The 112955-nt window shown below is 46.4% G+C and overlaps 4 protein-coding genes across 5 annotated transcripts; 2 read left to right on the top strand and 2 right to left on the bottom strand.

Annotated features, from left to right (window-relative positions):
* Positions 1-17552: 17552 nt before the first annotated feature.
* LOC8031384 (inactive pancreatic lipase-related protein 1-like) lies at positions 17553-19124 on the top strand. Its single transcript, XM_029995550.4, has one exon. It carries the CDS (start codon positions 17597-17599, stop codon positions 18764-18766), a length of 1170 nt encoding a protein of 389 aa, XP_029851410.2. The 5' UTR covers positions 17553-17596; the 3' UTR covers positions 18767-19124.
* A 505-nt stretch (positions 19125-19629) lies between these two features.
* LOC8025173 (fatty acid hydroxylase domain-containing protein 2) lies at positions 19630-56572 on the bottom strand. Its single transcript, XM_040206282.3, has 7 exons — positions 56483-56572; positions 55707-55862; positions 51651-51754; positions 42036-42163; positions 40758-40963; positions 28695-28967; positions 19630-20564 (listed from the first exon to the last, which is right to left on the bottom strand). Exons 2-7 carry the CDS (start codon positions 55859-55861, stop codon positions 20342-20344), a joined length of 1089 nt encoding a protein of 362 aa, XP_040062216.1. The 5' UTR covers position 55862; positions 56483-56572; the 3' UTR covers positions 19630-20341.
* Positions 56573-66002: 9430 nt separating this feature from the next.
* LOC115333029 (protein tumorous imaginal discs, mitochondrial) lies at positions 66003-94268 on the bottom strand. Of its 2 annotated transcripts, XR_003920687.3 has the most exons (12): positions 94057-94260; positions 93788-93930; positions 92301-92384; positions 88117-88365; positions 86036-86188; positions 83341-83488; positions 82786-82850; positions 80220-80348; positions 77979-78094; positions 74194-74291; positions 70404-70545; positions 66211-66347 (listed from the first exon to the last, which is right to left on the bottom strand). XR_003920687.3 is itself a non-coding variant. In XM_029995563.4 (11 exons), exons 1-11 carry the CDS (start codon positions 94160-94162, stop codon positions 66226-66228), a joined length of 1413 nt encoding a protein of 470 aa, XP_029851423.2. In that variant the 5' UTR covers positions 94163-94268; the 3' UTR covers positions 66003-66225. The 2 variants fall into 2 exon arrangements, 1 of the variants encoding a protein (XP_029851423.2); XM_029995563.4 differs by lacking the exon at positions 70404-70545 and having other exon boundaries at positions 66003-66347; positions 94057-94268.
* Positions 94269-94454: 186 nt separating this feature from the next.
* On the top strand, positions 94455-102105 carry LOC8037021 (tetratricopeptide repeat protein 38). The gene is made up of 2 exons (XM_029995562.3): positions 94455-95880; positions 100864-102105. Exons 1-2 carry the CDS (start codon positions 94780-94782, stop codon positions 101188-101190), a joined length of 1428 nt encoding a protein of 475 aa, XP_029851422.2. The 5' UTR covers positions 94455-94779; the 3' UTR covers positions 101191-102105.
* Positions 102106-112955: the final 10850 nt, after the last annotated feature.

The raw sequence follows: 112955 nt of genomic DNA, 5'->3' as shown, positions 1-112955 counted from the left end.
AAATGTGGCTGCAGAGAATGAAGTCAGGTGATGAAAGGGAGGCGGCTGATTGGTCCGGCAAGCGCGTAGCTTCCACCACAATGTCAGCTTAGGGGTGAAGGGAATAAGTGAGGTCCGGTTGGGTGTGACGTCAGTTTGGACCCGACGACGCGCTTTCGGAACCGCGGATGTACCGCAGTGAAAAGGCAGAGAGGTTGCGAAGGGGAGGAGGTACGAAATAGTCCGCTCTGTTTTCAAATTTTCGCACTGAATGTCAGGCTTTTGACTTTCTACTTTTTTTCTTTTGGTTCACTGAACGATGTGCTATTAGTAAAATCCCAATCTAGAATGATTTATCCCAACCCAAAAATCGTTTCATGGGCCCTTTAAAGGGGTCATGAAACGCTTTTCCAACTTTTTCCTGTTTCGCTTTCCTCCTCAACTCATAAATCGCGCATTCCACCAAACAGTTCAAGAAGACGAAAAGAAGGGAGGCCTCTCTCGCTCGGAACCTGGTTTGTGTAATCCCCGGACACATCCATTCTCCCCCTAGAAGATTAGCCCGTCGCTCAAAACTCAGACTAAAGTTTCTTTCCCTAGCCCGTTCACCCCTAAGCTGACAGTGCTGTGGAAGCTACGTGCTCCTTGGGCTAGCCACACTTTTGCCACGTAAGCGTGGCAAATGTGGCTGCAGAGAATGAAGTCAGGTGATGAAACGGAGGTGGCTGATTGGTCCGGCAAGCGCGTAGCTTCCACCACAATGTCAGCTTAGGGGTGAAGGGACTAAATGAGGTCCGGTTTTGTGTGACGTCAGTTTGGACCCGATGACACGCTTATGGGACCGCGGATGTATCCCCGTGAAAAGGCAGAGCGGTTACGAAGGGGAGAAGGAACGAAATAGTCCGCTGTGTTTTCAAATTTTCGCACTGAATGTCAGGCTTTTAACTTTCTACCTTTTTTCTTTTGGCCCACTGAACGATGTTCTATTAGTAAAATCCCAATCTAAAATGATTTATCCCAACCCAAAAATCGTTTCATGGGCCCTTTAAAGGGGTACTCCACCGATTTTTGAGCTACCTCAACTAACTATATTTTCTGACTCCCCGTCCTTTACTCTCTCCGGTATGCTATCTAGAATCGCGAAATTCATAATAGTTATTGCGAAATCGGCAAATGAAAATGATGCAAAAACCAACATTCAAATATACGCGCGCTTTTCAGGATCGTGACGTCAGTGGCAGGCAGGCTTGCCAGTCGAGCAAGCAGCCAAAAAATAGAATATGCCAATCATTTGTTCCGTGCTGGAGCGCGGGTACTGCAGCGAGCTTCCAAAGCATTCATTTGACACCATGAAACTGCTTCGAATCGGTTTAAAACGAAATCTACAGCCCAAAGAGTGAACCCCTGCCTTCCACTGACGTCACTTTTTCATTGTTGCCAGTAGAGACTTCGAGCTTGAAAAATACGGTGAGGACCAAAACTGTAAATTCAATAACTTCGCGAAAAAACAATATTTTGACCTAATATTTGGGATACTATTTTCGCGATGTTTGTTGGTTAGTTTAGCAAAATTTCAAGCAAATCGGAGACAATGAAAAAATCGGTGGAGTAGCCCTTTAACGCGAGCGCGTGTAATGTATTTTTATATAGTTTTGTTATTCTCCGCACCTCCACGAGCGGTCCAAGCAAACAAGGTTTCTTTTATTTGCTTTTCATCGCTTAATGTTGCTGTAAAGGTAGAAGAAGAGGAGTCAGTGAATTGACGTGATCAATTTCAGTGCCTATAGTCTGTTTCACCTTGTGTTGTAGCGCAGGAAAGGATACAAGCGCGAGCTCCTTGCTCTATGACGCACCTCGGCGGCACAAGCTCTCGTGCACCAAGGGCAGCTAGCCGCCAACGCTATGAGCTCGCGCTTGTAGCCTTCGCTGCGGTACAACATAAGGTGAAACGGAGTATAGAAGGTGCTGTGTGAGGGACTGTCCCGATATTTCAGCAACTGAAGAAGAGATCACACTGCATGCATTTTCGAGAGACGGCAGGCATCTTCAGCCTGATGATTCGTCGACCACGGTGTCCAAAGCTTCAGCAATGCAATTAAACGTGTCGTTCTAATTTTTTTTTTTTTCAAAACTTGATAGCTTCTTTTGTTCCCAGTATAGCTCTGTATGAACACAATGTAAGGGCGCAAACGAGCTGGTGTATATTGCACATTGTTGAAAAAAAAACCGAGACTGCGAGTAAACGACACAACACTAAAAAGTCTCAATTGGAGACTTTTTATTAGAGCCTTTTTAGTGTTGTGTCGTTTACCCGCAGTCTCGTTTTTTTTTTTTTTTTTTCAACTATGTAGCTTTGTATTATCGGATTGACGGCACGCACTCGCACACTGGCTTGTACTCGGAACACTTTCATCATTGACCTCCATCGCGTCGATCTACTGACTCTTCGCCCCAATTTTTACAGCACGCAAACTAACCAACGGTGCAGCGATTGGAACTGAAACTTCGTTTTCTACAGTCGCTCGTACTAAGAGCAGAAAATTAAAAAAAAAAAAGTCGTAGGCACGGTCACGGAGAGCACGAGGAGTGAAACTCACGTGACTTCCTGCGAACCCACTTTTAGTGACGTATGTCGATGCCTCCCTTCTGACCGCCCCGACACCTTGCGGTACACTGTTACGTCACAGTGCACTGGCGGGAACTTTGAATTGGGCCTCCTATTTCTATTTTTATAAAAAAAAGAAAACTACGCACCTCTATAGTGAAACAATTGTTTTTGTGATGTCCTGACATGCCATTTCAACGCCTAGCATGAAAAACAAATTATTTTTTGGGGGGGGCGTGTCAGAGGTTTTGTAAGCACAGAACATAGTGTAATTTGTCAATGTACGATAAGAAAATCCGGACCTGACTCCTTCGTACTAACTCTGTCACGCCGTGTACGTCATTGTCAATGCAACGGGGGAGGGAGGGGAGGCGGAGTTAGGACACTCAACCCCCCTCCCCCCGTGGCTGCGCCATTGTGGGAAACTGTACACACCGCGACACTGTTATGGCGAATTCGGGTGGTCAATCGTCGGCAACTTATTTTGCCGGAAAACCAGCAATAGTGAAAATAGTCAGAGTGCAGGCGAGCTGGTGTAAGTTGAACATGATTGTAAACCTGAGACTGGGGCAGGAAGAGAACTAAAAGAGGAGGCAACGTCTCAAACTCAGCTGCAAAGTTTATTTCGAACACGCTTTATATGAATCCCGGACAAAAGCTCACCGGACAAAAGCTCACCGGACAGAAGCTCACCAGACAAAAGCTCACTGGACAAAAGCTCACCCATTTTTTCACAGACCCGGACAAAAGCTCACCAGGAGAAAATTTTATGTTGGTCTTAAAGGGATACTACAACGAAATTTCGGCGCTCATTTTTTTGGTCTATATGTGTTCAAAAAAGCAGTATCACATGGAACATACCAATATCTTGTTAAAAAAGTCTCGAAAAGGAATTTTAAAACGAATTAAACGATTAGCAAAGAGCACCTGGTGGATGTCGCTAACGCCTCGTTTGTAATGCTCGTCTAGGAACCTTGAGAGCTAGTGACGGAGGTTGTCTCGTCTCCGGCCACGACGAGAGAAGGGGGGAAGGAGGAACTCCCCTCTTCCCAAGAATGCCTTTGTGTGTCGCAGAAGTCGCTATTGTCCCCCTAGAAGATTATAGAAGATTAACCCGTCACTCAAAATTCGTACAAAAGCAGCCGCTTCGGTGGCTGGAACGACTAGGCCATCCTCTCGACGTCAGCCTCGCCGTAGCTTTGCTCGTCTTGAGACGACCTACGTCATGATTGCGTTGGATGTCACGTGCTCTAAGCTGGGCCTTCTCCGAGCGCTTGCCAGAGTGGGCCGTTTATAACGAAAACTACAGCCACCAGGATCAAAATACAAACGTGCGATTGTCATTTACGGATATTGTGGATCATATTCAACCTATTTTTGAACACGACGGGAATATTTCAAATTTCGTTGAAGTATCCCTTTAAAGGGATACTACAACGAAATTTCGGCGCTCATTTTTTGGTCTATATGTGTTCAAAAGAGCAGTATCACATGGAACATACCAATATCTTGTTAAAAAAAGTCTCGAAAAGGAATTTTAAAACGAATTAAACGATTAGCAAAGAGCACCTGGTGGATGTCGCTAACGCCTCATTTGTAATGCTCGTCTAGGAACCTTGACAGCTAGTGACGGAGGTTGTCTCGTCTCCGGCCACGACGAGAGAAGGGAAGGAGGAACTCCCCTCTTCCCGAGAATCCCTTTTGTGTGTCGCAGAAGTCGCTATTAGGGAGTTTTAGAATAACGTACGCAATTTTAGCGCACGCTAGCGAAAAATTTAGCGCTTGCATTAGCGCCCGCGACGCGAGAGTGTTTTAGAATAGCGTTTTTCCGTCGCGACGCAAAAGCCCAAGCATCTCGCGCTTGCGACGCCACCAAGATATAGTCACAATTTTTATTTCGCACACGAAATGCTGTAACCTTAGAGAGAAACAAGTTTTTTGGTCCAGAGTACCATTTTAGATTTGTTTAAACACGAGAATGCGACGCGAGCGGTTGATCGGTCGTGCCCGCTTGCGTCGCCTCGGCAAGAGAGGTCTCATGTACTGACCTTCGCACATATTACCTTCGCCGAGAAGTGTTCGCGCGTCGCAAGCATCAAGTTGCCGGTGATCGTTGCCAAACCGAGTACAATTTCGTCTCGTATCGAAAATCGCAGTCGCGAGGATGCCGCCGACGTCGCACTCACGACGCTGCCTCAGCAGCCGCCGACATAATCCTGGAAGCCGCCATTTTTGCTTAACTCGGCTCGTCTTGGCTTTAGCCAACTTCTCATCACGAATCCTCCTTGGAGAAGCGCAAAGGCTCTTTGCGTACGCACGCTATTTCCGAGAAATAGCGCACGCTATACTTCGTTTCAGATTCGGTCCGAGCGCGCCCGACGTTATCAACCGAAGGGCCAATCAAACAAAGCAAAAAGCGCAGCGTCATTGCGTGCTTTCTGCGCTTGATAGGACTAGCCGGCGGAGGAGCACGCACAGAGAGACGGCGAATACCGGCTGATCCTATCAACTGCAGAGAGCACGCCATGACGTTGTGCCTCTTTCGCTGTTTGATTGGCCCTTCGACTCATAACATCGGCCGCGCTCGGACCGAAGCTGAAACGAAGTATAAAATTGCGCACGCAAAGCGCAAAACCTGGTTTGCGTTCGGAGCATGCGCAGTGCCGACGACGCTATTCTTTGCGTGCGCAAAGCTTTAGCGTGCGCTATTCTAAAACTCCCTATTGTCCCCCTACCAGATTATAGAAGATTAACCCGTCACTCAAAATTCGTACAAAAGCAGCCGCTTCGGTGGCTGGAACGACTCGGCCATCCTCTCGACGTCAGCCTCGCCGTAGCTTTGCTCGTCTTGAGACGACCTACGTCACGATTGCGCTGGATGTCACGTGCTCTAAGCTGGGCCTTCTCCGAGCGCTTGCTAGAGTGGGCCGTTTATTACGAAAAATACAGCCACCAGGATCAAAATACAAACGTGCGATTGTCATTTACGGATATTGTGGATCATATTCAACCTATTTTTGAACACGACGGGAATATTTCAAATTTCGTTGAAGTATCCCTTTAACACGAGTGCGGACAACTTAGGCGCATGCATGCGACGTTAAAATGCAACGATAACTTAAATGTGGCAGGCGCATGGTTTGTTGATTAGAGTAGAAACAAGTTTATTCACTTCAAATATTACCCTGAACCCCGAAAAAACCCATGCATTAGTAATGCAGAGATATTGTGCTTTACCTTTATGTGCGCGTTTACGTGACATTGTCAAAGCGAGGTCACCAAAGGGCGACTTCGCTCCTTTGGTCACTCTTCGGGTTGAAAAACTTCGGTTCACGAAATTTCTTAGGCGTGGCACGAGGGTGCTCCGTCATACCTTGAGCCAAGCAAGCTTCATCTTATCAGCTCCACTAAGTTTCAGTGACCTAAATTTTGGTCCCAAATCGTTTCTTCTCTGCCTTTTATGGTTTATCTGTCGACACCTTTCCATGGGGTGGGATGGAAGTTCTCCTAATAATGGTGCAATGTCCATCGCGTCCGCACTTTATCCCAGCCCGTGTTTCGCCCGGGTAGCAAAACAAAAATGAGGTGAGCTTTTGTCCGGGTCTGTGAAAAAACGGGTGAGCTTTTGTCTGGTGAGCATTTGTCCGGTGAGCTTTTGTCCGGTGAGCTTTTGTCCGGTGAGCTTTTGTCCGGTTACCGCTTTATATACCCCATCTCCAACGCCGTCTCTACAAAAAAAAACAAAAAAAAAACAACACACATGACAAGAGGACAATGACACTTCGGTAAACCTTCTCTTATCTCTCTTGACCTTGGCTGTGGGACACTCACACAAAGGGACACATTCTAGCATAACCACCGCTACCCGGCGAACGTAGGTGAAAACACTACTGAACACAAAGAAAGGGTTTGACCTTATCTCTCTTGACTTTGGCTGTGGGACACTCACACAAAGGGACACATTCTAGCATAACCACCGCTACCCGGCGAACGTAGGTGAAAACACTACTGAACACAAAGAAAGGGTTTGACCTTCAAGGTCAAACCCTTTCTTTGTGTTCAGTAGTGTTTTCACCTACGTTCGCCGCGTGGCGGTGGTTATGCTAGAATGTGTCCCTTTGTGTGAGTGTCCCACAGCCAAGGTCAAGAGAGATAAGAGAAGGTTTACCGAAGTGTCATTGTCCTCTTGTCATGTGTGTGTGTGTGTGTTTTTTTTTTGTTTTTTTTTTTGTAGAGACGGCGTTGGAGATGGGGTATATAAAGCGTGTTCGAAATAAACTTTGCAGCTGAGTTTGAGACGTTGCCTCCTCTTTTACTACCTTTTGTTGTGTTCTCTTCCTGCCCCAGTCTCAGGTTTACAATCATGTTCAGCAATAGTGTTCGCGCGGTCAGTTTCCGGCCGGAGCGCACCGTTCGGGTGGTGGTTCTCCGGCAAGCACCGGCAACTTTCCGGCGCTTTTTCCACCCGAGCTCCGAACGGCCGGGTGAGTAGGCGCCAGACCAGACTGTATCCGGTGTCATCACTTCCGAAATGAGAGAGAAGGTCACTGAGAAAAAAAATAATGAACGAAAGAACGAAACTGATCTGAAGTCACTTTAGCGGCCGCTACGAGAGTCAATCCAAGTCGTTGGGACATGGGTGACTATACTTCGTTTCAGCTTCGGTCCGCGCGTGGCCGATGTTATGAGCCGAAGGGCCAATCAAACAGCGCAAAAAGCGCAACGTCATGGCGTGCTCTCTGCGCTTGATAGGACTAGCCGGCGGAGGAGCGCGAACAGAGAGACGGCGAATACCGGCCGGTCCTATCAACTGCAGAGAGCACGCCATGACGTTGTGCCTCTTTCGCTGTTTGATTGGCCCTTCGGCTCATAACACCGGCCGCGCTCGGACCGAAGCTGAAACGAAGCATAGGGATGTCGCGAACCAGCCGAGGTTCGAGTTCGACCAGGTTCGAACTTTTCGTGGAAATTTCGACGAACCTTGTATTGAGGTTCGACTCATGTGCGCATGCGCAACAGGCTGGCCAGTTGGCTTCGGATTTGGTGGTAATGGCTAAGGGATGAATTAAGGGCACCGCTGATTGGTTATTTCAGTTAATGCAGTACAAAAAAAATAACTTATTAACTTCTTCAGTGATTAGAGTTGGTTTCTTTTAATTGAAACGGTTCATAAAATAAAATACCTGGTCAGGCAGATTTCACAGCGAGCCTCCAATACTGAATATGATCGATGTATTTCAGAAGGAGTGGACATCCTCACGCGCCACGCAACCCCGATCAGCCCACTATTCATTAAGAGGGCTGAAACCTGCTTAAAAGAGCGTAGCTTATCTCTTCTGCCGGCAGACAAAGAAGGTGGTTTTGTGCTCATGCACAAAGCCTTGTTCGGCAATAAGGCCTTAACGGCCATTGAGTCCGTCTTCCAATGCCACAAAGATATCACCTTAAGTAAGATCAAAAGCCAAGCCAAGAAGTTATGTAGCTCTCTTGACCTCAAGCAACTTTGTTCATCCATCGACAGAAGCAAATCATCCAGCCTTGAGATTTTCCTCAATTCAAGAACACACAAGACTGATTGCCCGCTCAGGCGTCATTGTGTCTGAACGAGGCACTTGGCAAAAGTCCATCGCAGTGTTCCTCCAAGACAAACTAAACCTTCTTGACATCAATGATCCCTACCTGATTAGGAGCTCAGATGGGGTCAGGCTATTCCTCCATGATGTCACAGATAGAAGTCTCAACGCTTTTTCCATCGATGTCAAAGATCTTTATTATGCCCTTCCTCAAGACCGTCTTCTTAGGTGCATAGAAGAAAGTGTTGACTCCTTTGGTGTCATAGCTTTTCAAAACGCGTCAGGTGTCTCAGTCAAGGGTTTCCTAGATTTAATAACTGCCTACCTGAACTCTACTTTTGCAACCTGGGAAGGCTTAACATACCTGCAGAAAACGGGAGTATGTATTGGCTCCTGCATATCTCCCGTACTCAGTGACCTTTTGCTGGCACTTCATAACAGCTTATTGCAGCATAACCTTGACCAGTCCAAAGTAGTGCGTGTGTTTCAGTACGTGGATGATTAGCTGATTTTACTTGACAGTAACAATGGAACCTTCCCCGACTTAATGGCCAGTGTCCTGTCCACCTTCCAGGCCTGCCTTCACCCGTTAAAACTCACCCATAAACTTCCAGTTGAGCGATCTATAAGATTCTTGGACCTTCGACTCTTTTTTGAAAGCAGTCACACCTGCTGGTCCTAGAAACCTCGAGCAAAGAAGCCACTCCTAAACCATAGCTCCGCCCACTCTAAGCTTGTAAAAAGAGGCATTGTAAAACTCTGCCTAAAAAACTCTCTGGAAAAATCTTGCAAACACACAGTCCTTATGAGTTTCAACACGCAAATTTCCCGGTTGGTTTCAGCGGGCTACCCCCCGTCTTTATTAACCTCCGTTGCCGAAGTCCTACTCAGGGAGGTGAAGAAGGAAGGAGCTATTACACGCAGAGCTAGAGACCGCACCACAAGGCCTGTCATAGTTCCCTACATTCACAACCTATCCCACAAGCTCAAGAAAATGGCCAATAGAATCAACGTAGACGTTGTTTTCTCCGCGCCGAATAGACTTTCTAGCTTGTGCAAGAAGGTGAATGGGACATCTGGTCGACCATTTGGATGCATCAAAGACCACCAGACCAAGTTTATGTCCTGCAATGAGGGAGTAATCTATTCCTTCCCCCTCACTTGTGGCAAGTGTTACATCGGACAGACGGGTCGCTGTCTAAATGACCGACTTCGTGAGCACAACAATAACGCCAAAAATGCCAACTCGGGTCATTTAGGTATCCACTGCAGAGAGTGTGGATGTTCTCCCCTCATGGACCAATGCACCATACTGGGACAGAGCAGGAACAAACTGACGCGAGAAATAGTAGAAACAGCTAACATTGTAAGGCTAGATAGAATTTGTGTTACTACTCCTTCGCTAGCCTTAACGGAAAAAGAGTTGAACTATATAGCACAAGCACAGTAGCAACGTCCGCTGTACAGGGAATTCAATATTTTTTCTTCCCTCTATATTTTTATTCTTCCTTCTATATTTTGTTTTTATTCCTTTTTCTGTTTTTTCCTTTCACTTTTTCATATCATCATTGGTTTTTGTTTCACTGCCATTTGCATGGGAGTGAAGGAAGATGAAGTTGATGCATAATACACTTGAGTTGTCAGTCAGCGCTGCGTGAGGAAAAGGAGAAAGAGGCGATGCTTCAAGGGAGCATGGCTTGTGGACAAGGAGGATAGAAGCGTAGGAGAGGGCATGACGACAGCCGTGTAGCCTCCACAAGCCATGCTCCCTTGACGCCTCGCCTCTTTCTCATTTTCCTCCTTACTCTCCTCACTTACCACGCCAACGTGACCACATCACGTGACCGTAGCTAGCCTTCGTCTAGCTATGGGGTACTAGAATACACCACAGTCTAGACTTCGATCTGATCAAACCTAAAGGACGGAGCGCGCGCAAGCCTGCATGGAGTCATTCTACAATCAACCATCCATCTCACACGTGACATGTCACGTGCACCAATAGCCAGAGAGATCTACGGTCACGTTGGCCACAACATCGTTTAAATTTTTTATGACATAGGCTTCACCAATATTGCAACGTGCCCTCTCCTAGTACTTCTAACCTCCTTGCTTGTGGAGGCTACGCGGCTGACGTCATGCCCTCTCCTACCCTTCCATCGGCTTGGGGCCAGCACATCCATCGTGCCATTACATCCATCGAGCAAATACGTCCAATCTCGTGCCATTACATCCATCGTGCCAGTACATCCATAGTGCCAGTATATCCATAGTGCCAGTAGATCCATTTCGGGCCAGTTCATCCAGCGTGTAACCAAATCCAACGTGCCATTGGATCCATCGTGCCATTACATCCACTGCGCCATCACATCCATCGAGCAACTTCATCCAAAGCATGTCATTACATCCATCGTGTTATCATATCCATCAAGGAGCTTCATCCAAAAACGTGCGATTGCATGCACCACCAATTACGCAAATTTTCTCCGCTAGACCTTTCGTTTCTTTCTTTCTTAAAGGCTACTTCCGACATTTGCGTTTGCTTATGAACGACTCTTTGCGACCGCTTGTGCCAGTGCGAGCAGCAATTGTGAAAGGGTTAGTGTAATTCTCTTAAGGATGGTTCACACATTTGCTTTGACTGCGTTGACTCCCCATTGGCTCGTCGTGAGGATCGACATTGGTTGAAACATGTACGACAAAACCGTCCGATCCGACGTGCGGACTGCCGGAATGACCTTGGGGGGAGAAGGTTTTTGTAGCATCGGAGAGCGTTGAAAACCCTCGCTTCCGACCGTCGTATTGCGCGGTCGGACGTCGGATCGGACGGTTTCGTCGTACATGTGTTTCGAATCGAAATCGTCGTACGCATCCGGTCCTCCGCCGTCGCAAGAGGCTTAAAAATCGGTCTTGTCTCACGGTAGAACCTGGTTGCAAGTAGTCGCATCGTCACGAGAGGTGGCAAAACGCATCATCATAATAACGGGCAAAGAAACGTTCCTAACCAAGAAAGAATTTCGAGTGTCGGGGGAGAGGGGGGGGGGGGGGGTGGAACCCCACATCTATTCGCCTTGCTGATCTCCTAGTGTGTCCGAAACGTGTCCCCATTGTGGCTTATCTTTCGCCCCCGAGACTGTACAAAGAAGCTTCCATAATAACACTGAGACGAAGGAAAAATAAAAAAAAAAAAAACGGACAGTACAACGAAGTCTCTATAGAGACTTCGTTGTACTGTCCGTTTTTTTATTTTTCCTTCGTCTCAGGGTTATTATGGATACCATTCACCAGCTCGCCTGTGTTTTTTTACCTTTCTTCACAAAGAAGCTTCTTCGTTCCTTTCTACTTCCTAATGGTACCCATTGTTGTAGACCAGGACATTTCCGAACACAGTGTCCAGCATGGACTATCGCTTTCTGAAAGGTGGCGCTAGTTTTTCCAAAAATACTGACTGTCATAGCGATCAGTCCACCGGCTTCAGAAACGCCACGCGTGTTGACGATTAGAGCCTAGGACGATGGCGGTGAACGTCCCCGTGTTCGTGCCGTCATTCCGCAGGTCGGGCAAGCCCATTTTACAGTATAAAAGTAGAAGATGGGAAGGATCAGTCCTAGAGTTTTCTTACAAGGACAAGAATCGAAAGGACCCCAGTGTCGAATATTACAGGTGCGTCGCGTGCTTTGCTGTCAGCTCAAGGAAACGACTGGAAGGTGAGAGCTGCCCTGTTGCCCACGTAACTCTCAAAAACGGTGTGCTGCAAACCGACCCGGATAACCCGTCAACATCCCACTCATGCGATCCACTCGCCGCCAAGGCCAGTGCTGTGGAGGTGTTGGCGTCACGCTACATGTGTGAAACAAGGACCAACATAAGGGAGACAAGAAAGAGGCCTCGTCAAGCGTTCAACGAGGCCGTTGCTGGGGTAGCAGAAAGATTTGGTGACTACGATGACGACGTTCAAACTGGAATCAAGCAGAAGCTGACATCAGGGTATGGATTTCACTCCAAGCGCCGTGCACTTTCTTACAACCGGCACATCCGTGCGTTCAAGAATGTCACACTAGACAACATACCGAACGAGCTACGAGTGACGGTTGATAACAAGGCTTTCCTGAGGCATGAGAACACTACGCCCGGCGAAGAAATGCTCATCTTCTTTGCAGACAACGATCTCGAATGTCTTGCTGCAGCCGAAACGATCATGTGTGATGGAAACTTCGTCTTCACACCACCAGAATTCTGCAACCCGGGGCAGTTGTATACTGTCCACGCAATTGTTCGTGGAGAGTCGCACCCGATTGCCTACGCGCTAATGAAGCGACGCGACACAGCCGCCTACGAAGAGTTATTCACTGCTCTCAAGGTGGCGGTCCTGGCAGCTGTCGGTCATCTGGGGACACTACAAAATTCTGCAACGTGGCTGTTCGACTTCGAGGTTGCCGCCATCAAAGCTGCGGTGAACACATTCAGTGCGGATGCTCTTCTGCAGCCGATCACAGTCTATGGCTGTGTATTCCACTTCGCGAAGGCCATCAACGAGAAGAGAGACGCACTCGGTCTGCGCTCCGTCTGCCGGAGCAATCCTGACGTGAACTTGTGGTTCACACGCGAGAGGCACCTGCCCTTTTTACCAGAAGCCTTTAGGCTAGAGTTTGCTCGCGATTTGACTACGTCACTTCCACAGGGCCTTTCACCGTTGGTGACAGCAGAACTCTCCGCTTTCGGAACCTACTTCCAGAACTTCTGGATCGATTCTAGCTCTGTGCAGAACCTGTGGGGTCACTTTGGAAATACGGGACCCCGAACGACAAACCACGTTGAAGGCTGGCACAACGGCCTCAGGGACCAGCTCCCCAATCACCATCCCCAACTGGCAGAAGTCGCTCAGTTCCTTCGTATGCAGCAACACTGCTCCCAGGTGAGGATGAGCTCCCTGCTCCACGACCAGCTGGCTGTACCGAGGCAGCAAGATCCAGCGGTCGCAAGGAAGAATGCGAAACTAGCAGCTGAGATGGAACAGTTTCGTGCCCACGTGACCTACAACCTTGTGTCATTTGATGTCGTGTGCCAGTACCTGGACAACATTTCTGGTATCGGTGTGCTGCCTTCGGCGTAAGCTAGGCACTTTTTTGTTCTTATGTTGCAATATTCCCAAGAAACCTGTCGTTTTGCACGTAAAAATAAAGTGTTATTTGGTGAATTCGTTTTCTCGAGTACTATTTTTGTAGGTATGAACCACTAGTGCATGAAATATATACTTCAGTCAATTTGATTGGGTAGCACACTCTTTTGGCGCCGTTGAAGGAATACAATTACCGGATAACTCACAGCATAGCGTCAACACGAGCTATACTGGTGTGGGGAGCGGTGTAGCCATAACCCAGGCAAATTTGGCAGTCCTGAATATGTTCGGAGTTTTCCATACTCAAGCCTAGAAGGTTTTTCTGCTATCTGTACATTTGGAAACATGATTTGCGTGACGCAATTTCACAATAAAGTGCCTGCAAGGCAAAAGATCAAAGAGCGAATCCGCTTAGCATGCCTGTCAACTTGCCCTGAGCCCGACCTCAGTGAACGCAGCAGCAAACGAGCCATATATTTTTCAATAGTTCACATTATTTCAGGAGTTATACTCCAAATTAAATGCAGAAAAGCAAGTAAAATGACCCGTTGTGCGTCATGCACCTTGTGCGGCCCTCGGCCTCACCGAAGCCGCACGAGCCTCCCCCAGTCCTGATGAATTTACCGGATTTAACGGAGCTCGAACTTCAAATTATCAAGAGGGAGTATGGGTGTCATGCCATATGAAGACATTCCGCAAACCCGTCTCGAAAGTGTTTGGGCCCGACGGGGCCATCGTATGCCCGCTTTGCGCATGCGCCACCACTTCTGCCGTTGGGAGCCGATCCTAATGACAAGGCGTTGTTTTCCTTGTTTGTTGTTTCCACATGTATGAAACATTAGTTACTGCTCTTTAACTCTCATAATTAACTCAATAAAAGCGAGTTTAATTTCGCGGGCTCGACCTTTCGCGAAGTGCCGGTTTCGGAAATTTCGCGGGCAGAACATTTCGTGAAAGGGAGATATACGCAATGTATTCGTATTCATGGGTGACTTATTCGCGTGACCAATTTTTCGCGAATTTGATCAAATCGTGAAATTCAGGTCCTCGCAAATATTAGGTCATCGCGAAAATTAAATCTTCTACATTAAACTACCTTATTAGGGGATTAGGACGGTACACATAATCTTACTTTTTATTTCGCTTTTCGACCAGAAAAAAAGAAGTTTGAATGCCCCGTTGCCCCGTTGAGTTCAGTTGTGATTCACTAATGTTCTGTGGCTTACCCCTTGTTTGCTGAGGCTCCGAACCAATAAGAATATGAATAACGCAAACAAAGTAATCAGCTTAAATATAACTGCGGTCCCACGGCGGCCATCTTGGCTTCTATGGATGTACTAGCACGATGGATGTAATGGCACGCTAGGCATGATAACAGGAACGGCGAGCAATTACATCCACCGAGCCACTACATCCAGCGAGCAACTACATCCAACGAGCAGCTACATCCATACGCATGTCAATACATCCATCGAGCCCGTACATCCACCGAGCCATTACATCCACTGATGGATGTAATGGCTCGATGGATGTACTGGCTCGATGGATGTGCTGACACGTAATCCCTTCCATCCTCCTTGGTTCGGGTGGTGAGGGTCACGTGGTGTGCCGCCGGCGCGTTTCTGTTTGCCGATTCCGCCGGCTCGTTCTCGCCGGCGATTGACCAACCGAATTCGCCGTGAATGCGATTATCGTCGGTTTTTGCATTTTGCTCGGACAGTGTATCAGGGACGCAAGGTTGTGACACCTAGGTTGGTGCATCAGATGAGCACATTTCACCACATAGGTAATTTTGGTAATAGTGTGTTCTCTGTCAATGTAATATTGTATACTACGGAAATGACTCGCTCGTGCCGTGTACATCACCAGTGCAACAGCGGGAGAGGAGGAGAGGAGGGGGCCATTCATTTATTTACCTTCTAAGGTCCTCGTTGCGGACATTACATTAAAATAAATCGTCAAAATATGAAAAAAAAAATGTTTTCCTTGAGGAGCTTTGGGGGGGTTATGACCCCCCCCCCCCCCCCTGTGGGTGCGCCACTGTGTGTTGGCCTCGGTCTTGAAGTTGCCACTAGTCCCCCTTCTACAGGGTGATTCAAGGAGACGCCAGGCTCTTTAAATCGAGCGCAAAATTCGGTTCCTTATCGCACTACGACTTTGTGCAGCGTTGCCCACAGATGGTGCATTTTTTTTTTTTTGTGAAATTTGCAAAGAGCGAATTTACCCGAGGAAAAAGTAAAGAAAGAAAAAGGCTTACCCTAGCTCCTATGTTGTTACCGCGCCTGTTTTTGTTTCTGCGACTGTCGCCGCCTGCGGAACGCGCGCCGCTTTTGAGTCGAAAAGATCGTCTGCTAAAGACGCGGGCTCTCGGCGCTGTATGCTCGTTCGTTGGCGGCGTTCGTTGCGACATCTCTTGTCTCCCATGCGAAACGGCGCCGTGTTGTTTGAAGACCGGTGGCGTCGCTGCGTTTCCATAAGAGCTAAGCCTTTTTGTATCTTTACTTTTTCCTCGGGTAAATTCGCTCTTTGCAAATTTTACAAAAAAAAAAAAAATGCAACATCTGTGGGCAACGCTGCACAGAGTCGTAGCCCGATACGTGGCTTGCACATGACGTCATTTCCGATGACCTCCAGAGAAAAGGGGAAGAACGAGCTCCTTTCTTATCAGGAGCCTCCCGGATTTGCACAGGCGTCGCTATTCTTCTCCCAGATTATAGAAGATTAACCTGTCACTCAAAGTTCTTACAAAAGCAGCTTCCCTCTCCTCCTTTTATAAGGTGTTCAAAATTATGCGATGTGACGTCAGTGCAAACCGAATTTTGCGGTCGATTTAAAGAGCCTGGCGTCTCCTTGAACCACCCTGTAGAACACGGTAGCGGAAAGAATAGATTTTCAGTAGCGGCGACGACGAGGGACGAGATCAAAATCTCTGCAAAGTGTCGCCTATCGCTTTGAAATATTAACCCACCTGTGACCTGGCCCACCCGTACACGCACGCCACTTTGCGGCGCCCCGCCGCAAAGTGGCGTGTTTCTTCGAAACACGCCACTTTGGATATTTCTTCGAAACTCGTCTTGGCGAATAGTAATCATATCTTAAGACTACACTTACCTAGGCTATACATAGATCATTCTTAAAAAGTTTAACATCTCTACCATAAATATCTTCGGCTATAGCGCGCTTCAAATATGGCACAAACGACAATGTCAAAAACCCGTCGTCCTTCCTCGCTCCTTCGGGAATCTATTTCTTTAAAACCAAGAATGCCAGACGATTGAAATAAACGGCATTGTCTTTTGTAAGTAATGCGGCGCCACATGTAAAAATGCGAGAAAAAAATTACGAATGTACCTCACAGCTTGAATCCAAATGAAACCGCCCGCCCGTCTTTCGAAGTTCGACGGACTTCGAACTTTTACCCTAAAAGCTCGAAGTTCGTCGAACTTTTGACTTTTCAGAAATCGGAAGTTCGACAATTTTCGATTTCTTTAGATTAACAAGTTCGAAAGTCCGAACATTATCGAATTTCTTAGCGTAGGAAGTTCGAAAAGCTTCAAACTTTTTAGTGCAAAAAATTCGAAAGTTCGAAAAGTTTCGAACTTTTTAGTGCAAGAAAATTGAAAGTTCGAAAGTCATCGAATTTTTTAGTCTATCAAGGCTATCAAGTTCGAAAGTTCGACAAGCATCGAATTTTGCAGCGTAATAAGTTCGAAATTTCGAAAATCGTCGACCTTCTTACTTTAGCAAGTTCGAAAATTCGACTTCCATCGAAATTCTTGATATGGAAAGTTCGAAAATTCGAAAATCTTTCGAACCTTTCGAACCGCTTGAATCGATCATCGAACTTTCGATTCGAAAAAAGTTCGCGGCATCCCTACTCGTTTCCAATCTGTCCAGCGTTGGGCTTCGCTGGTGACGCAAAAATGTTAGTACTACGACCTTGCCTTCTAGGCGGTGTTGCCCCAAGAGTCTAGCGACACCGCTACACTGGCTACACTGCGACGGACGCATTACGAAAAACGCGGGCACGGCGGGCTGCCGCTGCCGCGCTGCCGCTGCCGCGCGGCCGCGGGCGGCGCTGGCGGCGGCGGCGTTTGAGATTTTTGTATTTTGTTTCTCACTGCGTCCGCCGAGCAGTAAGCGGCATGGCCGGATGGCGCTGTTGAATTCTCACGGTGAAGACGTCAATGGTATCGACTTCGACCAGGCCACGCATCAAAGTGCAACCGGTTCTAGGGAGGATCACGCTGCCATCACAGTCTCTTCGACAGCATCTCTCCGGTAAGCACGTTGAAGCTTCGACAACCAGGCCTCGCCGCCGCAATGGGCAGGTCGCTTCCTTTCGTCGTCTTGGCAACCGTGACACTCGGCCAACTCAGCCTTGCTCCAGCTGTGACAGATGGCGGCACAAGTTGTTACGAAAGGAACTCTTTCAGTCGGTCGAAAATGAAGAACGGCGTGCAACGGCGCCCGTTTGGAAGCTTTGACACCAACGGCAACTGGGCGTATTTGGTGCCTCGTGAGTCCGATGAAGTCAACGTAACGTTCAAAATATTCCTAGAACCGCTTCAGGCGCCTATCGACTACCGACCGGCTAGTGACGCCAAAATTCCAAGCGCACTCCTGTCCAGAAACTTTACCATCGTCTGCCACGGACTGCCTCGCAGATTAGCCGCAGATGCTGACATTTTGGTCCGAGCTCTCCTGCAGCACCAAGACAGGAACGTACTTGAGATCCTATGGAACGTTGTGGACTGTCAATTGAACGGCTCGGATTTCTATTACTGTCCCGAAAACGCGAAGTCCAGTGACAGCCGTTGGTACCAAGAGGCCGCGAGCGATGCGCGCCTCGTGGCGCGAGCCGTGGCAAGAATGCTGAACGGATTCGTCAACAATTACGACTACGACCTAACCCGCGTGCACTTTATTGGCTTCGGGTTGGGAGCGCACGTCGGTGGCTTCGTGGCTGACGAATTGGGTTACACAGGGAACGTGTTGGGCCGATTGACGGCTCTTGACGCTGCGTCACCTATCTTCGAGTCTCGAGGCCTAAGTCGGCTCTCCCCCAGCAACGCGCTCCGGGTGGAGGCGGTTCACACCGGAGGTGCCAAACCCTGCGGTTTGGGCATGGCCGGCCCTCTGGGAACGCTGGACATCTACGTCAACGGTGGCGAGCGCCAGCCGCACTGCAAGAGTGACAGAATGTGTTCGCATCTTGCAGCTCTGGGCTATTATGCCCAGTCGGTGGAGAGGTGTCTCGCTGATGCTGTAAGCACGCCGCTTCCGGGGTACTGGACAGACATCACTGGCATCGTGAATGTCCGCAGGTCTTCGCTAAGGTGCTTGCGACTGTCGAGCAGTGACTCAGTGACTGTGGGTGCTGTGGGTACTTCGAAAAGCGTCTCCATCGTGGCCCAGTGGACCTTAGTTGTGACCTTGCAGACGCTCCTGGTTACGTGCTGGGAGCTGGCGCACATTCCTGCGCTATTCTGAACGACCAAAAATTGCATAATGCCAAGACTGCTAAACATGGCAATCCAACCACCAAGTCAGAATACTTTATTGTAAAAGAAACTGCTCTTTTGTGAATTTTCATTAGGCTTATCAGTACCACTCTGCAGTCTCGCATGTGGGCAGTGCTGGCAGTGCAGTCTCCAAGCTGTTATTTCCACCTATTTTCTGTGGTTCCTAGTTTTAGTCTCTTACAACCACCAAATATATTTGTCTTGTTTTCTGTGTAGAATTTGAAGGTCGTGCATTTATGTGGATTAGCATGTTTTGAAACATTATGAAAGGTCAGTCACCTTTCTTGAATGTTGAAAGAAACAGGTAAAGTGTGCCTTACGAGGATTTCTGAAAAAAAAAATAATAATGCACGTTAGTCGGCATTTATATTTATTTTTGCGTTTTGCACACTGCTCAGGATTTTATGGGTTATGGTTGTTTAGCATACCCGAGAAAGACTATATTTATGTATGTCTACTCTTGCAAAACGTTTTTTTTTTATGTTCTTGCTGTGAACACACAGAACCTGACTGGCTTTGTTCCAATAAGAAAAGATGTTATAATATCCCTCTTGGTTTGTTGTGCTTTACTTTTATCTTTGTAAAAGAGAAGAAAGAAAAAAAAAAACTTTAGCCTGTCATTAAGTTTGTTTATGGGAGATAGAGGGAAGGTGGGGCTGATGTTGAACAAAATATATTTGATATGTTTTCGGTATAGAATTTGGAGCTCATACATTTATGTGGATTAGCATGTTCTGAAGTATTATGAAAGGTTAGTCACCTTTCTTGAATGTTGAAAAGAAACACGTAAAGTGTGCCTTATGGGGATTTCGCAAAGAATAATGCACGTTAGTTGGCATTTATATTTATTTTTGAGTTTTGCACACTGCTCAGGATTTTTTGGGTTGTGGTTGTTGAGCGTGCCTGAAAGACACTATATGTATGTATGTCTACTCTTGCAAAAAGTTTTTAATCTTCTTGCTGTGAATACACAAACCTTGACTGGCTTTGTTCCTATAAAAAGATGTTATATCCCCCTCAGTTTGTTGTCTTTTAATTTTATCTTCGCAAAAAAAGAAAAAAAATTATTTTAGCCTGTCATTAAGTTTGTCTAATGGGAGATAGAAGGAAGGTGAGGCTGATATTGAGCAAACACACTGCCAAAGTATTGCAGCGTTCCACCAAGCAAGGCAGAGCATGGTGATCAAATTTGCTTTGTGCAGCTTTAGCCCCAATGCTGCTCTTCGTTAAGATTTCCGAGAAACAAAAACCACCTCGCCCGCCTACACGCACACACACACTACACAGCAAACACCAATCCTGTATTCAAACTTATTGTGTCGCAGACTATCAGTCAGCTGCTTGAAGGAGGAGGGATCGCCATCGCTCGGTTGTTTGCTTAGCTTCCAAATCTTTGAAAACAAACTGGTATGGTGATGTAACCTCACGTTTCACACATCAGCACCAACTTGCCAACGTCGTCACACATGGCAGTGCGTCCTCGATGATACAAACAGCGTGTGCGGTACCGCTGAGGAGGTGATACATCCTTCTCACACTTGAACTAGGGATGCATTTTTCGTTCAGGTTCGGTCTTTGGCGGCCTGTCGGCGTGTCTCCGTGACATTACATCGTAGCTGGAGACTACCCGGTCTGGGTAGAGGGCCGAGATGGGCTTGAGGGACAGAAGGACCCGGTGTCTCTGGAAGGCCTCGCTTCTGCGGAAGGACACGTCGGTGCCGTGCAGCCAGTCCAGGATCCCCAAGATGCCGTAGTTCTCGTGAAACCTGCCGAGAGGAAAACGAAACAAAAAGTCGACCGTGAACGCTTGCAATGCTGCTCGCACAGCCTCAGGAATCGGGATGTCATATAGACGTGTACGTTTGTTGTTGTTTGCGCCGCACGAGCATGGCCACCTTTCTGGGACATTTCGTGGAATAAAAAGTTTTCAAGGAAATATAAAAATTCGAATTAATTCGTGTTATATGATATCCAGGCCATTGCAGTTCTCGGGAGCATTACGATATTTCAAGAAAATCATAAATTGATCGTTTTGCTAATGCGGCGCCTATAGAATACGATAAAAAAAGTTGTAGAGCCGTGGAATAAGAACTATACGCGTCCACAAGTTTTATTACTGTTTGTTGATATTTTATGACTCATCTAAAATATTCCTGGGAAACCGCGATGCGTGTTGTTCAGTTGAAATTCCCATTTTATTGTGCATTTAGCAGAGAATCGAGTGTCTAAGAAAGTTGGGGATGGCGTGGTTTGAGTCAGGTTGGAATCTGGTTGTTCGGCCTAATGTTTCCCGTGAGCATGGGCGCAGTTACACTGACCACCATGCGCTGTACTCCGTCTCACTAAAACCGTGCAGTACAGCCAAAGCTAAAGGGGACAGAGCATATGCCAACCTTTTTAAGAGGAGGGAAAGGAGCAACAAGAGAAAAGGGCTGGGATTTTTTCCGTTCCTCCTTTCCCTCCTCTTGAACAAGTCGGTATACCCTCTCTCCCCTGTAGCTTTGGCTGTACTGCACGGTTTTAATCCCGAGAGCGAGCACAAACGTTGCTGCGGTCGCCGCGCCCTTACTGGGCGAGTTGTCCTGTGACGTCAGGGGAAGAACTCCGCTTCGCGATCTCGCATCCTGCTCGCTTCCCTGCCCCCATTCCCTGGTTTGCAATCATGCTGACCTTCTGTTTAGTGCTGCAATGCAAATCCCGAAAAGAAGCTGGTATGAGCTTTTACTGCCCGAAGACGTTGAGGTTAAAGACCGGCGACCAGTTCGCGCTTTCCACTTTTCTCTCCCTTCCTCCTCTCCCTCTTCTACGGTACCCTGTCCATAGTTTCTTGTTTCCTCCTCCCACCTGGCGAGGAGGATCTTCTGACTTGCAGAAACTCGAGTCTGGTCGTCGGCCTTCAAAGAGAAACGTGGACAATCAAACTAAGGATGACAGGCACTGTCAACGTCGGTCGTTGTGCGCCGCAAGCTCTCCAAGGATCGGGACTACGTTTATTTGGTGTACAAGACGCTGGGTAAGACCGATGCCGACGTGCCTCCGTACCTTGTATAGCGTGTTTGTCACTTTTACCTTTATAATTAGGTTAAAAGTACCAAAAGCTATCGGCGGAGGCAATTCCGCCGGTGAATCTCCTTGTCCGCCCACACGACACAAGGCGATCGTGCAAGGGGTCGGTGAAGCGGCGGCGTAAGTGCTTCAGACGCTAAAATTCTATTTCTTGCATGTTCAGCTAGGAGCATATCACACCCCGCTTTCCGGGCATTTCAAACGGCATATCTAATGCCTTTGGGCGATCGGCAAATCAGCTCGACTATACGTGTGCCCCTCCGACAACAGGGAAAAACTTGAGGAACAGTAAGCGTTCGAACGGCTGTACAGTGGAACAGAAAATGTGGAACCTGTGGAGTGTGACAATTTGCATGAGAAAAGCTTCTGGTGTTTTAGCTTCAGGACAATTTTATTGAGCTAAAATATCAATTTCAGAGCCTGTAAAACATAAATTGTCGGGAAGGGAATAATAGCGGGCTAGACACATTCACTTATGTTTGTTGTGCATTGCTCAAGGAACATTATAAGCAAGTCTACAGGTACCACCAGTGGAGTCCATTGAAATACTATCCGAATCCACCGAGCAACGTAAACAGATGTAAATAAATAACTGGTATATGCCTGTTCTCCTCTCTCTACTTTGCCCTGTGCTTGGGATTCTCTCTCATTGGCCCAGGCTTATTTAAAGAGGCGATGCAACGATTTTTGTATTTTGCGGAAATACCGCTTAGAACGGATCCCTGACGTTAATGACCTGTGAAATGCCCGTTCGTTTTTCACCACACGCAATCGAAGTCGCAGAGAAAAAAAAAATAAAGAAAAACGAGCACAGTTCGCCCCCTCAACTCGCAGCCAGAACAAGCGGCCACGTGATCTGGAGCTGATTATATGCCGCCAATGTTGATCATAGCCGTGCGCTGGGGTTGTCAAGGCACAGGACACGCGCTGAGTTCCAGACATTGTTTTGGTTCGGCTGTTGTCGTCATTGCAGCGATTGGACACAAGACACTACCCGAATGCTTCTCGAGCTATCGATTACCACAAGCCCAAATCGAGTGTCCACGCCATGCTCGGGTCCAATCTATGAGCAGTATTCAAATTTCGTCACTGGGCGGTACTGCTACCGCCCAGCTACGTCATAAGTTTTGCAACGGAGAGATTGAATGAAAACACTCGGTTTTGTCCTCGAAATTACAGCGCAACAAAGGAGTTTCTTGGTCAGTGGCGTTGCGTGCGAGTATCCTTGAGTCCCACTAGTGCCAGTAAGCTCGTGTAAAGTGAAAAACATTCCAATTGAATATTGTGACACCGCCCCTTTAATATGTTGCTTGAGCAGCATGCAGCTTTTCTGCTTTGGCGTTTTTTTTTTTTCGTCCTTTTTTTTGTTTAAAAGCAGAGATACAAATAAAAAACACGAAATAGTATACATAAATCGCCAATTCATTCAGACCATCAGCAGCATTGATTGTGTGAGATGTAAATCTATCGTTATGCTCCTGCAAGTGTGGCCATATTTCTTCCTTTTCATAAACCATGCAGCTGTGTTTCATGCGCTGCCTGCGCTGTCAACCATGCCTAAAATGTTGGTTGAAGTTTCGCCTGCGGCTACAGGCTGTACATCAATAAAACCACATATGAAATGAAAATTCACACTTCCTACGAAAAACGCGCAAAAAAAAAAAAAAACTGAAAAACGAGCGTGCTAACAGCTAACGCTTTCGCAGCCTACACAAAGCGAGCGGCCGAATCGGGCAAAACTTCTGTGCTCGCCGTGACGTCGCCTCGTTTCGCCGTAAGGGGGCGCCACGCAAACTTCTCAACCGTAGCACGTGATACCCTACCCACGTGCGCTTGTCCAAGATCACCTAACTTCACCTCACGGCCTTGGAGTGACTCCGATGGCTCGTAGCATCCGCTGCTATGGGACGTAAGGTGGTGCACTGAAGAAGAGTGCCAGAGCCGCGAAAATTGATGGCGAATTCCATTGAGATGTATGCGCCATGAGTCAAGTTCCCCGCATTGCAGTTAGGTTCGTCTGCAAACGGCGTGAATAAATTTATGTGGAGTCCCTGTACAATGGCGGGCTAAAACAGTAACGTCGTGGCGCACTATATGCGTGCTTACGGGCCACACCAGCAGAAAAAAAAAAGAAAAACAAAGTGATGGAACGCAGGTACGTTGCACTTTTGCCGCTGTTTGATGTCGAACGGCGGAGCGTTAGCTAAGCTCCGGCGTTCGACATTTTATGTAATGACTTCCACGTTCCTCTGTCAGTTGTTCCGCGATTGTTGTTGTGGTTCGATCTTCTAACAATCGGCACGGGACTTTCGAAATGGGTCTGCAGGGCGGTCTCAGTGATAACGTAAGCGTCCATCCGCCATCTATGCATGCCGTGACGGATAAGTAGGTGTGAACGCGCAAAACGGCGCCAGAACTCCGGACGTCCTTATCACCCGGGAAAGCGCCAGGATGCGTACAGTTTTTAATTTTCCTTCGAGATACTATTTGGTCACTGTGTCCTGGAAACATTTCAAGCTTCGTTCGAAAGGAAATTTAAAATATGTCATCCTCTCTGAAGGGCAGACGACAATCGGGGATTTCAAGAACTCGCCGATATTAGCATATACAATCGGAGAAAGTGTATATAGACTGCACGTTTAGAAAGACACTGGCGCCATCCTTCGGGTGGCCCTACAACACTTCAGATCTGCGTTTATTTCCCGAACTATTAGAGACTGACGACTTTGCGGTGTGTCACAAAAACCGACCCGGTCTCCAAAAAGCGAGTCGGGCAACGGTTAGTGTGACACGGCGTCCCCCCGACTGTTTTTTTTTAGGAGGTAGTCGGCGGGGTCGTTACTGAGGTTACACTGGTTTGACACTGTCATGGTGCACGGGTAGCGATGCGCGGCTTCACCTGTAGCTGTGATATTTGTTTTGTCGGAATGGAGGGAAGACGCGCAGTTTATTTTGGTCATGTTGTGTTTCCACGACCTTTCAAGGCCGCTTTGTGTTCAACAGCACGCCAGTAAAGTGGAGAACTAGTAGCCAGAAGTCGCCAGACCCTTCGACTCCGGACGTCATCCCTTGGGCACCGAGGCATCGAGTGGCTAATCTCCGTGCGCCAGACCTAGGAGTACTTCCTCTGCCGTACTGCCCCAGAGCGACGTGCCGTCGCCAGGAGGCGACTCGGAGAACTGGTCGCCACCAGCCGCTAGACCTTTCGGCTCCAGACGTCGCCCCGACGGGCACCGCGACAGCGAGGAGGACTCTGGTCACAGAGTGGCTAATTTCCGTGCGCCAGCCCTGCGAGTTCTACCCTGCCCGACTGCCCCAGTGTGACGTCATCCCATCCCCTCCCTCCGCACTGTTCTGATCGCCCCCCCAGAGGGCGGGTTCGGCTCGCAGCGCCAACGACCACCCATCGACTGACCAGAGTCTGGGGGTCGGCATTTTGGCGCCGACGAACATGCCGACTGACGCGTAGGTAGGGTGCGGCTTCCGGGCGACACCGAGCGTGGGACGTCCGCGTCCGGCGAGACTGCAGAGATTTTATGGTGACGAGAGTGCCCTTCCGCCTCGTGGGATCTTGGACAGGAACCTCCTTGCCACCTCAAGGGGTTACATTAGCCGGTGTTCGGATTCCTACAGAGACTTCTCTTCTCAGAGACCTGAACTGAAAGATCACGATGTAAATATTCCCGCGTAGAAAAATCTTCTTCCCGTCGCGAACGCTCTTCAGCCTCCTAAAATCTAAAAAGCGTTCATAATAAAACAAAAAAAAAATAATATATATATCTGAAAGAATAAAACACGGACGACAAGCACAAAACAACCACGTTCTTTCATGAAAGAACGTGGTTGTCGTGCGATAGTAAAAGCGATAGTAAGTACGACATGCGATTAGTAAAATCCTAATTTAAAATCATTTATCCCAGCTTTACCAAAACTTAATTTCGATTTTCTACGTACACAGGGAGTTACCGATGTACTGTTACTGCGTAGTTCTTGCCGTCTCTCTTGGTGCACTTTCGAGCGCTCACCGCGCTCGACAGTGCACACAAATGCGTGTATGAAGCAGTTTTATCACTGTGTTTAATGATACGAATTTGACCAAAAAACACCGTAACTGACCAATATTTTCATTTACGTGATTAAGAAGTGTTCCAAACTATTTTACTACAATATAATTATTCGTGCAGGACAAAAAGAAAAAAAAAACGGATTTGTTTCCCCTGTAGAAATGCATCACCGAAAGTCAATCTTCGACTAGTTGCTCTCTGCACCAATTTGTAAGAGAACACTAGCGCCAGCAACTGGACCTCTAGCGTACACTATAATAGGTAGGGCAGTGGGCAGGTATACATATAGGGACACGTGGTCTATGGGCCGAGCAGGAGTCGAAAGCGTCGGCCGTCTGTAAGCGTCCCCAGCCTTTGCTCAGTCTGCCCACCATCCTTCTCGCCATGCAACAACGCGTAGATGCGTTGTGTAACCAGTCCTCGCAGCGTAGTCATTAAAGGGGCAATGAAGTCAATTCTGAGACTATAACTAACGTTGCACGTCTGCGTCCCTGCACTCGTGAGAACGCGTGTAGCAGTGGTGTACCCGGGGGTTTATGGTGTTTTAGCTCTTCCCCCTCCCCTCTCTCTCTCCCCTCCCCCTCCCCATCCCCCCGCCATCCCCGCGAAAAATATTCCTGGCTACACCACTGGCGTGTAGACTTCAACCGAGAGCCCCTCTTGGGTAGATATACATCCTGGGATGAGGATCTAACGCTGTAACCTTCTGGGTCAACTTCGAGAGCCAGCATCTGCGATGCGATGATGCCCTGGGTGGTGCGTCCCCCTAGAAGAAGGGATCGCCCTGCGTAGCATTTCGTGACTGACTTTTTTTTCAAAGCAAGCCTCTTGCCTAATCTACAAAAAAAAAAAAGACGTTAAAACAGCTTTTGAGGTATTTTGATATACCGTGACGGGATGGTACGCAGGAGGAAGAGGGGAGGGTACAGGGGGGGGGGGGGGAGGGTACGAAGGAGGAGGAGAAGGTATGGACGAAGAGGGGAGGATACGGACCTCCCCTCCCCTCCCCCCCTCCTTCTCCTCTACCTCCATAACCGCCTCTCCTCCCACAGTTTTTGCCGCTAAATCTTGCTGGAAAATTGACGCAACGTGACCTCAACTCCAATTCAGTTTCCCCGCTCAATGTAGCGGGGACAATGACATCACATGACTTCGCGTGACGTCAGCTATGAACCAGTTCTGTTTCTCCGCTAGATTTAGCGGGAAGATTGACGTCACGTGACCTCAACACCCATTCAATTCCCCGATAAATTTAGCGGGGAAACTGAATTGGTGTTGAGGACATGTAACGTCAGTTTTACCGCTGAATTTAGCGGGGAAAGTGAATGCGGAGCATAGAATTATGGGACGTCAAGGATTTACACCACAAATTCAGTTTCTTCGCTAAATTTAGCGGGGAATTGAATTGGTATAGGTCTGTGACATTCAATAATGAAACGCGCGTGATTAAGCCGACGGCGACGCCCCGAAACACGAAAACAAACGCCTAAACACTGCGCTTAAAAAAAAAAAAAAAAAAGTAAACTATAGGTTACATTTACTCATTCAATCGTTTTCTCTCAAAAGCCAACGTTTGGTTTGGATCGCCAGGTACTCGAGCGATTTCTATATGTGCCGAAAAATAGCCGGATTGTCCCTCGTAAACAATCCGGTTTTGGGGCGAGGAGTACTTTACCGACGACAACACGCCGAAACAGTGATTCACATCCACGTCGGTTTCACACAACACGCCGGTTTGAGAAGCCACTCATATGGCTTCTAGCCATGTGGATCGCGCGAATATTTGATAGAGGCAGACTTGTACGGTTATTACTCAATACACGTAATTAAATTACTCGTCATCGATGAAGTTTTAGAGTAATTTTGTAATGTATTGATTTATTAGTAAGTAGTTACGACAGTCGTCTGATTACTTTTGGAAGTACTAAAATTACTTGTAACCGTCACTTTTTTCCCCCTCCCGTTTCTAATGAAGCACTTTGTTTGTACCAGTTTTCTACCTAGGAATCCTCGAACCAAGAGGTCTCGTACGGGAGGATGGTCTACCAAAATTGGTGGATTGAAGAGATCAGTAACTTTTAATTCGGTGATTCGAATCCAATAATGGACAGTACAAAAGACCCGTTTTGCAATCGGCAGAAAACTTTAGTTTTGAAGATCTGAATTGGGAGAAGTTACGGTTAAGTTTTCATGTAACGGCGTATTACTTTTCGTCTCTCGAGTAATCATGTAATCGAATTGAATATGATTTAAGCGAGAGTAATTGTAATTGTAGTCGATTACTTCTTTCGAGTATCGTGTACATGTTTGGATACAGGTTACAAGGCGGTAGTACGTTGCATCGGAGGCACGCTGTTTAGAGAAACTCGTTTTAGCGAACGCTAGAAACTCTGTTTAAAGAAAATGACGATGAGCCTTCTTTTAGCGAAATCGGCCGCCGCGAAGCGGCGAGTACGAATGGGCCAGGTGAGTTAGCATTTTGTTAATGAACCACTACAGACTGCCGCCGCGAAGCTTCCTACACGCGGGGGGAAGGGGGGGGGGGGGGGGGGGGGTTAACACGCGCCCCAGTGATACACGCGCGAAGTGGAAAGGTCTTTTTGAAACAACGTGCCTTTTTCGATAAACGGCCTTTCTCTAAACTGAGGCTCCGCTTTCTCTAAACCTAGCTTCGATAAACCATGCCCGTTCTCTAAAACCCGTTTCGATGAAAGGGCATTCGATGAACCGAAGTCGGGCGGCGTGCGCCCGCGGGTTTTCATTCACCTGAGGTGGTGGAAGTCGTGCATCTGAGGAGACGGCAGCAGGGGCAGGTGGTAGCCCGAGTGGACGACGACGCCGTAGGGCGCCGTGACGGCGCTCCAGAACCAGTGAACGACGGGGTGCGAGCCCAGCAGGGCAGGCCCCAGCGCCGTAGGCAGCACGTTGGACAGCAGGTGTTCCACCGGGCTGCAGTAGACGGCCGTGATGGCCACCGGGGCGGTCCACTCGTGGTGCTTCTTGTGAAACCGGCCGTACATGGCCCGGTGGTGCAGCAACCTGCAGCAGGGCGGGAGTGTACATACAAGGAGCACTTTTCGGAGGGTCTCGTCGCCGAACAGACATCCACCGAGCGTTCGCAATGCTAAGACGTACTGTCGAGACTGGTTATAACGAAGTCGGTTATAACGAAATAGCGTCTACAGCGAAGCGATCACGATTTCCCATTCCCTTTTGCACTTCGTTATAACCGAAGTCGCTTATAACGAAATAGCGGATATAGCGAAGTGATCACGATTTCCCATTCCCTTCTGCACTTCGTTATAACCGAAGTCGCTTATAACGAAATAGCGGATATAGCGAAGTGATCACGATTTCCCATTCCCTTCTGCACTTCGTTATAACCGAAGTCGGTTATAACGAAATTGCGAATATAGCGAAGTGATCACGATTTCCCATTCCCTTTTTTCACTTTGTTATAACCGAAGTCGGTTATAACGAAATTGCGTCTACAGCGAAGCGATCACGATTTCCCATTCCCTTTTGCACTTCGTTATAACCGAAGTCGGTTATAACGAAATAGCGAATATAGCGAAGTGATCACGATTTTCCATTCCCCTTTTTCACTTTGTTAACCGAAGTCGGTTATAACGAAATAGCGGATATAGCGAAGTGATTTCCGATTCCCGTTGACTTCGTTATAATTGGTCTCGAGAATGTTGGTAAAGCGGCGGATCTGTTCACAGCACCTCCCATCCTTTCTTTCACATTAAGTGCAGACAAAGCCGACGCTGCGGGCCGATCCGACCGATCAGAAAACGTCAAAGGCGCACCATGCATCGTGGTGTTCGTCATGTTTCTGCACGAGTTTTATCATGACTGAACAATCGTAAAGAGAAAAGGTCTAGTAACTTGCACTTTTTGGTCCTCAAAGCCGCGGTCGCACTGCTACTACATCGTACAAAAGGCAGTCTGCGGACACTGTCTGATAAATAACTGTCTGCAGGGTGATTCCACGTCAGTTCATGCAATGATGGTCCGGGTCATAATTTAGATATTTTTGTTAAAAATATATATGAAAGCCATGTTCTTGGGAGGAACATTCAGCTAGATATGAACGCCGTAACAATTTTTTTCGCTGAGATATAAAATAGAGAAGCTTGAGGCATGGAAATTGAGAAGATTTCACAATGCTACTTTGCACAGTCGTCATTTCCTTATCGAACCTTTCACGGCACCATAACTTTTTTAATACGCCTCGCAAGTGGGCTCATTTTCGTCTTCTGCGCATAGGAAAGGAAGTAGCGGTGACGTCAGAACGCCGAACTCTGATTGGCTGATCGCGACCCCCTATCTCAGCGTCGTCTGCTCCTTTGCAACGTCGTCTGCGTCTGTCTTACCTTTCCTGCGACTTTCGGAGCGAACTCGACCTCGCCTTTGAGAGAAGGCAGACGAAATAACTCGAGCGGTACGTTGTTTTTGTCTAACAACTAGCAGACGCGCATCAAGGAGGGAAGTCAAAGGACTCACTGGCGAGGTGTCCCGGGGCGTCGAGGTTTTTTTGCTTAGAACCGAGGCAAGTTCCCTCCCAAATACTTCTTCCCTCCATTCGTGTGCGGCGAGACCCCTCACTCTTTAACGGCGTCGGCGGGTTGGCGCAGTTAACGTCGTCTGCTTTACGTCTGCTAGTCAAAGCGGTCAAAGCGATGGCTGCTTTACCTTTGCTGCGTCTGTCGGAGATTCACCGCTTTTTCATCGGCGAGAGTCACCGTTGCCTCGGGAAACAAGGAGATAACAAGAGGAAGAAATTGACCCCTTAATCTAAAATTGAGGTCAGCAATCAAAATATTATACGGGAAGGGTTCACAAGGGTCGCGCGGGCATATTCCACTCAGCACGCCAGCCGGTCGTGGGCAGACGGTCGCCGAGTCGCGGAGAGCCTGCTAGGCCTAACTGCCCAGCTCGTTTGGTCGCGTTCGGTGGGATCGTGGCCGTGGGAGCTTTTCCCGGGTGTTTGTGGATCCAGCGTTCTTGTTCGTCGTGGTCTGTTTCAAGTACTTTTTACTTTTTTCTTGCTGCTTGAAGTCGGGACGCGTCAGAACCGCACGTAAAAAAATAAACGTCCGTGGGTCGTCGCGACCGCGACGTTGTCGGCCATGCTGATTTGATCGTAAGAAGTGCGTAAGACAGCTTCGGAGCTGTCGTAGGATTTTGTCGTAACTTGCGCAAAACTTACGAAAATTTCGTTTCGTGAATACGAATTTGTTCTTAAGTTTTGTCTTACGCACATTTTTGGCGTAAGATCGTTTGGTGAATCTGGCCTCTGCACTTCGGAAAGTCGCAGGAAAGGTAAGACAGACGCAGACGAGGTTGCGAGCAGACGACGTTGCAAAGGAGCAGACGACGCTCAGATAGAGGGGCGCGATCAGCCAATCAGGGCTCGGCGTTCTGACGTCACCGCTACTCCCTGCGCGAGAAGCAGACGAACTTGCCCTCCGCATAGGTTTTTCAAAAGTTATACAACACATACACAAACAATTAAAAATATCCATAAAATATTTCAATGCAAACTAAAACATCAAACATGGCACAAAAACGCGTTTTAGAGACATATTCACAATTTTTTTGAAAATAAACCATCTTTCATAATACTTGACAAAACATATCAAAATGCGCGTATTTAAATATTCTTTACGAATATATAAAGATAATATGCCCACCCTTAAATATATTTTTGTTATCAACGCGGAAATGCGGCTGATTTCTCAAAATGTGGCAAGATTGGGCGTCGATATCTAAAAAACTCCATCTTTTATTTTCTTTAAACTCCCCTTGGAACTTTGCAGTGACTTGAACTAACCTGTGATGGCAAAAGATTGAGTAACATATGACCTCCAAGCGGGAAAAGCTACGACAAACCTTTACTCGGAGCGAGCCGACATCTTCGTCATAGCGGCTTTGCCGCACAGCACCAAACGTTTTGAGCGTTAGTTATTGCATGTATTTTATATTATTAAAATTATTTTTTTATAAACGGTGAGTATTAGGGACGTGAAAAGGAACTTTGAGCTGGAATACCATTAATTAGCTTACAATTCACAGGAATAAAACGGCCCCACTCTGTAAATTTGCTACCTATGCATCATACATAAGCTTAAAACTCTCAGTTGCGCGAATGGCCATGTATACATCTGGCCTCTCGGCATATGATGACTTTCACAGATGAGTTGCCTGGATTCCTTTGACAGGTTTTACGGTGGTCCACTTTGCTTGCTTCACCGCACGAAACTCTCGAACTCGAAGACAGTTGTGAGCACTGCGCAGAGTGGTTTGACGCGTTTTGCGAAGTGCTGAAGGCATGTAGTTCCCACCAGGAACGCAAGCGATTGCACGTGCTTCTGCCACCAATCATCCTGAAGAAAAAAATATTGCGTCTGGTGTCGGAAGCGACTGCCTACATGATTGATCAAACATGAAAACTGAAGCGCAAAGGTGGTGTTTGGGCAACCCCTGATCCCTACATGGGGAAAAAGGCGAATGCCGAAGACGTGGGGGTTGCAATTGAGTACTACACACGCGACGACCTCGCATGCTCTGTTCAAAGCCCCAACAAAAGGGACGTCGTCAAAGCCATGATCGACGACATGTTCAAAGTCGTAAAAAGGTTTATGACCCGCTCTATTAAGGAAGCTTACCAGCTGTTTAGGAAGGACCATCCCCATCCCGAACTAGGCATCTCCAAATTTTATTCCCTACGACCAAAATGGGTAAAAAAAAAAAAAGACCCGAGCACGAGGTGTGCGCATGCATATATTGCGTCAATTTTCAGTTGCTTTTAACGGCAGGGATGGGCAAAATACATACAAATATGTATTGAAATACAAATACAAAATACTGCATCAAAAATGTATTTAATTACAAATCTAATTACATTTCCAAAAAAGCATTTAAGTACAAGATACAAATACATCCCAATGTATTTGGTCTCCTCCAAATACTTCTCCAAATACATTCCTCAAAATTTGCGTCAGCCACTTCAGGGCACCTGCAACGGGGTTCTGGGTAACTCATTTTAATTTTGCATCGCACACTCGGGAGTTAGTGTGCGAGGCTCTAGTAACGTAATAGAAATATAATCACAAAAAAAATGTAATCAGCTTAGACGTAATAGGTGAAAAAAGTACAATAACCTTTGTAAAACCTATTAAAAAAAGTTATGGTGCCGTGAAAGTTTTGATAAGGAAATGACGACTGTGCAAAGTAGCATTGGGAAATCTTCTCAATTTCCACGCCTCAAGCTTCTCTATTTTATATCTCAGCGAAAAAAATTGTTACGGCGTTCATATCTAGCTGAATGTTCCTCCCAAAAACATGGCTTTCATTTATATTTTTAACAAAAATATCTAAATTATGACCCAGACCACCATTGCATGAATTGACGTAGAATCACCCTGCAGTGTTTTTTTTTTTTTTTCGTTTTTTTTTTTCGGGGGTTTATTAGGAATAGGAATACTCGCACACTTTGTGTTACAGCAAAAAGAGGGCGATACGAATCGTAATGTCTTGTAAGATCATCCTACAAGATTGCCTTTTAAATATCTTGATATATTGCAAAAATATTCCAAAAGCCGGGAATCATAATGATCAAAAAAACTGCTCCGACTTTACTCAACAAGATTAACAATTTAATCAAACGTTTCGTCTCCCATCCGGGAAACATCGTCAGTGAAACCTACAAGCATTCCTGCTTGTAGGTTTCACTGACGATGTTTCCCGGATGGGAGACGAAACGTTTGATTAAATTGTTAATCTTGTTGAGTAAAGTCGGAGCAGTTTTTTTTTATCACTTGATATATCGAAAGAAAAAAAAAAAAAAAAAAAAGGTCATTACAACTACAAGTATATATATATATTTTTTTTAATTTCATATAAAAGGTCCTTTCAAAGTTCCGAGAGCGTATATTTGGTTAGATGTCCTGTTTGTCCCGTCATTCTCTGACTTTGTCAGTCCCACGTCAGATCGTGCAATGATGGTCCGGGTCATATATTTTTTTTTTGTTTGTTAAATATTTATGTAAAAAAATATCTATTAAAGTCATGTTCTTGGGAGGAGCATCCAGCTATCTGCGAACACCGTCGCTAATTATCTTCCGGGGATATACAATTTCGAAGCCAATAATAATAATAATAATTGTATTGTTTCTATGTATATACAGCCGGAAGTTAGTCTGCGTGGGTGTCTGGTGTCCAGCTGTAGATGAGCAATTTAGCCAGTGCGGTACAACCGCTAGCCTGGGGTCTTTAACGTGTACCACCCAGTAGTGATACACGACCGCACGCCGGTACGATTCTCATCCAGATCGAAACGGGTAGGGGTGGGGATTGAGCCCATGGGATCCCTGGGTTCTGCGGTTTCGCTCCACGTGCTCCGAGCTGGTGTGCGCTACTAGCCCGCTCGGCCACCGATCCCCCATGCATGTCGTAAACCTTTCACGAGTAAAAAGAAATATTACTACGGCGCATACTACGGTGTGAAATTGGTTGGGTGTGCGAAGTACCAGAGCGAAACCCTGGCAACCTCCACGCCTCGAGTTTCGAAATTTTATATCTCCGGAAGAAAATTAGGTACGGCGTTCGCATATAACTGAACGCTCCTCCCACCGCCATTGCACGATCTGACGTGAAAACACCCTGTTTTTTTTTTTTTGTTTTTTTTTTCCTGTCTTCCCTTTACCGATTGAATTGTTTAGTCTTGGTGTTGTTCGTTCCTGTTGCTTGTCGCCTTCCTCCTCTCCTATTCTCACGCCAGGACGCAGGTGGGCGACCGAGGTCGGAGTCGGTCGTCGCGAAGTTGGACTGTGTTCGTTCGCACTCTTCCATCATCCGGGTGAGGCGGGGAGGCTCGAGTGTCCCAAGTTGGAGCTCTGCTTACAGATATGTTTTGGCGGCGCCACCTCATGGACGCCCTCCTGTGACGCAGCTGGATGCGAGCAGACGACGCGCTGTATCAAAGCACGGAGTGGCTATGTTAGCTCGCATCTAAGCCGATTAACAACGGTTATGTGAGTGATCTTTCGAATGAATAACAGCGCCTCGAAGTTTCTTTTTATATTAAAAAGCTTTAAAAATGTTCAAAAACCAGCCTGGGGCATCTCATTAAAACTTGCACGGCGTGCGTCAGGGCTATTCACAACCTCTCTGATTCTTGTTTTTTCAGACCTGTGGAGGCTACTGTAGAAGGTTTTTCAATCACCGGAGTAAGTAGGGAGTTTTAGTAGATCGTTTTCAAGGGCCCGCTACTGCCACGGGCGCGCGCTTTAGAGCATGCATCGAAGTGACAGCGCGAGCTACCGCTAGGAATAGCGTGGCTTCACGACTCGCGCACAATTGTCTTGGCTACATTGACCTTGCCGGTACCGACGCTTCTAAGTGTGACTCGACAGTGGCTGCCAAACAAACGCTCGTCAGCAACTGACTCTTAGCTCCTCCCGCATCAAATACGTGGCAAACAAATTTGTCATGTGACGACTTCTGCTCGAAAGAAAAGCAGAAATTTTCCTAAATTCTTAAATTGTCGGATATGACCCGGGAAATTCAGGCGATTGATTAATGTGTTCTAGCCTATTTTTACTAAGAAATGTTTACGAATTTAAAACCGTTCGGTGAGAAGCGCGTCACACATTATGCACAATTATTGGAATCCGCAACACTAAACATACAAACGGTAGTAATCATAGCAGGAGGTGTATGCCTCATTTTTTAGGGACACTGAAACGTCACCGACTTACTCGTTTTAGGACTTAGCGCGAGCGGGTCTCGCACGTTTCGTGTCAACCGGGCGAATAAGCAGGGATTTATTTGAAATGACTCCAGAAGCCAGCCACCGCTTCTTCCTGCCAGTTATTTTGAGGAAATGTTCGTTCACTCGTTTACAAAATTCAAAAAGGAATCAACTCGGAACTAATAAGAGAACTGCATTCCCAGAACACATTGAAACCAACAAGTTACACGGAGTCGCTTAGTGTTTACTACGGACGCGAGAGCTATTCTGAAATTTCGCTTTCCGATTTTCAATTAGATGAGACATTCCTTTCTCAATTTCATTTTCATGTTTGAATCATAATAATAATAATTAAAAAAAAACACCCTATTTGCCGTGGTATATGTTGTAGTAGGGTAAAGCGCTGGATATTCTGTTTTCATCATCCAGCTTTTGGTACTGGGGTAGAAAACAGCACACCCTCACTTCGACACCTCAGGGCCAAAACTGTTTGTTAGCATGAAAACGCATGCCATGCTTTAAAGCTCTGGTAAAATGTCCAATAAACACAACGCGTTACCCAAACAGCGCACGAAGCTAGCTGACGAGTCGAGGGATCCAAGATCTGTGCGGCCTGTCCCAGCCTGTCCTACCCGTGACGACACAAACGATGATGAGGCTAGCTAGAGAAGCGCCCCCTGTAGTTCGCGCGCCGCCAATACAACAGAAATGTCGAAAATACGGATTAGTCTTGTGCGAATAGTGGAAGCGAAGGGTGGTTTTGGCCGAATATTTTCGATTCGAATATCGAATAGTTTTTCCGCGCCTTTCACTACACTTGCATAATGCTTAGACGAAAACCCAGCTAAACTAGTGAAGGTTGTTCCACTTGTTCATTTATAAGCTAAGTTTAATCTATCTATATTTATGAACTGTGACCTCAGAAGGTCTGTTGTCTTGGGATGGCAAGTAAACGACGGATTTTACATAAAATGAGTCCTGTAAAGATGGCCACCTATACCCAATGGAGTGAATTTACAAATCTTGCTATATAAAATGTTCTTTCTTTATTCTCGAGTTAAAAAAAGAATGAATTGTGCATGATGAACGCAGGTTGTAAGGGCATCCTGCCTAACGTATACTCTTGCATAACAGTTTAATTTTGAAACTTTTACTACAATGTAGATATAGACATTCACAAAGTTTTAATTTATTTTCAAATACAGTCGGCACAGGTGCACCATCCCGCTTCGAATGTATGCTTTACTTCCAAGCAGGCAATTACGTTATTCATATTTTTCGAAGTGTTTATTGCGGCGAGTTACCCCGTTGAGTGTGCTTCTTACCGAGCACCAATGTAATGCAGAGAAGCAACACCCGCAGAGCTCGCTTCTGCGGGTATTGCTTCTCCGCAGTGCACCGGTGCTTGGTAAGAAGCGCACTCAACGGGGCTAACCCGCCGCAATGAACACTTCGAAAAACGCGAATAGTGCAGTTCTTCTCAATGCGAATATCGAATAGTGTGTTATTCGGAACTATTATTCGAAATTTTGAATAATCGCACAACCGTAATGCACATGTACAAAAAAAAAAAAAATCTTTGATTGATTATGTTTGTGGCCGGTCCGGAGGCAATTCTGTCATCATATCCCGCCAGAAATCACATCTAAGACGTTTTCTTTTTTTTCAAGAATTGTTTCAGCTTCCTTTAAAGAAGCTTGTTCCAGAGAGTATCTGTGTGCTCTGCTTTAATGACAGGTAAGTTTTCGTGTATTTCTGATATAATGTATGTTATAACCGAAGTTGCGTTTCGTTGGAATAACAGATTGACATTCAGTTTTACGTTTTAGAAAGTATGCGCCCGCTTACCTCAAGATGAAAGATTTCAGAATTTTCACTCTTTTGCCGTAATGGGAAGGTGTCGCGAAGTTATGCTGGCGCGCGTGCTCAGTCTAGCTTTACTTAATGTTTTTACCTTCTCCGAGGATTCGTTCACGACTCGTGACTTCTACCGGAGTTGAGGGAAAGGGGGGGGGGGGGGGCGGGGCAAATGGAGCGAACGTGAACGCTGTAATGGTACACTTAGAATCACGCGTCGGAGATGTTTTGTCTTGTGCATGTCTGCTTTCGGGATATCCACTTCGGAGGTGGTTTTTCTCTCTCTATAACTTCTCTGTCTACGAATGTGCTTTGTATTGTTTATGACCGCTGTTGTGAGCTTCGTTCGTAGTGTGCTCTGTCTTGTGCATGCGCATGTTTTTGAAGTGTTTATATTTGCTTTGGGCTCCGAACCTTTTGATTGGCTCTAATAAAGCCGTTTGGGACTGGTTGCCAAAGTGGTCCCAGAATGCTGCCAAACTCAAAATAAGCAGCAGCCAAATGCCCGCAAAGGACTTGGCTCTTGGATACCAAGCCCTGAAAACCACCCTGCCTCTGATGGCCGACCTGCACGTCCGACCTCCTTCGGCTGTGGAGTCTTCCGCCCGCTAACTCGCAAACTTGGGACCCCTTACGGCTGTGGAGGAGTTCGGTTCGCACGACGTTGTGTAGATCCATGTGTGTCGAGTTTGGCTGTGGTCGAGGACGACGGCAGGGGGAGTAGCCAGAGATAGGAGTATTTCTCTCCCAACATTAAGGCTAGGCCACATGGCGCGTTTTTCAGTGCGCCTAGACGCGCGTCTCGGCTTGGCGCGCGCGCTACGCAGGACGCGTGCGCCCAGTCAAACCACACGCAGCGCTACCGTGCAGCGCTTCGGGCGCTTCGCGTCTGCGTTTCCGAAGCGTCTGCCCAACGTAGCCAGACGTGCTTAAGAAACAAAAGCAAATATTAAATAGAAATCGCGCAGTAAATGATGGCTACATGCCGTAATATTTAATTTTAATAATAGTAAGCACTCATTTTTATTACAGCAATCGCAATGAAGCTCAATTTCACTAATTGTCATCCTTTTTAGTGCGTACGCCTCATACACGTTTCGATACGCCATTGGCATCACCATCTCCCGCGCGAAAACATTCACAGCTGGCCGGCTGGCCTGGCTGGCCGCTGGCCGCTACAGAGGTTGCGTTGTCGCGGTTGTTGCCGGTAGTATTAATTTTGTACCTTTGTCTCTCGGTGTCCTTGTATTCTTTACATTTCGCCTGCCAGAGTGCAGGACGCTTTTGTACTTCGCTAGGTCCTCTCTGTTCCGCTGAAGGAGCGTCAGCCTCTCCCGCGGAGCAGGGAGGATTCCCTGGCCTTGTGTAAAAGGTATGGTAAACTGATATCCGCAAGGGGAAGGACGTAACTACCCATGTTCGTCCCGCTGCGAGCGTTGGCGGGGCCTAGAAGCCGTTTTTATTGAAGGCCGCGAGCGCGCAAATTTTGTAAACTCCGCACGCGCGGGTGTGCGTGTGTGCGTGCGCGCGTGCGCTCTGTCTTGGAATGGCAGAGGGCTGTTACCCGTTTTTGTGAGTGTATCTTTCTGTTTTGAGTGTTTTTATTTACTTTCCTCTCCCGTACCCCTTCCCTACTTGGCGGCGGGCTAGCAGGCGCACCTGCGTAAGGGTCTCAACCTTTCTGCCTAGCCTAGCGCGCTGCCGAGTGTGTATCGCAATATGTGCAAATAAAAATTATTATTATTATTATTATCGCCTTTGTCGCGAGGTCCGTGGCGAAAACTACAGTCCTACAGTGGCGAAAACAGTGGAGAAAATGCAAACGCTTCTTGCAACTAGTGAACACGGCGGTTCATTGGTTGTTGCCTTCTGGGCGCAGCGCGAGACGCGACGCCTGGACGCAAAATATCTGGCTCCTCCAGATACGCCGGAATGCGCCAAAAAACGCTGCGTTTCGTCCCGGCGCCGGAAGTTACGTCAAAGCGCAGGCGCAGACGCGACGCAGACGCGGAGAAAAACGCGCCATGTGGGCTAGCCTTTAATCGACAAGTTGTCCATGTCAGTCGCAAAAAAGAGGATCTCTCTATATTTCTTAAACAGTTGTTTGTTAATAACAGTATCTTCATCAACAGAGAAAAGAAAACCTATTTTCTCCGCGACAATATCTGCCGCCAACATCGTGCCTTTTGTATGATATATGCGCAGTGCGACTGGGGTCTTAATGGTGGATCTTCCAGCGTCACTAAAAGAGGCCACTGTGGGGCACATGTTGCACACGACCGCGGCGTCAGCGTTTGGCTGTTCTCAATTCTTGAACACGACTTGCCAGCCAAACGCTAAGGCTGCACTCGTGTCCAATCCGTGCCATGCGGTGGCCTCGTTTAGTGACGCAGGAAAGTCTAGCGCTTAAGCCTTCTTATCGATACCTGTTTCATTCTCTATTCTTCCAATGCGGAGCGCAAGTTCGTCCGCTTCTTGCACAAGGGTTTGACTGATGCCAGAACTCCGAGCTCTCATTGGCGGATGAAAAAAATAGAGGGTACACCTCAATGCCCATAGCACTGAGGTCTGCCCACTGTCCTTTCAATCAAGCCAATCAGAGCTCGGCGTCGTTCTGACGTCCAGTGGCGTAGCAATGGAGTGGTCTGCACCCCGGGTAGAAGGCGTCCCAATCACGTTGGGGGGGGGGGGGGGGGGGGGGGGGCACCTCTGACGGTGACCACCGCTTCCCTCCCTCCCTCCCCCCCCCCCCCCCACACTTAACTACAGTCGGTGACAACTCAAGAAGGTTGGACAAGGGAAAGAAATGGTGAGAGAGGAGAAAAGGGACGCTTCCTCCTCTCCCACCTTCCTTAAATTTCCTTGGGGAGTTAAGGGAAAAGCGGGGGGTGCTACTAAAGACCTAAGGGCCCCGGGTGCCGGATGGCGTAGCTACGCCACTGCTGACGTCACTGCAACTCCTACGCGAGAAGCAGACTACTTGCTCTGCGCATACAGTGGACCTTATGATATCAGCAAGGGGCGATTCACACAGTTGCGTCGGGTCGGACCGAGCGCACCTACAACGGCTTGCGACGTGTGGGTTGCTATGGCAACAGCTGCGTCGGCTCCAACTAAACGGTTTTCACCCCGTCGCAAGCCGTTGCAGTAGCGTTCGGTAGGACTCGACGCAACTGCGTGAATCGGCCGTTAGTCACGGTCGCGTGCCTTACCTGTGGGAATAGTAGAACAGCACCTCCTCGACCAGCGCAAACAGCGCAAATTCAAGCAGGATCCGGCTCATGGGCGGTATGCTGAGGTTGCTGTCGAAACCACGGAGCGTCTTGAGCCAGTAGCAGGCCACCATCCCGGGTAACTGGACGAAGGTTTGGTTGAAGAGCACCTGTGCTACGACGGGCCTCAGCGTTTGCAGCCTGACCTGCGTGTAGGAGTCGACGAGGGGATGAAATTTGAAACCGACGTACGATTTGGGATTTCCGCGAGGAAGATCATCGTCGTTGCGATCTCCTCTCCCAAAAAGCGGCAAGGCACTAGCTGCCAACAAGTCCAATCAAAACCCTTTTTATAGTTCGTTTCACCGTAAGTCTGGACGCAGGCGACTCTGCGATGCTGGTGGAATCAATCAAACAGTGCCAAAAGCGTAACAGCATGGTGTTCGTCATGGTCGCGTCGCAAACTCAGCCCTACGGCTTCGTTATCTAGGACAAGGCGTTGGATCGAAGAGTAGCATCTTCTTCCTTTATCTTTCGCTTTCTTTCTCTCCCTTTGATTTTCAGCAAGCTTCGGCTTCGTCTCTTATTAATTTTCAGCAAGCTTCGGCTTCGTCTCTTATTAATTTTCAGTAGTTTTCAAGTTGTTAAATAAATTCTCTGCAGCTGCCAGGGGCCAGTGCCCCTGGCAGCTGCTTATATTGGGTCCGACCCCGTTCGACTGTGGAGTCATCCGTCCGCTAGCTCGCAAACTTGGGACCCCTTGAGTGGATCCTTGCTTGTCGAGTCCGGCTGTTGTCGGGGCTCCCGCTGAAGGTGCGGTCGAGGAGGGCGGCAGGGAAAGTCGCGAGATGTCAGGAGTATTTCTCTTCACAATTGTTAAATTGTCCATCGCATTAAAAAAGAATGCATCTCATATTCGTTAAATAAAGAGTTATTTTTAAACCGACTTGTTCCGTAAAGTCTTCGTGACAGCAGAATGAATTGATCGCTTGGACAGCAAGGTTCCGCGAGACGCGACATGGCGTTGCGCTTGGCCTCTGACCTTTCCCGCTAAACTTAGCGAAACTGAGTTGGCGCAAAGTTATGCGCCAATACAGCTGGTGCATAGTTATGTAAATTTATACACCAATTCTATAAAAAAAAAAAGAAGAAAAAAAAGCTGCACTCTGTTTTTACTCGGGACGGGCAATGGGCTGAAAAATGATTCCATAAAAATCTTAACGCGAGGTAAAGAAACCCAGAAAACGAGAAGTAGAAAAAACGCGAGGGCAAACAAACCTGATTTTTCGTCCCGGCATTCTCTTGCACCCTGAACCTGGCCATCCAGGCTGGTCTTCCGCTGAGGTCGACCAGGAGGAAAAGTAGTCCCATCGCCCAGTAGGTCACCACCGACAGACTCCATTGAACTGCGGAACCGCGGGTTGCGATTTTGCAGTTTCCAGCAGTTCACTTCGGCCATCAGCGGTGCATGAGGGGATGGACAATAATGGCGGAACACTTTGCATCGGGCGGTGCACCTTGCTAGTGTTTTAAATGTCAACAGTTAAACTATGGTAACCTGAAAGGCGCTAGAGGATGGCGATGGAAAGTGGAATGTTGGCAGGCGGCATCTATTGGCGACGTGCGCGATCGAAAGCGTCGCTGTGGTCGGCCTTCCGGGATTGGCCAAATGCTGACTATGACGTAGGCAAAGGTTTTCTCATCGACGGAAATAAGAGGAATGTAAGAACTTTAATTTGGACGGTGTTGGCAGTGTTGCTTTGAGAGCGCAATCATATTGAGCGTCCGCCATGCTAATTACAAATACCGTTGAACTTGTTGTTCGGAAGGTAATGACGTCACGAGAGGAAACCATAGGAGGACGCCACCAAAACATCTCGCCGCTAATAGCATCCAAAATGTACCACATCTCGCGTGCATATCGACCAACGCATTATAAATAGGCTTCCCCGTGTTTTCAGTATATACCGATAAACACCGAAAATGAACCTCCGATGCGGTTTTCTTTGAATCGGTGCAAACCAAAAATACCCAAATTTAAACTGTACGAAAAAACGGCAGTTTGTAAAAAAAAGAATTACACAACTTTTTTTTTTTTTTCTCGTTGACCCTAAACACAGTTGCATTGAACTGTCCTTAGGGTGTTTCCTTCCTATCGAAACCATTTTCCTGCCCCGTTTTTTTCTCTTATCTTTACCAGCCTTACTGGAGAAAATATTATAATTATAAGTTATTAATTATAACATATTCTCCAGTAATTATACAGTCGCTTTACAACAGAAGCTCGACAAAAACGGATTTCTCTCTGGCATCAAAATTAGACATCGAAAAACACCGATTAAGAGGGGGAAGGGAATAAACACCGATATGATAACACTCGAACTTGAAGAAAAATAAATACCAAAAACACGGTACCTTAATAATGAACAAGCCCGCGCTTGCCCACACCGGGTGATGGGCATTGCGGGTGCGCACAAACCAGATTCACATGAGGCGAAGCATATCTGCGCATGCGCAGTGCCGACAGCAGCGCCACCTTAGAGGCGTGTGCCTCATGTTCGCGCCTGTGCGCACCACAGTACTAAGCAGAACTCGAAATAAGTTACAAAAAAAAAAAAAAACTTTCAGTCTTTCCACCCTGGTGAAGAAAGAAGATCAGCGAAGCTGTACTCTGGTCACACGACCTCGAGTACGACCTAAAGGACGACGCCTAAGGACGACGTCTAGGACAATCTCAAGGACGACTTCTAAGACCAAATTTCGAAGACAACGTCCAGGGCGACCTCAAGGACCACCTCCAAAATAACTTCTAGGACGACCTCGAGGACGACATCTAGGACGACGCCTAGAGAAATTCAGCTTTTCCACTCTGGTGAAAACCAAGGCTGGAAAGGAAAGGTTGTCGCCATCTATGAGCAAGGTCGGCAAGCCGATTTTGTCTGGTTGCCGCCGTCGCTCATAGATGGCGGTAGCTGTCCAGAGTTTTGTGTCAACATTTTTTTGCGGGGGACACGATCCTGGGAAAACTAACCCTTAAAGGGACACTGACACCCCCCAAAATTTTTTTTTAATTTTTTGCCAGGCGTTTCATTATGGTGTCGGAGGACTACCCAATTAATATTTTGCAACAGAGTAGAGTATTTTTTTAATAAAGCCAAAAGACGCAACTGCTCAAAACCGAAACCGAAACCCGACGGAGGTCGGAGAAGTGGAGAGAAGAGAGTGAGTGGCGGAAGTCACGTGGCTACACCCGACCGTGCGTTTTTTTTTTTTTTTCTTTTTTTTCTCCTTCCCGTAGCAGACGACATGCGGCGTACCGGAACTGTTCACCGAGCGATTCTTTTGCAGTTATGTATGTTCCGCTCGTTGTGCTGTACTCCAAGATGAGTTGTTTTGTACATTGAGGAGTTGGAGATGAGTAGTGAGTGCCCGTGGTGAATTTTGATCGGCTCCGAAAAGAATACACCCAAGATGTTGCGTGAAGACCTGGCTCACATGCCCTGCGTCCGAAACAGAAGTGGCATTGTGCGACAGAGTTTCCGAAAGATCAAAGGGATAGGGACCAATGGCTGGCTGCAATTCCTGTAGACCATTTACGGGCACCTCGGAAAGCGGACGCTACCTGATTTATATGCTCCTTGCATTTTATGGAAAGTGATTACATTGAGTTCGCAGGTGTCAAAAAAAAAAAAAAAAATCCCGTACCATTTAATTCAGCGAAGTGTCGTCCACAACATTTGTTCCTTATTTTTTGTTTCTTCATTGATAATTGTTAAAAAAGAAAAAGAAATGTAGACATCAAAAAATATTTAAAAAAAATAAAAAAAAATAAAAGTGAAAGCCGTTTACAAATCTCTGTAACGCCGAATTGGAGCGCAGCTCTTGAGGAGGAGGAGTGAAGGGTACTAAGGGTAGACCCCTCCCCCTTCTCCTCCTCCTCCCCTCATTCTTTAGTATGCTCCGGGGGGGGGGGGGGGGGGTCACGTGACCTCGGGGGGGGGGTGTCACGTGACTTCGGGGAGGGGGTCACGTGACCTCGGGGAGGCGTGACCTGGGGGTCACCTCAAGGTCACGTGACCCCCAAGGTGACCCCACGTGACCTGGAGGGGTCACGTGACCTGGGGGGGGTCACGTGACCTCAGAGGGGTCACGTGACCTGGGGGGTCACGTGGGGGTCACCTTGGGGTCACGTGACCTTGAGATGACCTTGGAAGGGGTCACGTGACCTTGGGGAGGAGACCACGTGACCTCGGGGGTCACGTGACCTCAGAGGGGTCACGTGACCTTCAAAGGGTCACGTGGGGTCATCTTGGGGTCACGTGACCTTGGGGGTCACGTGATCCCAAGATGACCCCACGTGACCCCCAAGGTCACGTGACCTTAGGGGTCACGTGACCTTCAGGGGGTCACGCGGGGTCACGTGACCTTGAGATGACCTTGGGAGGTGTCACGTGACCTTGGGAGGGGTCACGTGACCTTGGGGGTCACGTGACCTTGGGATGACCTTGGTTACGCCGACGCCGACGCCGACGGCGACGCCGCTCAAGCCGGGAACGGGCCCCTAAGAGCTGCGCTCTAAAAAAAACAGGTTTCACGGGGGATTGAACCCGGTCCTACCGCGTGTGAAGCGGACGTCTTACCCACTGAGCTACTGGGGTATACCAACCCGGGTAATCTCTTTCCTTAGTAATAATTCAGCCGATAAACTAAGTTGGAAAGTTTGCTGCCAATTTTCCTCTAGCAAAAGCACTCCCGGGTCGAAGTCGGGATGCACCGCGCATTGGCGATATTCTCACGTAGTAAAGAAATCGTACGCGTGCATACTCAACTCGAAGTAGACACGTCGTGCTTGACGTTTGCGCGAGCGATGTCTTCAGCCACGAGAAGGGAGCGACGGCTCGGCGACGTCTTCGTGCAAATCGGCTTGGTGATCGGGCGTGTCGTACGGGATGAATACCAGTTTTTTTGATCAGTCCCAAATTTCTCTTTTAAAGGCAGACAAAATTCGCCGGTACCGCGAACGACAGTTCTGAAATAGAGGTCCCACGCCCGTCGTCTGCTGCCATCGCCGTCCCCGCGAGTCCCACGATACGCGAAACGACGCACGCACAGATTGCTTCCGGTTGTCTGTGGAACTTTTTTTTTTCAATCAACGTATTTACAGCTTTTTAGAAGCCACAAAAAATGGGTTTCATATTTTTTCTATTTTTAATATCGAGTGTGTGCCTTCAGTGACCCACGACTTTGATTAAATTTGGTGGTCGCATCGATACCTTAGAAAACGGCCCGTGACCGCGGAAAAGAGAGTGAGCGAGACTCGAACCGGCCAGTTCTTGATCGGCGGTTTTCGGGCGGAAAGAAACCGAATTTCGAGCCGCAAATTCTGTTCTGGGTAGTTGAGCTCTCATATGTCACGTACAACTAAAAACCTCGGCGAGCATAAATACCCTGTCAGTGTCCCTTTAACAGCTCCGCTGTAAAAACCTAGCAAAATACGAGATTTTTTTTTTCTAGTCGCATGAACGAAGTTTTAATTTTAAATAGTAGTACTGCGTGTTTGTACAAATCATACGCCCGAAGTAGTTATTTATTTATTCGAGTTGGACAGTTCACTTTAGCTTCTGTATACGGTGGTACTAAAGATAAAATGAAACAAGCTGGAGATGTCCCGCTTCAGACACCACAAACATAAAAAAAATCTTTTTTCTTTTTTCTTTTTTTGTGGGGAGACATACAATTTGAAAGCGCGATAAATGACCTGTCAGGTCGAAGATGCGCGCAACCTCGAAGGAAGCCTTCGTCTGACCTTCTTGTCCCCGACGACGCGACACGGACAGATTAGTGTCGTCGAAGTCATACGGGGCTAAATATAGCGCAGAGGGCCACGTGCTGTCAACAACCTTGTCTCTCCGCGGTTCACTTTTATTTGTTTGTTTAATATACCTCAAAGCGCCCTTTTGGGAATTTTTTTTTTTTTTTTTGGGGGGGGGGGGGGGGGGGGGGGGAGTTACAAAGGTAGAGACAATTCATTACAGAATAAGACTTATGATACATAAGTTATAGCATATCAACAAAGGTATATTACGATTAATTCACATGACGATTTGAAATTTGCTCTATCTGCAATTTCAATTATACACTGAGGCAGGGATGGGCAGTATTTCAAATACAAGTATTTGCAATACGTATTTCAAATACTTTGTGTATTTTGCATTTGTATTTAATTACAAATTGGGTAATGTATTTGACGTGTGTATTTAAATACTAAAACGTTTGTATTTCAAATACAATTGTAATTAAATACAATTTTATGGTCGAAAATACATCCCTCAAAACTACGTTCTGCACCGAATGCAGTGTCTCTCAATCAAGCACAAGCGCTTAGTGACTTTGTGATTACGGTGCTAGTCCAGAGCAAGAATAGTGACGAAATCGACGTTCACAGGCAGACTGGCTAAATAAGTGCCTGTGACAACTTGTGATGCTTTCCAGCCTTATTTTCATCCAGATTTTTACCTAGAACATTCTAAATGCGCGGGTCGTCCAGATTTTCGTAACTGGTGCGAGTTGCAACAATAAAAAATTCTCTACCTAGTGCTGCGCGTCTTGGTCGCCTCGGTTCTTTGTTGGTCCATACCAAAATGTAATCGACAAAAAAAAAAGATGCTTGAAGCTTGGTACTTTTTTCACCTATTACGTCCAAGGTGATTACATTTTTTTGTGACTATATTTCTATTACGTTACTAGAGCCTCGCACACTAACCCCCGAGAGTGCGATGCAAAATTAAAATGAGATACCCAGAAACCCGTTGCAGGTGCCCTGAAGTCGCTGACGCAGATTTTGAGGAACGTATTTGGAAAAGTATTTGGAGGAGACCAAACACATTTGGTTGTATGTGTATCTTGTACTTAAATGCTTTTTTTGGAAATGTAATTAGATTTGTAGTTAAATACATTTTCGACGAAGTATTTTGTATTTGTATTTTGATACATATTTGCATGTATCATGCCCATCCCTGCACTGAGGTAAAGAGTTCCATTCTGAAGTGGCAAGCTGTAAGGGAGAGTGGCGAAATCGCTTAGTTCTACAATGAGGTAAGCGAAGTTTGTGAGCTTGATCATGTCGATCAAAAATGCGATGGGCTGTGGATGTAATAAACGTTCTTCGAGAGAAACAGTAATGCATGTCGTGAAGGAGCGTGAGGCGGGAGACCCTACGCCTGGTTTCTAATAGAGGTAAATGTGTTCTTTGTTTCTATGCCGAAACGTTCGTGTAAGGTAAAGAGTCATGGAAAATGAAGCGCACCCATTTGTGTTGAATGCTCTCTAATTTAGTTTTCAGATAATCCTGATGAGGAGCCGATATGATGCTAGCGTACTCCAGTTGCGACCTGACAAAAGACTTAAAAGCTAGCAGACAAGTTTCAGAAGATTCTAAAAACAGTTTGCGTCTAATAAATCTCAAGGAACGACTTGCCTTGCCAAAAACATAGTTAACACGATCCTGGCAAGAAAAAGTATCAGAAATAAAAACACTCAGGTACTTATATTTATTTGCTTCACTTAAGCCACCAGCTCCGAGGCAAAGTACTAAACTTCCTTCCGGCAAAAAAAAAATAATAATATTTATTCCACTTTCATCTTTTTTTCGATATTTTCGGGCCCGTCAAAGCCAAAGTAGGCTTGTGGGACGTGGCCCGGAAGAGGTAGTAAGCGATTATATACATCTAGTTAACAAACACCGATAAACAGTCATAGTTGTCCGGGGTGGGGGAGGGGAGGCGGCGGGTAGTCAGTCACTTTGTACATGGCACGAATAGAGATAGTAAATCACAGTAGACCGGTAGAAACATTATAGACATATATACAGGTACATGTAGAGACACACACAAAGCACACATATAGATATATACATGCCACTAACAGGGATAGTCAATCACAGTGAACCGGTAGAAACACTATAGAAATATATACAGGTACAATAAAAAGGTTCCGACAAAGTTGTAAAAAAAAAAGAGAAAAAGGTAAGGAAACATTAACGAGTACTTAAGGTAGAGTCCAATCAATTAGGAATTTTTTTAGTTGCTTTTTTGAGGTAAGCGTAAAGATGTCATCAGGAAGCGAATTAAATATTTTCGGGACATAAATATCACGAGTAGCTTGTCCGTAGCGAGTATAAGAACGAGGTACAACATAGCGAGGACTATCTCTTAGAACTCGGCAGGACATATAAGTCTTTTTGAAATCATCCATTCAAAAGTGGCGCAAAATTACTGAGTTCACGAACAACTTTTGGAAGGAAGGTAAACCAAGATACTCCAAGATACTTCCGCATTCTGTCAAATCACAGTCATACGCCACGCTCTTCAGTAAGTTCCGCAGAATATTATCGATGCGTATTTGCCATCTTATGGAGCAATTGGAAAGAATGGGGATTCCATATCGTAAAACGCCGTATGCAAGACTGCTGGCAATAGCTCTGCGCACACCGATCGGTGTGCGCAGAGCTATTGTAATAATAATAATATTTATTAGGCAGGAATTCAGAAACACAGTACAAATACGGGTCTGTCCAAGCCATAATGGACTTAATAATAATAATAATAATAATAATTTATGTTTTCGGATGCGACGAAGTATGATGCGGGTCTGCCGAAGCCAGAAGTGGCTTGTGTGGCTAAACCACCAGTATTAAAGTTATAAATCAAATAATTTCAACATTGTGAAGAGTGCATCAGCACATAAAACACACACACACACACACACACACACACACACAGACATACACACACACACACACACGCGCGTTTTAAGAAAAATAACATTGAAGCATTTGTAAATTTAGTGTCCAGAGTTATTACATGAAAAACACACACACATACATCAAAATATTAAAAAAAGAATGGAGCACAAGTCATGTCAAGTTGCCACAGTACTTGGGTTGTAATAAAGATCACATCACTGGTTTAAGAAAAAAAAAAATTTTAGAGCACAGTCTAAGACGCCCAGAAATGAATCTGGTTCGTGCAGGCACACTTGATTTAAAATAGGTCTCGTAGGGTTTGTTCCAACTTTTTTTTCGAATCCAGGTCCAACACTCTTTCAGGGAGACTGTTGAAAATGCCCGGTACATAAAATATTCGTTGTCTTCTGCCATACCTCGTTGACATTCTCGGCACCTCAAAACGAGTGGTATGTCTGAGTGCCCGAGGTGCAATGTGGGGAACTTTAAATCTGTCATCCCAAAAGTGTCTTAAAACAACCGTCTCAGTAAACAAAGCATGACATAATGGAAGATTAATATGATCAATTTTTTCTTGTTCTGTTTCGGTATCAGTGCCGTATGTAATACTTCTAAACATTCCAGTTAAAATACTGTCAATTTTCTTTTGCCATAACGTAGAACAGCCACCATAAATGGTTATTCCATAGCGAAGAACACTGTATGCCAAAGCATTAATGACCATCTTTTTAACATATTGTGGAACAAGTGATCTCATATTATAAAGTAGACAGGAAACACGTCTAAGCTTTTTACATACAGTTCCCATGTGCGCATTCCATGAAAGGTCACTATCGAATTCAATACCTAAATATTTCACATGGTCCACATAGCCCACTGGAGTGCATTTACACGAGGGACAAATTGATGAATGTAAAAATAGTGACGTATCTGGGATAACAACTTTTAAGGGATTCCGGAAACACAGCAGACGTGTCTTTGTGTTGTTAATTTTTACGTCATTTTGCCGAAACCATTCAATCAAATGTGTGGTTTCACGTTGGAGAAGAAAAATTGATTTTTCGTATTCTATATGGCGTGACAAAAGTACAGTATCGTCAGCATACTGTACTTTTGTATTATTATTATTATATTTTTGTTTGTATTATATTTGTATAATAATAATAATAATAATAATAATAATAATAATAATAATAGTTTTATAATAATAATAATAATTTTAAAAAAAACGCGTGCACGCCGAAAAGCGGGAACACACGTATTCGTGAGGATTGACCTGTATTCGAATTCGGGTACATTCCTCAAATTTGGTTCGGTGAAATTAAGATCGTTCAAGGATCACCCGCCCGCGTCTTTGGTTTTCCTAGTAAAAAATATTTTACAAGGAAAACCAAAAAGACACGACTTCTGAGGTCGATTAAAAAAAGTTAACCAATTTCTAATAAAAACAAAATTAAAAAAGGCCTATCATTATGTGATGGCGTCATCCTATTATTTCTCTGAGTGAAGTGATAACAGCTATAAGACTGATACAAATATGTGCCTTATAAGTTGATTGAGTTAAATAGTCTGTCAGCGAGAGTAAAACAACTACTCTCTGGCCACTTGACTTTATCCAATATCCACCGCATCCGAAAAAAGCTGCTGCACCCCCCCCCCCCTCTCTCTCTCTTCGCAATTACACGTTAAACAATGCACACCAGTTTAAAAACAAACAGAGACAAAAACACTGTGTAGGGCAACGAAGGCTTGCATTAAAAAGTACTTTATTTTATTTTGAAAGTCTACTGTATTTATAATACTTTACTTCAAGTGCATTGCGCCCAGTGTACTCACTATCTTACTTGAAGTGCATAACCTCTCATTTACTATGTACTTCGTGTATTTTTTAGGTGTACTTTACGCAACACTGTCAAGAGCCAATACCACTCCTCAGCACTTGGCTTGGACGTTTGAGATGACCTTGGTCATTTTGACACTTTAACGCTTAAATTTTCATTTTAATTTCCTCTTACTTTTTTTGTTGTTTATCTTTAAGAATGCAACGTCCGTTGCAGCCGGATTCTTTTCATGCGGAAGCCTTTTATCAAGACGACCAATTCAGCGAACAAAAAGTGTATCACGACGGCTCTCGCAGTGATCTCACGTACCTCCGACGGTGAGATAAAAGTAGTCTCCCCCGAAATGGTGGACCGCTTTCCTGTAACGCCACTCAAGAGCCGTCCGTGTCCTGGCTCCAGCCTCCCGGGCAACCCTGAAACAAAAATTAAAAAGAAATAGATAAAAAAGAAGGAAGACAATAGGAGATCAGTGTAATTCATCTTGACGAGGAACAATTAAAAGCCTTAGAGGTTCGCGTCACTCCTGCGCGAGAAGTATGCGTCACAAGGTCTGGTCTCGCTGATATAGACCACGATTCCGAGCAGCCTCAAGTTGTGGTAGGGATTCGTTCACGATGTGTCTTTGATCAACGTCTATCTTAGCTTAGGAGCCCTTTTTTTATTTGCCTTTCTACTCAACCTTTAACAAGTATTGAAAAACAATTCGCTCGATACAGTCTCGTATGTGGCTCGATAATAACAAGCGTGGTTTCAAAACAAATACAAATCGTTTGCTCAAGGTTACAACTGAGAAAATAAATGGGTTAAACGACTGACAACGTGGAGCGGGATAATTATGACTAAGAACGAACCACAGACACAAAACAGGATGGCAGCGAATTTTGTTTGCTCAAAGTTACAAATGAAAATAATAATAATAATAATAATTGACCGCACCTACAGAACGTGAGCAATTATAAGTAGAGACATTATCACACTACTGAAAGAAAGCGGAAAGGCTTAGAAAAATATTCATTGTGTGAATTACTACGTATAAAACACGCTGTACATTAGCGGTACTGAAACGATGCAGACCCGTCGGAACTTTCCAGTTTCTTTTGTCACCGACTGTAAACGCAAGCGCCCTCTCTGCGTTGCTGTTGCCCCCGGATTTCTGGGAGACACGATGAACAAACGACGCAGGTTGGAGCCGCAACGTTCTGCAAAAACCTCGCGCGAACAAGCCTCGTTCGAAGCTTCTCTTTCTGCAGATATCCCAGCCATGAATCATTCGCGGACAGTGAGAGGCGGCTGGCTCGAACAGCGGGGTGCCACTTTCTCGTCTGCCGTCGAACGGGTGCTCCGCGTAATGTAACATTTGCACGTGTCTTTGTTTCGAGTGTAAACCTTGCTTCCCAGTTTCATTCATTTCCGTTTCACTTTTTCGAACACGTCTCATCACACAGCTTTTGTATGGCCAATGGCGCTCATTGCAATGAAGGAACACGATTCAGACACTAGAGAGTTTTAGGGAACCGTTTGTGCACACCCGATACGGTGCGATGCGCCTTCCGGGACGCACTGCGCATGCGCAGAAGACTCTCATGTGCGCACTCCGTACCGTATCGGTTGTGCAAAAACGGTTCTTTCAAACTCTCTAGTGTGTGGAGACTGTCCTCTGTAGGACGCATTAACAGCGTGGTAACCGCGGCTACCGTAAGCTATACCGGAGTGAACTCCGCGCAGGATTTCAGCATCCCTGCCAGGCTCGCGTGTGTGCACTGCAAGCGTCGTTCGGGTCAACATGCTCGTGCTAGTCACTTATAGGCTTCACGAGGCAACACACAAAGAGTAACGGATTCAGAAGGTTTCCATTTCCAGCATGTATCATTATGTATTTCGAGAAGAAAAAAAGAAAAACACGAATGAAAGATGGTGACGAGGGTCTCAGTAATAAAAATGCATGCTGACGCCAGGGATGATCGAGATAGGTTATAACTTATATCACCGTTTTCTCCACATTTCCGTCATATCGTTCAGTGTTTCTGCCCGACACCACGGAAAAGGAAGACAGCAGGCAGTTATAATGGCGTAGTCTTTGCTCTTTCTCGTTGTTTTTGGTGCGCAGACGACGTTGGTGCTCGTCAAGGATACGGGCTACAAATAGCCGTTCGAGTCGACCCGTGATTGTTTCCGACGCCGCCTTGTGTCCCGCTCTTACGTGATCCTAAACCACGGCCCTTTTACTGGCGGAGAGGCTCCTTGTTAGCCGTGCCAGCCACGTACGCAGAAAGTACCTTCCGTTGATGCAAAGTGAAGCAGGGATGACATTACGGGGTAATGGGAACGAGTGGGAACCATCAGTCACTGTCACCGATGGAGGGACACACGCCCCGCAGAGCGTATTCCCGAGCATGCTTCTCCGCCACGTGCGAGGAGCGTCCCGAAGGTTTCCGCGCACTGTCGGGGAGACGGGGCGGGGGCCAAGCGGAAGGGACCGTTGTGGCCCCTGTCGCCAAACGTGACCGGCAGGTGTCACTTCGCCAAGCCCCGCTTCTCTCAAAGACGTCGCCCACACCCTTCGCGTCGATGTACAGCCATTCAGAACGTCGTCCAGATCGGGCCGAAGAGGCGATTGCGGGATCAACGTGGGCGACGGGCGTCCCTTACCACACAAGATGCGAACGTCGTCAGCTCTGGGCCGGCCCGATAGAATCAGCGTCTTGGCTGAGACCGCGTGAAGGAAGGCCTGCCAAGCCTCAGGGAGGGCGAGCGCTTGAGACTATGTTCGTGCGTCAGCTTTAGCGGTGCTTTCTTTCGCGCAGTCTTAGCTGAGACGCTGATTCTAGCAAGTCGGCCCTGGTGACTTTTCAAAAACAAAAAAGAACTTCGCACACCAATCGGATGTTTAATTGGCAGATGTTTGCAACGTTTGCGGGAATCACATTACCGTGGTCACAGAGGCACTGCCATGGTGCTGTATAACTGGATCCCTGACAGTTTTGTCATAGACTCATAGTTTCCAGATTGACTGCTGGTGGACCGACTAGTCGTGAACTATTTGTTCTTGGACAATTCGTTCTGGTCTGTTTGATTCTCGAGAGATGAATGGTCGTGGACTGACTGATCCAAAGTTGGATAGTCTAGGACATGTTGGTCTTGAATGGATAGATTGACCTCAGGCGGTGTGGCCTCGGGTGGGAAAGTCCCGGACATTGTGCTCCAGGCAGTCTAAATTTTGATCTCAGAGAGTTTGGCACTGTGCAGTTTAATCCGGAACAGTTTGGTGGTGGACAACTGATTCTATATGAAAACTCAGACAATCGGCTTCCAGTTTTTGTCCTGTCCGCGCTTGCTCGCGTTGCTTCACAAGACATAAACGTCTGTTAATCTAAATACAGATAAGCCGTCTAACACTGACAAGGGGGAGGAAGGGAGAACACAACTCGAAGCTCCAAAAGTGTACTAAGTTTTTTTGTTTTTTTTTTTTAATGTGAAGATGCATTAGCGTTACCTGCATTAGCGGCTTATTGACTTTGAAAACTGTGCCGTGCGGACGTCCCCGGTCCACGAAGATTTTGGTAACTCAAACCCAAGTTTCTTCTGTAGAATCCTACCAAGTTTCTTCTGTACAATCCTAAGTACAGGGCGAATTCATCATATGAGAATATGAGCTCCCTCGGGTAAAGAAGGCAAACAACTGAAGATTGTTTCTTTTTTTCCTTTGAACGAATTCACGCTGAGCCTTTTTTTGCGAAATCATGAAATAGCATATTGGACCACTGTAGCGTTTATAAAGAATGAGAAAAGGGTGTAATCGAAAGTAAACAAAATTTGCTTAGATATCGCCTTCATTTTGCCAAAAGAAACACTGCAGTGACCCAAAATTCATTTGTTGTTGCACCACCTTATTATACCTGTGTACGCTGTTTACACCGAAATTTGTTTGAAAATCGATCTTGCCCCCAATCGAAGAGCCTGGCCACCTTCAGAGTCTCTGTATATTTTATGTGCTTCATTTTTGTTCAACAAATGTCTATTTAATGAATAAAGAAGTGGGTCCCATAATTCGAGACCTGCTAATATAGCACAAGTGAGTGAGGTTTTTCATATATTACTTAATAAATGTTGCGGGGGCAAATAAGCGGGTGCGCTGAAAGTGCCAAGTTTTTTCTTTTCTTTAATATAAAATCATTCCTTCGATAGATGTTCCTACTTAGGAACGGTTCGAATATCTTCTGACAAAAGCCACCTCTCATTTCCGTTCTCATTTTTCGTCGGGCCTCCTGGGTGTGCCAATGCCGATATGCTATAAATGTCTTCAATGCCCCGTGATTGTCGTATAAACGTCTCTAGGACCACCATATGCTCAGTTTGGTACCGTACCTGACAACGTGCGGCCCGCAGAGGTAGGTGAGTCCAAGCACGCTGAACCAGGTCAGCGTAAGTCCCAGGAGAAGAGACCTCCCGGCTTGAAGGTGAGGCCGGGACCAGAGGGCACGGACGCGGGGAGCAGCATGGTGGCACACCCCGGAAGCCATGCTGCGCAGAATCGTTAGGATGAAGAGACACTGGCAATTTTTACACAATAGAGAGTCCTATGGATCAGAGGGATCGTTGCAAATCAAGCCGGAAAAACCGGCGCCTGCACGGAGCGAACTCAAACCGAAGGCATATGTTTTTGTTTTTGTTTTCTCTCGAGCTGCTGTTTGTGTACCATTGTGGGGAATTGTGGATTCGTCAAGCTGCTTTGCAGGCTTTTCTAGCTGGCCTTCCCTTACATCACATGGTGAGGAAAGAATGCTATTTTATTTAAAATTAGTGGTGCAGTTTACTTAATAAATTTTCGATATGCAGCTCCCTTCATCAACGTGAAAAAACACCTCGATGGCCATCGTGTCCTCAAAATGCCGTTAATCGACATGGCATTCATATGAGGTTGGAACATCCACCTCCAGCCACGTGCATCACGGAGAAGTATGATGTTACATTAAGCTTGCGTCAAACACCGCCCCTTTGTAAGAGAATACAAAGATGAACTTCATATATTGCATTTCAACATCAACTTCATAGTCGGTGCAGCGAAGCTACGAATATTTGATCTAAAGTAACCGCGAAAAAGTGAGGAATGAATCCAGGAGGGTACAGAACCCTTCGCTTACGGTTTTGAGACGAGCTAGCGAGGCACAAAGGGACCAACGGGGACTGACATCTTCATCCTCCACGCCGCTGGCAAGGGACCGAACGAAACGAATCCGGCCAGGGGTGGTCACGTGATGTCCTCTGAGAAGTGGAGAGGGGAGAGGCGATGCTCGGTTTCCCGCTTTCGTTTTCGCGTCGCTTGAGGAATCGCTTCCGCGCATCCATGGGCTTCATGCTCCTCTCAAACTCCTCTTCTCTCCATATATACCTATTCTCTCTCTCTCTCTTTCGGTTGACTTCACCTCTTGAGTCTTGAGTCGCGGTCTCATCTTTTAATAATGAGCTCGCTTCCGAACAGCGACGGGTGTTGCACGTAAGTTCCTCAAAGGAATAAACGACAGTCTGTCCACTGTTCCTCCTCGCTTTCGATTTCGAAACAGTTTGCGGTTAACAAAGTCCGCTAATTAAAAACAATAAAAAAATATGTAACGAGTTGTTATTTTACGTTTGATCGGAAGGTTTAGCGGCTTATACTATAAATAATATTCCAATCAAATAACTGAAAATAAAAATATTTTAATGTGTGTAATTGACATGCAACACTGTTTTTCACAGCGCAGCTGTTAGTGCCTCGTTCGGGCGAAGTCGGGCGTCGTTCGTACGCAAAAACCCACGTGATCGGGGGTTAGAGACTGATAGTGTAGTGATAGAGCCGCCGCACTATCGCACTCATTATCGTCGTGGCTTGTGCACTGTCTCGTGCACTGCCACTTGCCGCTACGAAACGCACCGCGCTAAGGCGCAAAATTGTGCATGGGATACCCGTGCGTGATTGTGCGCTAACGCTCCTTTCACTACCCGTTCCGCTGCGTAGTGATATCGAATATTCATTAGACTTGACGGAATGTCTATGTCAGTCAGTATTTCTGAGATGGAGGCAACCCTGGAAGCGTTGGGCATAGTCACCAAAAAGGGGTGCGGTGGAGGAGCAACTGCCGCCTTCCAACCTTTCCGGAAAATCATTCCGATACCTTCGATAACGATACCCGATGACGGAACAATGCATGTGCAAGGGCGTCGGCAGAGTACCGGGAATCATCATCGGAGTCATCGGTACGATCTACTAAAGCTCCCTAATGAGCACATGGGAGACAGCAGCCTTTTCGTCGCCGTCGTAGGATATGTATACGGCCATGGCCTCCTCTATACTCACGAAGCCTGGCAGTTCGATGAAGCAGCCATAGAGCGCCCGGTCGAAGATTTGGAGCGCCAGGATCTGGTAGCACAGAGCATTTCTCGGGGAAGCTGTATAGTCAGCGCACAGCTTTTGCAGCGGCGAGGACTCGAAACATGGTTTTCAGACTCGACGAGAAAGAAAGCGGTAGCGCAAAGAACGCGAGGAGCACGAGCGGACATTTCATCGCTCGGGACAAGTGTGTTTCGGCGTCTCGCCGCAGCGGGGCGCCCGTTACATGCCTTTGCTCTCATCTGTTGTCTGCCGCTCTACCTTTTCACTTTCGGCGGCCGGGGCTCGGGGCGATCTGCCAGGCTTTGTCAGCATAGAGGAGGCTATGGTACGGCACACCTTTTTGTTTTCGTTGCATGGCACAAGCTCGCCCCATTAAACATTTATTTTCGGTTTTCCCATCCGTCTAGTCTTCTTTATACGGGGCGATAGAGTTGTAGTACGTTCCGATAACTCCGATATCGATACCCGATTCTCTGGCGATGCCTTTGCACATCCACTGTGCCGTTATCGGGTATCATTATCGGAGGTATTCGAAGGATTTGCTAAAGCTCCCTAATATGAACGGTTTTATTTGGTCTAATGTTTCGAATAGTGTATATCTGCCACTTCTAGTTTCTATTGACGTATTTGATTTCGCCTAATGTTGTCAATTGTTTTTAGCTCATTATATCCTGCGCGGACTATCAAGAAGGTTTTATTTTGCTATTCCTGAGCCCAGAAAAGGAAAGAAAAAAGGCAGTCAGTGAATAAATTGAACTCCACGGAACTGTCCATTTCACAGAGGTGTGTGTGTGTGTGCGTGGGGGGGGGGGGGGGGCTTTTTAAAGTTTCTTAAAGGCAACTTTTTTATGGGAAAACCGAAATACAAAGCCCTCTTTACGAATAAATACAAAGTTTTCGGTGAAATGGCAAAGACTGTCAACAAAAAATTATCTGGGTAACGCTTCGCCCGTGACGCCACATCCGTCCGTAAAGCGCGAAACACATGTACGACGAAACCGTCCGATCCGACGTCCGACCGCGCAATACGACGGTCGGAGGCGGGGGTTTTCAACGCTCTCTGATGCTACGAAAACCCTCTCCCCCAAGGTCATTCCGGCAGTCTGCACGTCGGATCGGACGGTTTCGTCGTACATGTGTTTCGCGCTTAACGTCAGATCTCTCTGCAACACCCCCCCCCCCCCCCCCCCCCCCACACACACACACACGGATACACTCTAAGGTGGCTTACCCCACCCCCCAGCAACCCGACCCCGATATTGCGCGATGTTCATACTATAGTGTTCTAGTTCATACCTTTCTCCTGCGACGGACGCCGTCGCGTTATCCAACCGTGGATTTGCATAAAGCACTGCCAGTTCCGAGCGAGCTCGATCGTTCGAATGCGAATCCCCGCCCGACGAAGACGCATGTTTTCTCCGAATTCTCGCAATAACGTTTTTCCTCCACGCGTAAGTGCCTGCAACGACTTTTATGTGTATGAAGAGCCCAAGCGATCGGTTATTTGCGACTACCGACTGCGCAAAAAAATAAAAAATAAACTGTAAAAAAAAAGTAAAAAAACAGCAACATTGTGTCTGGTGCACGAACGCGGACGGCTTCCGTCGCTGCTGGACACGAATAACCGTTAGTTCCAACCGAATGAGAGGAGGTCGCCTCCTCTCCAGCGTCCGCTCTGCCAAAGTGGAAAGAGGTGGAAGGAGCTTCCACTTCCTTCTTTACCTGTCACCGACTATAGTTTTTTTTTTCTTTCTTTTTTTTTCTGGTGGGACCAAAGTGTTTAGGTGAAAGAATCTTGCGTTAGGGTATGGTCCTAAGTTTTGGGGCTATGACGGCCACGAGGAAATATGCGAAATTAATTAATTTTCTGGCTAATCACCCATACTCGGGTCACTCTTATTTATTATTTTTATTAATGATATTGAAAATAGTGTACCACAGACAAACCTTGTTTCTTATGTTGACGACACAACTATTTTTATTAAGGGCCACACAGCGGATGAAATAGAGAGCACGGCAATAAGAGTCCTTTCAAACATCGATTTGTGGACGAAAGTAAACGGGCTAAAAATAAACGCGGAAAAAACTAAATGTGTGTTATATGGACCACAAAAGAGACAATTACCTAATTTGCTTCAAATAACTTTAGGGTCTTCAACACTTCAAGTGGTAAAGTTGGTAAAAATATTGGGCGTTTATTTCACTGAATCGTTGTCATGGAATGAGCACGTTGATTATATACATCAAAAAGTTCGTAAATCTATTGGTCTCCTTAGTAAGAATCGCGATGTCTTTCCAACAGGTGTTAAATTACTTATATACTAATCTTTGAATTACACTCACTACGTGTATTGCCATTTAGTTTGAGGCCAAACAACGATGCAAAATATCACAAAATTACTAACCCAAAAGAGGGTTCTTCGAATTGTCGCAAATGTACCATTCTTGCACCCTTCTCGGGAGCTCTTTCTTAAACATAACGTCATTCCTATTGACCACTTGAACAAACTTCGCCTGCTGGTGATGTATAATATGGCATTAAAACATAATATTGTTTTCCTTTTCGCACTGTCGGGCTTAGCAAAACTAGACCATAAATATGTCACACGTCACGGCGAAATTTGGAGCGTTTCAATAGCCCGTACGAATTACGGCTTTACATCATTAAAATACGCATTACCATCTTTACTTAATAAACTCGAAGCCAATGGTATCAGCATCTATGGGACATCAAATCGGATGTTGGCAAAAATCATACTACAGACAGCATAATTTTTACCTTTAGTGCCTGGAGTTTTTGTATCTGTGGTGAAACTTGTTTCTGCTTTAAAAATATTTGTTTTGACGCATTCAAGCTGAGTGCCACAATGTGAATTCTCGTGATTGTGTTTTAGTGCCCATTTTTGTGTTTGCTTTCGTTGTGTTTCCAATGCTGCCTTTCCGCCAAAGTGTGTTAGGGCGCCAGGACCTCGTCAAGCTGCAACCGCAGCTTTTTGTCCTGACGTCCTCCCTTTTCGTACCAACCAGAATGGGAAATAAAATACATTATTAAATGTTTAATTAGCTTCTTACATTTGTTAGGCTCTTTTTCTTCTTTCTCGACCGCGACGGGTAGGTTTGCACTGGCGGTGTAAAACCTTTTCTTTAGTATTGATAGGTAGAAATGATTAATTTTGCAGTTCTCGCACACCGACCGACTCTTGCTTGGCTTGGCACTTCCGCGCTGCTCGGCTGCCGTCCAGTGCCGTAGACGGCCCGGTGCCTCTGAGCAGCCGCATCTCCACGGGGCCATGAGGAATGGGACGCCGTCTGCTGGAATACTCTCGGCGCTAGGGCTGTATTCACCCGTTTTTGTTTGGCCACAAACTCAGTGGCGCCATCTATTGGGTAGCCCCGGCACATTTCCGGTTCACGTATTTTTTTCGAATGTTTTACTCGTTTTTATTTTATCATAGGAGTGAATTTAGTCTGACAGTGCTACAAGTGGTGTGAATTTAGTCTGACAGTGCTATAATTTCCTTAGGATAGCGTGTATATTTGATTTCGCAGTACAGCCAAAGCTACAGGGGAGAGAGCATATTCCAACCTATTCAAGAAGAGGGAGAGGAGGAACAGAGGAGAAAGGCTGGGAATCCCAGTCCCATTTCTCCTGTTCCCCTTTCCTATCTCTTGAAAAAGTTGGGGCTCGCTCTCTCCCCTGTGGGTCTGGTCTCAGACTTGTACGTAACTTAAATACTCTACTCAAGTTACTGTATCTTAAATACTTTTGTGAGTAGCTTGGTATCTTGCAAATACTTTCGAACGCCAGTATTTGGTACGCTAACTTAAATACTTTTTTCAAGTAGCTTGTACTCATTTTAAAGTTACTTTTAAGTTACTTTCTATTTTTTATTTTCTCTAGAGGCGGGAAGCTTGGAAAATATTGAACTCAAGTTATTTTGCCTAGGCGCCCTGCCACTATAGATACATTTTGTGCCAGGTAATACAGTGCACTTCCGTGCTTCTGCAGAAAGAGGTGACACGGAGAAGCACGTGTCGGAGCCTCAAGCCGAACGGACGCGTGTCGTGTCTTCTAACTGGGCAAAACGTCAAAGCCCATTTTCTTACAATTTGTTTGTGGCCACGCCCAAGAGCAACAGAGGTTCCGAAGCTGAAGGGCATGCGGGTGAAAGCATAAGATGTGTACAAGGCCACAAGCCAGAGGGAGGGCACTTGTGTCGGGGAGCGGGTGGGTTCTACTAGTGTCTGGTAAGAGTCGACAGTAAACCGGAGTGTTTTTTATATTATGGAGTGAAAGCATATAAAAGAAAGCCTTCCAGCTTCAGAAATGCCTTGGCATCCGCACGCAGTCGCACACACCGCAAGCATTAGTAGACCGTGTTTCCTCCTCCGCTACGAAGAAACCGCCACTGCGCCTGCGTGCCGATGGCTTTGGCTGTAGAGTTCAGGGTAGCGGAGGGGCTTAGCGGAGGGGGAAACACGGTCTACTAAAACTCGCTATTGTCTTCGGTAGCACGAATGACCGCCAACGCCCACCACGATAGCGCCCGCTCTCCTCTGGCCTGCACTCGCCGACTCCCGACTGCACGGCACCGCCAGTGCACTGACGGGGGAAGCGGAAATGAACACCCGACACAAGGGCAGCGTCGGAGGCGAGCCTTTGTGTAGAAACTCCCTCCGCAGGCGAACGGGCCTCGCGCTTCCCTCGCCTTTGTCCTTGCCATAACAAGGGTATAAAAGAAAAAATGTTTTTATTTTTGTTTCTTTCGTTGTTACTTGGGACCTCATAGAAGCCTGAGTGGCAGCCTAAGTCTAGCTAAGAGATTTCCAGGAGGCTCCATAGTAGGTGGGAGGAAGAATTTTTTCTGACTTCGGTAGAGAAAATTGTAACTTGAGAGTATCTTGAAAGTAACGAGTTACTTTTTTGGTGTTTTTTTTTGTACTTTACTTAATTACTTTACAAATTTGAGTATTTAGTAGTCTACTCAGTTACTATTTTTCGTGGTACTCAGTAACTTAACTTAAATACTTTTAGTGAGTATCTTGTACAAGCCTGGTTTGGCTGTACTGCACGGTTGTAGTGAGACGGAGTATAGTTCGGAACCGGAAGTGGTTGGGGGCTATTTGCACACTGGCACCACCACGTTTTGACTCACGCGAGAAAGAGCGAAGAAACGCCAGCCCCGGGGAACCACGAACTTCATTACCCAGCGAGCTCTCACGTACATTGGGGAACGCACTTGAGGAAAGAAAAACAAAATGGCCGAAAACATAGAAAGCACTCGCTTACACTTTTTTTTTTCTTTAAACATAATGTACGTAGTTGGGGAATTGACGCCAGTGATGGAAGTGGCGTTTGACTTTTGAAGCAGGCTCTGTATCAGGCAAATTAATGGCTTGGAGTAGCCACTGATGCTTGAGAGAGAGAGAGAGAGAGAGAGAGCAGATGCCAACATCTAGCTGTTAACGCATCACTTGAAAATTTAAAAAAAAAAAAAATTGATTGCATCGCTACACGAGTTTATCTTTGATAATGATTGAGGGTCCCTCTTTGATACTGGAGCATATTGCTTATTACCTTTTGCGATAAGAATAAAAAGGGCGCAAAACGTACACAGAACTTTCTATTTAGAAATAAGGTTCTGGTCAAAGTAGAGTCTATCTACCAATGGGTACTTGAAAAAAAAATATTGCTAAAAATAAATCATAGCGCAACACTTCAGATGGAATAAAGCCTCACTCCCCTCCCCCCTCTACACTTGGTAGTTTATAATGCCCGTAAATATAACTTCCGTAAATTGCGAGTAAAAACCAACATATTCGTTAGCACGTCTATCAATATAAATGCATACCCCAAGCTTTATTGACCTATCAAACTCAATACTCTAGTTTCATAAACCGCAAAAGCAACCCCCTACAACTATTATGAAAGTCTACACTCGTGCTCCAAATGTGACACCGCTCTTTCGCGGCGCTGGAACCAGGGTTGAGTCAAAGATCGCTGCTCTTTCGATCGAAAGCTGCACGGGAACTATTTTGACTTCCGTATTTCTTCAATTATAGACTCACGTGTTTTTTTAAATTTTGTTTTATTGGCACAACATTCTAAACTTAGAGGTCAAGCTATAGACAAGACGAAATAAGGTAGACTTGTCATAGTACTGGGCATAATTCCCGAGCCTATCGCGCTGACCCAGGCAGGCGCTCTCCCATGTCAGCCGCTGCTCCTAGCACTCCGGTGCAAGGCGGGGAAGCTCGACGCGCGCGCTCTGGTGAGAGGCAGTGGAGGTCGATGCGAGCGGCGAAAGTACCAAATCAAATCAAAGTTTATTCAGACAACCGCCGAAGAATACTCTTTGGTCACCCTCAGGAGGGTGACCAAAGCAGCTGTTGGCACCAAGTAAGCTCTCCTTTTCGTCCAATAGCGTCTCTTGGCTTTTGTGATCGTTGGGGGCGTGTCCAACCACAGCGCCATGTCGCCACTGCTAGGACACGCATTCCCACTGGTAACACACGAACCTTGTCCGATGTGCGTATGAGGGCACAAAGATGATAAAACACAATCTGCATTTCTTTCGTTCATTTGTTTTCTCGCGTGTGTGTGTGTGTGTGTGTGTGTGTGTGTGTGTGTGTGTGTGCGCGTGCGTGCGTGTGTGTGTGTGTGTGTGTGTGTGTGTGTGTGTGTGTGTGTGTGCGTGCGTGCGTGCGTGCGTGCGTGCGTGCGTGCGTGCGTGCGTGAGTGTAAAAAAAAAAAACCCGCGCGCGCCGGGGGGGGGGGGGGGGGGGGGGGGTTTGGGAGCTGCAAGCCGCACTTCAGTCACTTCGGCGTCCGAAGAAGACTCGCGGGCCGTGGTTTGGTCACCGCAGTGGCTGCACCAATCAAATGCATCGAACTATCCGTGACTTGCACTTTTGGTACGAGAGTTCGTGGTTGAATTCGTTCGAACCTTCGACTCTGCTCTAACATAAGATGAGACAAACTACACGGCACGTAGAGACGCTGAGAAATATATATACAGGGTCGTCGAGATAAATCCGGAAAATTCACATTATTCATTCAAACACATAGAGGCAGAGGAAAAAATGCGGGTCTTCGTGCACTGCCAAGCTTATCGTTGACCTTGCCACTCCCATGTGATTGGCCAGGTCGTTCATGCTGCGCCGAAGGTCCTTCTCAATTACTTGCTTTAATTCGCATACGAACTCTTCGTTTCTTTTGCGATTCGACCGGCCGACCGGTTTATGTGCTTTGCTCTGTCTGCCGTAACGTTTCCCTGGCCGGCACATTCTCTGAACGCCTTGGCAACGCTGTAAACTTGTGCCTTCTTGTAGCCGAACCACGCAATGACTTGCTTAGGCGATTTTCCAGCGCGAAGCGATTCGAGTATTGCTGCCCTCCGGTCGTATTCCGTGCTCATTTTTGAGTAAGTCGCGAATTGTTTATTATGCGATGGTTCGCTGTAGAATAACGTGGCCACAGAAGCGCAATACGGCAGGCTAGCTTCACTGTATTGTAGTCAAAAGTCTGGAACAAGTCCGGATTTGTCTCCACGGCCCTGTATCTGTGCAGCATTTTTCTTTCCCCCTACTTCTCTGAATATTAAGTTCAATAATTAAACATTTTATTTGTTGAAGCCCACTTGGCGCAGGTGTGGTGCAATTCTTAGCAAAAATTGCATTTCGGCGAAGGGTGAAAGAAACTTTCCTCCGTGGCGCAATTTGGCGCAAATGGCGCGGCGCTTCCAGCTCGACCTCTTTATAATCTAGCAGTGACATAAACGTTCGATTAAAATCTTCCTAGTGGGCGCTACGGGGCGAAAAATGTCATAATTGCATTGCTTGCACACGGCTTTAAACAGAACCGAAGCGAGCAGGCAGTGCCCATGACGTCGATCTCTCTGTGCCGGCTCCGTAACCCACGTATTAAGTGACGTCAGCAGCGCGACGCAAATGCAGAACGAAAAGATCGACGTCACGGCTGCTCTTTGCCGGCTTAGTTTCTTTTTGAAGCAGTGTAGGAGGGTGACATTTCTCGCCCCGTAGCAACCACTACAAATTTTTTATTCAACATTTCATAACACGGTCTTAAAATATGAAAGTGAATTGTAACCTCTTAGTTATCGAACTGATAAACTCTTTTTTCTTCTTTTTAGGTGCCGCCGAAGCACCAACCTGACCCCAAGGCTAACCCTCCCTTTTCATTTTTTATTCGTAACTACTAAAAATAAAAACATGTATACTATTACAGGTTGGTAGCAGTGCTGATGTCAGCTATGCCACAACGCAAACTGTCATGGGACTAAAGCATTTTTATTTGGCTTCAACAATGCGAGATCACGCGACACCGGTCACCAGCAAACAAAGCTAAAAAGAGTGCTCTCCAAATGTAACAGGAATGAACTGTAATGACATGCCATATTTTATTAATGTCATTTCAATAACAAAAAAGATGATGCCGACAGACGGTAGTGGGTGCACCTAAATTACAACTAAGGAGAGGCCTTAAAAAAACCGCTATGCCTTGCTGTCATTTTGGCCTTCCAGTTTCTCGACAACAGGCTCTTCGAGAGAGGTCTCTTCGAGGGCGGTACGGATCTGTCTGACAAGGCCTTCGGGATCGTCCATTGCAGTTTTGCCTGGAATGCAAGAAAAAAAAAAAGTTTTAGCCTTACAGCTTGAAAACGCATAGAAGATCTAGGCTTCTTATCCCACCATAGCTTTACATAATATATCTAGCAGAAAACGTCAATCTCGATCTCCCCATTTATTTCAACCTTTGCAGAATGGCAGGGCATCGGCGTGAACATCGGTGGATCCGATGGGCCCGTATTGCTGACAGTGCGCTTTAAAGGCCTACGACCAGACTCGAGATTCTGCGAGGCAGAAGATCCTCCTCACCATGGGGGAGGAGGAAACAGGCAACGGTGGACAGGGTAGAAGGGGGGAGAGAAGGAAGCGAGGGAAAGGTGGAAAGCGCGAACTGATCGTCGGTTTTTAAAGGGAAACTGAGGTGGTTCTGTATTTGAGTAAAAACGCTTAAACCGTCTTCGTTTGGCCTCCAGGATACGAATGTCGAGAATATATATATATATATATATATATATATATATTTTTTTTTTTTTTTTTTTTTTTTTTATTTGGTGCACGGAGGTTGCAGAAAATCCCTTCCAAGGTATCACTGAAACCCCTCCTTCCCGGAGCGCTACGTCATAAAGGAGCTTTCGGAACCTCCGTTTTTGCGGACCTTCAGCGCCCATACTCCATTAACCCTGAAAGGTGCCCTGAGGAGGTTTCTGAGATGGCCTAAATATGCCGATAACTCCCTCTGCTGACTCTAAGTATCCTAGAAATCCCTAAATCGTGACGATACGCGACCAATTTCCTCATTAAAAAAAAACAAAAAAAAAACAATCAAAGGTCGCAATGCACCGAGGTTATCTCGGGTTTTTTACAACCTTTAAAGCCGCACTGACACTAGTCGTGACGTCTTTTTCTGACCTTTAAAATGTCAGAAAAAAACGTCACGACTGGTGTCAGTGCGGGAATATATTCGGCAAGCTTGCAATTGCACGCGCTGCCCACACAAGTGACACGCGCTTGGCAGCCCAAAATATCTTTGTATGACGCAACGGCTGGTCGGAGGTTTTTCGTATTTTCTCGCGAGTTACATCTTCGGAGAAAACGAACGCGATATCCGATTCACGAAATAAAAAAACACCCAACAAATACCTCTAACTTTTTTTTTTTTTTCAAGAACAAACTCCTTTTTGGTTTTTCTTTAATATAAACAAACAGTAAAACAATATTTTCAAGGTGTGTAATCGCGTAATCGTGTAATCGCCGCCATTTTGAATATGGTGATGCTGCTTCCCTGATGCCGATCTTATGTGTACGCATTCTAATAAAAGATGTTTTGCACCAAAAATAAATCAAGACCTCTGATACCGACATTAAACACACAAAATAAATTTTGAAAGTAAGTTTGAGATCACTCTACTTTAACACTGAGACTGGCTACGTAACACCTTTTCCACAAGGGCGCAGCCATTGCGAATGTTATCACTACTGGTATGCGGTAAAACATCTTTTGATATCTCCACACCGCTGGAAGGTGTTTACGAAAAATGTGTGTTCGCCACACATTCTTGTTTTGCCTCCCCTATATTTTCTCGCATATTCCAGGTTGAAATGTTTTATTCTTTTTTCGCCCCCATACCAAATACGGAACCCACGTGACTGAGGACGAGAGGAAACAGAAAACGTCTATAATTAAAATGCCTCAAGAGCGATGAGTGAATCAATAGATATAAATTTATCATCTTTTGAATCTAACAAGGCCAATACTTCGTCAGATCGTACACGGCTCATTTTCTCCGAATTCAAACCAAAACGAAACCAAGTGTGGTTTCGTATAACCGATCTAAATATTAAAAGTATACTGATCAACAGCTCACGTTTGATTCTAAGGGCCTATTGCATAGTAACGTACGTTTTAAATAAGCTTTCTAGATAAATACGATTATCAGAGTAAATGCAAGCCAGAGCGACACAATGAAACCACATCCCCGCATTGCCACATTCAAAATTGCAGTGCCCAAGAAGTGCGGGATCTCCCACGCTCCGCAACTTGCTGCGATCGTTGTAGAGGCAGCTTTGCCACCCTAAACATGTCCCTTCCCACAACGTTTGCTGCTCCGATTTTTTTCTAGACGCCTCCCCCAGCATTTCAAAACAGCAAGTGCTTGGCCAACGGTGGTGGGTCGGAGGCGATGGATAGTAGATTTGACGTGAGGGTAGTGAACTCGAGGTACGGGGAAAAAGCTATGGTAGTGTTCGCGGCGTACGCCAAGATCACTACAGTGGTGATTTCAGCGTACAGGATAACCACTACAGCAGTAGTTTTAGTGGGGTAGTAAGATCGGCGTCCAACAAGGCCGAGACGGCTCGGCGCGGTCTTTGTCCCGCCAAGCCGTCCAAAAATCGGAGGCTCCGTCCGAAAAATATTTGGCGCCCCAGATCTTTCGAATCGTCTCCGATTCTCGCCAAAGGGGAGGAGCCTAGCTGCCGTCCAAATTTCGTTTGCAGTTTCCGCGGTATATTCGGTCGTTTTTCCTGCCCGAACACAAAAACCAATATCAAACGCGCGCAAAAACAAACACACAAAAAAAAAAAAAATAGCAGGAACTAGTTACGAATTTTATACCGCAGATTTCGGTTGCAATAGATACGTGTTTCACGACAAACTCGCGTAACATGGGAATTGATATCAAGACAAAAAACGCCGGAAGGAGCAACGAATTCGCATGTCACGGGAATGAATACCGCAGATTGCGGACGCAGCAGATTCGCATTTCAGAGTGTGATAAACGAGCGGGAATCGGGGGTGGGCGATGTTTCGAAATCCTTACATTACGGATATTCACCCCAAAGAAACGGGATGGGGGATATCTCGGTTGCGGGCGTTCATCCGGAAAGTTACGGCAATCTTTTTTTAACTTTACTTAAAAAAAAAAAAAAAAACGGAATTACGCATTGTATCAGAAGAAATAAAGTCAACAAGCAAACTAACATCAGCTTGTCGCGCCCAACATACCGTCTGCTTTTCTATCAATCACTTTCCCATACTTTCTCTCACACCACCAAATATTAACTGTGACATCCTGGGTTTGCTATGCAATTGAAGTCTTCCAGTGCCTTGAAATTTCAAAAAGAGTATTGTACAGAAAGAGCTAACAGACACTGTAAAGTTATGCGACATTAATAAGGGGACCTTAGAACCTCCGTTCACCCAAAATCGTCCACAACGCGAATTGTCAAAATAACGAGACAAAACCGTGTATTTACCCAGTTCATCCCCATAACCCTTGCCTACACATGCCTTGCACGTGACGTCAGACAGCACCGTAGCAACCGCCATTGCTCCATACCATGCTCATGTGCCCATACCCTCTGCAGCAAAAATTTGCCATTATTGAATTTCTTCTTCTCAACAAAGCTTGCCGCAAAGAACTAATTCGACAGTGCCAAATGTATGCTGCAGAAGGTACGCACAGGGGAGCATGGTACGGAGCAATGGCAGCTGATGTCACGTCAATGCAAGCCATTTATACAGTGGGGTATTAATATTAACAAGGGATAATATTAACGAGACAGGGCTATTTTCAGAGATTGCATACTTGTATAACTTTTGTGTAACACCTTAGTCAATCTCTGACAATAAGAAGTAACCTGAAATATGTTGCTGAGTAAAAACGTCAGAGTTGGACAGCAACGGATGAAACTATTATAGTTATCTCGTCTCTAGCACCAACGCATTTTGAGCCGACGTACTGATCAACAACTAACCGATCATCTAACATACCGATCAACGACGACTAACAAATAACTTGGCAAGCAGTGAACGCTTCGGCGCCACTCATCCAGTCATGACAACGCAGCAAAATATGTGACAGCTTTCCACGGAAGGCGTTCGCTACAACGGTATGTCTCCATGCGTCTTGCTCAAGCGTGCTGATTGACTCACCGGGGCTATGCTCTTTGCTGTTTGCCAAGTTACGGTGAAACGGGGTATATAGCGACGGAACATCCTCTCCCGACTGCTTCTACTTTCTTCCTAAAGGAAAACCTTTCTAATAAGATGGCTGCCACGGAGCCGGGACAAGCGTACAAAATCCAAGTCAAGACCAGCATACCTTTCAAAACTCCTAAAGGGGCTGACTGGAACCTAAAATGTAGCTGCGGGTCATCCGAATATCGCCTTCTTAATTTTGCCAAGAAAGCCTGTGTCCCCGTCTTGCGGAGTCTCATCTTTCCCGGCGTACGTTTTCTTGTCGCCTAAAGAGGGGGAGGAAAGACGAAAAAAAACGTGGTCACGTCTGGTGCACCAAGCGTAAGCTACGGGCAAACTCTCCCTCCCCCTTTCTTTTGCAGCTAGGCCAATGTCCTCACGTAACAGTGCACCAAATCGTATTGATTTGACAGCTTCCTGGTAAACGTACGCAACGAGAACCGCTTAGCCCTTCCACTGCCAAAAAAGAGTCTGGCTCGTTTAGTGACATATGCTTTAATAGCAATTCTAAGAAAGCTGCAACTGCGAGGCCATAACTTTCCATTGTGCTAAAAAGAGGTTGAAGGAAAGACTATAATGTGAGTGCTTTGCTTTGGCATGCTTTTCAGTTGCACAAACGAATCTCCCAGTGCTGTAGCTATAGAACTTCAGTTATAGGCACAGAACTTCAGTCGTAAGCCAACAGCCATGGTGAAACTACGATGCCCAAGATAAACTAGGACGAAAGCCGCTCCTGCCAGACAAGTGCAGAAGTAACTTCTTTCAGAGCTACGAGCTCATGCTCACAGCTTTCGCCGACATGGTTACCGAAATGCGGACGGGCTACACCTTTTACGGCAGTGAAGGGTTCGAGCTATGAAACCTCTCAAGAAGGGAACACAGGCTTCGGCATCGCGAGAGAGAAAGAGCAGAAAACCGGCAGCGGTTTACAAACCCAGCTTGTTGCAACTCATGATTTTTTGGGTTGCGCTAAAGACAAAGATTCGGGGAACGATCACAACTCGGTCCAGCACACTATAACACCTTAGAGTACAACAGCAAAGCATGGTCTGCCCTGAAGATTTCTTAAGGGGGGATGCTGATCTTTAACTTTTTATTTTTAATCATCATGCTGTAATTTAGTATACTCATGTATTTCTCAGTGGTGATTTCAAATAGGCAATTAGTTTTCATATAGCTCTACTAGATCTTGAGTTATCAATAAATTTGTAATTTTAGTTAGGTCCTCATTACGGGTAGTTAGCGTGAAATTCTTCAGAACATATCAGAAATTTTAACCGAATTGCGTTCACCGAGACATGTTTTGCGCGGTGATGCTATTTTAAGCCTTAAGGATATTACATTGGTAAAAAACACTTGCAATCAAGTTGCACAAAACGGGAGGCTATATCTTTCCGAGATTAATTAACTAAAATTATTGTATGACATATAAAGCAACAAAAATAGCATCACCGTGCAAAGCATGTCTTGTTGAATGCAATTCTATAAAAATATCTGATATCATCTGAAGAATTTTATGCTAACGACTTGTACGAAGGACCTAATTAAAATTACAAATTTATTGACAACTCAGGATCTAGTGAAGCTATCTGAAAAGTAATTGCATATTTGAAATCACCACCAAGAATACATCAGTATACTAAATTTCAGCATGATGAATGAAAAATAAAAGGTTAAAAGACCAGCATCCCCCACATGCAAAAGAAAAAAACATTTTTTTTAAACAGCCTGGATGGGAAAAGGAAGTTATTAAAGGGATGCTGAACCGAAATCTGGATTCCACAAAACACTGGCAAAAGCGTGCAACGGGATGCTACAAACACCAAAACATCACTCGTACAGCGATATCTCGAACGGATGATTGTATTTTTAAAAAAAAAGGAGGCGCATTTGACAGATATGTTTACGTCTTGTTTTTCCAAGAAGGAGAGAAAACGGCCTCGCGTCTTCTCCGCCTCGCCGCCTTGAGGGAGCGAAGAGAAGAGAGGAGGATAAAAGATATATTCACGGTCACGCGTCTCGTCGGCCTGGTTCAATCTCAACTTCTATTTTCAAAAATATGCATGGCCATTCATTCGAGATATCGCCTTACGAGTAGTGGTGTAGGAATTGTAGCGTCCTGCCTACATTTCCTGCATTGTTTTTTTTAAATCCATATTTCGGCTCACCATCCCTTTAAACGAACTTACAATGAACAAGAAAAATGTTTAGAGCTATATTTACAGCGCGAAACGTATTTGTAGTTGGCGCCCGCAGAAAAATGGTCGCTATTTATCGCATGACTGGCCGCTATTCATCACATGGTGCTTGCGCTCTTTCGGAAGCTTCCCATGGCCTCTAAAAGTTACTTATTCATCTTCACTTGAAGTGCAACAAAAAAAAGTTTCAGCATTTCCACTCTGGTAAAGAAGGAAGACCAGCAAAGCTGTACTATGGTCAGACGACCTCAAGGACGACTTCTTGCACGACCTCAAGGACGACGCATAAGGACGACGTCAAGGACTACTTCTAAGGTGACCTCGAGGACGACGCCTAGAGGATGACCTCAGAAACGATCTCAAAGACGACGCCTAGGACGAACTCAGGGACGACGTCTAGGACGACCTCAAGGACAACGTCTAAAACAACCTCAAAAACGACTTCTAGGACAATTTCGAAGACAACGTCTACGACGACCTCAAGGACGATTTCTGGGACGACCTCGAGGATGACGTCTAGGATGACCTCAAGAATAACTTCTAGGACAACCTCAAGGAGGACGTCTAGGACGAGCTCAAGGACAATTTCTAAGACGACCTCGAGGACAACCTCAAGGACGACGTCTAGAACGACATCAAGGATGATTTCGAGGACGACTTCGAGGACGACCTTGAGGACGACCTTGAGGACGACATCTAGAATGACACAGAGAAAAATTCAGCCTTTCCACTCTGGTGAAAACCAGAGTGGAAAGGCTGGAAAGGTTGTTGCCATCTATGAGCAAGGCCGGCAAGCCAATTGTATGGTTGCCGCCATCGCTCATAGATGGCGGTAGCTGTCCAGAGTTTTGTGTCAACATTCCTTTGCAGGGGACACTATCGTGGGGAAACTAGTCCTTAACATCTCCGCTGTAAAAACGAAGATTAATACGTAACTTTTAGAGCCCAAAGGAAGCTCCTGAAAGAGCGCAAGCACCATGTGAAGACCTGTATCCGGTCAGAAATTGACGGCGGCGGCGTGGAGAAACGCGTTGAACCGGTGGCGACCACGCTCAGCCATAGAGTTATTACAATAAAACCTAGAGGCTCAGGTGACACTAGTGTGCTCTTGGATTTGGACGCAGACAGCAACAAGTCGAAATTGGACTTCTGGTAATGCATTCCTATGGGAAAACGCAAATGTGTTTTCTCTTTGCGCTCGATTACGAGAGCAAATATTGCTTAGTGTTGCAACAGAATAAAATTTTGGAACAGTTGGATGTACTAAAATATGCGTCGGAGCATTTTCTTTAGAATTCATGGCGTCGAACACTACGCTAAAGTAGCCCAATACACATGTATAATATGTGTTGATGTTGCAGACTGCTGTTATAGGGCACATATTTACGCATGTAGTCAATGTTTTGAAGCACACAGAGTGAATCAGCTTGACGAAACACCAAAAGGATGCTAACACATGCCAAATCAAACAATCAAAACATTGACTACATGTTTGCAGGTAGACCTCAAGGCAGCTTGCTTTAAAGGTCTACCTGCTATCCATCAATCAGAGCTCAAAGTTTTAACATCACCACAACCCCTGCAAAAAAAAAAAAAAAAAGCAGACGAACTTGCGCCCTGCATATCAGACACTTTACCAAAAAAGTGTTGCAATATTCCACACAGATGTCGCTCAAAGGCAGGTAAATGCCAAAGTGGCGGTGCGCTTGTACGCACCTTGCCTCGTGTTGACGATGCCGTCCACCGTGCCTGGGGTGTCGTCCTCGAGTTCTGCGTAAGCTTGCACCAGGGCCTTCTGCTTGTCACTCATCTTCCTGCATAAGCCGCACAGAACGAACCCTTGACAACCCAAACACCCGCGGACCGTTGAGTCCCACAAGTTGCCCGACGTGGCGACTGAGAGTGCTTGCGATGTGGTCCCTCGCATCCTTAAACCGATCTGATTGTGCAGGAGATATACCATAAGAGACTTTATTTTTTGCGGGCTCAACGTTTTCACAAATTCTTTGAACATCTCGCAGGCACAAAAATATTGCGATTTCGAGTAACGTTTTTTTCTACTCTCAAACTTCGGGATAATCAAGTCGTTTTCTGGTCGTCACCCACAGCTTAAGAAGTGTGGGGTCGTGGCTCGTCAGGCTTACACTTCTTGGTTCGCAATCGATTCTTCGGCACTCCTATTGGCAAAAGCCGCAATCTGCCCAGCCTTGGAGCAACAGTTAGATGCGATTTCAAAAGTGCAAATAAGACAAGGACATTCCTGTCTTACCCACTTGTCCTGTTGGCACCATTTATTTGTACCAAAGTGCACAGACTGGCCTAGCATCATGCTTAGCTCAGTGCACCAACTCATGTTTACAGACAAGTGCCCCTAGCAGCACGCCACCTGTACCGCGTTTGTGCGATGGAGTGTGGGGGCAAGGAGCACCGCGTCCGGCATCAACAAACAATTGGAATGCGATGTCGTTGGCATCGGTGTGAGTCCCCGTGCTCTTTTCTGCGTTGGAATTGTTGACTCTATGTTTTCCCAGCAATGTCCAACTACTTTAGTGACCTGAGCGAAATGAACGAGGCTCGTTACACCGCATGCCTTCGTGTAAATAATGTGATGTGCAGCAATCCATTCCACGTGAACGTCGCGGAATGGACGCTGAAGCCCAATTGACGCAATGAGATTCTAGTCGCTATTTTCAGTCGCGACGTCGCTCCGTCTGCAAAAGCATGGGCGGTAGCTGCAATGCTCGACGTCGGTACTGAAAATCGCAAGCAGAATCGGACCAAGTGAATCAGACATGCAAGTCAGTGATGGCCACTGGTAAAAATGGTCAACATGTTCTTGTATCTACTGTTTAAGCCAAGCCTACTTACCCCAAATAACCTCCAAACTTAGAAGTCTTTTGAGGCCCGCACTTCTCATAGCAATGTTTGGTCTACTAGTCGCTGTCGTTTGAACGAGCAGACGACAGTTTGAACAACTCCGAAAGAGCAGACAACAGTCTGAATTATTAGACGGCCATTTGCATGTCATAATGTACTGAACGTGGTGCGTGGGTAATCCGGACAACTTGACGATTTTTGCCGCCCTCATGTTGAAACAAAACAAATAAACCCGACGACAACAAGTATTCGTGAATTCAACCCAAAGTGCTTTCCGCACAAGCAATCGTGGTCCGATGGTGCCAGGCATCCCTTTTCACGGCACCTATCCACATTCTCGAACAAACCGAGCAGGCGGAAAACATACAAAAACTGATCTTGACACCTTGCCAGGTACAGCCCCGTGCGCGGCGTTTTGACGAGAAGGCAGGTTTAGTCTGGTGTTTCTGAAACAACACGGGAATGGTCCGTCCCACATGGTGACTTTCACCCACAATCCCAGACCAGAAGTGCGCCCGATGCGTCACCACAGCGGCGCGACGTCAAAGAGCCAAGTTGATGTAGGGCTAGATGCTCGGAATTTGCCATGCTCCGTTTTTCTTGGGCTGTCAGGGGCTATGGAATGCACCATACACACTGCCTTAGGAAAGAACTGTAAACAAACCAAAAGCTTTGAAAAAATCTTTGCAACATGATTACGATTGACGACAGTTCTCGGCAGGAACTCAAACCGAAAGATATGACGTTTCAGTTACGGTTACCGTTTCCTGTTGACATCAGTTTATAATAAACCAATATCAACACTGATAATATATGCCATTTTATAATAAATGGTTTAAAGTAGTTTCAGATATCTAACGGGACATCCACAATAACAAAAACTTAAAAAGGCTCGAGGTACAGCTAAGCACTTCTTATGAGTTGTGAATGCGAAAGCATGAATGTCATTCTTTGCGCCACAGCCGCATCTGATCCCCTCGGCACCAAGGCCGCTTCTGATTCCCTCGAGGCCGCGGCCGCATATGATCCTCTCGGCGCCTACGCCGTTTCTGCTCCGGCACGAGCACGCAGCGCCATGGAGTGGCGCAAATTGAAACTGACACACGTTGGCTTCATATCATCGCCGTTTTGCGTGGTATTTCGCGTGGTTTCAAAGCTGAAATGCCTCAGATCGCGGCTTCGGGAATTTATCAGCCGTTTGGCGTGGCTGATGACGTCAGCTCACTCCATGAAACAGCTAATGCTTGCGCATTAAAACGTCTCAGCACTTTTAGCTGGTCAAAAGTTGCACACGTTTCTAGCTCTAACACTCGCTCACTACATCTATTTACATTATATAGTGTGATATCCAAGCATACGTTATTCCGGCACTTGGGGATCATCGCATTGTGTGTAATAAAAATTAAAATAAACATCGCTCCTTAGTTGTTCAGCAGCATTATGTAAACAACCCTTGGAAATTTCCCACTGGGTGCTGGAAGAACCATTCGCACTTTCTCGTCTCTATAGCACGGAACAAGCTGCCCAGAGGGCGTGCTGGAGCAATACTAGTAGCGCCGCACTCTGGTGCAAAAGCGCCCTCCATAGCAGTACGGGTCCGGGTGCAATGGCGACAAACAGATTAAAGGGATGCTGAACCGAAATTTTGATTCCACAAAACACGCGGTAAAAGCGTGCAACGGGATGCTACAAACACCAAAACATCACTCATACAGCGATATCTCGAACGGATGACCAAATTTTTCAAGAAAAGGAGGTGCATTTGAAAGAGATGATGTCGTCATGTTTCTCCGAGAAGGAGAGGGAATGGCCTCGTGTCTTCTCCGCCTCGCGGCCTTAAAGGGAAGATGGGGCACTTCTACATTTGAGAAAAAACGCTTGAATTGCGTTCATTTGGCCTTTAGAATAACAGATATCAAAATTATATTTCAATACGACGCGCCGGAGAGCCACAAGAGCAATTTCAAAATAGGGCTGAAGCCCCGCCCCCCTAGCCTTGGGCAGCCAAAAGAGCCGTCGATGACGTCACGGACAGCGACTGTCTTTCGCGTTTTTCTTGCGTTTAACAATACTTACGCAGCAAATGGTTTGGGTATTCGGGTTCACGGGGTAAAAATACACTAGAATTCACTTCTAACTCATTTTTTCCAAGAAGCTCCGTAGCTTCCCTTTAAGGGAGCGAAGCGAAGAGAGGAGGAAACTCGGTATCTTGACGTCACGCGCCTCGTCGGCCTGGTTCAATCTCGACCTCTTTTTCCAAAAATACGGCCATCCACTCGAGATATCGCCTTAGGAGTAGTGGTGTAGGGATTGTAGCGTCCCGCCTACATTTCCTGGATTGTTTTTCTGAAATCCAAATTTCGGTTCACCATCCCTTTAAACTGCGGTCGCGTTGCAATATTATTGTAGCTTGAGAAAAACAAATATTTTTATTTTTCGATTAATACCGGTTACCGGTAAATAATTTACAGTTACGGTTTACAAGTTTTCATAAATTTCAAATAATGATTTCGTTCCAGTTACGGTTACTGAAAAAATTTGTTCCTAAACGGTTTTCGGTTTTGGTTATGGTTTCAGTCCCTGCTTCTTGGGCGGGGGTAAAAGACAAGGTCGTTCTCACTCACTGAGGAATGCGTATCTTGATGTGAACATAGTGATCTCCGTAGCCAGACGAGTTGAGACGCTTCACCCCTTTGTTCGCCAGACGGATCTTGGTGTGAGATGACGTTCCAGCCGGGATCTGAATGAGCACAAGACAAAAATGATTACCGTTGTTGTAGTTTGCGGTCGTCGTAATGTGTGTCGAGGGATCGGCGGAAATTTCCCATGCCAAAGATAGTGACCAGCTGAAGGACAGTTGGGTTGTGCTTGCGACGCCACCTTTCAACAGGCACAGCAAGCGGTGCCTACCTTCGACTGGGTGCGTCGCCTGTTCGCTGCGCTCACCTGGAAATGGTGCCTTGAGAAAAACCTTCGCTAACTTAACCAACCGTCTGCCTACAATGTTGTGCGTCATTGACCGTGGCAAGTACGTTGGTCCCATTTTTCCCAGGGAGGTAACTAGGCACACCTTGAAATAGACCTTTTCCGAAATTTCGAAAATGCATAGATCATGAGCGGCCGCCATTAGCTCTTCATGCACTGTGAGCACGCATCTGACACGAGTGCTGCATCAGTGCCCAGCGCAAACTCGGAGCCAATCACGGGCTTCATGCCAGATGCGATGAGACAAACTAATGGCGGCTGCGCATAATCTATGCATCATTTCCCTATTTCGAAAAGGGTCCATTTCATGAGGTAAAATATGCCACTAAAATATAACTTTGATGAAGACGTGAGATTGCGGTACGCAGGCACCGATTCTTCTGGCCGATTTTAGAGCTAGCCCAGGGATTTACGCCACCTTATATATACTGGAACCTAAAGTGGCCCTTGGTTACCAATTTTAAAGCACAAATAAAATTCAACTGAAAAAGCACTACCAAGTGTACTTAATCATTCTGTATCCAAGTGACCACTTTTCCCCGGTGTGAATGTAGCAACTACTGCCGACAAAGGCCAAAAACTTGCCGCATTTTCCGGTCTACGGGTCGCCCCATTGGATAAGCTGCACCGTGTAAATACCGTGTAATCGCACGTATTGGCCGCACTCGCGCAAGGGCTGCACCCCCCCTATTGAGACCAAAATATTTAAAAAAAATATTAAAAAAATTGTTAGCATATTAGCTGCACCACCCCTTTTTCCAAGGTGCGCCAACCACTTCCGCAGTGTGCCGCCGCGCTTCGCATTTCCGCCATTTTTACTCCGCCATTTATACACCTCTGCTCGAGCTTTTTGCCATGATTTGAAGCAGAGATAAGAAACAGTATGGGAGAAAAGCTTTGGAAATCTGTACTTTTTATGGTTTTCGTATCATCCATGGCCGCCTTCCGCCCACGTGATCGTAACTGCTGGGAAATCGGATGCTCGGATTTCTGATTGTTGCCGTTGGGCTTCACGAATGTTTCCTTCCGAGAAGTTGGTTTATGCACGCCCCGCAACCTGAGAGCAGCGGGCAAGTGCTACTTTCGAACTGTCACTTGTGCCTTGAAGTGCAGCAGACACGCAACAGATTCCAAATACGGTGTCGACGAGATCTATGTACGGTGCCAGGCAAAGCTTGCAGTTCAAGGTAGGCTCATTGGCACGCCTCAGACGCTTGACGTTGGCATCGAAATGGACGTCGAGGTTGAAAATGTATGAAATAAACGGCCAACACAAACTCCGGAAAGGCACTGACTGGACAGTTCAGAAGAGCAACGCTGGCCGCCGTCGACGCCAATCGGACTCGGGCGCCGAGGACACCGTAGGTTACGACGATCGAGAACGAAATAAACGCGCTCGAGCCCACTGCTTGCAACCGCGAGTACGTAGATTTTTTTTATGCACATCCGAAACTATATTGTTTTCATATGTGTATAGGCCGCACCTAAAAAAAAAAAAAATAAATAAAAAAGTGTAGTCTTTACGCACGTTTTTACGGCAGCCATTTTCCCCCAGAAGTTGGTGTGTGTCGCATTGTTTTGTTTGGTCAGAGCAGAGTCGCTGCATCCGCGGACCTACGTCGCCACGCTACGGACCATCTCCCGGCCGCCAGAGAAGCAGGTTATACGAGGGCACTCTGCCATTCTTCCTTTCGCGTAAATGCCAATATGACCCACATCTTTCACAGTCAACGTCCCTACTTATAAAAAGCAAAACACACTTAAGCAGCACCGAAGACGTGCCAACATAAATTTGGAGGAAAGAAGCAAGACGTATACGCCGGAAAATACGATAATTGGTCGTAACAGCCTGCGCGGTTCAAAACTTTCCAAAGAGATACCTTAAGCATGATGTCGTCGTAGATGCCCTGAACACGGACCGTGCCCCCCAGGACTGCCTGAGAGAGGGTGATGCCGGCGTCCGTGTGGACATCCGGACCGTCCCGACGGAAGTAGTCACTCCGAGCCACCTGGATGGGAAGTTTACGAAGGACATGTCAGCCGTAGAAAACGACAGCGGAACGAGACAAAGTCATTTGTTGCAAGTATGAAGGCGCAGGCAGGCTGGGTTATGTCCGAGGTAGGTATTGCAATGCCACTAAACATACATTTTTTTTTTTTTTTAATGGTGGGTAGGACAGTGGTGACACTAAGTTCTTACAACAATCTCGTTGCAACTAGAGAAGTCCGTGCCAAGTGGGGCATACTTAGTATGTGTTCACGAAGAGGGTCAGGTGGACATCAAAGCACACAGTAAGGACACAAAGCACAAAAAAAAATTGTAAGGGCGCAGGCGAGCTGGTGAATATTAACCACGTTGAATTAACCTGAGACTGGGGTAGAGAAGAAACATCAAAACGTAGAAGAGACAGAAAATAGACAGGACGACGTCTCAAACTCACCTCAGTTTGAGACGCCGTCCTGTCTATTTTCTGTCTGTTCTACGTTTTGATGTTTCTTCTCTACCCCAGTCTCAGGTTAATTCCACATGGTTAACAAAACACAATGCCAATGTGAAAATGAGCTTGAATAAAAAAGGAGTCGATATATCTCTAAAACTGGAGGGAGGCAACTTGCACCAACAGCTTTGACGAGTTGGCAGCGCAATGAAGTGTAAGACGCCCCAGCAAAAACGTTTATTAAAACATCAACAAATTAGGATTTTGTCAGGCGGTCACAGTTCACACAAAGGCCTCGAACGACCGAATGGGTCCTTAACCCTTTGTTGACAAATGTTGCCTACGGGCATCAAACCACATACAGTAAAACCTCGTTAATTCAACCCCCGCTAATTCGGATAATTTGAACCGCCGATCCGGTCCCGTCAAACGTATGTATTAGTCAATGGCAACAAACGCTCATTAATTCGGAGGGAGCGCGGCGCACTATAATTAAATCAGACAAATTCTGCAGGTGGCGCTAGCTAATGTCCGTTCCAAAGGGTATGACCGCTATCCATCCGAGGTGTACACGTGGTTTTTCCGGTTTTCCCATGGTTCTTCGCTCTTCCGGTTCTCCGTGTTTCGCACCAGTTTTGCTCTGTATTGCCGTGCTTCAGCGCGTTACTCTTCTGGCATGGAAGCGGCAGAAGCATAGCTGCAACGAAAAAAGGGTAGCACAAGTGACCGACAACCGGAATGGCAAAATCCCGACACGCGGGACTATTGTTCCCGAGCGTGCCGATAGCGAGAGTGACAGTCACGTTTTATGCCTCAACGCGGGGATCCTAAAGCCTGCCATTTTAACAGCTATCTTATCCCTCCAATTTTCGCCGGCCACCCCCACATTGAAAAATGCAACGTGACAGGCACCCTCGCTATCGGCGCGCTCGGAAAAAATAGCGCCGGGTGTCGCGATTTCGCTGCTCCGATTATTGGTCAGTTGTGCTACTCGTTTTCCGTTGCAGCTGTTCTAGGCTAAGAATTTAGCGACGACAGTGGAAATACTGAGGGCCTTGAAGGACGGCGTCTCTCGACAAGTGACAGAAAGTTACGACGTTAAGAGAAGCAGTTTGGCCCCGTACGTGAAAATTGAGGCCGATATCCTTCGGGCTTTCGAGAGCAAGAAGTTCAATGCGAAAAGAAAGCGGCCTTGGAAAATGGTGCGCCCGAAACTAGGAGGCCTTCCTGTGCTATATTGTCCAAGCACGGGATGCATAGCTGCGACAGTGCGAGTGCGGTAGAGCACTCGACCGCGCTAAAGAAAGTTGCCGTCTCCACCCAACTGGCGTCCAGAAAGCAGACGGTAATAACATATTTGTTCTCAAAATAAAGGTATGTCACAGGGAACCGTTTTCGAGCAGTTTTCTTTGTCCTTTCGATATTTCGACTTCCGGATAATTCGGACATTTTTGCCGGTCCCATGAGATCCGAATTAACGAGGTTTTACTGTAATAATGTTTTAGTTTCGGTTTTGTCACTTTTAATCTAGTACTCTGGCACCAGTCTTGAAGATTGAAACTACAGCACCATCTAGTGATAAAATGTGCAAACAGTTGATGAGGAAAAAGTATGGTGCACAAATATGCGGCAACAGAGAACAGCAGAACAGCAATAAAATAGGGATAATTGTTTTTCTCTCGACACTAATATTTTACGATAGGTGACCATTTTACACGGGGCTATTATATGTGCAGATATTATTGACATTTTATTAGTGATCCATAGGGGATACGCAATGAAGCCTCTTTCTGACCTTTTTGCCTGGTGTTGCCCACAGGCCACAGAGCTATAACTTGCAAGTTTACCTTACAATTTCTCTTACTTTCATCTCTGTTCTTTCATTTGATCTTGTGAAACATTACTATCTTTAAGAAATTTTTTATATATCTAGTCACTAAAGGGTTAAAACCCGAAGTAACATCTTGACAGTGTTGTAACTATAACTGCGTCGCACAGTACCACTTACCTTGAAGGTGACGAAGAGCTCTTTCTTGCCGACCTGCATGCGAACGGTCTGGCCATCCTCCACACCTGAGAGATGCAAGACAAATGGTTTTAGAGAGTGCCCAGAGCTGCCGAGCCTCGACATTAAACGGACAAAACGTCGGCGTTTCAGTTACTTGCTCTGCCCGTCAAGCAGAACTTCCAGAACGTTTGGACTTTTCCACTTCAGGTGCACCTGACTTGGGTGCGCCTATAATGGCTAATTTTATAAGTTGAGTTTACTATAAAGGATTCCTACAGGAGACTGATGAGCTCAACCATCTTTTTCTTAACAAATATAAATATAAATGGCATACAGAAGGCCCTAGGGATATACCGTGAAACCACTGATTGGCGGCGAAAATTCGGAGAGATTCGAAAACGCTCGACAGTTGTGCTTCGGGCGCAGTGAATATGCTTTTTAACCGAACTCGCATGCAGGAGAAGATACGAAGCGACAGTGACCGCAAGCTGCTGGCAAGTTACCCCGCGAGCATCTATTCGTAGACTCTCAAACGGACGGCGGAAAGGTACCCACCGGCTGGCACAGGCACGGTCACCATCTTCCGCTGCACGGTGGTGCCCTTGGCGTGGCACTGCTGGCAAGGGTGCTGAATGTGCATGCGGGAACCGTGGCAGTGCCTGCAGGTGCTGCGCATCACGAAGGGGCCAGTGCTGATCGTCTCCTGCGCAGACGGGGCGAGGGACGTGTGATCACATGTTCCCACAGACAGCAGTGGCAATGTCGGCAAACCCGTAAAACGTTGGTTCCCAACTGGCTGTCTGGGAATGTTCCCCACAGTATGCCTGCCCCTGCCTTTATTTAAGTGTTTTTTGCGGTTTAAGCATTACTTTAGCGTTTCTGAGCTGCCCGTCAATGCACAAGTATAAGCCAACCACTTTCTAGTTTGTGCATTGCTGCTTAGAAGGTCGTTAGGCTTCTGCACAGCTTTAGTGCAGGGGTCGGCAACTGGTGGCCCACAGGCCAAACCCCCCCCCCACCCCACCCTCCCCCCACGAGCACGCACACATGAACACACACACACTCACAAGAACTAATGGCGCAAGAAACATGGTTAAATGCAGACCTTGTGTAATCGGACATATTAATTCTAAAGAAGTACACCACGGGGCTGGTTTTCTACGCACATCCACTGTATGTATCACCTATCCGCAGTTGCTGTGCACCAAAGTGATGCATTGCAAAGCAATAATTAAGGTCATCGTTTCCAGCTTAAACTGTTCGAAATCACAGTTTCGTACAATTGTCAATTTCAAGTTTCTGTCGCACACAGAGGCATTACAACAGACATTTTGGCCAAGCGACTGGTCAAAATTTTAGCACAAGTCTCGTAGGCCATCATTACAAAGAAAAATCGGACTGACAGCTTTTATTTTGTCTTTAAATATTGAAATGTGGACTCTAAGCCCTTGAAAATGATGGAGGCAGCGCCTGCGCTCTGAGAGTCTGGCAAGATACGGCGTGCAGCAGAGGGCATAACAGTTCACTTGTGTCATACCGTTCATATTCGGAAGCTGATCACATCCCCCCCCCCCCCTGATTTCTTATACGGCCCTCTCCGTGTTCGTTTTGCGTTGATTTGCAGAAAACATAAAATGAGAAAGCTGTTTTGGACTCAGAAAGCCCATAAGAGGATAAACCTACCAGAAACAACATCACAAACATGTCACACAATATTCAAAAACATAGCGATACGTGGGGCTGTAGGTGGTCTTCGCTCTGTTTGCTTAGACTTTTGTTCCTGTTTTGCAGTTTAACCAGTGTGCTTGGTTAGCACGATGTCTCTTATAGCTAAGGTTTTCGACATCCGTTCACAAAGTTGGTTTCCGACACGGGGGATCTTTTTGTCCCAATGCCGGCGCCCAAGGCATGCAACGACAAGGCTGGTACAGGGTAATCGGAAAAAGCTCTGCAGAAAAATGTTGACTTTGGACTGTACGCCCTGCCATAGCTCTCACAGCATCCCTCAGAGAGCGTTGTCTGAACAACCAGGGCAAATAGACACCAATGATCGAAGCCTACCAGCTCAAGGTCATAGTCGGGGAGGCGGAGGTGGTAGCCCTTAAAAAAACATACAATTGTCGGCTGCTTTGCTGTACCCTTTTTATTTCTGGCAACCTGCGAATTCGCGCTCGTGACCCTGCTAACAGCTGACTCTACTCCGTGTCACTAGTTGTGTGCAGTGCAGGCAAAGGCAACACCAGACAAAGAGAGAAAGGGCAAGCACTAGGAAGGCGGGACAGGAAAGGAGGGCAATGGAGTGCGAGGGGAGAGAGGGAAAGCACTAAGAACGTTCCAGAGGAGAGGTTTCTCGCCTCGTCCCCAGCCTTCCTAGTGCTTGCCCTTTGTCCCCTCACCTGGCATCGCCTTCGCCTGTACTGCACGCAACTAGTGACAGGGAGTATAGCTATCTCTACCCTCCCTCAAAAATAATGAAAAAATGACAATAACTACAACAACAAAGCTGAGCTTGAGAGGTGCACAGACTGAATGCTTGGATCTTGTGGAGTACCCCATTGAACTACAGACATGTATACCATTGGTGGTACGCAGATGACCCCACAACATGAGCCACGCCATGTTTCATGTGCGCTTCTATTTTGATTGAATGCATACAGGAAGTCAGAAAGCTTGCACGCCATCTTCGGGCCAACTTAAATCGTAGAGCTGTTTTAATTCATACAATTTCGACTTGCTTCTGAAATTTGGTAGAGATTTATTTCTGTTGGTATCAATGTTTTAACTTTAGACCCGCTTTTGCAGATATGTAATCGCAGGGTGTATGACGCCCTTTTGCATTAAATTACTTGATTTGATATGAGATGTATTGTATTATATGCTGTAATATAGCTTGATTTCCCCTCTTAAATACACCCTGTGCAAGTTAACAAAGTATGGCAAAAGCAAAAAAGGCGAACCATCAAATGTTCAAGATACGCTGGGCACGGGCCGTGGTCGTACTCATGTTTAGAAACCCAGTCGGACTGGGGCCAATGTTTATTAAGAAACCTGTCGGGCTCAAAATTTTAAGAACCGGCCATGGTAGGGCTTGTGCTTAGAAAACTTGTCAGGCTCGGGCCGATTCTTTACTGGGCTGGGCTGGGCCGGGCCTAGAAATTCCAGCCCATGCAGTACTCTAGCGCGAGCGTTCCATGCTCAGGGGCCGTGTGAACTGCCGCGACCCTGGCAGTGACCCAAAGGAGATCCTCACCATGCCGCTGCCGTTGCAGTAGGGGCATCGGACGGCGCGGCTACCAGGCTCGCTGCGGGACCCCTGACACCGTGGACATGTGTCGACGACGTTCACGTTGACGTCCTTGTTCACCCCACGGGCCGCTTGTTGGAAGGTCAGATTCAGAATCACCTGCGGCGATCACCCAAACAATTTCAATTTGGGCAAAGAGTTGAGAGGGGCAGGTCAAAGAAAAACCTGACCCCTTTCCCGCACTATTGTGGCGAAGGCTGCGGTAACCTCAATACAGGTGGAACTTGTCATTTGAAAATGCCACAGAGTCGTTTGTGTCAAACCAAACGCACTAAAACGAAGTAGCCATACAGCAGCAATGACCACATGTTCAAATATTCATACTTCATTCGGACCATTGAACATTAGAATTCTCTCGGGGAAGAACTCGTCCAAGTTACGGAAGCACAATCATCTGAGGACAAACTGACTTATTACTTTCGTAACCTCAACTAAAAGTGCATTGTTGTCAAAACCAAGATACTGGAGCCTCAAAAGCTGCGACGGCACACTTTCTTTTCTTAGATTTTCTCGCTTATAGGACTCATAATTTAAAACTCTAAGAAGCCACAAATTTTGTTTGAATTACAAGAAATTTATCTAAATATGATGCAAGATAAAATATAATTTACCATATGAATAGATACACATAAAAGCAGATATTTGATGATTTCCTCTACATAGGCCTACTGATCATAAGTAGGTACACCACACATGAAACATATCTGAAACATATGACATATATTAATTTATCCCTCCAAGAATGCTCTTCATCGTGGACTGTTTAGGCAGCACATGACAACTAAAAACAAAATTAAGTTGCCATGAAAATCTCCGTGTGGTGCCCGTTTTTATAGCTTACGCTTGAGCCCCGTTGAGTGCATTTCTCATCAAGCACCGGTGCACTGCTGAGAAGCAACACCTGCGAAAGCAAGCTCTGCGGCTGCTGCCCCTCTGCAGTGCACCGGTGCTCGGAGTTGCTCAATCCGAACCCCGTTCGAAGTGAGCGGCTTAGGAATACATTAAAAACACAACAGAACAACCAAAGTGGTGAATTTGTTGGAATTAACCAGAAGTATGAAATATCAGAGTTTGAATTACCGCAAGCCTACTATCTTGCTCTTGTAAGTGATACTAGTATTGCTTTAATCACCGTTATTTACAGCTTGTGCACTTGCGAGTTCTACACTGTGTTGCTGAGAATTTTCTGTCTGTACACTTCTGTATACTGTCATTACGTCATAAGATGATGTTGAACATTTTTTTTGCATCTGTGCAGTGCTATATCACAATTTCTGTTTTTAAAAGTGTAACCCTCAGGGGCCCAGGAGAGGCCGGCAGTATTTCATATAAATAAATGAACAAAAAATTATTGTGCGCTGTTGGGGCCCACAGTTTGTGCCACCACAGCACAAACGTCGCTGTGCACGGTGCCTAGCACTCCAACAGAAGTGGACCTCCTCGTCTGCTTTCCTGGTGGTTGCACGGCCCCGGTTTTGACACCAATATTTTGCGCCTCCCCATTTCCTCCGAAGCCTATAGTCTCAGTAGTTGTGCACAGTACTGCGGAAGCCACAGGCAGGAGAAAGGGGCAAGCCGCTTTTGTACGAATCCCGAATGATGTGCTGGTCTCCGAGGGTTACCAAGGTGAGGGGGGGACAGGGCACAAAGGAGGGCACAGGTAATAAGGGAGCTTCTCCTTCCCCTCCAACTGCTCACGCTGCACTCTCACCCCTACACCTTTGGTAACACCCTGCTCAGCTAGTGAGATAGAGTATCAACGATAGTCTCGTAATACTGAATTTTCTGAGTCATCTAAAGGATGCCAGCCCCGTGCACAGCTGAGCATGACTGCAGCGTTGGCGTTCAGCTGGAACTCACGCTCGACCGGTAGGGACGCCAGTTCCAGCTAAACACTCACGCAGAACTCGCAAGATGCTCTTCCGTCACAAGAGTGAGCGATGGGAAGTGACTAGAGGCCAGCCACATCGCACGTCCCGTGCTAGGAAGTCCCCCCGTCGGCCGCGACGTCCAACTTCGCCACTCACCTCCTGCGCTCCGCCGAAGCCGAACTGGGATTCTGAGAAGTCGAAGTCCGAGAATCCCGTCCGCGACCCCAGGTCGCCGAAGATCTTGCGGAAGAGTTCTTCGGGGTCGATGGTGGAGTGGAAACCTCCCGGACCCCAGGTGCCTTGGGAGCCCGCTCCGGCACCCGCTCCGGCTCCCGCTCCTCCGGGGAAGTCCGACGTTGTGCCCCACTGGTCGTACTGCTGCCTCTTGGAGTCATCGCTCAGTATCTGCGACGGCGCGGGTCTCTTTTCAAGCGTACCGAGGTTTGTGCCAAAGGACGCGGAGACAGAAAAAGCGAGAGGCAATGTGGGACGAAGCATACTTTCGGCAAAAATTTTATTAGATGGCACACATGAACATTGCAAACTGCACATGTACATAGGAAAGACACCCAGTTAAAAAAACACAAAGTAAAGAAGCCAGACAACACTAATGCAAGACTGAGGCTTTTTTGATACAGGCATGATCCTGATCAGAAAGGGCCATCGAAGAAGCGCACACACAGACGTCGCTCTCGTGCTATGTAATCATAAAAGCTTCACGATTTGCGCTCTAGTTTTCTTTTGAAGCTCCCCACCACTAAACTGAAACAAAGCACCTTGACTAAAATGCATGCGGTAGTCAAACGCTTTTATGACAGACGCCTGTATTATGAAAATGCCCGTTTAATGAAGCATAAACAAAGTCCCAACCACTCTCCTATGTGGTCAATGTGTTCCTCTGACTACTACAAAAAATTCCCGTTGCACAGTCTCACAAAGCAAAAATGATTGGTATTACAAATTTTCTAGGTCAATAATACCATATTTACTAGCATAATGAACGCGCCCCCTACAATGCTTCAATATTATGAATTTTTTTTGTTTTTTTTTCTTGTATAATGAAAGCATTTCTAATATTCGGCCCCGCGAGTCCCGAACTGCGTCCAACTCGGTTAGCCACCAAGCTCACCAAGCCAATTTTCTTTTGCCGCCAAGTGGCCAGGCCAGGCCAAGCCAAGCGTAGCAGTACACGCACTCGTAGCAGCAGAAAGTGCGTAATTGCGGAAGTGATTGACGGTGAAACCAAGCGGAGTGCACAACTAACAAAGCTGGAGTCGAGGAGTTGCCCAGCCCCGGAGGTGCTTCGCCCATCGGATGCATCGATGTCGACAACATGCCGTCGTCTGTGGTCCGCTTTCAGGCAGTGAAATCGTGAGAGTGGTTAGGCCTAAGAACGGTCGCGTCGCTCACCGTGCTCAGTGAGCTTCGTAGGGCGCTTTTCCTTCGGCAAAAGGCACGCCGAAAGCACCCTAAAAAAGGTTAGTAATTTCTAGAGCATGGTTACTGTGGCACAACCACGACTAGTCGTGGGTGCGCCTTTGTCAGTAGAGACGTGCCACAGATGGCATTTAAAATTACATTTGTGCGAAGTGTCTAGGTGCAAAAATTTTAGACCCGTATTCGCGACTCCAGCGACCTATAGGGGGCGCCACCACCAAACAAACATGGCGGCTGAGTCCAGGTCGCGGAGGCTCGGCCGGGCCGCCTGAACAGGTGGCGCGTTCAATTTAACATATTTTCTTTTGTTTAATGCCCAATTTTATAGGTATTTGAACTGAGACGGTTAAAGTGTAGCCGGTACAGATAAACTTGCAAAGCATAGTTTTGTTTTGCCGGTGTTTTTTTGTTCTTTTCGTGTCAAACTTTCGTTTCGGAGATTTCGTTCCAAACCGAAACTATGGGCTCCGGAGAGACGGTTTTGATCATCTAAGGAAAGTGGCGATGACTATAGAATTGTTCCACAGAGAGTAACTTTTCAGCTAGCTCGCATGCCTCGACCATGCGACTTTTCTGTCCGCGAAATCGAGCTTTTGTGCGTATCCGCGTTTACGAAACAGCTTCAGTCGTCTGCTCGGCCAACAATATAGGCTGCAGGAAAATTACGAAAATTAAACAACCACTTCTTGAGCCAAGGACCATGTTAACCCGCCGGCGCCCCACTAAGCAGCTGTTACTCGTATCTCAATTGAGGTTTTAGTAGCAACCGAGAAGTCATTTTGACGAGCGGGTTATGTATTATATTACGTACTATGGTCCCACTAAAGCGGTATTAGTATATTCTTCGGGTTGAAATATGAGCTTAGTTGACTAGCTATTAGGTGAACTGCTGAATAAAAGTATATTTGACAGACAGAGAGATACTACTTAAACTTAGCCAAATGGCTCTATAGCCGGCAGCACGGAGACAAACTGAAGAGAGTTTTCATTGAAGATCCACGCAGAACCTCTCTGCATTGAACTTTGCTTTGAATTCTGAATGGAGAAAATTAGTATTTTTTTTTGTGGCCGGTCAACCTGACCAATGTAGACGTATACTGCTGCTGGCTTCGACGTCCTCGTAATATAAATATTGGAGGCGCGATAGGTCAAAATGCCGTGACAGCATCTAACGTTGCGAGACTTGTCTCCCACCTTTTGAAAACAAATAATTTCCCTCATTCATCATTTGCAGCGAGCAAGTTTTCCTGAATCAAGTAATTGCGAAATCAGCCGAACTCCTTCAGTGTGGTGCAGAGACTTTTTCGGCGAAAAGCAGCCAAGATGAATAGCCAACGCACCGGCCGGCGTGGGTGGCTCAAACTTGAAGCTAACCGAACACAACCAAACTCAAGAAAAGCAGCTATCGAACCTTCCCATTCACTTGACTGCAACATTGATGTTCCCTCCAGTATCAGTTACCAAGCAGTCATCACTTTGAATGTGATTCGAGACAGAGAAGAAATCAAAAAGTTTTTCCGTGATTCCTCCCCATCCAAGAAATCGAAAGCACGCGACCGTGTGCTGTGGAGTAAACGGGCTTTGAAACACATAATATAAGAAAACAATCTACTGAGACCACACTAATGATCACTCAGGCAAACTTATGCAATATTCGGACCTTCGTCAAATTACATTGTTCGCCACCGCGCCGACAACACGTCTCCGCGAAAGCCACCAGAGACGCGGAGGAGCGCGGAGCGACCTGGACCGGCTGGTTCCCGGTTTTCCCACTTGGCGTCGTCCGTTTTGCTGGAGTCGCGAATAATGAACAAATATCTGCAGATTTTTCGAGAAAAAAAGTGTGTTCATTATGCGAGTAAATACGTTAATCGATTTCATGTAACGGTTGCTCACAAGTGACGCGCATAGAGAACAGAAATACTGAGGCAGCGGCAACGGTTGACGCAGCTGCCGCGCCCCTTCGCAGTGCCGTGCCACACCCCTCTGCTGTTGCCGCACATCCTCAGTTTTGGGTTCAAATAATTTGTCAGTGCGATGCAATGTTCATAACATAGTAATCTGTGTAACAAAAAATTTGCATGGTCCCGGAGGCTTTGTTCTAAAGGCGTTTGACTGTATCCACGAGAAAAGCTACTGGTGGTCACGGAATTCCGAAATAAGCCATACGTCGAAGAGAGCCCCAACTCCGCCCGAACGCAATACGAGCTGCAGAGATCAAACGTTAGAAGTTTCTAGAATACGTGCAACCAGGCATGTAGCCAGGGGGGCGGCCCATGGGGCTCGGGACCCCCCCCCCCCCAAAATCTTCTATTTTGCTGGGACCTCCTCTCCGCCCTCCCTCTCATACAGCATTTTGTTATGGGCGGCCCCCCCCTCTTCCCCCGAAACAAAATCCTGGCTACGTGCCTGCGTGCAACTTAGATGGAAAGTTGGAAGCAAGTTCCAGGTGTTCCCACGACAAATCAGCACCGACCCCACGCACTCGTGTGTTCGACTATACTCCGCTCTCCCCTAAGCTCGAACTGCGGTAGAAGTTCCCAAGTCATACGCCTTTCTTTCATCACGTGATCCTACTCTTGCCATACGCACATGCAGAGCTGGGTCAGGTGATGAAAGGGAGCCGGCCGATTGGTGTGACAAGGATGTAGCTCCCACCGCAGTCTCACCTTAGGGGTGAATGGAGTATAAATCACATTTTCCCACTGAACTTTTTTTTTTAGTTGATTGCATCTTTTGAGCTTGTACCTAAAACCGTTTGAATGGGAAAGCTGCAATCATAAAAAAAAGGTGGACCTGCGCGACACCGGTGTCTATCACATTCCTCTTTATGCCCTCGTCTTCTTTTCTGCCGGTGTTTTGGCCGACTTTTGTTCGCTCATTTCAAGCAAAAGGTGACTTGCCTCATAGGCTTCAGAGACCTCCTGGAACTTCTTTGCTGCTTCAGGGTCCCCCTTGTTAGTGTCTGGGTGGTACTTCTTTGCGAGCTGATCGAGGAAATGTTGAGGTAGGTTAGCTCATAGGCTTGTCGAGATGCCTAAACAACAAACAATATATTTTTCTTTTTTTCCTTGGGTCACATTTAAAATTGTGCGATGTCTTGGAGAATTGCCAAATTCTATTGGGCTACATTTAAAATTGTGTGATGTCTTGGAGAATTGCCAAATTCTATTTGAAACCATGGGGGATTTATAATTTCAGTCGAAAGTGACCTTCACAACTAGTTTTGGCTGGGTATGGAATAAAAATAAGAAGCAAATGAAAATGCTTTGGTCGATGGAAAGGTTGCCAAGACAACATCAGTGGAGTCTTAATGCTACAATGCGCTACAGCTGTCTGCATTATTGAAAATATGAGGTAGCACGTTGCATTGCACCTGGAGGATCTTAGGAGGCACTACACCCCCAGTGTTTTGTACTGCATTTATTTTGTGCCACCCTACAACGTTCCCAACGGGATTAGTAGCTTCGTAAATAAATAAATAAATAAGTGGCCACTGGCCTGTCAATAAAAAGGGGAATGTTTTCTCCAACCTCTGTCCTTGAACTTCGACAGATTATTAGGGTCAATAAACTACAGGGTGTCCCCAAAGAAACATTTGATCATTTAAGAAATTGTTTTTTTTTATAAACAAGCCAAAAAATAAAATCCAATAAATCTTTCCACAAAGACGTCCTTAGGTTGTACTAGAAAAATCCTGTCATGCCTGCACCAAGGGAGGAAAACGGAAACAAGCCGTCTGGTCGATGCCGCTACTCAGCCTAGTCACAGATAGTACTTTGCACGCTCGGATGTGCTGGATCTGCTTTCGGGCGTTCATCTCAGAAAATGCGTTTACATATCTGTTTCATGTTACATCTGCGAGTTACAGCGTTCACATGACGATTTGTTATCGATTTCGTCCTTCTGCATAGGAAAAGAAAGATTTGTTTTTTGTTTCCATTTTCTTTCAAAAACCTACACTCGTGAAGTTTGACTATGATAGCTGCACCAACTAAAGTAACCTCTGTGAAAAGTTTCATCGCAATCCATTCATTGGCTTATTTAGGCGAATTTGTTTTACGCCCAAACAGCGCACCTGAAGCACCCTGTATATACTAATAACGATCGTTTGTATCTGTGATTTACCATTCATTTTATTTAAGCCTTTTCTCTGTCATCCGGGTTATTATAACCAAATAAAACATTACATTACGTTCACCCACTTAGCAGCGTGCGAGGCCAGACAGGAAGGTGAGGAGGAACCTGACACAAGTGCGCCTGTTAGCACGCCGCCGAGTGGGCTACGTACTAACGTTTCACCGCCACGAGAACTTTAAGACAAACGCCATTTGGTACACATTAGGTAATTGTCGGTATGAGACTTTTTTTCTGGATGATGTTCTTTCACCTGGTAGTACGCCTTTTTGATGTCTTTTTGATTGGAGTTTTTGGGCACGCCAAGAACCTCGTAGTAGTCCCTCCTGCACAGACTAGACGATGCGTGGAACTGACGTATCCGCTGGTTCGCCCCCGCATACTGTAAAGTTTTGCCTGTTAGAAAGATACAGAGAAAGTAGAAAAAAGAACCCGTAAAGGTCGACTTTTCATTTGTTTGTTCGTTTTTTCACGAGGGAGTGCAACACTTGCAAAAGTCACGGATGGTGGTCGAGGGCTCACCGGCTTCGAATGATGCAATCGGACGGGAGACTCCGTTCAGCTTCGTGCATACCACACAGCAGCGAACCAACCGAGCAGGAACGCGAACTGTAGCGAACATTGTCATAAATTCATGCTAGCTATCCTGAATACCTTGGATTTCAGACGGCCCCGAAAAGCATGTGGCGAACTCGCGAAGAGCCCAGAGAGTTCGCGAGCTACAGTTGCCAACCGAGTCGAAGGCTAAAGCCGCTGTCGGCGGGCAAAAGTGAACGCTTTTTTTTCTCTCTTTCTTTTTTTCTCGTAAATGTTTTGCGTTACTTTATTTTTGTAAATATGAAATTAAATATATGCTTTTTGGCGACGTTAAATAAAAATGGGTACGATATGTTGTAAACTTAACGGTGGCATTTCGCTTTTCTTTTTATGGAGACCACAGTAAAAGCCACTGGAAAAAGCGAAACAATTACTTCGTGCTAAAAGTAACAAAGAAATCAGAGAAATCGAAGCCTTCCATAAAATGCAACCGAAAATGATAGGGGCGACCAAGACCAAACATGGTATTCTCTGTTAGTAACACTGTGCGACAGGTTTATCGCGGATGTCAACAAAACAAATCCGGCACCGGCGTTACGGCGTTACTACGGTGGGCGTTACCTCTCCTATTTTTTCCTCGAACGACGGGCAAACTACGCCGTTTAAACCGCCCAGTCCCTCTACGACCGCGGTGTCCCATCCTCAGTAATGGAAACGATTCGCAGCCACTGGCGTGACAGTGCGGGCTGGAAGGCTGCCGGACTTCCGCTGACGACCACGAGCGACGAAGCCTGCAAGCTGTACGACGCTGCCATCACACAGTACGTGGGATGGTACGACGACCCCGCACTCGGCGGTCTGTCCGCCACAGTGTCGAAGATACGACAGGCCGACCCGGACTTTGTCATGGGACAGGTCCTGGAGACGGGCTTAACCCTGATCGGCACAGGTGAGTCCGTGTCCACAAGCGAGGTCCTCCGCAAGGACGTGGCTCGACTGGCTGCCATCGCGAAGGAAGGTTGTCCGTCGCGACGGGAGCGTCTCCACGTAGATGCCGTGCTGGCGTGGTCTCGTGGTCGGATGTCAAGAGCCGCCGCTCTCTGGGAAGACATTCTGATCGACGATCCTACCGACATCCTGGCGCTGAAACTGGCCCACGACAGCTACTTCTACCTCGGTCTGCAGCGCCAGATGCGAGATTCAGTGGCGCGCGTTCTGCCGCGCTGGAAAAAGTCGACGCCGCTCTACAGCTACCTGCATGGCATGCTAGCGTTCGGTCTTTGTGAGACCAACCTGTACGATCGGGCGCGCAAGTCCGCTGAACTGGCGTTGCAGATGAACCGCAACGACGCTTGGGCGACTCACGCCATGGCGCACGTGTACGAGATGCAGGCTGATCCGGATGGCGGAATTGCGTTCATGAGTAGGACCCTGGGCGACTGGGAACCGTGCGGTATGCTGGCGTGCCATAACTTCTGGCACTGGGCGGTGTTCCACGTAGAAAAGGGCGAGCGTGAAGCCGCCTTGGATCTGTTCGACGGTCAGATGATCCGTCGCCTGGTGTCTTCGGGGGCAATGCTGGATTACGTGGATGCCTCGTCCCTCCTCTATCGGCTCCAGTTGGGAGCGGACGTGAAGGAAGACCTGAAGAGCCGATGGCCGTGTGTCTGGAACGCAGCCAAGCCGCATCTCAATGACCGAATACTGGTGTTCAACCAGCTCCATTTCCTGATGGCCTGCCTCGGGGTCGGAGCATCCACAGACCAGCTGCTCGCTGTGTCTACTAGTGACATGTCTGGCAAAGGGGAGGTAAGCTTTCCTTTTGCTTTTCCTCTCCGAAGAAAGAAAAAGCTGCTTGCTGCTTTGGCCATCCTACCATATATCAAACACAAATCATATTGGTCGCTTTGTCGAACAGTCGCTGACAATGCTGGCCACAGGAGCAAATTCAAAGGGGCAAGAGGAAAGCGAAAACCAAAGCACGGACCAAAAAGCTGGTGGGTAAAAAGGTCAAGGCAGCCATAGCACGACACCAAGAGGTATCTAGGGGGCACAGGTGGTAAAAGAAAAGGGGGACCATCCCAGCAGAAGTATCTCCTCAAAATGAGAGAACTTCCAGGAAAGGAAAAGGTAGGCACTAGCTTTAATACACACTAAAATTGGGAGCGCAGGAGTACAGTGGATAATAGGGGTAAGAAAAAAAGAGAGGAATGTGGCAAAAAGGTTTTGGGAGCACATCAAGGTACAAAAGAGAATGGCAGAGGGGTGCCAGCACTTGCTGACCACACAGGAGGGGAGAAAGGTAGAGGAAGTAGAGGATCGAGACAGACAGACAGACGTTAGGCAGACAATTAAAAAGGCTTTTTCAAAGCTTGAGCAGAGGGCGACAGTGGAGAGCACTAACAGTAGCAGGGTACAGGAAGATCAGACTAGTGTAACAATGGAGGTGACCATAAGAGAATGGGACAAGGCAGAAAGTAAATTTCAAACAGGTACAGCAACAGGCCCAGATGACATACCCATGGGGCTCATAAAGATCCTGGGGAAAACAAGCATATTGAAATTGAATGTGATTAACCAAAAAATTATTGGCAGAGACTTAACCAACAATTTGAAACTAAGCAAAATGAGACTAGTATATAAAGGAAAAAGAAACAACATCAAGCCGTACTGTTCGATAACTGTAACATCAGTTTTATACAGCTTAGCCATGCAGATAGTTAAGTCAAGGAATGCAAATTCTAAGCAAGCTTCAAGATGGATTATGAAGGCTCAAAGATAGCCTGTTCGTCATACCCTACGGTTAGCTTATTTGGATGTCAAGGGAGCATGCAATGATCTGAACCAGAAAAAACTACAAGGCAGTGTCTACATCGCCTTCTCACTTACGTGCAATCCTTTGTTAGCATCCATTGCACAGCAGAAGTGAGCCCAACAAACACAACACTAGCGTTTAGTTGCGTGGAGAAGCACCAGAGAGAGGGTGACAAGATGGTAAGTGATGAAGGGCATTACAAACTGCTCTGAATGATTATATTAGGTAGTGAATACCACAAAAAATAATGCAATAAATTGAGCACATAATTTAATGTCTTCTTCAAGTTCTAGAGGTTGTAAAAAAACTGTAACTTAGAATTTAAATGAAAACCAATGCACTTTTCATTTGATTATGAACGTGAATTACATTGTGTGTGTAGAACTTTATAGCAAAAACGGCATGTAAACGAAACGGTTCTTGCCAAGCTTCCATTCACTGCTCCTGCCAATCTAGTTCTAATTTGCTCGCATCTATATAAAAGTGACAGAAACAAATAAGTTGGCGTAAATAAATAAACATACACAACGTGCATACAAACGTTCATGTAATACTGAACTATCCTTGCAAAATTTCTAATCGGGAAAAGGTACCGCCAGGATAGCGCAGTCTATTGTGTCGTGTCTCGCTCTGGAGGAGTGCTTTCCCCTTGGCACGGGTGTGCACTGCAGCGGAGCAAGACGCAAAATGGCGATGCCTACTCGCGCAGGCGGGCCGGACAGAATAAACGATAATAATCCATTCTCCAGGAATTATTATCGTTAATGCCTAATACGCAATTTTCGCTTCACTGCAGTGCACAGTGAGGAGCGTACTCAGAGACTAACTAAGAACAGACGACAAACATGAAAATTCTCGCCAAACTTCCCAGTACTGTCAATCTTTCATACGAAATGCGATCGAATAGTACGTTCTTTGAGACGATAATCAAAAGTTCTAAAAACTCGCATAAGCATATCGTACCGGTCTGGCCGAGCAGCGAGGCCTGAGCGTTTATACTTTCAGTGTTAGTAAGGTGAAATGAAGTTTTGGCGCAACGTTGGCGCAGATTCCTCTCATTTTGGTGAAATGTAGCAGGGTAAGCAGTTTGGCGCAGATGGCGCAGCAATCACATCGCTGGTACTGTGCCTGAGATCAGAGGTTCAATCAGAATTGGAAATTCGACAAAGGAGCGTGGGCAGGTTAGCACTGGGAGTGCATGGGAATGCACCAAACGAGGGGGTGCAGGGGGACATGGCCTGGTTGTCCTTTGAGGGCAGACAAGCAATTAGTGAACTGAAATTTAAAAAAAAAGGTTAACTGAAATCCATGATACCCGGTGGGCACGAAAAGTATTTATACATTAAAAGTTTAAACACAAAATGGACAAACACAACCCGCAAGCTGACAAATGAATACCCGCACACTAGTGGTGGGGCTGAGCAGACTAGTAGTTCGGTGAAAAAGGGAGTAAAAGATGCAGAGAGCAAAATGTGGAGGGAAAGAACGCAAGAAAAGTCTGCTTTAACTATGTGTAAGTCACAAAAACAGGACATAAGAAAGGAAAACGTGCTTGATGATTCACGTAAAAGTTTATTGCTCTTCGCGTCGAAAACGGGAGTGTTAATTAAGGACAAAGACTTATAAAGCTACATTTCAAGAGATAGACACATTATGTGCCGTGTGCCATTGTCAGGGTGAGACACTAGAACATTTCGTTTTTAAAGGGATGGTGAACCGAAATTTGGATTTCAGAAAACAATGCAGGAGCTGTAGGCGGGACGCTACATTCCCTAAAACACAACTCGTAAGGCGATATCTCGAATGGACGGCTGTATTTTCGGAAAAAGAGGTCGAGATTGAACGAGGCCGACGAGGCGCGTGACGTCAACATATTTCGTTTCCTTCTCTCTTCGCTTCGCCCCCTCAAGCCGTTCCCTCTCTTTCTCGGAGAAACAAGACGTGAACATATCTGTCAAAAACGCCTCCTTTTTTTTTTTTTTTTTTAGAAAATACGGTTATCCGTTCGAGATATCGCTCTATGAGTGATGTTTCGGTGTTGGTAGCATCCCGTTGCACGCTTTTGCCGCCATGTTTTGTTGAATTCAGATTTCGGTCTCACCATCCCTTTAAAGGAGCTGAGTTACAATTTTAGTGCTCTGCTTAAATAAAGTGGGAGTTGGTGTCTCGGCCTTTCTGAAACAAAAAAACAACAAAAAAAACGCTTTTGCCTGCACGTTCTAGTTCTTATTTTAAAACTTTGCAAACATTAAGGTTTCCGCCACCTCTTAACTCCTTCACCATCTTCTGAGTCACATGCGCTCTGACGTGAATGGGGACGCGCGGGGTTCCGATGAAACTCTCTCTCTAGAGCCGTAAGTGAGCAGCGAGAACTTACCCGCTCGCTACCACGTGCTTGCGCAGCGCGATCAACACGGCGAAAGGAGGAAAGTCTCGTCCGGGACCGGCCCCCTCCGGCTTTGCTCCCGTCCCCCTCCGGCTTCAGGTGGCTGTTCGCGGTAGCAGACAGAGTTGTCGACCTTGCATAGATGGCGCCACTAAAACTTCGTATAATAAGAGTTTTGTCGATGATACCAGATTTTTTACGCATTTATATTTATGTTGGAACGACAAGATAAATAGAAAAGTTACCTTTTATCGAGCAGGTATTTGCACAACTTGCTATCTTTTTACAAGTCCCCCATTGACGTCACGCCGCGTGGTTCTCATGGCCGCCGCTCGCGGCTGCAAGTCGGGAAATATTCTAATTTTTGCCTCGCGATTACGCGGCGGAATCGCAACATTTTGAAGGAAGGAGATGTGTTTTCTGCCCTTTGTGACAAGACAAACAATGTAAAAAGTAGAAGATGCAAATTCTTTCGACGTTAAAATCGTTGCACGCTCGCCCTGCGCTTTCTGAAAGGGGGAGGAGGAGGAGAAAGAGAAAATTATTAGTCACAAAGAGGAGATTAAAAGATTGTTGGAAATTATGCAAGGAAAATTGAATGAAGTAAAACTAACTAACACAGCTGGGGACAGGCGGGGCAAAAAAAATGGGACCCCCCCCCCCCCCCCCCCCCCACCCACCCCACCGCGCTAGACTTCGGCCCAAAGTCTCAACCTTAATTGTTTCCTAGTGGCCCGGTGTTGGGTTAGCGCCGACTAGGTTTGACCAGAGGAAGGTCGGGGGAAAAAAAAAGGGGGGGGGGGGGGGTTGTTTTTCCGTCTGATCCCCGTAATGTCATCCTCGCGATATCACACACTGCCCGGTGATACCTACAAATGTGCAGGGCGGAAGCCCTGCACTTTTGTGGCTTGGATGTGCGAGGGGAGGAAAAATACTTTCGGTTTCTAGGGGCGCAAGCTGCCGCCTATTATAAAGGGCAGAGCCATTAGCATCCGTCCATCCAACCCATCAATCCGGGTACAATCTGGAATCCACGTCCTGAACCCCCTCCCCTCGCCTTTGGAAACACCTGCACCCGACCCTGGCTAGCCATACTGCTTTATTTTGCATTGGGTGTCTACTTGGTATTTGACGAGTCTCGCACCATACGACTAATATTAAAATCCTTTTAATCCTTGAAAAAATAAAAATTCTGGTTAGGCTCAGAGTGCATCAGTGTTGAACCGGGCGAGTTGATAATCGTTTAACACGATAAGAATAGCAGTTATAGCTACAAAAAAAAAAAAAAAGGAGCACGAAAGAAACACTTGGAACAGGACAAACTAAACTTTATTACTTGAAAAGAAAAAAGAAAGACGAAAAAAAAAACCATCACTATCAGATAACGTTGTGTGCACACAACGAAACGCCCCATACGTGGCCTTTATCGTCAGCGGCCACGTGTATTTCTTTGTCCAACGGAGCCACTGACGGCTCGCTGACACATCTTGTCCCTAGGCAGGAAATAAAGTTAAGCCAGTGTCAGTCTGAGTGTATCCCCAAAAGGCGCTCGAACGCACCGATCGCCTGAGGCTGTGCATCATCCACGCAGGACGACGGATGGCCGGCGGACCAGCAACTCGCCGCCTCCCAGGTCGGTCTTCCCGTGATGCAGGCCATGGTAGCCCACAGCGAGGGCCGATTCGGAGACGCTGCCGAACAGCTCGCGGCCGTCCGCTACGACGTGCTGCGCATCGGTGGGAGCGACGCACAGAGGGACGTCTTCGACCTGCTGCTTCTGGACTCGGCCATGCGGTCGGACAGGCACAACCACCTGGCCGAAGCGCTGTTGGCCCAGCGCAGCATCGCGAGGCCTAAATCTCCGATGCTGCAGACCATGGCCGAGACGTTCTCCAGACGTCGTGGTCCAGCCTCTTAGAACGTCGTGGTTAATGTATGACAGAGCGTACAGGGTGCTGCATAAACGCTATTCAATCGTAAAAAAAATAAAAAGAACCGCAGTGTTTGTTTTGGGTATTCATCATATCAAAGAAGCTTTCAATTCTGTGAGTAGCAGCACAACCGGAAGGTTTGGCCGCTTTCCTCCCTGTGCAAAGAAGAAGAAAAAAAATTGTTTTCGTTGAGCTTTTTATCTATTATGACTCACCAACTGACCCAAATTTCAACCCTATTCCTTTTTTTTTTTTTTTACACGCGAGTAACTTTTGGAGATATCTTGTAGAGTAGCTGGATGGACGAATAGTACGCGTTAATAAAGTGCCTTAGTGTGTACGTACCTGTCTTTAGGTGATGGCATCGGGGTCTTTTTTGTCATACTGTTCTTTGTCTCCTTTATCCTGGAGCATATGTGAAAGGGCGCATGTCTTCCTTTATTTTATCATTTTCGATTTGCGTTTATAGTCGGCTTCGCGGTCTGGTTCCACAAAGAATGGCACCGGAAGGAACGTAAACCCCGACCCTAGGAGGCTGCAGAAATGTACACCTCTCATTGGGTACGCCTGGTTCGATCTCCATCGGTCGAAAATATTGTCGGCTCAAAAAAAGAAAAAAAAAGTGAAAAAGACTGGTTTGCGTGACCACGGGGCAGTGCGTTTGTGAGCTGTCCATCACTCAGGACTGCTGCATGGTGCAAACATACTGAGTTTTCAAAATGGAGATCCTCCAATGATAACTACATAATAATTAACAAAAGGGTTCCACTCCAGAGGAGTGAGAGGCACAGGAGAAAAAGCTGCACGAAGCAGCTTGGTGAGGCGCCCGAACCCGTGACTTGGTGATACCTGTTTTCACCTGAGGACCGAGTAGACCAAATAAAAATACAAAGTTGAATAAATACCAACGACTCGTCTTCGGCTTCTTTCCATGGCAGATCTTATCATGCACCCCTTTAAGCCGGGGTCACATCGCTTATACGTCATACAGAAAACAGTCTGCAAACATCAGTTACCGCGATATCCGTGGTTCAAATGCTGAGTGCAAAGTCTCAGCTTGAACTCGTTGCCATGCGGCATTCGAAGCACGTATCTCCTGGTGACCCGCGTTCAAATCTGTTCGCAGACTGTTTTTTTGTATCCCGGCTTTAGAGTTCACATAGGCGTTTTTCGCGTTTGTGCACTCAGAGGTGTCTCCATAGGCCATATAAGCCGCACATTCTGTTCGTTTTACACATCGAGATATCCCGTACATGGGGACCGTTCTTGGTAACCGGCGCCCTTCAGCTCCATGTATTCGAAGCCTCCGTCGGGCGACATTTTTCAATTTAAAATTTACGAAAATCACTTGTAGACGTTTGCAAGCAGCCGCGCTTCGCGAGCTAGTCTCCACCGTGAATGGAAAACGTTTTGTTTTTTGGACGCCAGTCTGGAAACCTTGGGTACGCCTCAGCAATGCTTGACTATCAGACGATCAGCACACTCCATCAGGAAGATGGCGACGCCCAGAGGCCGTACTTGCAGACGTCTATAATAGCTTTTGAATAAGAAAACATGTTAGTGCTGATCTACGTTGGCATGTGGTTTGGATCGCTACATTTGGGCGGAATGAGCGTTCGTTAATGCGGAAGACCCTGTACATAGCGCTTTGTTGTTTTCCTCGTTACGTAATCTAGTCATCTATCCTTTATGCTCTTAGGAAGGCGTGATTGCAATGGCATAGCTTCGTAGCACATCACACGCAGCCCTGCTCGTGACGCGTTAAAATATAACCAAAAATAACGCGTTGCCTTTATTAACATAACGAAAACGTCCATCACTGCCCTTTTTTTTTTTTTTTCTGACAGAAACTAGCAAAGTACTCCCTTCCGTCTACTGAGCTGGTATGGACTAATTCCAATCGAATTTCCCAGGTCGAAACGTGACGTCACCTTGGTGTAACGTCATGCTTGTGACGACATGTTTCTGCGCATTTTCAGTCTACATGGTCTGTGGGCAGCCGCACTTGTTTGTTAACAATGATTTGAAGTGTGTATACACTGTATAGACACTTTAACTGTTTACAAAAATGAACCGCTGCTTGCATCCTAAGCGACTTCCGATCGCTCCGTCTTTGCAAGCCTGTCGATAAGCCGTTTTATCCTGGGCAGCGCCATTTTGAGAGCGAGAGAGAAAAGGAGAAAGGGCTGCCGGCGCTTTCCCCCTCGCTGGGTCGTTAGAAAGTGTGAAAGTCCCGGATGAGGGGCTTCGTCGATGCTGGGTGTATGCAACGTGCCCGAACTTCGTACGCTTTCATCTCTGTTTTAAACTCGCAAACTTAATTAGAGCCACGGGCTTCGATGGCGTCCCCCAGTCATCGGGACAACATTGGTCGGCCATAGGGATCACGAATAACGACAGAAAGCGTCGAATACTGTCCGAGGACCTGTGTAGCTTGCATAAAATCCGGCAAGGTGAGTGCGGCTACAGTGTTTTTAAGCTCCATCGCTTTCCGGATGACTGGAACTGATGAACCATTTATCAATTTTTGCTTGCAATGGGGCTATTTCAACGTAGCCGTTTTTAGTAATCAACAAACGATACATCGACACGGGAACCTCAATTCACTTTTGTAAACACCCGGAGCTGCCACCGATCGCTTTGCTGCGCTGCTTTTATAATTGCGCGTCCGTCTTCTTATATTTTCTTGTAAATAAACGACGAACATGTTCTGAATGTACTTATATCGAACCCCAGAAAGCCTCAAAGCAGCCACGAAATATTTTACTGTTCGATGCAGTATTTAGAGTACTCACCTCCAATTCCTATCGCTGGCGCGTTCGCTGGCACTGTCGCCCACGTTGCGGGTGTACCCCATGTTCATCGGTGGTACAGCGTTCGGTGCGCGCTGCAGTTCACAAAATGTTCCGAGCACAGTCGAGAGGATGGCATTAAGAAAACGTCGGTTTACGGACGCAATCCACTGCCGCCGGAGACAGGGTCATGTGGAAAGCGATGGAGCTTAAAGACATTGCAGCCGCTCTCGCCTTGCCGGATTCCTTGCAAGCTACATGGGTCCTCGGACAGTATTCGACGCTTTTTGTCGTTGTTCGTGCACCCTGTCACCGAGCAAAATTGTGTCCCGATGACCGGGGGACCGTCGCCATCGAAGCCCGTGGCTCTAATTAAGTTTGCGAGTTTAAAACAGAGAAGAAAGCGCGAACGAAGTTCGGACACTTCGTCTCATCCGGGACTTTCTCTCTTTCTAACGACCCAGCGAGGGGGAAAGCGCCGGTAGCCCTTTCCCCTTTTCTCTCTCGCTCTCTTTCAGTAAAACGGTAAATAAAACACTTCTTGAAAAAAAAAAAAGAGAGGTGAATTCTAGCGTGTTTTTACCCCGTGAATCTGAATATCACTCTCGTTTCCCCTGAAGATGTAACTAAACGCGAGAAAACGTGAAAAACCTCCGACCAATCGTGACGTCACACTAGGATCTTTGGGCCGCCAAGCGTGTGTCGCTCGTGTGGGCAGCGCGTGCAATTGCAAGCTTGCCAGGTATATTTCCCCGCGCTGACACCAGTGGTGACGCCTCTTTCTGACCTTTTTGAAAATAGCAAGAGTGCACGTCCATAGCTTTGACAGGCGCTGAAGATGCGCGAGAGTAGAGATTCCGGAAACTTTTAGTATATGACGTCACGCCCCGGAAAGGGGAGGGGCTTCGGCGGTACTTTAAAAACGAATTTCTGCAGCTTCCGTGCACCAAATTGAAAAATAATCTCGATATTCGTGATCCTGGAGGCCGAATAAAAACCATCGAAATGTTTTTATCCTCAAATACAAAACAGCTTCAGTTTCCCTTTATGTGACCAGTGCTAGAAAGCATGAATGCTACACGGACAGCAAAGTTGGAGGGCCTTCCGACGCACGATTTAACGTCTGGGAGAGGACAAGCTGGTTTGCAATACTATTCGAAAATTTAAACAAATCTCGCGCACTATGTTTTTCTTTTTTTATTATTATTGGTGAGGTGGGGGGGGGGGGGGGGGGGGGTGTTGAATGTCTCATCGACGTTTTAAGCAGTAAGGTGGGCTTTCTTCATTCTTTTTTATGAACCGGAAGTTCGCTGGGACCGCTGGGACGTCGAAGACTGGAACACCTCCTGGTGGCGCTTGCAAAGAAAAGGAAAGGAAAGGGTCTAGTATAAACAAACACGCGTGTCTGTAGCGGTGGCTATAACACGTGCCGTAGATGCGTATAAGGCTGTTCTTTTCATTATTATTATTATTTGAAGCGAGCGCACTTCTAAAAGGGAACCGACGCGAGAAACTTTCCATTCGGGAAGTGCCCGCAATATCCTCGCGTGATTTAGAGATGTCAAGCTCCTTGTCGTTTATTTACGGGTTCGGAAGGCTTGTGTCGGACCTTCCCGTTGAAAGTGCGTCACACGTGACGTCGGTGCGCCCTTCTTTCTGGTGGCCAAAAGCACCTCATTAAGTGAAGACAGTGCAAGCTGCGAAGTTATCTATCGGCACTGTTAATTAACAAGGACGGCATATCGCAGATTTTTCTACGTCTTAACTGTGGTACCTGTTCCGTGCAAAAAGATCCCTCGTTCATTTCGTTTTTGTTGTTTCTAACTTGTTTACGTTTACAGTTTCACTCGATGATACATGATAGCAAGTAAAAAAGGAGACGTAAATAATAAGAATAACGCTCCACTGAAGGATGGCGTCAGTCTCTGCATGGTATCAACGGTTCGGTACAAAATAATAATAATAATGAACACACTAATGTGAACGATTACTACCAAACACGAGACTAGAATATGCCTATTTCATCGAATGCTTTGTGAGCGCTGTGGAGTGGATGATCGGTTGACGATGTTGACTTCAATTTCGACGGGCTACTCATTGGTTATGCGAGGCAGAGAAAGATATGTTTGAAAGAGCCGTGTTTAATTTGGAGCGCATGTTTTCGCTGTGTCGTGTCTGTCGCCCTTGTGTTTTTAGTGGTGTTTTATTACGTGTAAGCACCGAACTGAAGTCTAGCGTTACCATTTATAAAGTTATACCAAAAATATTTGGAAGACTTTTTTATTAACTCGTTTTGTGAGTTTCGCGTTCCGCTATTTTTCGGTGAAGCCACACCGTACACCTATAACCGCAATTATACATGGGTAAATTACTTCCAAAATATAATTTCATTACAATTACGTTGCTCCAAAAGTAGTTTAACTACTTACAATTATACTACTACGTGTACGTAATTCGTTACAATTAGAACTTACTTGTAAAAAGTAATCCAATAACTTTAAAATTACTTATTTCTGAGAGCGACCCCACTTGGGCCATATAGCTTGAAACGAATTGTTTAGAATGCGACGCATTTGTTCATTCCTTGCCCCAACGTTTGAGGAGGCTTAAACATCGCTGCATAAATGTCACGTATTGTACTCTCCTTTAGTAAATTTTGTTCAATTAATGATAGAACTTGACAGTTTGGGGTAATGAAGTCCTAGATTCTTATATTTTCAATAAGTAATAATAAATTAGTTTACACACTCGAAAACGCCAGATCGCTAAAGTAAAATTGGGCTGACACACTTTTGTTAGTTAAATAAAAATGCGACAATTAGTCATATCTGAATATTTTTAAGTGTTAATATAAAACTACAATTCACATGTACGACCACATTCGCATACAAACGTTTAACGTTATTGTACATTATTTACATTGAGTTGAAACTATAATGGCTCAGAAATATATAAGAACTGAATGGGGGCTCTCAAATCAATGCTGACAACATTCACAGTTAGGGGTCAGTCTCCAAAATGCTTATGCAAATAATATCCGAATTAAAACTAAGAAAAAATAAACTCGAAAATACAAAAATACACAAAAAAACAAAATTCGATAGTACTGGAAGGGGACGTAAAAATGCTTTCAAAGAAAGAAACATAACCTTACAGACAATTAAAATCCCCAACCTCGGCTTTTTTTTTTTTTTTTTTTCTTCAATATTTTGGCATGTTTACGCTTTAGTTTTCTGCTCGCACTGCAGACGGCGCCACACGACGCCGTTGAGGTAGGCTCCAAAGAGGATTGTCTCTCGGCCCGCAATGTAAGCAACAAAACGACAAACAATGCGACGGTACTTTTGTTGGGCGTGTGTGTGAGTGCGTGTCTATATCTGGTGCGAGTGTGTCACCGAGCGCTAGGCTGCTTGTGCGAGCGCTGAGGCTTTCAGAAAGGGTCCGTCGCCGCCGCAAAGTTTCGCAAAAGTAATTGTAATTGTTTCTGGAATTTTGCAATTACTGATTCTAGAATTACTGGTGTCGTATACACCGCCTCCTCCTTTACGGAAAATACCGAACTGCCTTGGATAATCAATTAGATTGCTCTGAAATGTAGAAAATGCAACGGCATGTTCGACGTATAAAGGTTTCCTGAGCTGGCGTGCATCGCAATTTTATGTTTAACGTCAACGTTGACATTGAAACATTGTTTATTTTCCGTCATGTCCGATGTCGGATCGGATAAAGAGGAAAAAAGCTGCTTGTATTCAAGCTTGACAGGCCGTCGGCGCGTAATCTTCCGCTCAATAGGTTGTTGACTAATACATGTAACTATGTTAAACTTTTGAGAATGATTTTTCCGTCCTCATGATCGAACTATATGATGCACTTTGTTTATTGCAGTCCAGAATAGGTTCAGTATTCTGCCCAAGTTCTTCGCCCTTTTTATCCTATAATCCTCACCTATAAATTACTTTATTTGCGCAGGCATAATATTTCGCCTTTTTATTTTTAATATTTTGTGGGACTCGAGAATATTTCGCGGCTACCGAATTTCGCGATTGAGAGTGATATATATGCTAAGTATTTATTACCATATATATGCCCTGATATATTCATGTGATAATGTTTTCTGGATACTAATTTTGTTTTTCTAGTTGCGAAATTCGTGACAATTAGGTCATCGCGAAAATTAAGTCGTTTACAGTGTGCCACCTTTACGATTAAATTGTGGTCAATGTAATGAGCGCGCCAAGAGTAATTTTTGGCTTCACTGAATTACCTTCACTAATGTGCGAAATGTCCTTATCAAACTTTAATGGTATGTTGCAAAGCGCGAATTCCCCAATTAGCCGCCTCGCACTAATTTATCTGTAATCACGTCAGTAGCTGCGCTAATAAAAAAAAGTTAAATTTTTGTGCGGTTGTCGTTTTTTTGTTCCGTTTCTTATTAAACAACTAAAACAGTCATTGAAACCATCAATGCGTTATGTTCGGATGGCGGTAGTTTTGTTGGCGACAGTTTGCCATCAACTTGAGTGAAGTAAAGTTTTACACACTAATGCTAATCTTGCGTAGCCATTAAAGCGGTATTGCGTACATAGGACCAACGCAGGCACTATGCGTCTGCCTTAGTGTTGGGTAATTCACACTGCGCCATGCGTATGCAACGCAACGAGCCGTGCGTATTGACTTTTGCGTGCCCTTGTCGAGCAGTTTGCATGGGCGCATTTAGATGGCGCTGCAACTACTACTTGCGTATGCGTTTGCATTCCGCTGTGCTAAAAGTGCTGGTTTTAACGCGCTCCACAGCATGCCCCAGACAGCTTGCGTGCGACGTACGCAGTGTTAACGGAAGGACCGAAGCGCCGATGTCGTGGTACCGGTGCATTTTGCTCTATCACTTCCTCACACTTCGACATCAGTATCTCGTTTGATGAGTAATCTCTTGTCCACTCGGGTCGCGTATAGAGGTGACTCATATATGTGCACACCTGCCCACTTCGTCGCAGTTTCCGCGGATGACGCATTTTTTGTCTGGTTTCACAACTTTTGCAAGAGCTTCCTTCTCCCGACGGTTCCACGACACTTCACGCGCTCGACCATCGCGACCTTAATTGCCGCTTGATGCTCGCAATGTGCGACCTTCGCTTCCTCCGCACCGCCGACTCATGCCCCAACAGTCATCAGAGCGTCGCGCGACATCCCCAAATGGTCAAGCGGCAGGATGTCCACAACTTTTTTTTTTTTTTTCGTTTAACGTGGCAGATATTAGTACAACAACACATGCTAGAGTATTCGGAAAAGATACACCCTCCGAATGCAAAAGAGTATTCGAAGCATTTACACCCCCCGAATGCAAAAGAGCGTTCTGAGAATTTACACCCGCCGTATGCAAAAGAGCATTCTGAGAATTTACACCCTCCGAACGCAAAAGTGCATTCGGAGAAGTTACACCCCCCCCCCCCCCCCCCCCCCCCCCGACGAAGGGATTTATTGTTACCCTCATTGAACGTAAGCCAATCAATCTCCAATTCAGAACGTGTGGAGGTTGGTTTCAGGAAAACAATAAACATTTCGCTCATCGATGGAGTTCGTAAATGGAGATTCATAATCAAGTTGCGCACACGAATATTTCCTAATGTTTGCACGCCATCGAGTGCAATATATGTTGACGCATGGGAATTAAGCGTGATCCCGCGTGCATCTTCTGAACCGCTGTTCAAAAAGCACGAACCGAGAGAACAAAGTAAGTAGGATATAAAGAAGCTTACCAGCACTGCGCCCTCTTTTCGTTTGTTGTTCTCCGGCACCTTATTTTAGGGAATTAAGCGTTACAAGAAGCACGCGAGTTTAAAATTTTATGGCAGACAGACGAAAGATTCTGAAGAGAAATTTCCCTCGGGATGATCGCCAAGTGCTACGCCCTTCCTCCAAATGAGGTTACCGATAGGATCGGGAGAATTAAATGATTGCGTCAGCTACTTTTTTTTTTTTTCAATGGTCTTCCGTTTGTGTATTGCACGACAAAACACAGACTGGTGTTTAGGACGATCTCCGTTCTCTGTCCTGTGTATATCTGCTGAGCTGTTCACACACATGCACACGTACAGGCACGCAAGAAAAGAAACAAGCACGTCCGTCAGATTGTTTGTGGAACTTGCTCTAAAGGCTGCACCCTTAAGCCGACAGTGCGATGGGAGCTACGTTCTCGCCGGACCAATCAACGGCATCCCTTTCGTCACGTAATCCAACCCTCGAGCGTGAATATAGGTGGAAGTGTCATCACGTGGTGAAGGGTGGACGTATACGAATGACGGGTTAAACGAGCAGCTTTCGCCCTAGTGTTAACTGAGCGTGAAGAGAGGATATATAGAGAGAAAGACCGCGAAGTTCGGAAGTATTTGTGAGACGCATAAACACGTGTGTTCAGGGTATTCGCGTTCCGGAACGCCTGGCCATCGCTTCCTCCCCGCATTTAGACGCTCATGTGCAAGAAGAACAGCTATCTCCGTCCGGGCAATAAAACCGAGCACGAGCTAGTCACACGGCGTCTCCGAAATCGCCCCCGCCGCCGTCGCCGCCGCACCCACGCCCAGGATGGGAAAACTCGAGGAGATAGGCGTCTACAAACGGCATGCGTTCCTGATGACGCGACGGGTTGTGTTTGCACTCTCTCTCTCGACAGTGCAGAGTCCACGGGCCGCGAGCCCCGATCGAGTGTTAATCTCTCTCTCGTAGATGCCCGGAACAAAAGCATATCGTCCTGTTGCTGCTGCGTGCGAGACACACTATGCGAGGCTACTGTTGTGTGTGTGTGTGTGTGGGGGGGGGGGGGGGGGGGGGGGGGGGGGGGTAGCTGCCTCGTTTCCCCTAATTCTCCAAAGGGCAACGCTTTTTTTCTTTTTATTTTTTTAACGATATACACCCGTTTTTGTATATTTTAGGAAGAAATCATTACTATTCGGTGAAATGGCAAATTTTAGGTAAACAAAATAGACGTGGGCAACGCTTCGCTCGCCACGTCACGTCTGTCCGTGACTTCAAATCTCCCTGGAGACCCCCCCCCCCCCTCTCTCTCTCTCTCTCTCTCTCTCTCTATATATATATATATATATATATATATATATATAGACCGACACGCTGTTTACGAACAAGCCCTCGTTTGCCCACACCAGATGTGGGCACCGCGCGTGCACAGAAACCGAATTCACGTGAAGTGAATCGTCTGCGCATGCGCAGTGCCGTCGATCAGCGCCACCGCAGCTGCGTGACGTCACGGCCGCGTGTTGGTCTATACGTCATGCAACTCACCATTGAGGCAGGCATATGTCTCATTGTTCGTGCTTTATTTTTATTCATTTTTTTCGCACCTCGTTTGAGACGTGTCGGCAACTGCTGCTGCCACGAAATGCTCGCTCAGACATCTCAAAACGTGGCAGCGAAGCAGCAGCTGCAACAAGAATAATCTTCATCTAACCTTTTGGGAGAAAAAAAAAAAGTAAGCAGAAGTAAATAAATTTGATGAGAATTTTATACCGAGAGGTCGCTACACAGGTCGACATGAACTAAGAATAAAACGAAGCGTTGACCTCCCTTTACGTGGGTGTGGTGTAGACGTACCCATTTCTATGTTCTGAAACGATTTGAGCAAAAACAGCCGTATATGGGGATATCGATGCTCACTGTAATCTGCAGAACACGAAATCATTGCGATTAGGTAACGTGGGCGTATAGATTCCCGGTAGTGAGGAACCGCTGATAACGCGGGATGGACGTGAAGGATTGCGGCAGATATAGTAACTTGACGCCCTAATAGAAGCAAAAGCAAGATAAGGGGGGGGGGGGGGGGGGGGGGGGGGGCTCATCTCTAGAACCCCAGAGGACGGATTTCTCGGATGAAGCAGGAAACGTTTTGGTCAGTGCACTATCGGCACTCAATAAAATGCGAACGTCAGAACGCGTGGCCTTCGTTACATGTTTCGATACTTAGAAGCCGATAAAACTGCCGAGTGGAGAGGGGTGCGAGCACAAATCCCACCCACTCCCATGCAACTAGCTCTGCAGTTTTGTTGTTTTTTTTTCTTTTTTTTGCCTGGTTTAGTTAGGCGTTTGCGTTCTTTACTTTCATTAAAACACCCGGATTCCCGGCGCTGTTTCTTACCGCTTTATTACCATACGTGACGGAGGTGACGTGCATACTTGCATAGGGGGGAAAAAAAGTAGCTCGAAGGCGTTTTCAAACACTCTAAAAATGAAGCGGCTTTGTTGTCAATGTCCTGTGTAATCGATGCAACAGTAGACGAAAGCCGATACTATCCTAACACTTTTCTCATATTTAATTATATAATTGCATTAAACTATCTCAGCGCAAAAAGAAAAAAAAAGTAGCCCGTGTTAATAATTCCCATTCTCAACAGTGGTACACGTTGCGCACCTATAGCCCATTGTTTGTTTCCGGTTTCCATCGTTGTCCAATTGTTGATGCACATAGTTGGTTTGGTCCTTTCCATTCTATTTTATATTGTGGTAATGTTATGCGAGTCGTGTTGCCGTCGGCCTGAGAAAAATAAATAAACGAAATGCACCAGCAGCAGCAACAAGTTTCCGTCAATCCGGGGGTCACGGATCGATTCATCGATACGCGACAGGCGGTCCGTCCGGCCACATCTACAGCCAAAGTTCATGGCCGGGAGCCGGAAACGAAAACTAAAGAAGACGAGTCGAACGCATCGCTATATATAGCCGTAAGTATGTACATTTATTTTACAGTCGGCACGAAGGGGCCTCGGGTCATGGCGTTCCACCATGCGTCGGGACGACGACGACGAACACAAACATGCGGTGGGTCATCGCCGCTATTGGACGGACGTTGTGGTTCGCGCTAAAAACGAAATGCGCGCAGAGTCTGCAAGTCGGGAGCCGAGGAAAAAACACGCTGCGAGGTTGCGCGAAGCGTTTCCGCAGTTGTGCAATGG

This window comes from Ixodes scapularis, unplaced genomic scaffold, assembly GCF_016920785.2.
Source record: "Ixodes scapularis isolate PalLabHiFi unplaced genomic scaffold, ASM1692078v2 PGA_scaffold13__105_contigs__length_92229423, whole genome shotgun sequence".
Taxonomy (NCBI): Eukaryota; Metazoa; Arthropoda; class Arachnida; order Ixodida; family Ixodidae; genus Ixodes; species Ixodes scapularis.
Note: the sequence above shows the minus strand (reverse complement) of the source record. Positions and strands in the feature narration are given on the sequence as shown.

Coding starts and splice junctions, on each gene's coding strand:
- LOC8031384 (XM_029995550.4), top strand. CDS start 17,597: ATGGGCAGGTCGCTTCCTTTCGTCGTCTTGGCAACCGTGACACTCGGC.
- LOC8025173 (XM_040206282.3), bottom strand. CDS start 55,861: ATGGCTTCCGGGGTGTGCCACCATGCTGCTCCCCGCGTCCGTGCCCTC. Junction 28,968..40,757: donor CTGTTCTACTATTCCCACAG/GTAAGGCACGCG, acceptor GCCCTGCTGCAG/GTTGCTGCACCACCGGGCCA. Junction 20,565..28,694: donor CACGACTTCCACCACCTCAG/GTGAATGAAAAC, acceptor TCCTCTCGGCAG/GTTTCACGAGAACTACGGCA.
- LOC115333029 (XM_029995563.4), bottom strand. CDS start 94,162: ATGACAATGTTCGCTACAGTTCGCGTTCCTGCTCGGTTGGTTCGCTGC. Junction 83,489..86,035: donor ACTGCAACGGCAGCGGCATG/GTGAGGATCTCC, acceptor CCGTCTGCGCAG/GAGACGATCAGCACTGGCCC. Junction 74,292..77,978: donor ATCAAGATACGCATTCCTCA/GTGAGTGAGAAC, acceptor CGGCTTATGCAG/GAAGATGAGTGACAAGCAGA.
- LOC8037021 (XM_029995562.3), top strand. CDS start 94,780: ATGGAAACGATTCGCAGCCACTGGCGTGACAGTGCGGGCTGGAAGGCT. Junction 95,881..100,863: donor ACATGTCTGGCAAAGGGGAG/GTAAGCTTTCCT, acceptor TCATCCACGCAG/GACGACGGATGGCCGGCGGA.